At 45.9% G+C, this 144,179-nt stretch overlaps 3 protein-coding genes and 1 long non-coding RNA gene across 7 annotated transcripts in view; 3 read left to right on the top strand and 1 right to left on the bottom strand.

Annotated features, from left to right (window-relative positions):
* Positions 1–43,678: 43,678 nt before the first annotated feature.
* On the top strand, positions 43,679–53,847 carry LOC142258999 (uncharacterized). The gene is given in 5 exon segments (XM_075331538.1): positions 43,679–43,900; positions 43,984–44,107; positions 44,191–44,304; positions 48,477–49,633; positions 49,635–53,847. Coding segments are annotated over 5 exon segments (1,911 nt in total). The 3' UTR covers positions 49,929–53,847.
* Positions 53,848–70,336: 16,489 nt separating this feature from the next.
* Positions 70,337–109,348, top strand: LOC142258990 (uncharacterized). Of its 3 annotated transcripts, none has more exons than XR_012727918.1 (3): positions 70,337–70,474; positions 100,298–100,435; positions 109,193–109,348. It is a non-coding gene; the product is annotated as an uncharacterized LOC142258990 (long non-coding RNA). The 3 variants fall into 3 exon arrangements; XR_012727920.1 differs by lacking the exon at positions 70,337–70,474 and adding an exon at positions 79,975–80,018 and having other exon boundaries at positions 100,258–100,435; XR_012727919.1 differs by lacking the exon at positions 70,337–70,474 and adding an exon at positions 79,976–80,018.
* A 3,199-nt stretch (positions 109,349–112,547) lies between these two features.
* On the top strand, positions 112,548–118,502 carry LOC142258993 (uncharacterized). 2 transcript variants are annotated; one of them, XM_075331534.1, is made up of 3 exons: positions 112,548–112,703; positions 112,787–112,900; positions 115,680–118,502. In XM_075331534.1, exons 1-3 carry the CDS (start codon positions 112,571–112,573, stop codon positions 116,762–116,764), a joined length of 1,332 nt encoding a protein of 443 aa, XP_075187649.1. In that variant the 5' UTR covers positions 112,548–112,570; the 3' UTR covers positions 116,765–118,502. The 2 variants fall into 2 exon arrangements, with proteins under 2 accessions (XP_075187649.1, XP_075187648.1); XM_075331533.1 differs by having other exon boundaries at positions 115,677–118,502.
* A 25,373-nt stretch (positions 118,503–143,875) lies between these two features.
* LOC142258992 (uncharacterized) overlaps positions 143,876–144,179 on the bottom strand; it is a 6,371-nt gene continuing 6,067 nt past the window's right edge. Inside the window, exon 5 of the mRNA XM_075331532.1 lies at positions 143,876–144,179. This exon is cut by the window's right edge and continues 2,831 nt beyond it. The gene's annotated coding sequence lies outside the window, so the exon portion shown is untranslated.

Genomic DNA, 144,179 nt, shown 5'->3' with positions numbered 1-144,179 from the left:
AAAAAAATCCATCAAAAAATTCACACATGGGATATAGGAGTTTTTTCAGAGTCTGATAGTTACCAGAGAACTCCCACAGGGGAGAAGAAATATTCATGTTCAGAATGTGGGAAATGTTATTTACAGAAATCAGTTTTTGTTGGACATCAGAGAACTCACACGGGGGAGAAGCCATTTTCATGTTCAAAATGTGGGAAACATTTTACATGGAAATCAAATCTTGTTAATCATGAAAAAATTCACACAAGTGAAAAGCCATATTCATGTACAGAATGTGGGAAATGTTTTAGAGATAAGTCAAGTCTTGTTGATCACCAGAAACTTCACACAGGGGAAAAGCCTTTTTGTTGTTCAGAATGTGGAAAATGTTTTGCAGGTAAATCAAATCTTACCACACATCACAGAACTCACACAGGTGAGAAGCCATATTCATGTTCAGAATGTGGGAAATGTTTTACAACCAGATCACAAGTTGTTAGACACCAGAGACTTCACACAGGTGAGAAGCCATACTCCTGTTCAGAATGTGGGAAATGTTTTACACAGAAATGTCATCTTGTTATTCACCAAGAAATTCACACAGTGAAGCCATTTTAACCCCTTCACGACTAGCCAATTTTGCATTTTCCGTTTTTTGTTTTTTCTCGCGATTCTTCTTCCGATAGTCATAACTTTTTTATTTTTCAGTCAATATGGGCATGTGAGGTCTCTTTTTTGCAGAATAAGTAGTATTTTTAAATAAAACCATAAGTTTTACCATGTAGTGTACTGGAAAACGGAAAAAAAAATTCCAAATGCGGAAAAATTGCAAAAAAAGTGCAATAGCATTATTGTTTTTGAGATATTTTATTCACACTGTTTACTATATGGTAACACTGATGTGTCGGTGTGATGCCTTAGGTAGGTGCGAGTTCGTAGACACCAAACATATATAGCTTTACTTTTATCTAAGGGGTTAAAAAAAAAATCTAAAGTTTGTTCGAAAAAAGTGGTGTACGTTTTATGCCATATTCCGTGACCCGTAGCGTTCTCAATTTTTGGGATCTATGGCTCAGTTACTGCTTATTTTGTGCGTCTCAGGCTGACGTTTTTAACGGTACTACTTTTGCACAGATGCTACGTTTTGATTGCCTGTTATTGCATTTAGCGCAAAATTTGTAGCGACCAAACAATTTAATTTTGGCGTTTGGAATTTTTTGCCCGCTACACAGTTTACCGATCAGATTAAGTGATTTTATATTTTGATAGATCGTGCGTTTCTGAACACAGTGATACGAAATGTGTGTATAATTTTTTTTTTTTTTTTTTTTTTTACCCCTTAATTTTCAAAGGGGAGAAAGGAAGGTGATTTGATTGTTTAGGTTTTTTTTTATTTTTTTAAACTTTTTTTACTAGGTCCCCTAGGGGACTCTGATCACTTCCATATCTGCTGCTCACAGCTACACAGCTGTGAACACCGGATATGCTCATTTCCTGTCTCACCCAGCCCTCGGCCGGGTGAAACAGTAAGTGAGTCACGTGAGCTACAGAAGTCATCAAATGACCCTGTGCTATCATGACAACCACTGGAAGTCACATGATCACGTCACGTGACTTCCGTTATCGGTAGTGAGTTAAATTTTTATCACGATTATAATGACGTCACTTATTGACATCGCCTTTGAAGGGATTAAACGGCATGGGCGGATAACAATTCCGCTCGTGCCTAGCAGGCACACATCTCAGCCGTATAAATCAATGGCGGCAGCAGCGGGAGATTAACAATATGACCACTGGGACGTTAAAGGGTTAATGTTCAGAATCTGGGAAATATTTTGCAAATAAATCAAATCTTCTCACACATTACAGAACTCACACAGGGGAAAACACTTTTCATGTTTAGAATGTGAGAAATATTTTACACACATCTTTGTGAAGATCAAAAAATTCACACTGGTAGAAGCCATTATCATACCTACAAGTTTAGAAATATTTTACTTGAAAATTGTAATTTGTTGACCAGTAAGAAAAATTCATATGGGGAGAAAACATATATTTGACAAACTGCAGAAGTAAACACAAAAGAGATAGTCAAAGTAAAGGCAAGTAAGTAAACAAGAAAGGAAAAGCGCGTTAGAAGTTACATTAGGATTAAAATATATATACAGTTACTAATAGACGTTTGTACATGTGTGGTCACTATAAAGGACTGGCACATGACTTATTTCTTCCAAAGACAATACTAAGGACTAGGGGGCACGCACTGCGAGTGGAAGAAAAGCGATTCCGACAGCTAAACAGGAAAGGGTTCTTTACAGTTAGAGCAGTCAGACTGTGGAATGCCCTACCACAAGAGGTAGTAATGGCAGATACTATAACAGCTTTTAAAAAAGGGCTGGATGATTTCCTCAGTACACACAACATTGTTGGTTATAAATGACTTAGTGACCAAATGTAGAACTGGTGAGGAAGGTTGAACTAGATAGACCTAGGTCTTTTTTCAACCTTAGTAACTATGTAAGTAACTATGTTTTCTAAAAATCAAATAAAAATCCATATTCCATGTGCATTGAATATTTCACATTGTTATATATTTATATATTCAGTATACGGACAAGAGTATTACAACCTTTCCCAAAACTACCCAACATTCTTCCTCTCTCTTCTTCCTAACTCCCAATCTCAGTGATCTGCCATTCATTGCAGTTACTTTCAGCGCACAATCTCCATGTCTGATCAATGTCTGTAACGTCTCTATACTACAATAATAAACATGTTCATATTACAAATTACTATTTCCATCTACCATCCATTCCTTCTTTGTGGGAACATCTGATGTGATCGAGTTTCTAAAATCACTTTTCCCTGAGTTTAGTAGTTTTCTCATAATCATTGGGAACTGACCCCCTTCTCTATTCCATAATACACAGATTATAGGTTCTAAGGGGACTATTATTTTAAATACTTACTAAATTATCCCAATAACCTGACACCCAAAATTTGCACTTTAAAGAGAATGTCATCAGGATTTTATACCCCAATGTAATGACCTGTATACCAAGTGACGGTTATTTTGAATAACTACTTTCTAGTAGAAATTAATTTTTTTTTTTTTTTTTTTTTAGAGAAATCCATAGTTGAAATTGTCTGCTAATGAATTATAAGTGCAGTGGGCAGGGGCTGCACTTCCAGCTCTATATACCTATAATTGACCTGTAGTATAGCGTTGTGCACCAAAATATAATCCAAAATTGGAATTTAATAAAAAAATGTTTTCTTCTATAGTCACACCAATCAAGGGCTCATGAGCGAGTAGGGCTGCAATTTAAGTGCTGGCTGCAAAGCAAGTGCATATAATAATAGAATACAATATCATATTTGGGATAACTGTGTAACTGTTTAAGTTATCTGGAGTATTATATATCTGCAATATCTCTGTTACTGTGAAAGGTAAACAAAAGGAGGACGTCTTGTGATTTGTGTCAGGTGATTCATTATTTGCATTGCTAGCTGCTTAGAGAATTACAAATGCCGGTCACACCAAGCGAGGGCTGCTGAGCCTTTTAAGGTTGCAATTTAAGTGCTGGCTACAAACTAAAGGCCGCTTTACACGCTGCGACATCGCTCAAGCGAACTCATTGGGATCACGGAATTTGTGACGCACATCCAGTCGCTTTAGCGATGCCGTTGCGTGTGACACCTTTGAGCGATTTTGCATCATTGCAAAAACGTGTAAAGTCGCTCATCGGTGACATGGGGGTCCATTATCTAATATCGTTGCTGCAGCAGTAATGAAGTTGTTCCTCGTTCCTGCGGCAGCACACATCGGTACGTTTGACACCGCAGGAACGAGGAACTTCTCCTTACCTGCCTCCCGCCCGCAATGCGGAAGGAAGGAGGTGGGCGGGATGTTACGTCCCGCTCATCTCTGCCCCTCCGCTTCTATTGGGCGCCGGATCAGTGACGCAGCTGTGACTTCGCTGTGACGCTGAACGAACCGCCCCCTTAGAAAGGAGGTGGTTCACCGGTCACAGCAACGTCGCAGGGCAGGTAAGTAGTGTGACGGGTCTGGGCGATGTTGTGCGCCACGGGCAGCCATTTGCCCATGTCGCACAACTGATGGGGGCGGGTACCCACGCTAGCGATATCGGTCACGATATCGCAGTGTGTAAAGCGGCCTTTAGTATATAACACAGTTGAACACAATATCATAGTTTGACACAAGCATAGTTTGATGTTACTTTTTATACTTTTCCATTGTTTTTATCTGTTCTGTTTATCCCCATTTAGTATGTGCTCGATGGACAATGCTACCACATGTGCGTCTTGTGAGATGTTGCATGCCTTGAACAACCATTCAAGGGTGAATATGTCTGCGCCCGATGTCAGTGTCTTATATATTTGGAAGCCCAGGTAACTGATCTAAATATGCAGCTCACAACACTCAGGAGCATTGCAAACCTGGAGAGGAGTTTAGAGCTCACTGAGCTTTCTCTGGCTGGGGCCAGTATTATGGAGGAGGGTGAAGGTGGGGAAGTTCAAGACCCAGAAGTAGGTAGCTGGGTAACAGAAGAAGAGGAAGGGGAAAAAGTGTCAGGAAGCAGTAGTAAGGGGTACATATGTCTCGTCAAAAAGAAATCTGACAGGTGCCCTGCCCCTATCTAAGTGTATTAAACACACCCCCTCCCCTCCCCTAACATTCCAAGTGCTATCTGATTTCTACATTCCCTGTATGTTATAGGCTTTTGATTAGGAATTTGATACTGCAATCCTGATAGTGTAAATGATTAGGATCACACCATTTTATTCACTGATTATGATACAGAAATCTGATTTAGTGTAATTGATTGGAATCTTGCCATTTTATTCACTGAGGTTTTGATGCAGAAGTCATTCTGATAGTGTAATTGATTTGATTGGGCATATTATGTATATGGCCAATTATACTATTACGCGTCTTATGCTATAAAGCATTTCTTATAACACTAATTCTGATAGTGTAAAGCATTTCTTATAGCACCCATGTAGAAAGTTTGTGTTTATATTGTGTATAAAATGAAAGACAGACACAATATCAAAATGTAAAAAGTTTATTGCTCAGAATTTAATTACATTCAGTTGCACATTACAGCCTTACCAACACGACAAGTTTCTTACAATTACAATAAGTGTATCAAACCTGTTCATATAGATATAAAGAGGACCTCATATCTGATCACAACCATCTACACATACTTCACACACCCTTACCAATACAATGAGACTCTCGCTCTCAAAGCTGCTCATAGCCAGATGCCATACATATGTTGTCTTTTTGAAACAGAGAAATATCTATAGCTGCTTATAGATAAACCCATTTAATCAACATATAGTAACTTTATTTTTTATGATCACTTCTGACTACTTGGCATAGGGGCATACAAAGCTGCTTATAGAGACATCCTGAATTGATCGAATGCTCAAGTAAAAGAGACGCGACAAAATCAGAAACAATATTGTCATTTGCTTTTAAATCATTACTAAAGCATTGTAATATTTTATTGAATGACACTCCCCGCGCTATATGGTACAAAACGTAAACACAGTAATGTCCGCATACTTTGCTAAATGTGTCCTGAATCTGAATGGATTGAAAAGATATAGTTCACTGTTTCTATTTAAGAAGGTTACAAACTCGTCAGGAAATAAAACACTTGTCGGTGAACACCCGTAACTGTCAAAGAATATTGCCTTCTTATCATCCCAAAGTACAATCAATTTACAATGTCTCCCACTTTGACCGGAACTGTCTGTATTCACAATGTAGGCAGCTCTGGGTCACTCTATATGCCGGTAGCAAATCACACAGAAACACACCAGCAAATATGCGTTCTGTATAACGATCAGACTTCAACAGGTTTGTGAGATGGAAGTTATCCATAATTAGATGTAATCAAATAATACTTCTCTTCTGTGGTTGATTTGAAGTATAGTTGTGGTGAGGGCATATACTATCATATTTACAGTATGCGGGGTAGGTAGCGCAAACCGCACTTCAGCATGCAGGTTACTCGATTTAACGAGCGAGAAACGACCACCAGGCTTTTGATTTGGTGATAAATCAAATGCAAACAATGTGAACCCGGCCATAAATTCTTCATGATCTATCGCCAGAGCATGATGAGATTTAAAACGTCCAGAAACATGCGTCAAAGACATACAGTGCCTACAAGTAGTATTCAACCCCCTGCAGATTTAGCAGGTTTACACATTCGGAATTAACTTGGCATTGTGACATTTGGACTGTAGATCAGCCTGGAAGTATGAAATGCACTGCAGCAAAAAAGAATGTTATTTCTTTTTTTTTTTTAAATTGTGAAAAGTTTATTCAGAGGGTCATTTATTATTCAACCCCTCAAACCACCAGAATTCTATTTGGTTCCCCTAAAGCAGGGGTGGGGAACCTCCGGCCCGCGGGCCGTATACGGCCCGTGACGACTTTTTATGCGGCCCCCGGGCACATTCCCGGGGACCATTGTGCTTTGGTGGCAGCCGCGCTTTTCCCGGCTGCCGGCCCTTTAAATCCCACAGCCTGATGCCCTGTGGGTAGATGCTAGAATGTACGGGCTCTCTCCAGATCCTGACTTCCAGGACCTGACTGCAGCCCATACATTCTAGGCTTATCCCCGGCCTGTGTGCTCTGGTGGGCGGGTAAGCAGCAAGCTGCGATAAAGTCACACAGAAGAGCTGCAGCAGGTTTACCAGCCTCCCGAAACTGTGCTGTGTGTGTGTGTGACTCTCCCTCCCCCTCACTGCGAGTACTCAACCCATCGCTGCCCCCCCCCCCCCCCCCCGCTCAGTGCTGTGTACACCCTCGTACTGTGTGTACCCCCCAATGCTGTATGTACCCCCCAATGCTGTGTGTACCCCCTCGTGCTGTGTACCCCCTCGTGCTGTATGTACCCCCCAATGCTGTGTGTACCCCCTTGTGCTGTATGTACCCCCTAGTGCAGTGTGTACCCCCTAGTACAGTGTGTACCCCCTAGTACAGTGAGTACCCCCTAATGCTGTGTGTACCCCCTAATGCTGTGTGTACCCCTTAATGCTGTGTGTACCCCTTAATGCTGTGTGTACCCCCTCATGCTGTGTACCCCCTCATGCTGTGTACCCCCTCGTGCTGTGTACCCCCTCGTGCTGTGTACCCCCTCGTGCTGTGTGTACCCCCTCGTGCTGTGTGTACCCCCTCATGCTGTGTACCTCCTAGTACAGTGTGTACCCCCCAGTGCTGTGTACCCCCAGGTGCTGTGTGTACCCCCTAGTGCTGTGTGTACCCCCTAGTGCTGTGTACACCCCAGTGCTGTGTGTACCCCCTCGTGCTATGTGCCCCCTAGTGCAGTGTGTACCACCTAGTGCAGCGAGTACCCCCTAGTACAGTGAGTACCCCCTAATGCTGTGTGTACCCCTTAATGCTGTGTGTACCCCCTAATGCTGTGTACCCCTTAATGCTGTGTGTACCCCCTCGTGCTGTGTACCCCCTCGTGCTGTGTACCCCCTCGTGCTGTGTGTACCCCCTCGTGCTGTGTACCTCCTAGTACAGTGTGTACCCCCCAGTGCTGTGTACCCCCAGGTGCTGTGTGTACCCCCTAGTGCTGTGTGTACCCCCTAATGCTGTGTACACCCCCTAATGCTGTGTACCCCCTCAGCGCGGTGTAACCCCTCACTGCTGTCCGTGCCCCCCCTAGTGCTGTCTGTACCCCCTGGGTGATGTCTATGCCCCCCCACCAGTGCTGTCCGCACCACCTAATGCTGTCCATGCTGCCACCAGTGCTGTCCATGCCACGGTGAGTGCTGCCTGTGTCCCCCTTATGCTGTCCATGCTCCCCAGTGCTGTGTGCCACCCCTCAGTGCTCTTAACTCGCTACTGCTGTCTGTACCCTCCCACTGCTTTCTATGCTCCCCAGTCCGTGCTCTCCTATTGATGTCTATGTTCCCCCAGACCTGTCTGTCTCCCTAATGCTGCCACCCAGTGCAGTCCGTGCTGCCACCCAGTGCAGTGCGTGCTGCCACCCAGTGCAGTGCGTGCTGCCACCCAGTGCTGTGCGTGCTGCCACCCAGTGCTGTGCGTGTCCCCAGTCATGTCTGTGCCACCGCCAGGGCTGTCCATGCCCCCTACTGATGTATATGCCCCAGCCCCTCCTGTGATGTATATGCCCCAGCTCCTCCTGTGATGTATATGCCCCAGCCCCTCCTGTGATGTATATGCCCCAGCCCCTCCTGTGATGTATATGCCCCAGCCCCTTCTGTGATGTATATGCCTCAGCCCCTCCTGTGATGTATATGCCCCAGCCCCTCCTGTGATGTATATGCCCCAGCCCCTCCTGTGATGTATATGCCCCAGCCCCTCCTGTGATGTATATGCCCCAGCCCCTCCTGTGATGTGTACTCCCAGTGTCTCCTGTAATTTATGCGCCCTGGCCCCTCCTGTGATGTGTATGCCCCCAGCATCTCCAGACAGAGACAAACCTGGAAAAGCAGCTGTGAGAAACAAGATGATCAATATCACCGAACATTACAATCGCACCAAAGAGAAGCAGCTCCGGCCACCACAATAGGGGTGAGTTAATCGTTTGACCAAATATAGCAGGGTTATTTTTCAGGTTGATAATGTTGTGCGGCCCCCAAAGGTTAGTAGGAAATTCCAAATGGCCCCCGGCAGTAAAAAGGTTCCCCACCCCTGCCCTAAAGTATTAAGAAGTATTTCAGGCACAAAGAACAATGAGCTTCACATGTTTGGATTAATTATCTCTTTTTCCAGCCTTTTCTGACTAATTAAGACTCTCCCCAAACTTGTGAACAGCACTTATACATGGTCAACATGGGAAAGATAAAGGAGCATTCCAAGGCCATCAGAGACAAGATCGTGGAGGGTCACAAGGCTGGCAAGGGGTACAAAACCCTTTCCAAGGAGTTGGGCCTACCTGTCTCCACTGTTGGGAGCATCATCCGGAAGTGGAAGGCTTATGGAACTACTGTTAGCCTTCCACGGCCTGGACAGCCTTTGAAAGTTTCCTCCCGTGCCGAGGCCAGGCTTGTCCGAAGAGTCAAGGCTAACCCAAGGACAACAAGGAAGGAGCTCCGGTAAGATCTCATGGCAGTGGGGACATTGGTTTAAGTCACTACCATAAGTAACATACTCCACCGCAATGGTCTCCATTCCAGACGAGCCCGTAAGGTACATTTACTTTCAAAGCGTCATGTCAAGGCTCGTCTACAGTTTGCTCATGATCACTTGGAGGACTCTGAGACAGACTGGTTCAAGGTTCTCTGGTCTGATGAGACCAAGATCGAGATCTTTGGTGCCAACCACACACGTGACGTTTGGAGACTGGATGGCACTGCATACGACCCCAAGAATACCATCCCTACAGTCAAGCATGGTGGTGGCAGCATCATGCTGTGGGGCTGTTTCTCAGCCAAGGGGCCTGGCCATCTGGTCCGCATCCATGGGAAGATGGATAGCACGGCCTACCTGGAGATTTTGTCCAAGAACCTCCGCTCCTCCATCAAGGATCTTAAGATGGGTCGTCATTTCATCTTCCAACAAGACAACGACCCAAAGCACACAGCCAAGAAAACCAAGGCCTTGTTCAAGAGGGAAAAAATCAAGGTGTTGCAGTGGCCTAGTCAGTCTCCTGACCTTAACCCAATTGAAAACTTGTGGAAGGAGCTCAAGATTAAAGTCCACATGAGACACCCAAAGAACCTAGATAACTTGGAGAAGATCTGCATGGAGGAGGGGGCCAAGATAACTCCAGAGACCTGTGCCAGCCTGATCAGGTCTTATAAAAGACGATTATTAGCTGTAATTGCAAACAAGGGTTATTCCACAAGATATAAAACCTAGGGGTTGAATAATAATTGACCCACACTTTTATGTTGAAAATTTATTAAAATTTAACTGAGCAACATAACTTGTTGGTTTGTAAGATTTATGCATCTGTTAATAAATCCTGCTCTTGTTTGAAGTTTGCAGGCTCTAACTTATTTGCATCTTATCAAACCTGCTAAATCTGCAGGGGGTTGAATACTACTTGTAGGCACTGTAAATTCGTGGATGGCTAAAGCATCATTGAAATTAGGTTGGAAAGGGTGGGCTGGAATCTGTTGTCCACCCAGGTAAAGCGCTACATGGCTTACATTGTAATAGTGAAAGTACAATGCGTTTTTTATTGTACGACCCGTTAAAGGCTTCATTCTCTACAAAGCCCAATATAACAGTTTTTGGAATTTGTCCCAAGAAGAGGTTCTCGTGGTTTGTAATTCGCGTGCCGGCTGGAATACTGTATACTTTCATGCAGGCCCTATCAATAGCGTATTTGGCTGTCGCGGATAGTAGGTCCTGACTGTGACCTAAACGTACAGCTGGAGAGACTTGCACGCTCTTCACATAGAGAGACGCTTGTAAGATCTGCACTTTTTTTACGGTTTCGCATCACCAGACATCAAACAGAAAGTGTCCTTATTTCTCGACAACTTGATCTTGAGGTCAAGCCCATTCAGTATGAGCTTCGGTTGATTAAATACATCTCCAAAAATTGGCCCCAATAGATCCACAGGCTTACAGTGCTTGGTTATACGCGCTCTTTTGACAAATCCAGCATTTAGACCATCCAAGGCCCGATCATTATGATGCCCCGCACTGTCTTTATAGAACAATCCAGAGGTAAACTGAGTCGATAGTGCTTGCGAGCTGTAATTTAAGAGTTTCAATGTACGCTCTATAGCTGTAGAGGTTATCTGACTGCCAGATTAGGCGATCCCCCAGAGTGCTATCAACCTGATTAAACAATGTTGTCAGGGGGTAATTTATAAATGCAACACGCACACCGATAGCCGTATTATCTTGTTTCATGATACGGCAATTTATATACAGTAGGGTGTTGTTCAGATCATAATAATATTCACCGCTTCCCGATATGAAAAATTCCAGGGGGGCATTGTCTGACAGAGCCGCAACAGGTTGTACTTCTACAAAAAGCGATTTGTCGATACTTGTTTGCGTAGGGGGAATGACAAAAATATCCAGTTCAGATTTTGTGCACTCTACAGAAGCATCATGTACGAAAGCCATTATAGTTGATTAGAAGATGTTGTCCACAGAGTGTCTTAAGCGGGCTTTACACGCTACGATATTTCTAGCAATTGCTTGCAATATCGTATGCAAAAGCACCCGCCGCCGTCGTGCATGCGATATTGTGTGATCGCTGCCGCAGCGAACATTCTCGCTATGGCAGCGTCACATGCACTTACCTGGTCGGCGGCGTCACTAAGCGGCCGGCCAATCAAAGCGGAGGGGCGGAGATGAGCGGGACGAACATCCCGCCCAGCTCTTACCTTACCTGCGTCCCGCCCACAATGAGGAAGGAAAGGTTCCTCGCTCCTGCGGTGTCACACACAGCGATGTGTGCTGCCGCAGGAATGAGGAGCAACATCTATAAACAACCATTAACAATTTTTGGTTTTAGGACGACCTCTCCATGGTGAACGATTTTCACCACTTTGGAGGATGTTTAAGGTCGTTGGTAAGTGTTACACGCTGCAATACCGGTAATGACGCCAGATGTGCGTCACTAACGACGTGACCCCGACGATAAAACATTAACGATATTGTAGCGTGTAAAGCCCCCTTTATTCTTTTCTGACAGTTTTGTCTCTTGGTGGGTTTTTTATTCATTAGCATTGGGGGCTGTGAATAGCGCACACATCTTTTTCTTTTTTGTTGTTTTTTAGCAACATAAACTATGCCGGAGCCCTCCTGTGGGTGTGTGTTTATTCGATTCATTACAGCTGATGAGAGGTATGTGACCGCATCTTTAGCAATGTTTTTGACAGCCATCTTCACATGAGGCTTTACTATTTCCAGTCCTCTCCTGAATAAGGGTATGGCTCTTCTAAAAAGGCCTCTTAAAATTCCGTCAAGACCGGCACCATACATGTACTCATCACCGCGAAAAACCTGTAATCCATGACCCGATTGTGCTATGTAATATCTGGCATAGATGGTGGGGTCACCATATACCCTCTGAGACACCATTTTTCTGTGTCAACACCTCCGCGGTCTGAGATGCAATCGAACAATACTTTTTCCGTACTTGAATTTAACAGGGGTGCCCTGATCTGATAATATAGAGATTGTCACAGAATCAAAATGTTGTTTTCAAAGGGGTACATAATCTGGTCTTGTGTACTGAATGGTGACAATTTCACTGCTCTTACCAGCTACCTGAGACGTAGCTGTCACCTACAAGCTGATGTTGAATTATATCTGTGTACACATATAATGTATAAAATCCGTCTTTTATATCTGCATACGACTTCTTCTGTTCCAGACGTGTGTAATCTACAGAGGCCTCAATAAAGGGTTGTAGGCCTAAAATACGTGATAGTTCGGGCCTGGAGCAAATTGTATTGTTGCTGAGTCTGACATGGCAACACTTCTCTTTACCTCATCGTATCAAAGTTTAAAACCATCGGGTGCCACCTTCAAAACATCAATACACTCATTAATGGCTCTTATGAGATCAGTAATGTTTGAATAAAATCCTGATTTCTAGGGGGGTAGCGGAGACTGAATAATGGAAATATACATTGACGAAGAAGGGGAAGGAGCAAATTTGATGACCGTGACAAATATTTGATCGATAAATTGTAGAGACTATGTTATTTGATATTTTGATTTGTTGACCCTTATTTTCTTCATTCTGTACCCTTTTTTACCATTACAAGAAAAGAAATAAAAATTTGGTTTAAAAAAAAAAAAAAAAAAAAAAAAACCTGATTTCAAATAAAACTCTTTAGATATATCACTGCGGCGTGCTATAAAGAAATTTCCGTCATTCTGCTCAAACGTATACCATGTATGCGGATATTGAATCTCGGTGAGTGCAACTTCAAACGGACCAGAAAGCTATACAGGTTTTGCCAATTTGATGGTATAATTTGATATCGTGTTTTTGAGGTACATTTTAGAAGAAGCATTACACGGTAGTGTTTATATAAAATGAGCCCTCCTCCATGATTTATACGTCCGTCAGCTGGTCTTCTGTAATCCAACTGTTAAATGTTGTTGTTAGGCCAGCCATTTCACTAGAAAATACGTTGACCTGCTAATATGTTTTTTTCTTAAAATCTTTTCAATTTTGTAGATGCGATGCTCATCCAAAAGTATTTTTTTATTTCTTCTTTATAAAATGAACCACTGATTTCTTCTCCGTTTAAATCAGCAATTTTATAGAGGGGTTTTTTAAATTTGGTGTTGATGGCCGTAATAACAAATATTTCATCCGTGTACGTTTGTTCATACCCCTTAATGAAGATACCTTTATATCATGACACTCTCACATGACCACCCATTTTTAAAGACGGTTTAATAGGCTTAGCACTGACACTAGAAGCGTAAATATTTTTCCAGATTTGTACAAGTAAAATATATCTTTGTACCGTGTTAGCCAGTAGGGATAAAAAAATTGTTTAAAAGAACTGAGAGTCCTCAGTGGTTGATACCTTTTAATGGCTAACTGAAAAGATGGTAATAATTGCAAGCTTTCGAGACTACTCAGGTCTCTTCATCAGGCATGGTATAACACAAAATCTGAAGAGTCACATATTTATACACAACAGGACAGTCCTGTTGTGTATAAATATGTGACTCTTCAGATTTTGTGTTATACCATGCCTGATGAAGAGACCTGAGTAGTCTCGAAAGCTTGCAATTATTACCATCTTTCCAGATTTGTAGTGAGTTACGCTTTGTCACATCAACAAGTCTACATCGAATTGCGGTATGATAGCTATGATTATAGCTATACACCAGATCAGGTAAAATTTCAATGTACCGAAGGCCCGATTCACACGTCAGTGAAAAACACTGATGTTCTTCACTGACGTGTAAAACACGCACATGTTCCTCCATGTTCCGTGATTCACGGCACACGTGGGTTGTCCATGTGCAATCCGTGATTGCATATGGACATTACTCAACTGCCTTCGCTCCTGCTGTCCATGGTGCTGAACTCATCGGCTCTCCAGCGTCCGCCCACCGCTCTCAGCAGCTACTTCCTGGTTAGCTATTCCTGCTCTCATGAATATTCATGAGCCAGGCAGGAGCTGCCGAGAGCGGAGGCTGCACAGCAAATCACAGGCAAGGTAAGTTGAAAATATTTAATATTTAATATGTCCATGATTTTCTGGTACGTGTTTCACGGATCACACACGGATCACACCATAGTGTGGTTCGTGGGTCATCAGTGATACCAGAAAAAAACGGACTTGTCTCTGTGCAGAATCACGGCTACGGGTGTACGCTGCACGGAGACACATTCAGTGAAAAATCACTGATGTGTGAGCAGACCCATTGATTATAATGGGTCTGCATATGTCAGTGATTCTGGTACGTATAAAAAAAGCACATACGTACCAGAATCACTGACGTGTGAAGGTGTTATGTTTCATGAGATAGCGCCACATTTGTGTTTTTAATGTACGATTAAATCGCTCTACCAAGGCTGCTTTTACAATATTGCTTGCAAAAAATTGATGAATTTTATATATTTTACATACACGTTTCAGGGCGTTATTCATAAATTCTTTGCCACGATCCATCTGTAATTGGTATGCGTTGATCATTTTCAAATATTATTTTGAGAGATCTTGCAACAGTTGTTCCGTTCTTGTTTGGAAAGGCCACGCAAATTTTGATAAGATATCTATAACTGTAAGAATATATCTTATACCATCATTTTCATGGGAATAATCAATCATGCTGACAAAGTCAGCCTGCCACTGTGTATCAATATCTCTCACAATAATCTTATTTGTTAAAAATCTTTTTCTCACTGGTTTGTGTAAAGTATATGCATCTTGATTATTCAGCCAATTAAGCACCTCTGTCTTTTTAATACGTTGATTGCGTGCTACACGGAATAGATTTTCAGCACCGCCACAGGAACCAACATTTTTAGGGTCGAAATACTGTTTTTGTAATATTTTTTTCACAACGCCGAGACCCAATGACTGAATAAATAAGTTATGTGATGCGAATCAAGACCCGAATGTCTCTATCAGAAATTCAGCAGTATAAATGATATTAAAAGTGTGTTCTAATATAAATATTCCTTGAAAAATATATTTTCTTTTATTGACTTTAATATTTTATTAACTTTGATATCTCATTATTGCTCTTTGTTAGCATTTCATTACCATTTTATATCTTTTTATAGACTACCAATATCTTTTTATTAAGTTTGGATAGTGTGAGCTAGCGTAATTGAGAGTTACAGAGGTGGCATGGGCTGTTCGTATGGGCTTATACAGAGGTGTGTGCTCTGCTGGAAGGTGTATATACAGTATATATACAGCCTTAGGCTATGTGCCCACGAGGGAAAGTGTCCTGTGGTTATATCCGCAGGAGCTCCCAGAAAACCGCAGCACAACTTTGTCTGTTTCAATGCTGCGGTTTATTTGCAGAATGTCCTGCGGATATTCTGCGGGCATTCTGCATTGAGGATACAGTACCATGACTTCAGCACTGCATCCTCAATGCAGAACAAGTGCTGCAGTGATCGGGGGAGTTCATACTTACCTCCATCACACAGCACTTCTCTCCGTCATCTGTCAGCATCTCTACACTGTGCAGGAGAAGGTGGGTGGGCCTGAACTAGCTCTGGCTGTCACATGACCGGAGCTCGTGCAGGCCCCGCCCACCTCCTCCTTCCTGCTCATGGATCCACCGCGCTCCAGCCTCCTGTTCACCGAGGGAAAGCCAGGTGTCTGCTATCAAGGCATGTAAGTATGGGACCATCTGCAGGTAAATCCGCAGGAATAATTGACATGCTGTTATGTGCGGCTGCGGGATATCCACGACATATTCCGCAGTCGCACATTCCGTAACGTGGACACAGACACTCCCCATGTCCCATAGGATAAGATGGAGAGTGTCTGTACATGCTAAAACCTGCGGATTTATCTGGAAAATCCAGATAAAGCCGCAGGTTTTCCTCGGCAAAATCCGTAGAAGCAAGCTCCCGTGGGCACATGGCCTTAAAGTAGCACTAGCCAAACTACCTTGCAGAAGAACACTAGCTGACAAGACAAAGGTGAAACCATCAGGCCTAAAAAGTGAGTATTAACTTATTTAACTTTTAGCGCCTAATATTGTAACCATTTGTCTTTATTAAGTCTATATAGTTGCGACATTAATTCCAGCGATGTTTAATGTAACAGTATTTATATTTATAACAGTAGTAGTTGTAATTCGTAGCACGTAAAATGTAGTTTATTTATAATTTAGTCATATATTCAATATATTAGTTAATAATTGTTCTCATTTAATTTGCATAATTGTTTATACTGTCTGAGGGTGTTTGTGTTCTCCTACATTATTTATCATCCCATAGTATGGTTTCTAGTGATTTGATGTTTGGTGTGTTTAACATTACACTAGTTATGTAATTGGTAATAATTTAGATGATGTAGAACAACATTTGGATCTATTTAATCTATCCAACTGTCTAATATATTGCATAGGTACAACGTCAACAGTATAGATATATGACTGTTTATTATATAGCATATAAAGTCTATTTGTCCTTTGGTATAGATTTGCATGAAATACTATGGAAAATTCACACAGGCTTAATATTTTAGATGGAAGTTCAATATTTTATGGATCAATTTGATGATAGCCTTCCCAATGCCCAACAAATTGGTATGTATTATTCTGAATAGAACTGTAAATGTTACATCATCCTGGTTGAAAAATTGCATAGTATACTACTTTTATATGTATCTTTCTTGTTTAAGATGACACTTTATGGACTGCAGTGCTTCCGATGTATTTTTACGTGCTATGAGTGATGATGTTGGTGCTGATGCGGGTGCAGCGGTGGTAACTGATGCTAATACTAGTCTGTGAGCAAGCGGGACTAATTTACAGCAGACTATGTGCGGTAAGCTGCATATATAGCTATATATTTATATATGTGTGGTGGAGTAAATACTAATTCATTATGCATCTGTCGGGTTTGCTTTGAATATTATTTTTATATTATTTCTTCCTTTCTTAAGATGACTTTATGGATTTTGATCTTGACCCTCTGTTATTAAGCGCTATGGAGTGTGATGCCAGCAACATGATGGTGGCAGGGGCACGGACTGGTGCTAATTCTAGTGCTGCTACAAGCAATATTAATTTACTACAGGCTATCGCTGGTAAGTTGTATGTATGTATGCATGTATGTGTACATATATATACACATATATATATATAATATATATACATACATACATATATATATATATATATATATATATATATATATATATATATACATACATACATACATACATACATACATACATACATACATACATACATACATACATACATACATACATACATAGTAAATTTTATAGAGATGTTTTGCATCCGGACTACGGGACTGGCACCCATCAGACTCCTACACCAGCTAAAAAACGTGGCACGCCACTACACCTGATCCCGGCGAATAGAAAATGTAATGAGTACTCAGTAATGGTCGTGGGCAAAAGAAATGAATTTTTGCGACAGACTAATGGTTATATATTTTATTCATAGACCATAAACTGATGTGGAAGAAAAGCTTATTTTCAAAAGAAAATACATCCACCTCCCCTAGGAAAGCAAGTATTCCCACAACAGCAGCCGCTGCTGCAGCAACTAATATGGTGACATCAACTATCACTTCACCTCCTCACAGCTGTAAGTATATATTTAGATATTTGTATACAGTCTTTATACATGCAATCTTCACATTGTTTCACATGTTTCTGACACAACTATAACTCTTTTCTTTTAGCTACACACGCTGTCCAGAAAAAAACAGCTAGTGCGGTTCTACAATCACTAGCGGAGCATGATGCTAACAGTACTACAGTGCGAGTCGAAGTACACGCGACTAACAGGAGTGTATGAACACATCCTCTATCACCGCTTTGTGTGGAAGGACAAGAAGGAAGCGCTGTGCCAGCCAAACATCGTGAAAAGACATGTCCAATACCGATGCCCCGTAAATTCGAGCAACGCTTAATCAAGACCGCAACAACACCATTACCCACAATAACACAGAGCACAACCACGATTGACCTGATACAAGCAGAATGTGTTGTGCCAACAACACAGAGCATACCAACAACTCACAAGACTCAAGCGGATCGGGAAGCACTCGATAGAGAAATCGACCAGTTAGCTGATGGTAAGACTGTGCGTCATGATTTTAATATTGTGAAGCCCTTGAAGAGGCGACATTCAGGACATAGTAAAAGTAAAAAACAAAAATTTAACGCAGCGGAAACATGCATAGGTTCCCGTTGGTTGGTACGGAGAAGAAATTAAAATGTTTCACAAAATGGCGGTAAAGTACGTTGAATACAGAAACGTACGTTGCCAGATTTTTTTCTGTGATACCTATGATAGGTTATTATCAGCACCCCCAACACGTGAAAATGTTGCCGAGCTATATGCTTTCACAAAGCAGTATGAAGATGTACCATCTGATGATTCAAATAAATCGATGTGACTAAAAATTGTTGGATATGGAATGCATAAATTGCCTAAAATTACGGTTACATAGGTCTAATAGGTCTAGAGTTATGAAACGAGCTGTAAAGCTATTAATGAATGCTAGACACTCACTAGCGGTGAGAAGGTGCAAAGAGGCCACAATAACTACACAAGATCCACAGGCCCCGATAAACCACCCGAACAAGTCTTTACCATCCCAAAATATAGCTGTAGATGACAGCAACATTGCGTTTCCAAGTTCACAAAGTGACTCACATATTGAAACACATGCTGAAAATGTACATGACCATGTTGGCGCTGGTGATATTGCTGATAATGCTGAAGGTAATAATGTACAGGGCGTTAATGCTAGTGGCGACAATGTATGGGTCACTGATAATCCTGTCGTTTTACACTATTTTTATCACCATGAAAGACAGCTCCGCAATTTCAACACACACATGCATAGCGGTCATTTTAAATTTGTAAATTTAGAGCGAAATACATTCATTTGTAGAGGCCCTGAATGTTGTCCATGATTCCATTCAATCATTACTGGACAGAATCATCAGAGACATTGAGCCTGGTGACTTTGTTCAGTTAAGACTTGAAGGTGGTGACACCTTAGACCATGGGTCCCCAATTCCAGTCCTCAAGGGCCGCCAACAGTGCATGTTTTCAGGATTTCCTTAGTATTGCACAGGTGATAATTTAATCACCTGCACAGTTGATGATTCCAACACCCATGCAATGCTAAGGAAATCCTGAAAACATGCACTGTTGGCGGCCCTCGAGGACTGGAGTTGGGGAACCCTGCCTTAGACTCTATTTTCTCTATAAAACAAACACGGGAGGATTTTAGTTCTGAATCATTTTTAAATTCTGTTGCTCGTGCTCTGCAAAGTAATGCAGAATGCATAGCATCCAATTCCCTGAAATTACTCGTGACAATTATTAAAAACAGACGCGGGGGTGTGAAAAGATGGTTGAAATCTATAGCGAGCAGCCAGATCATTAAACAAAAGAGACGCTGGCTGTACGACTTTAACAACTACAGCACAAATCAGTGTTTTGCTGTTAGCGTGTGTGCACTGATGGCTGACACACTCAGTGACGTCGTTTTATTGAGCCGCGCTAAAAGCATACACACAGCCCTGAGCATCCCTGAGTGTCAGCTAGTAAGCTTTAGCGATATTGCAGTTTTTGAGAATCATCTGGACGTCACAATTAAAGTGCTGTACTACAGTAAGGGTGATTGGCGTTACTTTCAAACAGGTAATATGTGACGCCCTGACAAAACCAGGTAGTCACAGATGACTGTACCCCTCCACCAAGGGGTACAGGAATCTCCTCCTCCTTGGGAATTAACACCACACATCACACACAGGGGAACATCAGCCACAAATCCTAGTCACCCCCCCATGACACACTGGACAAACCAGTGGGCGGGACCAGGTGGATGGGAACGCCCACCTAGGGGTCTTGAGGTGACAGGGGGTGGGAACAGTCAGTCAGTGGAGTCTGGAAGCTCAGTCGGTGAAGTGTGGAGGTTGGAGTTGAGTGGAAGTCAGAGTGCAGTGGGGTCAGGGTTGGAGCCCTGGGATCACGGGAGGACCGACTAGGTGGCAGACGGCTCTGTAGGGCCATAGAAGACCGCGACTTGGTCGCGGAAAACCCGAAGTGGACCGGGGCAGGGTCGTAGCTCGCCAGTACCGACGGAGGGAATCCGATCCAGAGACCGTGCACAGGCGGGGTACCTGGACCCTAAGACGAGGCAAGCTTCAAGCCCCTTGTTAATCGACCAGCAGGACAAGGTACCAGGCCTTGTTCCCGAGGAGAGAAGCCCAGATGGGCTGCCGGTCTGCTCTAACACGGGAGACAGGGTGTCCGCCAAGAACCCACTGAAGTCCCACGGGTCAGCGTCTGCGGGCAACGGCTCCCTCTGAGTCCAAAGATGCAGGGGAGCGGATTTTTCCCGTTCCAAGCGGGGTTAATCCACACACCAAAAGACACAAGTGCAGGAGGAAGGGCCCCTACATTGTCAACCCCTGTTTTCGGGACCAGCACACCCCTCCAGAGGCAACCGGCATCCGGCCTTGGTTTACAGTACGTACTCTGTGTGGATCATTCATAATTGTGAGCTCACCGGTGTCACCCGGTCCAACCTGCCGACAAACTCCCCAGCCCTGCTTCTTACCCACACCTGGCCCCGGGACTACAGACAACCCCTACCCGTGGAGGGGGAACCACCTTGCTGCCCCCCCTACATGACCGGCCCCACTCGAGCAGCCCCGGTTGCCGCAGCAGAGGCGGCACCTGTCCGCGACAACACAAAACCTGGCGTCACGAACAGGGTTCTTACCCCATCAGTAGATGCCGTGTGCCTTGCTTTGAAATCCGTGAAACGTTCCAAAATTTTGGACTGCCACCATCTTGCCCGCCATCTTTGGCGCCAAAACAACAATAGCATCATCTTCCCCAAAAAAGGCGCGAAGCTGATGCTCCGCCCCCTTAGAACGCGGGCGGAAGCTGGTGACTCCCAAGACAGGAAGCGCAAAGGACAGTGGGTCCCGCGAGACTTCTGTTGAAAACCAAGGGGGAAAGAACGGAAAGATGTCGGCGCCCAATAGTGATGGTGGAGCCGCGGCTCCCGCTGCCGTACAGGATGACGGAGACGCAGCAGGACCCGCTCCGGTCGCAAGAGCGGCGGACCCCGCAATCCCGGCAGTCACGCAAGTCATGCCGATTACTTTGCCTTATGTGCCCGGTGCCGCCTGGATGCCCCAGTATGATGGCCGACCTGACGCCCTGCAGGTCTTCCAAAAAAAAATATGTACTGTCCTCGACATGTATGAAATTACCGGCAGGCAGCGTGCGTCCGTGGTGCTCGGACAGCTGACAGGCGCAGCCGAGCAGGAGGTTGAGAAATGGACTGATGAGGATTGGGCCTCTGTACCCACCATATTTGATAAGCTACAATTTGCCTTCGAAACCCGTATGGAGGCGGAGCTACGAATGAACTTTTATAACTGCAAGCAGTGTCCCCAGGACAGCATCTGGGACTACGCTCTGAGACTACAAACCGCTCTGCGTACCCTAAGACTCGTTGATCCGATCAACGAGCCAGAGAGCAACAAAATGCTGGTAGAACAGTTCTTGCAGGGGTTGGGGTCGGCAGAGGACTGCAAACAGCTGCGGCTGTGGGCCCTGGAACATCCAGACATAGACTTTGCAGTTCTAAAGGAAAGAGCCATAAAGGCTCTGCAGGCCCCTGAAACCAGTGACCCTACATCATCATCCTGGCCGGCAGGCACCTCCCACTTGCTGGTGAAGCCCCCTCTCCTGGCTTTACCAGCGCCTGCAGTGCCCACAGACCCCCCAGGAATTCCCAGTGATCTGACTTCCCAAGTTCAGCAGCTGAGCCAAGGACGTCGCCAGGATCCTCGAGGCCATGCAGCTAAAGCCAAAGCCCAAGCCACCGGAGAAGATCCAGCTCACCGACAGCCCTGAAGACGTCCCCTGGATGCAAAGACGAAACAACAACCGGTATGGACAAACCGTTGGTTACAGGTGCAACCAGACTGGCCATTATCCCGTCGGTGCCCTTTGAACGGGCCACCCCTGAGACCAAGGGCTAATCCTTAGGAATAGACCAACAAGGCCCAGATGATTGGTGGGAGCGGTATGTCAGAGGCTGCCCCATCAACTCCCTTACCGTGGATGGGATCCCGACGTTCCCGCTCCTGGACACCGGCTCACAGGTAACGACTACCTCAAGTACTGTACAAGTGCTACTGGTCTGATGCTGACCTTACCCCACCAGATTCTGGCATGACTATCATTGCAGCCAATGGACTCCTTCTGACCCAAGTGGGGTTCAAGGAAGTGACTCTTAAGGTGGGAAGGTTGGAGTTAGAACACCAAGGACTCATAGTGGTGCAGAAGGACCCAAGTGACCGTAACCCGAAAATGGTCATAGGGATCAATGTAATTGAGAAAGAATTGCATGGGGGAAGCAGCTTCAGCAGCTGTCTGCAACCGCAGGAGTGGGCCGGCAGAGGGCTTTGCAACGTGAGATCTGGGCCCCTTCTGCAGCGGCAACAGGTGAACCTGTCTGGTGGAGAGACAGTGTGCGAGTGATGGATGCATCACCTCTTGTTGTGCCTTTGCGGAGTGAGATGATGATTTGGTGTAGGGCAGCTGTAGGTACCCAAGGACAGAATTATCAGGCAGTGGTGGAGCCCCTGCCTTCAGAACACTGGCCCACAGTTTTGGCAGCCAGAGGGGTGATTGATGTCCGGAAGGGGAGAGTGCCCGTGAGAGTGATGAGTTGCGGAGAGGAGGAGGTTAGGCTACCTAGATATGCCACTATTTCCAAGCTGTTCACAGTAGACACACATGCCATCCAAGCAGCAGCCCCCACTAAGCCTACACCCCTACCACAGTCAGTGAAGACTCACCAAGCCAGTCAGAGGAGTGGTGTGAGGAATTACATGTAGGCACTGACTCCACACCTCCACACCACAAGCAGGGGATCTACAGGGTAGTGCAAGAGTACGAACAGGTCTTCAGAAAACACCCATTCGATTTTGGGAGGATCAAAGGGGTCCAGCATCACATTCCCACAGGTGCACATCCACCCATCGAGGAGAGGTATAGGCCAATACCACCTGCAAATTACCAGTGCGTCAAAGACATGTTGAGGAACATGAAGGAGGCAGGGGTAATCCGAGATAGCTGTAGCCCTGTAGCTGTAACTATAAATTGTATATGATTGATGCTAATGGTTCATGTTTCTAATTGAGGGAAGGGGTACGTGATTATGGGGTCCTGTGTGTGGTTATGCCGGCATTGTCCTTCGTACTAGTCATGCGGGAGGGCTTCTCGTTTGAAGCTTGTGAATTTTCCGTAATCTGCACAGACGCAGTAAGGTAATTACCACAGTCTGGACTATTTTAACCCCCACGCATGCGCGGTGTGGTTCTCTCCCACGGACCTGAACTCCTGTTACCCCTCACGCATGCGCACTCCTGCTTTGCTCTGGCACTCGCTTTCTGATATTATGTCTGCACTACTATATGAAACCTCTCGACACTTATTACCCATAAGGGCTTTCCTGCTCGTGGTCTCTGAACATTCGCACTGCATATCAATTTTTGCACAACCCGTCACTATACACACGCAATTTTTTATTTTTCTTCAGTTTTCGCCTTTTCCCTTTTGAGAAATAATACACGATTGTGAGATTCAAAATTTTTAATTATTTTTCTTTTTTTTTTTTCTATCTCTGTAATATCATCATCAATTTAGTTTTTCAACACAACCTCTCCCATTTTTTAACACAATAAATACCATAACCTTTCTTATCTTCGCATTGTTTACCATGATCCCCTATAAAGGGCTGTGGATAGTGCCTCCAGCCAGTGTATTACTACGATCCCCAGTAAATTCCACAGTTCTAGACTCTCAGCATTCTGTTATATTTCCAAGAAATAATTTTGTATTATTCTTTTTCTCTTTTTCCTTTTTGTTTTGTAATTTCTATATTGTTGCGATATTTGTTACGTCCAAAACTTTTAAGTTGTCTTTTAATACATTATGTTTTAAATCTTGTTGCCGTTATATGATAAGTCGATTGTTGTAAAATAATGAGTTATTAATATTTATTCCATAATATCTCTACATACATTCTTATAATGTATGTATAGTAATCACAGGCCTTAGCTTGTATGAAGTGTGTTTGTGAGGTTGGAGAACTTCTAGCTAGCATCTGACATGATTAAATCAAACCTGGCTGACAACTCAGTGCTATTTTTCTATGTGGTTTCTTAGCGATGGACTGGAATTAGCATTGAAGCCCTTCTAAGCATTACTTTAGGTCAAAGGTCAACTAGCCTCAAAGCCTTCTATACATTCTTTAGGTGAAAGGTCAACTAGCTGGTTTTGGAAAACCTGTTCTGTGCAGGACACTACGTGTGCAGATTTAGGACCACGTGACAATGACTTAATGCATGGGCTAAAACTGAGAATGAGTTATATTAGGTTTTTAAAGACATGTTTAAAGCCATGTAAAGACACAAGTGAGGAAAGGAGGGTGTGTTGAAATGTATTTTAGCTTGACCACATTTCATAGAGTTTGGAATGCGGACCATTCTCAACCAGATGGAAGACTGCCTGCATAACATCACAGCTATGTAAGATAATGGACTCTTTCTCTATCTTTTTCTCTCTAGTAACTCAATTCTAACTAAAGCCAAGCATTATTTTCCTGTAATGATTTTTTAACCGTTATTGAATAAACCCACATATGGTTTGCACCTATATTTCTCTTCAATCATTATATACTGGCTAAGCATAATATACGTCAAATCCTATTTTTAACAATTGTCCCGCCAGTATTTGACATACAGCGGCCGATCCTCTAACGTATCTGTATATATATATATATATATATATATGTTCTTTCCTCTGTAGTAGACTGTTGATTTTTCCTTGATGTCCTGATGAAGGAGACTGAGTTCTCTGAAACGCGTCGACCTGAATAACAGCATAAGAAGATGAAATAATCAACATCTGATTTTCTGGTGATAGCGCGGCATACACCCGATCTTTCCCCCGTTACGTCTGAATTCGCTTTCGCTGCCACCATCCTTTATGTGCATTTAGGAGTTGTGACTGGCACAACCCTTATAGGTTAATGAAATTACCAGGTAAGGTAACAGATAAGCCAAGGTAAGACCCTGTCCTGCGCTTCTATCCACAGTATTTCCTACGTACACTGTGATGTTTAGGCAGAGACTGAGTGAGTTGCGTGATGAGCGGTGAAGTCTGAAGTCACCTGAGGTCAAGTTACCTGCTGTCAGAAGTGGGGGACCGTGGGAACCTCCAGCTGTGGCCACGGCTAACCTGAGTGACGTCACCACTGATCGCTGCTCAGTTTCTGCCTGAACCTCACAGCGGGTGGTCATGTGCCATGATCACGTGCTATGACTACATGTAGCAGAGCTTGAATCGTTGTGTAATCTCGTGTGGATTATGTTGGACTTGCACAGGTGTTTTGGGGATTAATAAAGTGGTAAAAGCGGGTATCCGCTACATACACTGTGTACACATGGCTCCTCTACATATACATTGTGCACCCCCGGCACCGCTACATACACAGCTCAACTACTACACATAGCACTGTTCAATACACATCGTACACATGCGGCTCTGCTCCATATACGTCGTACACACATTTTCAGCAAATTGTGAGCAAGACCGATCAGGTCCAAATGTTTTTCTTCTAAAGTCGCCCAATAAATCTTCTCCTCACCTGAACTCATCAATAAAGAATTCAATTTAGCAAAGATTGAAATTAATTTGAAGGGGTCACAAACATACGCAACAGGGGTCACATACATACGCAACAGTGGTTTACTATAACCGTCCACTGACACCGCACCTCATCCAGTGTGTGCACGCCAATATAGGAGTATACTGAAGAGCTGATCATGTGACCCCTGACTCCTCCCCTCCATGTGACATCATCACAGGTCCTCTAAGCACAGAGCATCCATATATCTAGTGTGCGGCTCTGCAGGTGGAGGTAGGTGCAGGGTATTATATATCTAGTGTGCGGCTCTGCAGGTGGAGGTAGGTGCAGGGTATTATATATCTAGTGTGCGGCTCTGCAGGTGGAGGTAGGTGCAGGGTATTATATATCTGTGTGCGGCTCTGCAGGTGGAGGTAGGTGCGGGGTATTATATATCTAGTGTGCGGCTCTGCAGGTGGAGGTAGGTGCAGGGTATTATATATCTAGTGTGCGGCTCTGCAGGTGGAGGTAGGTGCAGGGTATTATATATCTAGTGTGCGGCTCTGCAGGTGGAGGTAGGTGCAGGGTATTATATATCTAGTGTGCGGCTCTGCAGGTGGAGGTAGGTGCAGGGTATTATATATCTAGTGTGCGGCTCTGCAGGTGGAGGTAGGTGCAGGGTATTATATATCTGTGTGCGGCTCTGCAGGTGGAGGTAGGTGCGGGGTATTATATATCTAGTGTGCGGCTCTGCAGGTGGAGGTAGGTGCAGGGTATTATATATCTAGTGTGCGGCTCTGCAGGTGGAGGTAGGTGCAGGGTATTATATATCTGTGTGCGGCTCTGCAGGAGGAGGTAGGTGCAGGGTATTATATATCTAGTGTGCGGCTCTGCAGGTGGAGGTAGGTGCAGGGTATTATATATCTAGTGTGCGGCTCTGCAGGTGGAGGTAGGTGCAGGGTATTATATATCTAGTGTGCGGCTCTGCAGGTGGAGGTAGGTGCAGGGTATTATATATCTAGTGTGCGGCTCTGCAGGTGGAGGTAGGTGCAGGGTATTATATATCTAGTGTGCGGCTCTGCAGGTGGAGGTAGGTGCAGGGTATTATATATCTAGTGTGCGGCTCTGCAGGTGGAGGTAGGTGCAGGGTATTATATATCTAGTGTGCGGCTCTGCAGGTGGAGGTAGGTGCAGGGTATTATATATCTAGTGTGCGGCTCTGCAGGTGGAGGTAGGTGCAGGGTATTATATATCTAGTGTGCGGCTCTGCAGGTGGAGGTAGGTGCAGGGTATTATATATCTAGTGTGCGGCTCTGCAGGTGGAGGTAGGTGCAGGGTATTATATATCTAGTGTGCGGCTCTGCAGGTGGAGGTAGGTGCAGGGTATTATATATCTAGTGTGCGGCTCTGCAGGTGGAGGTAGGTGCAGGGTATTATATATCTAGTGTGCGGCTCTGCAGGTGGAGGTAGGTGCAGGGTATTATATATCTAGTGTGCGGCTCTGCAGGAGGAGGTAGGTGCAGGGTATTATATATCTAGTGTGCGGCTCTGCAGGTGGAGGTAGGTGCAGGGTATTATATATCTGTGTGCGGCTCTGCAGGTGGAGGTAGGTGCAGGGTATTATATATCTAGTGTGCGGCTCTGCAGGAGGAGGTAGGTGCAGGGTATTATATATCTAGTGTGCGGCTCTGCAGGTGGAGGTAGGTGCAGGGTATTATATATCTGTGTGCGGCTCTGCAGGTGGAGGTAGGTGCAGGGTATTATATATCTGTGTGCGGCTCTACAGGTGGAGGTAGGTGCAGGGTATTATATATCTAGTGTGCGGCTCTGCAGGTGGAGGTAGGTGCAGGTTATTATATATCTAGTGTGCGGCTCTGCAGGTGGAGGTAGGTGCAGGGTATTATATATCTGTGTGCGGCTCTGCAGGTGGAGGTAGGTGCAGGGTATTATATATCTGTGTGCGGCTCTACAGGTGGAGGTAGGTGCAGGGTATTATATATCTAGTGTGCGGCTCTGCAGGTGGAGGTAGGTGCAGGGTATTATATATCTAGTGTGCGGCTCTGCAGGTGGAGGTAGGTGCAGGGTATTATATATCTAGTGTGCGGCTCTGCAGGTGGAGGTAGGTGCAGGGTATTATATATCTAGTGTGCGGCTCTGCAGGTGGAGGTAGGTGCAGGGTATTATATATCTAGTGTGCGGCTCTGCAGGTGGAGGTAGGTGCAGGGTATTATATATCTAGTGTGCGGCTCTGCAGGTGGAGGTAGGTGCAGGGTATTATATATCTAGTGTGCGGCTCTGCAGGTGGAGGTAGGTGCAGGGTATTATATATCTAGTGTGCGGCTCTGCAGGTGGAGGTAGGTGCAGGGTATTATATATCTAGTGTGCGGCTCTGCAGGTGGAGGTAGGTGCAGGGTATTATATATCTAGTGTGCGGCTCTGCAGGAGGAGGTAGGTGCAGGGTATTGTATATCTAGTGTGCGGCTCTGCAGGTGGAGGTAGGTGCAGGGTATTATATATCTAGTGTGCGGCTCTGCAGGTGGAGGTAGGTGCAGGTTATTATATATCTAGTATGCGGCTCTGCAGGTGGAGGTAGGTGCAGGTTATTATATATCTAGTGTGCGGCTCTGCAGGTGGAGGTAGGTGCAGGGTATTATATATCTAGTGTGCGGCTCTGCAGGTGGAGGTAGGTGCAGGTTATTATATATCTAGTATGCGGCTCTGCAGGTGGAGGTAGGTGCAGGTTATTATATATCTAGTGTGCGGCTCTGCAGGTGGAGGTAGGTGCAGGGTATTATATATCTAGTGTGCGGCTCTGCAGGTGGAGGTAGGTGCAGGGTATTATATATCTAGTGTGCGGCTCTGCAGGTGGAGGTAGGTGCAGGGTATTATATATCTAGTGTGCGGCTCTGCAGGTGGAGGTAGGTGCAGGGTATTATATATCTAGTGTGCGGCTCTGCAGGTGGAGGTAGGTGCAGGGCATTATATATCTAGTGTGCGGCTCTGCAGGTGGAGGTAGGTGCAGGGCATTATATATCTAGTGTGCGGCTCTGCAGGTGGAGGTAGGTGCAGGGTATTATATATCTAGTGTGCGGCTCTGCAGGTGGAGGTAGGTGCAGGGTATTATATATCTAGTGTGCGGCTCTGCAGGTGGAGGTAGGTGCAGGGTATTATATATCTAGTGTGCGGCTCTGCAGGTGGAGGTAGGTGCAGGGTATTATATATCTAGTGTGCGGCTCTGCAGGTGGAGGTAGGTGCAGGGTATTATATATCTAGTGTGCGGCTCTGCAGGTGGAGGTAGGTGCAGGGTATTATATATCTAGTGTGCGGCTCTGCAGGTGGAGGTAGGTGCAGGGTATTATATATCTAGTGTGCGGCTCTGCAGGTGGAGGTAGGTGCAGGGTATTATATATCTAGTGTGCGGCTCTGCAGGTGGAGGTAGGTGCAGGGTATTATATATCTAGTGTGCGGCTCTGCAGGTGGAGGTAGGTGCAGGGTATTATATATCTAGTGTGCGGCTCTGCAGGTGGAGGTAGGTGCAGGGTATTATATATCTAGTGTGCGGCTCTGCAGGTGGAGGTAGGTGCAGGGTATTATATATCTAGTGTGCGGCTCTGCAGGTGGAGGTAGGTGCAGGGTATTATATATCTAGTGTGCGGCTCTGCAGGTGGAGGTAGGTGCAGGGTATTATATATCTAGTGTGCGGCTCTGCAGGTGGAGGTAGGTGCAGGGTATTATATATCTAGTGTGCGGCTCTGCAGGTGGAGGTGTGTGGAGATTCCCCATTACTGGGGCAGGCGGCATTAACCCCTTCAGCTCTGAGACTTTCTTGGAGTTTTTCTCTCGCTGATTTCTATGAATCGTGAGGTTTTTATTCTTTTTCCTCTGATAGATACAAACGCCCCAACTATGAGAGGCCGGAAGTGAGGAAACCCATCTGCCCTCAGTCCTCGGCCCCTTTCTGCCCTCAGTCCTCGGCCCCTTTCTGCCCTCAGTCCTCGGCCCCTTTCTGCCCTCAGTCCTCGGCCCCTTTCTGCCCTCAGTCCTCGGCCCCTTTCTGCCCTCAGTCCTCGGCCCCTTTCTGCCCTCAGTCCTCGGCCCCTTTCTGCCCTCAGTCCTCGGCCCCTTTCTGCCCTCAGTCCTCGGCCCCTTTCTGCCCTCAGTCCTCGGCCCCTTTCTGCCCTCAGTCCTCGGCCCCTTTCTGCCCTCAGTCCTCGGCCCCTTTCTGCCCTCAGTCCTCGGCCCCTTTCTGCCCTCAGTCCTCGGCCCCTTCCCGCCCTCAGTCCTCGGCTCCTTTCTGCCCTCGGTCCTCGGCCCCTTTCTGTCCCCGGTCCTCGGCCCCTTTCTGCCCTCAGTCCTCGGCCCCTTTCTGCCCTTGGCCCCTTCCCGCCCTCAGTCCTCGGCCCCTTCCCGCCCTCAGTCCTCGGCTCCTTTCTGCCCTCGGTCCTCGGCCCCTTTCTGTCCCCGGTCCTCGGCCCCTTTCTGCCCCCTACAGTATAATGTTCCCCCAGAATGTTCTCATTATATGTTTCCCCTTATTCTCTCCAGTAATTGTATTATTACAGTGGATTCTTTATGATGTTACATCGTCATCTTCTCCCCATTCAGGTCCCTACAATATCGGATCCTCTCAGTGAAGATCTTCTATAGAATAGAATTCTCCTGATTGCCCCGTGAAGGATGGCTATGGACAGGGACAAGATGGCGGAGAGGATATTACACCTCACCCTAGAGATCCTCTTCCGGCTTACTGGAGAGGTGAGAGATTCTGATGACGTCACATTACATCATTCTTATCTATGGGAATAACAGATGGACAGAACTGGAGAGGTGAGGACTCTGGAAATGTCTGGAGTGAGATTTATTACTGTGTCTCTCCATAACCAGGATTACACAGTAGTGAAGAAGACCTCTAGTGAGCGCTGTCAGGCCCCTGTGTCTGAGGGATGGGGAAGACCCCTGAGCCCAATCACGGGGCCTCCACCTCACCCCCCGATACATGAGGACATCAATGACCAGAAGATCCTAGAACTCACCTACAAGATGATTGAGCTGCTGACTGGAGAGGTGACACTGCTGGGAATGCTGGGACATTATACAGTAACGCTATGAAGGGATGGTGGGTGACGGTATCATTGTATGTGTCAGGTTCCTATAAGGTGTCAGGACGTCACCGTCTATTTCTCCATGGAGGAGTGGGAGTATTTAGAAGGACACAAAGATCTGTACAAGGACGTCATGATGGAGGTTCCCCAGCCCCTCACATCACCAGGTAATAGACAGGACTAAATACACACGGCCTATAATTATCTGTATGTAAGGAATGAATTCAGTCCCTGTATGTGTCTCCTCCAGTTCTATCCAGTAAGAGGACAACACCAGAGAGATGTCCCCGTCCTCTTCTCCTACAGGACTGTAAACAAGAAGACCCCGATGTTCAGGTAGATGGAGAGAAGGTGCCATGAAATCTCCCTATGATGTGTAGACGGCTGTGAAGGTCTTGTGCTCAGTCTTGTTTTATCCTCCAGTATTATATGGTTTATACTTGTGTAATGAGAGCCAGGGTTGGTCTGGCCCACCAGGGTAGCGGGGAATCGCTGTACAGGGCCGCGGGGCCGCCTGTGTCTCAGAGCCGGCGTTTATTGGTGGGCAGACTCAGCAGCTCATCCAGGGCCCGCATGCTCTAAGGGGCCCCCAGCCTTTCAATCATTAACTTCAGTGATCGTACACATTCTGTACGATCACTAACGTTTCTGCAGTTGCATGACTTTTAGTGACATCACATGTGTCATGTGACTCACCAAAGGTCCTAGCGGTGCACTGCGGGAGTCCCCAGGCCTGCACCAATGAGGTGTGCAGGCCTGGAGACTGCGCCGGTATTCAAATGTATGCGCGTCTTTCAGGCACGCGTACATTTGTACAGTGCGGCCAGTGACAGGAGGCAGAGCAGCGCTGCACAGCCCGCACCGCAACGGGACGTCATCACCAGAGGAGGAGGATGCGACAGGACTGAGGCAGAGGAGCGCGCCTCAGTCCTGCACCGACATCATCATCACCGGGCCGCAGCTGCAGGGATGAAGAGAAGGACGTGCAGGCACAGGTAAGCGCTCCAGAGGAGCCGAAGATGTACAATAATTTTACATGAGGGGCTGCGGGTGGGGGAGGGACAGTGTTATTTTACAAGGGGCATAAAGAAGCGGTGGGGGACTTTATGGATCATATTATGGGTCAGTGGGGGACATAATAGGGCAGTGGGGGACATTATAGGGCAGTGGGGGACATTATAGGGCAGTGGGATACAGTATAAGGCAGTGTGGAACATTATAGGGCAATGGGGGACATTATAGGGTAATGGAGGACATTATGAAGCAAATTGGCGCATTATAGGTCAGTGGGGGATGTTATGAAAGAAATTGGAACATTATAGGGCAGTGGGGGACATTATAGGGTAATGGAGGACATTATGAAGTAAATTGGGACATTATAGGGCAGTGGGGGACATTATAGGGTAATGGAGGACATTATGAAGTAAATTGGGACATTATAGGGCAGTGGGGGACATTATGAGAGGGGGAGCACTACTAGACCTTGTACTAACCAATACAAGAGGGGGAGCACTACTAGACCTTGTACTACCACTACTAGACCTTGTACTAACCACTACAAGAGGGGGAGCACTACTAGACCTTGTACTAACCAATAGGCCAGACCGCATATCAAATATACAAGTTGGGGGTTACTTGGGGAATAGTGATCACAAAATAATAAGTTTTCATGTATTCTTTAGTAAGATGTCTAGTAGAGGGGCTACAAGGACACTAAACATCAGGAAAGCAAATTTTAAACGGTTGAGAGATGATCTTAGTGCAATAAACTGGGATGATGTACTAAGTAATAAAAGTACACAAAGCAAATGGGAGACTTTTATGAGCATCCTGAATAGGGATTGTGCAGAAAATATACCCTATGGGAACAAACATGCTAGAAATAGGAGGAAACCCCTATGGCTAAATAGAGCTATAAGGGAAGCAATAAAAGAAAAACAGAAAGCCTTAAAAGAATTAAAGAGGGTAGGTAGTGATGAGGCATTATATAATTATAGAAAATTAAATAAAATATGTAAAAAGCAAATTAAGTTAGCTAAGTTTGAGACAGAGAGACTCATTGCGAGAGAAAGTAAAAATAATCCTAAAATATTCTTTAACTACATAAACAGTAAAAAACTGAAAAGCGATAGTGTTGGCCCCCTTAAAAATAGTCTTGGTGAAATGGTGGAAGGGGATGAGGGTAAAGACAACCTGCTGAATGACTTTTTTTCTACGGTTTTTATACAAGAAAATGCCATGGCAGATGACATGACCAGTGATACCATAAATTCAGCCTTGAATATTACCTGCTTAACCCAGCAGGAAGTACGCCGCCGCCTCGAAATCACTAAGGTTGACAAATCTCCGGGCCCGGATGGCATACACCCCAGAGTACTACAGGAATTATTTTTAATCTTCTCAGATTCCTTAATAACAGGGTCGGTACCGCAGGACTGGCGCATAGCAAATGTGGTGCCAATATTCAAAAAGGGGATAAAAACTGAGCCGGGAAATTATAGGCCGGTAAGTTTAACCTCTACGGTTGGTAAAATCCTTGAGGGTTTCTTGAGAGATGCTATACTGGAGTATCTCAAGAAAAATAACCTTATGACAGAGTATCAACATGGGTTTATGAGGGATCGATCCTGTCAAACTAATTTGATCAGCTTCTATGAAGAGGTAAGTTCAAGTCTGGACCAGGGAAATGCAGTGGATGTTGTGTTTATGGACTTTTCAAAAGCTTTTGATACGGTGCCACACAAAAGGTTGGTACATAAAATGAGAATAATGGGGATAGGGGAAAATATGTGTAACTGGGTTAAAAACTGGCTCAGTGATAGGAAACAAAGGGTGGTTATTAATGGTACGTTCTCGGACTGGGTCTCAGTTCATAGTGGGGTACCACAGGGGTCAGTATTGGGCCCGCTTCTTTTCAACATATTTATAAATGACCTTGTTGGGGGCATGCGGAGTAGAATTTCAATATTTGCAGATGATACTAAACTCTGCAGGGTAATCAATACAGAGGAGGATAATTTTATATTACAGGGAGATTTACGTAAATTGGAGGATTGGGCTGAGAAGTGGCAATTGAAGTTTAATGTAGATAAATGTAAGGTCATGCACTTGGGTAGAGGAAATAACATTTATGATTATGTACTTAATTGTAGAACACTGGGTAAAACAGACACAGAAAAAGACTTGGGTGTATGGGTGTATGGTAAACTTCACTTTAGTGGACAGTGTCAGGCAGCTGCTGCCAGGGCTAATAAAATAATGGGATGTATTAAAAGAGGTAGAAGTGTTCATGAAAAAAATATAGTTCTACCTCTGTACAAGTCACTAGTGCGACCGCACTTAGAATACTGTGTACAATTCTGGTCACCGATATATAAGAAGGACATAGCTGAACTGGAGAGGGTGCAGAGAAGAGCCACCAAGATTATTAGAGGAATGGGTGGGCTGCAATACCAAGACAGGTTATTAAACTTGGGGTTATTTAGTTTGGAAAAACGAAGGCTTAGGGGGGATCTAATCACAATGTATAAATATATGAGGGGACAGTACAGAGACCTTTCCAAAGATCTTTTTACACCTAGGCCTGCGACTGGAACATGGGGGCATCCGCTACGTCTTGAGGAAAGAAGGTTTAATCATAATCACAGACGAGGATTCTTTACTGTACGAGCAGTGAGACTATGGAACTCTCTGCCGCATGATGTTGTAATGAGTGATTCACTACTAACATTTAAGCAGAGCCTGGATGCCTTTCTTGAAAAATTTAATATTACCAGTTATGTATATTAGATTTTATGACAGGGTATTGATCCAGGGAACTAGTCTGATTGTCGGATGTGGAGTCAGGAAGGAATTTTTTTCCCCATTGGAACTTGTTTGCCACATTGGGGTTTTTTTTGCCTTCCTCTGGATCAACATGTTAGGCTACGGGGTGAACTAGATGGACTGAAGCCCGCTACACACGCTTCAATATATCTCACAATCCGTCGTTGGGGTCAAGTTGTAAGTGACGCACATCCGGCATCGTTTGTGACGTATCTGCGTGTGACAGCTACATGCGATCAGGATTGAACGCAAAACCGTTGATCGCAAACACATCGTATCATTCTCTAGAATTGAGCGTTTTGTTGCAAGAACCTAGTCAATTGTAACGTGTGACATCCCTCATACGATTTTGTTGTCTGATGCTATGTGCGCAGGTGTGCGCTCTGCACCGCAGCTTAAAAAAGGTCTGCTTCAGAGCGCAGCTGAAAAGCTGCGTTCTGAAGCGCCTCACAATGTCTGTCATGCACTAATCTCTGTCAGTCCGTCACTATCTCTGTCCCTCACTCTCAGTCCATGTCAGTCTATCCCCCTCTCTCATATACTCACCGATCCCCGATCCCTGGCGCTGCACGGCATTCACACTGATCCGGCGGCTTTTACTGTTTTGAAAAAGCCGGCCGCCCATTAAACAATTTCGTATTCCCTGCTTTCCCCGCCCACCAGCGCCTATGATTGGTTACAGTGAGACACGCCCACACGCTGAGTGACAGGTGTCACACTGCACCCAATCACAGCAGCCGGTGGGCGTGTCTATACTGTGTAGTGAAATAAATAATTAAATAATTAAAAAAAACGGCGTGCGGTTCCCCCATTTTTAAAACCAGCCAGATAAAGCCATACGGCTGAAGGCTGGTATTCTCAGGATGGGGAGCTCCACGTTATGGGGAGCCCCCCACCCTAACAATATCAGCCAACAGCCGCCCAGAATTGCCGCATACATTATATGCGACAGTTCTGGGACTGTACCCGGCTCTTCCAGATTTACCCTGGTGCGTTGGCAAATCGGGGTAATAAGGAGTTATTGGCAGCCCATAGCTGCCAATAAGTCCTAGATTAATCATGTCAGGCGTCTATGAGACACCCTCCATGATTAATCTGTAAGTTACAGTAAATAAACACACACACATGAAAAAATCCTTTATTAGAAATAAAAACACACACATATACCCTGGTTCACCACTTTAATCAGCCCCAAAAAGCCCTCCTTGTCCGGCGTAATCCAGGATGATCCAGCGTCGCTTCCACCGCAGCTGCATGGAGGTGACCGGAGCCGCAGCAGACACAGCCGCTCCGGTCACCTCCACACAGCAAATGAACACAGCCGCGCGATCAGCTGCTGTCACTGAGGTTACCCGCGGCCACCGGTGGATGCAGCGGTGGCCGCGGGTAAACTCAGTGACAGCTCAGCTGATCGCCGGTTGTCTTCATTAGCTGTGTGGAGGTGACCCGAGCGGCTGTGTCTGCTGCGGCTCCGGTCACCTCCATGCAGCAGCGCTGGAAGCGACGCTGGATCATCCTGGATTACGCCGGACAAGGAGGGCTTTTTGAGGCTGATTAAAGTGGTGAACCAGGGTATATGTGTGTGTTTTTATTTCTAATAAAGGATTTTTTCGGGTGTGTGTTTATTTACTGTAACTTACAGATTAATCATGGAGGGTGTCTCATAGACGCCTGACATGATTAATCTAGGATTTATTGGCAGCTATGGGCTGCCAATAACTCCTTATTACCCCGATTTGCCAACGCACCAGGGCAAATCGGGAAGAGCCGGGTACAGTCCCAGAACTGTCGCATATAATGTATGCTGCAATTCTGGGCGGCTGTTGGCTGATATTGTTAGGGTGGGGGGCTCCCCATAACGTGGAGCTCCCCATCCTGAGAATACCAGCCTTCAGCCGTATGGCTTTATCTGGCTGGTTTTAAAAATGGGGGGAACCGCACGCCGTTTTTTTTAATTATTTAATTATTTATTTCACTACACAGTATAGACACGCCCACCGGCTGCTGTGATTGGGTGCAGTGTGACACCTGTCACTCAGAGTGGGGGCGTGTCTCACTGTAACCAATCATAGGCGCTGGTGGGCGGGGAAAGCAGGGAATACGAAATTGTTTAATGGGCGGCCGGCTTTTTCAAAACAGTAAAAGCCGCCGGAGCAGTGAGAAAGCCGTGCAGCGCCGGGGATCGGGGATTGGTGAGTATGAGAGAGGGCTGGTAACTTCAGTCACTCAGGAGATTAGCGGTCACCGGTGAGTCTTCACTGGTGACCGCTAATCAGAACGCGACACAGACAGAGCCGCAGCATCACAATGAAGTCGGGTGAAGTTCACCCGAGTTCATTCTGACAGTGCGGCTCTGTCTGTGTCTGCTGTCATCTGCCATTCAGCTCTGCTACATGGCTGTCTGTGTCTGCTGTTAGCGGCCATGTAGCAGAGCTGAATGGCAGATGACATAGTAAAAACGCATCCCACATTACACACGCTTGGCAAGTCAATAAATAAAAAAAAAAAAAGGTGCCCAATGCATACGTCACAGAACACATGATCTAAAGGATCGCACATAAAATTGACCAATTTAACATAGACTACTAACGCACGTGTGACAGCAAATGATCGACCTACGTGCAATCTCATAAGATCCCGTATGCAACCTGGGCGTGTCACATCGCAAATGCGATTGTACAACTAATTGCAACGTGTAAAGTGGGCTTGAGAGTCTCCCTTCAACCTTAAAAACTATGATACTATGATACTATGAGGCATCAAGGATTGTGGAAGGCAGCATAGTATAATGAGGAGTGGGGGGGGGGATTTATACAGCAATTTAGTATGGGGGAGATATTTTAGAAAGAGCAAATTTTTGGGGGACATTTTGGAAAGGGGCTCTTTGTGGGGCTATTTTGGAGAGGAGCAGTGTGGGGGGATATCTTGTGCAGGAAGCAATTAACATCCCCTTCTGATTCCACTTGTTTCCCCAGACATTAAATAAAAGGGGCCAGAATGAGAAACATACATTATTAGTTTATGGTGGCACGTGGGGCATAATTACTGTAGGGGCAAATAAGGGGACATTATTACTGGTGAAATATAGGTTAATTTTGAGGATACTGTCTTCCATGGGGGGAACAAGAGTCTGATGTAGTGTAGAAATTAGGGAAATAGTGAGGAATGTGCTCTGGGAGTGATCGGCTATAGGTGACTGTTATTTTCTGCAGAGTCGCGTCATGGCAGGAAGAAGTGATGGCGGTCAGCTCTGGATGAAGAGAAAAAGCGAATATGAATAAAGTCAGCTAGAGACGTCACTGGTAAGTCAGTGTGTTACATGAACACACACACACACACACACACACACTATACTTAACACTATTTACAGAGCTCCTGTGTATAATGTCACTGGTGAGCACTGTATTACCTATACACTATATACAGAATTCCTGTGCATTATGGCACTGATGATAATATTAGTGTTATTAGTGTTGTAGTTTTTATTCCTGATCATTATTGTAGTATTATGTCCTTGTGTGGTAGTAATATGTTCTGTGGTCATGTTGTACTGATATTTGTCTCATGTGCGGTATTATTTGGTCAGTATGTGGTGTGGTTAAAGTGTTGCAGTATTTCTCCCTTGTATGTGGTAATATTCGCTTACTATGTAGTCTAATTATGGTGTAGTAGTATTACTCTCTGGTATGTGGTTGCTTTTGATCACTATGTGTTGGTAGTATGTTATCTGGTCATAGTGTCGCGGTATTTCTCCCTTGTATGTGGTATTATTCAGTCACTTTGCGGTCTGGTCACAGTGTGGTGGTATTTCTCCCTTGTATGTGGCTGTATTTGGTCACTGTTTGGTGGTAATATACGGTCTGGTCACGGTGTGGCGGTATTTCTCCCTTGTATGTGGAATTATTGGTTGTGTTGTGTATGGAGGTCACTTTTTCTCTCTATAAGGGGGAGATTATTTCCAATAGAAATTAAATACTTAAACATTTAACCCCTCCCTGTCCTGTGACTATTACACTGCAGCACATATGCAGAGGTACTCCAGTGAAAACAAGTAATCACCTTTACTAAGGCTACGTGCACACACTGAGTATTCAGTGCGTTTTTTACCCCAGTTTTTTAAGCCAAAACCAGTAGTTGTTAAATCAGAGGAAAAGTGTAATAGAAATACGGGCACCACTTCTGTATTTATTACCCACTGCTGGTTTTGGCTACAAATACTGATGTAAGATACTGACCAAACACTGACCGTGGCCTAAGGATAAGTGATAACTTATTCATCAGTGGGGTCTGATTGCTGGGACCTGCTCTGATCGTGCAACTTTTATCCCCCATTATACTGGAGCTCGTGTCCGACTCGACCCCTGATCCATTAATTCCCTCAGTGGCTGCGAGCGCTGCGCTTGTTATTATCTGGCTGCTCCACAGAGGATGAATGGAGCTGCGGTCACACACCCCACCTGCCGCTGCAAAAAGTTCCCCAATCTTCCGATCGGTGCGGTTTCCACTGGTCTGGTTCCACCGATCAATAAGTTATCACCAACCGAACCTGTAGATCAGTGATAACTTATTTTCACCAAAGACCCCATGACTGCAAACTACTGTAATTGTACATCCCAGTTATGGTGCACAATATAGATGTGCAGGAGCCGCCTGTGTATGTGCCGCCTTCACGCCTGTAGCAGCCTGGCTGCTCAGATCCGGACCCGGTATGTGGCTCGAGGGATCCTCCGGACCCAGGGGTCACGCGGACACACCAAATAAAAGAGGGATGTAGTTGTACAGGCTTGGCCGTCCTCGGTTCATGACACCACCCATGGTGTGTGGTGAAGTGGGACACCACTGCTGCTGTTGTGGGGCACCTGGGGGAGATGTAGTGGCAGCTGGATGTTAACCCCTCCGTGGGTAGGGATGGTTGCCCCGGGGCCCAGTGTCTCTGTGCAGGGTATGGCGATGACAGGGGGCTGCGCGCCCGAACGTATCAGGGGACAGTTTGTTCCTCACAGTCACTGAACCACATGAGTATTTTAGTAAACCAAGGGTGCCGGTGCCCGGCTGCCGCGGCCGGTTGTACTCTGGTCCCCCACCCGGGCTGGTGGTCGCCGTCTTTCGCCTCTGCACTGTGTTTCCGTAGATTTGGACTTCCCGGTCTGGAACACGGGAGTTCGCTCCCGGTTGGCTGTGTACCTGAGGAGCCGTGCCCGCTGACGCTGACCCGTGATATTCTATGGCCCTGGCGGTGGCCCTTTCCCTTTTTGTGGGTGGTTGTCTGATTTTGGGACTTTGGCTGGGACAGTACCTGTAATCCTGCCCTCAATCGGTTAATTATTTATGCCATCAGTTCCGGTCCTGGCTTCAGGGTACGAGTACCCCCTCTGTGCACGGTTTCGGGGTCGGGTCTCTCTGGTGTCTACACCGGCGGGCTCCAACCCTTCTCCGGTCCACCTCAGATCTCCGTCTGCCGTCTTCACGTCTCCTGCGGACGGAGACCGTCTGCCACCTAGCCAATGTACCAGGGCTCCAACCATGGCACCTGTCAACTTAAACTGCTCACTTGACTCCTCACTGACTGACACCTTCTGTGTCCCGGCTTAAAACTGTTTTTCCCGCCCCGAGCTGTCTAGACCCCTAGGTGGGCGTTCCCTAACCGCCTGGTCCCGCCCACTGGTGTGTCTGGCCCTAAGGGGGGGTGACTAGGAGTTTAATTGACTTCGTTGTAACCCTGTGAGGGATGGTGTTATGCGGGGGCCTAATCTGACTCCTGGTTTTGCCAGGGCATCACATGTATACAGTCCGCGCTCCACTATAACAGGGATAACACTAATGGGTGTTTATATTTAGCTGTAGGGTGAGCCCCTAGAGTCAATTCCCCTGTTGGGTCCCAGACACCGCAATCCGACCCTGATGAGAGCGGTGGAGATGGCAGGATTAGGAGCGATAAGAGCTTTGGTTCCTTTTAGTCCTCGTTCACACTACTGTATTTTCGGTGCTGTCCATAAAATAACACAGCGTCTCGTCCTCAGACCATTGTTATTGGATGTGGCAGTGCAGATGGGGATTTTCTTTCTCACTGACAGAATCTGCGTGTGAGAATAATCCCAGCATCCTCTAGTGCCTTCCGTAAATCGGATGAGACTCGTCCATTCAGGTCTGTGTCTGCACAAACCATCAGGTTCCCACCAGCTCCACCATACAGCAGACATTGTGTTACGGATACATTGCAGTTCTGTAATGGAGGAAGCTGTAAATGGTCTTGTAAATTATTAATAGCGGCTGTAAATACCGGATTGTATATGGATGACAAATAAGAAAAGACTTGTCCTAGTTTTCTGGATGAAGCTGTGATGATTCTTTATCCGGCCGTGTGATCCCGGCATTAGAGGCCGTTACATCCCGGGAAGAGAGGATTTATCTACAAAGTGTAAAATCTTTCCCTTCCCTGAATATTTCTGCCTCCGGTCACATCCCGTCTGCCGGTATAACGGGCTCCGCATCACAAAACTCACATCCAACTCATCAATTGTGGTGTTTTTTTTTGTTTGTTTTTTTTCTATGCTGCTTTTTTTGTCTTCTCGTATCATTTTATGTTTTTTTTCCAAATTCTTCAGAATGTTGCAAGTGGATCATGAATTTTGCGCACAATAGAAACGCTTTGTATTTTTTTCCTATGACCTTTGTTTGTGACTTTTTAGTCCAAAAAGTCTTGTCTTCCTAAATGGCGGCAAGTTTGCACCAAAATATTTCTGACAAAATGTCATCATTTTTTAGGTTGAAGGTAAACATACCTTTCCTTGAAAAACTATTCACACCCGGTGAACTTTTCCATGTTTTTTTTACATTACAGGCACAAACAAGTGGATTTTATTGGAGTTTTATGTGATAACAACACAAAGTAGCAAACATTTGTTAAGTATAAAGGAAATTATAAACGGATTTTTAAACATTTTAAGAAATATAACTCTGAAAATTGTGATGTGCATTAGTATTTTGCCCCCTGAGGGAATATGTAGCGGACGGAGGAGGGGACGCTGCGCTCTCCCACTGCTCGGGTCCGGCCACTGCTGCTGCTGCGGCTGCTGCTGCTCGGTGGTGGCTCAAGTGATGGGCCGGATCCCGAGGTCTTGAGCGGCGCTCCTCGCCCGTGAGTGAAAAGGATAGGGATTGGATTGTGGGGATTTGGTTATTGTCCGTGACGCCACCCACGGTTGTGGTGATATTGGTGACACCACCGCTGCTTATAGACGGGGATCCGGGAGCGGTGACAGGGAGCAGCTTGGTTGTTAGTTCTCCCCTCCGTGGGTAGGGGGTTGGTTGTCCCGGGGCCCGGTGATGGGGTAGGGATGGATGGCAGGCGGGTTACGGGGCCTGGCGAGGTGCAGGGTCGTGGGGGCAGCGGTACTCACTCAGCCAATGATGAGGACACAGTTCTCGGTAAAACACACGGCTGGATGGACGGGTCCCACAGACGGCTGTGGTGTTGTTTCTCCCGGCAGGTTGATGGTGACTGCCTTTCCCTGCACCTGTGTACTGTAAACAGTTCCAATGGGTTCCCACCGGTAACCCGCTCCCCAGCTTGGATATGGGCTGGAGGAGCCCCTTTTGCCCGCAGGCTCTGGCCATGGGAAACGGTTGCCTTGGCGGTGGCGGTGTTTCCCTCTCTCGGTTGGACTGTTGCCTTCTGTCGGGACTTGGCTGCTGGGAAACCCAGGAGGTTCCCTTCGCTAACGGATTTGGCAAATTCGCGGCAACTCCTAGCCTTGCCGGGGTCCGCAAGCCCCTGCCAGATGGTGCTGGCTTCTCTTTGCGTACCGGTCCGGTACCGCCGGGCCACCGCCCGTCCACGGTCTTTACAGTAAGCTCCAATGGGCTACTCCTGCAGATGGTCACCACCGTCTGCCAACCTTGCTGATCCGTCTGGGCCACACACCCGGACCAACTTCAGGCTGCTTAACTGACACTTTCCTCCTTCCACTTTCTCCTCCAAAAACTAATCTGCTTGCTTTTCCCGCCTCCAGGACGGTGAACTCCTCGGTGGGCGGGGCCAACCGCCTGGCCCACCCCCTGGTGTGGACATCAGCCCCTGGAGGAAGGCAACAAGGGTTTTCGTCTGACTTTGGCGTGCCTGACCGGGAGTGTGGGGTGTGTAGGTGTTGTTCTCTGTGGCCCCTGGCTTGTCCAGGGCGCCACAAATACTTTGCAGGACAAACCTTTCACTGCAAGTACTGCTGCCAGTCTCTTGGGGGATGTGCAAAGCTGGTAAACACATCTACAGGTCAGATATTTGCCCCTGCTACTTTATAAAACAGCTCTATCTCAGGTAAATTGGATGAAGGCGTCTGTGAAGAAATTTTCAATTCTTATTCTTTTGCTTTTAAAAATATCCATTATTCTATAAAGACCAAATTTGTAAAGTTTATGACTTATAATTGTTCTGTGGACAGATTCTCCCCCTGAGCTCTGGATCTCTCCTGCTTTTCCTCTGACCATAGGCCTCTTGGCTGCTTCTCTATAATTAGTGCTCAGGACCAGACCAGGACTTGTCTTCTCCTTCATGTCATACATGTTAGCGTTATTTCAGCGGCCAGTGATCGGATATAAAGTCTCCAGTAATTATGCTACTATACAGGATTCTTTCTGATGTCACATTGTCATCTTCTCCCCATTCAGGTCCCTACAATATCGGATCCTCTCAGTGGAGATCTTCTATATAAGAGAATTCTCCTGATTGACCTATCAAGGATGGATATGGATAGGGACAAGATGGCGGAGAGGATATTACACCTCACCCTAGAGATCCTCTTCCGGCTTACTGGAGAGGTGAGAGATTCTGATGACGTCACATTACATCATTCTTATCTATGGGAATAACAGATGGACAGAACTGGAGAGGTGAGGACTCTGGAAATGTCTGGAGTGAGATTTATTACTGTGTCTCTCCATAACCAGGATTACACAGTAGTGAAGAAGACCTCTAGTGAGCGCTGTCAGGCCCCTGTGTCTGAGGGATGGGGAAGACCCCTGAGCCCAATCACGGGGCCTCCACCTCACCCCCCGATACATGAGGACATCAATGACCAGAAGATCCTAGAACTCACCTACAAGATGATTGAGCTGCTGACTGGAGAGGTGACACTGCTGGGAATGCTGGGACATTATACAGTTACGCTATGAAGGGATCGGGGGGGTGACGGTATCATTGTATGTGTCAGGTTCCTATAAGGTGTCAGGACGTCACCGTCTATTTCTCCATGGAGGAGTGGGAGTATTTAGTAGGACACAAAGATCTGTACACGGACGTCATGATGGAGGTTCCCCAGCCCCTCACATCACCAGGTAATAGACAGGACTAAATACACACGGCCTATAATTATCTGTATGTAAGGAATGAATTCAGTCCCTGTATGTGTCTCCTCCAGTTCTATCCAGTAAGAGGACAACACGAGAGAGATGTCCCCGTCCTCTTCTCCCACAGGACTGTAAACAAGAAGACCCCGATGTTCCTCAGGATGTGTTTCCTCCAGATCTATCCAGTAAGAGATATCTACTCATGTACTTTTTGCACTAATTTTGTGGTTACATTTTTAGACTTTCTGCTCTGTTTTTTTTCAGCTGTATTTTCTTTGCTTCTGCTGTTTGTTTCTAGTGCCTTCTCTATGTTGTTATGAAGGCAACTCAAAGACCTGCAGCGGGTTCATGAATACCCTGTTTCCCTGAAAATAAGACCTAGTTACAGTCAGGGCCAGCGTCAAGAGGAGTCAAACTGCGCTATTTCTTAGAAACCCCAGTCTCTTAGGGACCCCATCAGTTGTAATCTAAGGTTGATTGCTTACGGACCTTTGATGCTGTTTCGGGCGGGGAATTGACCTTCAGCAGGAGGGGGGGGCACTCGAGACGCTCGGATCCGGGCGGTTGATGTGGCTCTAGTGGCAGCCGGACCCGGGCGCAGCCGTCCGTCACCCGCAAGTGAAAAGGGGGTAGTTATTATACAGGGGAGGTTTGTCAGTGACGCCACCCGTGGGTTGCGGTGATTGTTGGTGACACCGCCGCTGCCTTGGTATGGGGGTGCTCGGGGCTGAAGGAGCGGGGCAGCAGGATGTTATCCCCTCCACGGGTATGGGAGGTGTTGTCCCGGGGCCCAGGTGTTGGTGGGATGGAGTGATGGGGCACAGTCTGCGGGGTTGGACCGGATGATACCAGTGTACTCACTGTTTGAATAAAGTCACACAGAGTCCAGATAGTAAACCAACTGACGATAACCGGTAGCCTCCGGAGGGGTGTGCTTGGGTCCCGCACACCGGTTGACAGAACAGGGGCCCTTCCTTCTGCACTTTTGGTTTGTGTCTTGTGTGTTGACTAGTCCGCATGAAACTGGGAAGTCCACTCCCGGTGTCTTTTCTGTGGGAGCTGTGGAAAGCGAGAACTGAACTGTGGGATCTTAACAGGAACTTGCAGACGCCCTATCCCCCTCGTTGGGCTTCCGTCTCGCATCTGGGCTGTCGGTGGGACAAGACTTGGAATCTTGTCCCCTGCTGGTTAATTAGAAAGGTGCTTGAACCTGTCCTCGCTCCAGGGTTCAGGGACCCCGACTGTGCACAGCCTCCGGACCGGATTCCCGCTGTCGGCACCGGCGGGCTACATCCCTGCCCCGGTCCACTTAAGGTCTCCCTCGACCGGATCTCCATCGCCTGTGGCCCAGCTCTGCCGTTTGCCACCTAACCTAGTCAGGTTAAGTAGTCCGGGGCTCCAACCCCTGAGCACCACTTCACAATCCTCTCACTTCAACTGTCTAGCACTGTTCTGTGTGTTTCCCTCCCCTGACACCTCAGAACCCCTGGGTGGGCGTCACCATCTGCCTGGCCCCACCCACTGGTGTGTCCCTTTTGTCTTGGGAGGGGTGACTAGGGTTTGATGGCTGGTGTTGGATACCTGTGTGTGGGGTTTTGTGTTGGAAGGCCAAGGAGGAGGGAGTCCTGCACCTGGAAGATGGATGCAGTCCTCTGTGACAACCTGATTTTGTCAGGGCGTCACAATGACTTCAAAGTCATGTGGCATGATGTAACCAAAGGTCTTTTAATTGCAGGAGTCTAAATGAACTGAACAGGACACAGGCTGGCATGCAGGACTGGCATTAGGGGAAAAGGAGAGTAAACTGGGCAATTTCAGAGGGCTCCCATTTTCCTAGGGGCCTTAGTGTTTATATGCCAATTATAGGACTGTTTAAGGACCTTATTGACATCACGTCATGTGACCAAATGTCTCAATTGCAGGAGTTTCAAGCAGAAGAGGAGACAGGCTGGTGTGTGTGTGTGTGTGTGTGTGTGTGTGTGTGTGTGTGTGTGTCAAATGTCAAAAGGGGCAGAGCTTGGCCAGAACAAGGGTGTGATGCCACCGGTTCTCTAATTCGTAACAATTGCGGCGTTCCCTATGCCAGAAATCGTACTCCAGTCCCTAATGTCATCTTCAGTGTACATAGCCGGTCTTGATGAATTGGAGCCCAAATGTCTATCTGCACAGACAGCAAGACCCTGCTACATGCTTTCGTTACAAAGCCTAAGAATAGGCCATCAACGTTACAGCCCTGGACATCCCCGTTAAATTTTCAGCATTTGTCTTTATTTTATTTTCGTCTTGGAAAAAAAATCTCTTTAAAATTGTTTATGTTGTGGATCAATGTCACAGATGTTTGCAGGTTATTCAACTGTCAAGGCGGTGTCAGGATCTGTGGAAACTACACTCTGCCTGCTAACGTCTCTTATGTCTGTGAGCAGTGCATGGAGACACAGGCATCAAACCACAGATTTAGGCAGGCTAGCAAGAGTTAACCTCTGCTGGGTTGCTAGTTAGTGTATTTGACCAAATGCTGCGGGAAGCCAGTATCATTCTCTCCCCTCCTGTATAAGCTGGCTGGGCTATTCCATTAATGCCAGCTATAGGTTACCTATACTGTTAGCAAGAAATTGGCCATAATAAAGTATTAACTTATGGGACCACTCAGTAGTGTCCCATAAGGAATGGCCTACTCCATAAAGCATAAATGACTGGAGAAAAGAAGGAGATACGGCAAAGAACATGTGTGAAAAATTCCATTTTATTCATAAAAATATCATATATAATAAAATCACAACAATATGTGGTCAAAAGGACAAGGATCGGACAGGAGGTGGGGGAAGGTGGGTTGGGGAGGGGGGGGAGGCTTGAGGATGTGGGAGCAACCTGCCTCTCAGAAGCAACCAGGGTGAAGAATTAAGTGACTGAGTTGCCATCAATTGTAGGACCAACCTATAGCAAGGAGCTGGTGGTGAATTGGGGCCAAGAGAGAAAATGAAGGATATGTGTCATGTGAACCACATGAGATATGCAACCAATCAGCAAGTGGGTATACATGCATGTAGTAAGCCCATCTGGAAAATGTGAAACCACAGTGGAAATAAGGCAAAGTGACTGCGCGGGGCCACAGGCGAGGACCAAGTGACTTCTCAATTTGCACATAAAGAAATGTGTATATATATATATACACATGCACAGCAAGTCTGAGCCAGGTGCACCGTGCAATCAAGGGGCCTGAAGATATGGAAAGGTTTTCTCAATTATAATTGTGGCAAAGGAGCTGAACCAGAGGGGGGCTACTAAAGTGTACATGCAAAAATAATCACCTGCTGAGGCAGCACACCTGTAATCTCCCATTATGTACACCACAGACATGTAAGAGTTAATACTGGTGCTGCACAGAACCAAGGGAGAATTTAAGGCAATACCAGGCACAGAGTTACTGTGCGATTATTAGTCCCAATCCAATTCACCATGCAGCCAAGGGAAGGCGGAACAATGGAGGGGCAACATAAATAAGTATACCTGGTGGTTGGTTCCGAGGGGCAGGAAACAGCCTCCTGACAGCTGTTTCGCAGCGTTGCTTTTTTGAAGGAGGATTGCTCCCACATCCTCAAGCCTCCCCCCCCTCCCCAACCCACCTTCCCCCACCTCCTGTCCGATTCTTGTCCTTTTGACCACATATTGTTGTGATTTTATTATATATGATATTTTTATGAATAAAATGGAATTTTTCACACATGTTCTTTTCCGTATCTCCTTCTTTTCTCCAGTCATTTAGGTTACCTATACTGGTCTGGTGAGGTGTTGTGACTTACGATTGGTTGTTGTGCATTATTACTGTGAACTGTTGTGGTGTTAACCCTTGTTGTCTTTTTGTTGCTGCCTATTTATTTCTGTGAGTTTGCTTTTTGTCTCGTCTGTCTTAATTTGTGTTTCCTGTCTGTTTTAATCTGTGTTTCCATCATACTCCTGCCAATCACACGCCAGGGTGTATGCTATGGACAATTATACGCTTCTGTCGTTGCCGGAATCGTTGGGAGGAATGCTGTGTGACGGTGTCCACACGACCTCCTTGGTCAAACAATATATTGCTGAACGATGTTGCGTCGTTTGTGAGATGGGTACGTGTGACCGCTACAAAACGACCTATGAGCGATCTCGGCAAATCGTAGCATCGATCTGGGCGTGTCACATCGCTAACGAGATCGCTAGCAATATCGTTGTGTGTAAAGCGGCCTTTAGATGTCGAAATTGGACAACAGATTCAGAATACATTTTTTCCTAATTTAATTTCTGATGTTATGGTTTAAAAATTAAATATACTTTCAAGATAATATTAAAAAAATAATAACATTGTGTTTTTTATTTTTAGCAGATGACTGTATTGGGAATTCAGATGGAAATCTAATATCTTCAGAATTTATAACACATGATGAAGGTATCACACGTGATACATATGACGAGCAAGTCCAACAGAATTGTAAGCAAAATAAAAGTTACAGAAGGGATGTGGAACATGAAACGGCTTCCACAGGAGAGAAGCCATTTTCATGTTCAGAGTGTGGGAAAAGTTTTATTCAGAAATCAAACTTTCTTAGACATCAGAAAATTCACACAGGAGAGAAGCCATTTTCATGTTCAGAGTGTGGGAAATGTTTTATTCAGAAAACAGCTCTTGTTAGGCATCAAAGATCTCATACAGGGGAGAAGCCATTTTCATGCATGGAATGTGGGAAATGTTTTATTCAGAAAACTGCTCTTGTTTTGCATCAAAGATCTCATACAGGGGACAAGCCATTTTCATGCTTGGAATGTGGGAAATGTTTTATTCGGAAATCACAACTTGTTTCGCATCAAAGATCTTATACAGGGGACAAGCCATTTTCATGCCTGGAATGTGGGAAATGTTTTACTTGGAAATCAGAACTTGTTAGGCATCAAAGATCTCACACAGGGGAGAGGCCATTTTCATGCTTGGAATGTGGGAAATGTTTTATTCAGAAAACAGCTCTTGTTAGCCATCAAAGATCTCATACAGGGGAGAAGCCATTTTCATGCTTGGAATGTGGGAAATGTTTTATTCGGAAATCACATCTTGTTTTGCATCAAAGATCTCATACAGGGGAGAAGCCATTTTCATGCCTGGAATGTGGGAAATGTTTTATTCGGAAATCACATCTTGTTTTGCATCAAAGCTCTCATACAGGGGAGAAGCCATTTTCATGCCTGGAATGTGAGAAATGTTTTACTCGGAAATCAGAACTTGTTAGGCATCAAAGATCTCACACAGGGGAGAGGCCATTTTCATGCTTGGAATGTGGGAAATGTTTTATACAGAAATCAGATCTTGTTAATCATCAAAGATCTCATACAGGGGACAAGCCATTTTCATGTTCAGAATGTGGGAATTGTTTTACTCGGAAATCACATCTTGTTAGTCATCAAAGATATCATACAGAGGAGAAGCCATTTTTATGTTCAGAGTGTGGAAAATGTTATTTTACAAAATCAAATCTCGTTAAACATCTGAAGAAGCTGCACAGGGAAGGAACCTTTTTCATGTTGTGAACATTTGAAATGTTTAATTGGTAAAACAATTCTTGTTGACCATGAGAAAACCCACACAGTAAAGGAGACATTCTTGGATTCAGAATTTGGCAAATGTTTTTTATCATTAATCAGGTCCTGTTGTCAGATGAGTCACATGGGAGAAGGATTCATGTTATACCGTGAGTCAAAGGGTTTTATCCTAAAATCAATTGCTCAAGTAAGAATTGGTCAGGGAAAACACCATTTTCTTTTTAAACTTACCGTATTATTATGACCATAAGACGCACCTATGTTTTAGAGGAGGAAGATAGAAAAAAAAATTGAAACAAAATATGTAGTCATGACGCACTGTTTGAGGGGGAACCTGCTGCTGACATGGTAAGGCTGCTTTCACACATCCGGTTTTAGCAGAGCCGGCCAATCCGGTTCTAAAACCTATGCAACGGATGCGGCGAAAAAACGCATCCTTTGCATACGTTTTTACATGCGGTCCGTCTGGTTTTTGCCGGTTGCGGCTGGCTACTGAGCATGCGTAGTGCAAAAAAACGGATGTGATTTTTGCCGCAGGACGCTTTATCCAGCGTCCATAGGCATGCATTGGAAATCGCGACGCATCGGCCGGATGCGGCGTGATGCGGTTTTTTTCGCCGGACAAAAAAACGTGCCAGGCAACGTTCTATCCAGCCACCGCATCGGCTAAATATGCCGCATCCGTCAAAAACTGGACGGAACGCAAGGCCATGCGGCACAATACGGCGCTAATGTAAGTCTATGCGAAAAAAAAACGCAACCGGCGGCAAAAAAAAACGGTTGCGTTTTTTCTGCAAAGCACAGGATTGTGCCGCACAGGAAAAAACGGATATGTGAAAGCAGTCTTATAGGGGTAATATCCCCCCCTGATTCTGTACTAATGTCCCACATTTAGGCCCCTTTCAGTAATGTTTCTCTCTTCCTGGTGTATATGTCCCTCATCCGGGCAGATATGTTCCCCATCTTTGTCCCATAATAGTATACATGATCCCCATCCTGGTATATATGGCTCTCATCTTGGTATGTTGGTGTTGGGGTGGTTTTCGTGACGCTACCCACGGGTTGTGGTGATGCTGGGCACCACCGCTGCGGTGAAGGTGGCGGGCTTCCGGGAGCGGTGTCGGGGCGCAGCTTTGGTGTTAACCCCTCCGTGGGTAGGGGCGGTCTGTCCCGGGGCCCGGTTGCGGGGAGATATGGTGCGGGGCACAGTGCTGCGGTGTGATGCGGTACTCACGATTTAGTCACTCAGGGTCTCGGGTAAACCAAACAAGATGTAGAACGGGCGGCCCACAGCCGGCTGCAGCACTGGACGGTGTGACAGGGTCCCCTTTCTCCTGCACCTAACGTAAGTGGACCACGGTGCCTAAGCACGGGTGGTCCGCTCCCCGGCGGATATGTCGTGGGAGCTCCTTTGCCCGCAGGCGCTAGCCCTTGGATTTATGGCCTCTGGCGGTGGCTGCTATCCAGTCGAGTTGGGCTGTTGCCTTCAATCAGGTCTTTGGTTGGGAAAGGACCCCGTGAGGTCCAGACCTCAATCAGTAAATTCAACTATATGGTAGCCTACGGCCTAGTCAGGGTCTGAGTACCCTTCCTGGTGCTCCGGTAGACTGCTGGCTCCCCGGTTCGGGTCCGGCGGGCTCCAACCCGGTTCCGGTCCTACGGTTCCACCGGTCGTGTTCCCGGTCTCCTGCAGGCGGCCCCTGCTGTCTGCCTGCCTGACTGTGTGAGGGTCCTAGGCTCCGAACCAGGCCCCTTGCAGCGCTGTGTGTCACACTCTGCTCTCCACTCAACTGTGCCAACTGTACTCCTCACTGTCCACAACTGGACTCTACTCCTTACTGTCCAACTCTGATCTTCACACTGCACTACTCAGACTACTGTCCACGACTGGACTGAGCTGCTTCCCTGCCTCAGGCCAGGAGACTTCTCGGTGGGTGTGTCTTCCGCCTGACTTCGCCCACCCGGTGTGCCTGTCTAACACTGAGGGAGGCAATCAGGTCTTGATTGACGGATGTTAACTTCCTAGTGTGGGTGTGTGTGTGTATGGTGTCTACTAACCTGTGACCCCTGGTTGTCCAGGGCGTCACATATATGTTTCTCATCACGCTGCAGACATAAAAAAACAACTGATTATACTCACCATCCCTCTGCTCCCCCAGTGTGCGGTGTAGTCTTTGATGCTGGCAAGTGACTTCAGTGTATAAGCGGCACATTGCATGACGTAACTGCCATGGACCTACAGGTACACGCGGACGTCGGCTGCCGGAATATTCACTGGTCCCCACACCTAGGATTATGGGCGTGTGGAGCAGTGAATATTCATTCTCTAATAAAAAAACACGTGATCACCGAGCTGCAGCAGTTAGCTGGTGACCGGGTGATCATGTGTGCCTGCTATTAATGAATGAATATTCACTACTCCCCATGCTCATAATCCCGCTCATCTCTCGATGCCGGCTTCAGTGCGTTGAGGTAGACTGGATTATAAGTGAGGGGAGCAGTGAATATTCACTTTTGTTATTAGCGGGTAGGTACACTGTTAGCCCTGGTTTCTGCCTCCTGTGACCCACTCCTCCACCACCGCCCCTCCAGTCACCGTCACATCAGGACTATGACGCACCCCCCTTTTCCCTAAGACCCCCCCCTTTTCTACACAATTTATTTTGGGGGGGAGGGTGTATCTTAAAGTCTGAAAAATATGGTAATTGGTTAACAAATAGTAAGAGTAAAAAATTACAATACAATCAAAATCGTATAACATAAAAGGGCACAATCATTGTGAATCTGTCTGACCGTTTCAGGCTCCACCCTCTTTCATTAAACTTCTCTTACATTTCAGACAAAAAATGTCAAAACTCACTAAATGTTTGAACAGTTAAGGTGTGTGATGCACAAAATGTGAGACTTTTACACAATAGTTCTTGCGCAGTGAGATATATGGATTTCCCCTTAAATAGTGCTTATCACAAATCTGTGGCTGCCTTTATTATTTACTAATACAGTGGAGAGCCGCAGATAAGTGAATTTTCTAAATATAATCCAGTACCAAAACTTTTGGAAGTGTCCCTAATGTCCCCAAAAGGAACTTCCAGGTTGTGAGATCCCACAACCCTCAGCGATAACTGATCGTGTAAGAGTGAGCTCTACGACCCCAGCTCTGCGGCATCCTTCTTAAGCAGTTCAGTAAAATCTAAACGGGAAGGTGTCGTGCAAAAAAAAAAAAAAAAAAAATTAATAACTTTTGATATTTTCCACTCTGAAACACTAGAGGAAGCAGCTGCTGAAATCTGAAACTGTAGAAATAGCCTGGATTACAGCTGCAGTAAAGTGGGCGGAGTCTGCTCTCCTGTGTGTGATGTCACCTCCCCCTCCCAATCTGAGGGATTCCAAAGGATAACACAGAATGAAGTTTAGATCACAGTGCACAGCCATTTTGTTGGTCACAAGAAATGTCTAAAGTGTCACCAAGGACAGCAGGAGTATCACACAGGATAGGATTAGATACACGGCTCAGCAGACAGTTCCAAACAGGATAGGATTAGATACACGTCTCACCGAACACGTATCACTCAGGATAGGATTAGATACACAGCTCAGCAGACAGTATCACACAGGATAGGATTAGATACTCAGCTCGAGGCAATATCACACAGGAGAGGATTAGATACACAGCTCAGCAGACAGTATCACACAGGATAGGATTAGATACACACTCAGCAGACAGTATCACACAGGATAGGATTAGATACACAGCTCAGCAGACAGTATCACACAGGATAGGATTAGATACACACTCAGCAGACAGTATCACACAGGATAGGGTTAGATACACAGCTCAGTAGACAGTATCACACAGGAAAGGATTAGATACACAGCTCAGCAGCCAGTATCACACAGGATAGGATTAAATACACAGCTCAGCAGACTGTTCCACACAGCACAGGATTAGATACATAGCTCAGCAGATGGTACCACACAGGACAGGGTTAGATACACGGCTCACCAGACAGTATCACACGGGAGAGGATTAGATACACAGCTCAGCAGACAGTATCACACAGGATATGATTAGATACACAGCTCAGCAGACAGTATCACATAGGAGAGGATTAGATACACGGCTCACCAAACACGTATCACACAAGAAAGGATTAGATACACGGCATGGGGGGGTAGCGAGGGGTGTCAATGGAGACGGTAGCAGCAGCTGCGGGGGAGGGGCAAGGAGAGTGGGGGGTATCATTGGAACATTGGAGACAGTAGCATCGGCGGTGGTGGGGGGAGGGGCGTAGGTACTCACATGCTCTGCATGCACACGCACACAAACACACACAGTTCTGCTGCATGCTTGCCGGCAGCGGTGGAGGGGGAGGAGAGCGGGGTTGGGTAGAGGGGGGGAAGGGGTGTCATTGGAATTGGTAACGGCGGGGGGAGGGGAGGCGGCCCGGCGCCCCGTACTCATACATCCCGGTGGTTGACAGGGGTAAAGTGGAGCAAACATCATACGCTGTGTGCGCCACAATGATGGTGCTGATCTCCTCCCTCTGCTGTTATCTGGATAGCCCAGGGGGCGCGTGCATTTCACAGCAGATGCCTTCTCTAATGTTACTAAATGGGGTCGGAGCCCGACTATCAGAGTCTATGCACAGAGGGCTGCCATAAAGGAGGTGAGTATCTGTCGTTACAAACACCAAATCCAAGATGACAGCGCCCAGTGCCTCCAGTAAAATTAGAATTAAATAAAAAATAAATAAGCAGTGATTTTAATTTTGTATTAAAAATACTTGTTTTCATAATCACTATTATTAATACAAAAATAAAAAACTGCGACACCTTTCCTTTAAAGAAGTATATGACCGCGCTGGATTAGGTGAGAGAGCAATGTATCGTGCTTAGAGCAGCTGCAGAGATCTGTGGGATCCCGCTCTGCACACTGAGATCCCACAAAATGGAAATTCAGGCTCCACTTTGCAAGTAAGTTGGGTATTTTGAGAGCCTTTAGGAACATTTGTGAAAGGTTTTGATACTGGATTATATTTAGATAATTCACTAATCTCAGGTTGCCCACTGCTTTATTTACTAAAAAGCGCAGCCCCAGATTGGAGATAGGAACTCTTCAGTATGTCACATTGTATATAATTGCATTTCAAAGCTTTTGTTTTGTTAATAAATGCTTAAAAATATATATTCTTCATGCCTGGCTTTCTCTATTGTCTAGATGTGATGATTTTGCCTCAGAACATCTGTAGACATTTCACACTAAAATAATGAGGGTAGAATTGAATCACACTGCATCCTAGATATGTGGAAGTTAATAAGATGCTCTGATCCCAATTTATCAAAGCTATTATGCCAAAAAATTGTCACAAAATCTCTGAAAAGTCTCTCAAAAATTTGGATCAATTCAAAGTGGTGCCAAATTTTGGCGGCTTTTGGCATTTTCACTTTAAAATTGGCAAAGTTTGGGTGGGACGGGGGCGTGACAGCACAGCTCCTTTGTCATTTTACCTGTTTACCAAAACATTTTCAATATACAGCTATGTAATCGATATGCGTTTTTAAGTGCTGATTCTCAGCTTTAATTTGAGGGTATTAACATACTAATTGGAGCCAGGGCTTAGGAATTACAGCCCATAAACATGTAGCGGTCTCTTTAAAAAGAGACCAAAAGTAACTGGACAATTATCTTAAAAGCTCTTTAATGGGCTGCGTAGGATATTTCCTCATGAATCCATTTTAAATTAAGCAGATAAAAGGTCTGGAGCTGATTCCAGATGTGACATTTGCATTTGGAAGCTGTTGTTGTAAACCCACAACATGCGGTCAAAGGAGGAGAACATCATTAGGATAAAAATTGAGAGCTAGTAGTAATGTTAGGGGTGGCCAAATCAAAAATTTGGTATAACAAATGAACGCACTCGAGAGCATGGGAACTCAAAGAGGTCTGGATGTCCAAGGAAGACAATAGTGATGGGTGATCACAGAATCCTTTCCTTAGTGAAGGAAAAGTCCTACACAACATCCACCCAAGTGAAAAAACATTCTCAAGAAAGTAGACGTTTCAGTATCTAAGTGTGGCACCTGCTTTGGGAGCGATGTATAGAATTCCACCCACATTCACCTCTACAGATGTTGCTTCTTTGGTTGAACTGCAGAATACTACAACTCCCAAGATGCCATGCAAATCTGGGGGAGGAGGAAACAGGACGGGGGGGGGGGGGTTGTGGAAGGAAGTTGAGCCATCTTGGAGGGGTGAAGCTGCCACTCTGTATGATGAGAGACTGAGTTCTGAAGCTAGAGGATGCACTATTAGTAGGAGCTGCTGTCCTCCAGGTTTATCATGCCGAAGAAGGATTTTGCCTGCTGTACCCAGTACTCTCTGCAAGCCATTGAATCCAGAAGCTCCAGTGTGGAATAGTCTGAGAAAACAGACCTGCTGCAGATAGAAGTGAGTAGGACATTGCTGTGACTTGTAGTTCTACAGTTTGAGAAGTGTGAACAAAAGAGAAATACGAGTATATATGCAAATACAACAATTTTATTAATGGAGATAACACGCAAGACAGCACAAAATCACACTTAAAATTGCTACCAGAAAATCAAAACATCACAAGGGGTACAAGGTTTATATTCAATTGGTTAATGTAAAAGTTTCCTGTCTATCTGAAGTAGCCGTGGAAGAGGTGGGAAAGTCTAAATGACGGGACTAAATATAATGTAAGCAAGACACTTAATGACATGGACCAGACTCCATTGCATGATTTAATAGAATTACTAACAACTATGAGGTTGGGAGTAGAAGGTCCTACAATTAGGTGACAGTAACAGGGGAAACCACAATGTCACCAGGTATGTATAAAACATAACCCATTCACTCATGCATAAGATTTGGTTAGAGGATTCTGACCCTCGAGTTCGAGAATCAGAATCATGGGAGGATAATCATCATGCAAGGAGAGTTTAGCCCCAGTATCAATAGACACCAATTAAATACAAGGATGTATGGAACAAATCAGGGGCCCAAGTACAGAGTACTAGTGTAGATGTTAACCTAGATTAACCTGAAGTATACCACGTGATAACAGGGTAAACCTGGATGAGATCATGACATTAAAATAGTAAAGTGCGTGTGCACATAGCCATCCAGGAATCGTGGTAAGTATGTATACAAATATAGGTTAAAATAATTACCTAGAAAAACTGTGGTTCAGGTAATAAAACAGGGGACCCTGAGGCATAGTAACACCTATGTACACATACCCAGAAGAGTTAGGATCACCACCGACGCATGTTTCACAGAGGTATTGTTGCTTTCTCAAGGAGGAAGACCCTAATGGCAGTATAAACCCAGTAGGTATAAATAGCCTCTGTTAATTATCATTGCCGTCAGGTGTAACAATCCCTCAGCCGAGGGATATGTGATGGAGAGAACAATAACGCCCATCAAGCAGGTGATAGGTTTCCGCCCACTATCTAGGTGATGCCCTAAGACAGGTCACATGATGATCACTGAAAAAGGCGGATTATAAGAAGATCACAAAGATTGTTAATAGTAATCGCAATCTGACGTGGCAGCACTGGTAGCATGGTACGCTACTGATAATGAAAAACAAATATACAAGAGACGTGAAACATCTAGTGTAAGGTGAACCGGGGAGTATCTCACATTACCCAGATGTCCCGCCCTCCAGCCAAGTCAGGAAGGAACACGTGGTGCCGAAGACGCGTAACCCCGGCAATCATGCGATCCAACCCGGCGTTAGACATAACAGGGCGTAACACAACACATGGTGGATATACTTCCAGGAGTCACGCCTCCAGCCAGTCACAAAGCAGACACGTAAAACGTGAGAGGTACGTCTCCACAGTGACCACCCAGCCAATCCCAGATTGAGGACAAGTTTATAGAAAACATATATTAGTTAGTATAGATCAGCATGTTCTTCTGCCAACATATCATAACAAAACATAAATCTATCACATCCGATTCACGTCCCCACCAGGGCAGGTACATAAGACCATAAGTCACTTAGTGATTGCTTATAGGACACAGATTATAAAAAAGCACACACCTTGCTAACCGCAATCACAGCAAGGCATAATAATACTAGTAGCACAGTGCACCGCTAAGGTAAGGGGACAGTTATATAAAACGGGAATCATTTAGCGCCAATGGTCTGGAAGTGTTCCACACTGCTGGAGTATCCAGCCCTCAGGCTGAATCAGGAAGGCACACGTGCCGAGGACGCGTAACCCCGGCAACCACGTGAGCCAACCCAACATCAAGCATGTCAGGGCGTGAAACCACGCATAGTTGACGTAGTTCCAGAAATCCCGCCCCCAACCAATCATAAAGCAGGCGACTATAGCGCCGGAGACGCATCAACACAGCAACTTCCGGGCCTATCTCCGATTGAGACGGGCATGAAAAGGGGTGTGTAGTAAGTGATGTAAATTAATACATCCTATTATCAGCAAAACACATTGCAAGACACAAATGCACCGCCCCAGGTGCACATTACGAGCGGGGCAAAACAATAGCCCCTGCGACGAACTGCCAGCAGACTAAGAACATTTGTATAAACATAGAGGTACAAAAATACCAAAAATAGTAAACATTAATGCTGGTTCAGCAGACTAAACTTGTAAGGTAGGGGGAATGAGATATATATTAAGGATAGAAAGAAGGCTTATAAAGAACATGCTGATCATTAGATCATATGTCACGTTAAAAGTATACCATTGGTCATAGAGTATAAATACTTCAAATATAAATATAGTAAAAGGCCAATAGAAATATATATATATATATTGATGTTTCCAAGATAATCGTTTGTTGTACCAAACACAATAATAATATGACAACAAATAGACACATATGTCAGGAGTATATCAATGTGTGGTATTAAGATCGTAGAATAGCAGGAACGTCCATTCAGAAGATATCATTGATGTTCAGTGATGCCGGCACAAACTTGTAGGGTGATAGGAAAACAGGATCTTATATGGTACGTCCAAAGATCAGAAAACAAATTTAGTATTGCATCAAAGACGGTTCTAATAAAAAGAAATAAACAAGAGAGGAATAAGTATACATAAAAGAAGACCACTGGGAAATACATTCGCCACAGACGAATTAATTGATAAGCGGTAGAGTAATAAAAACAAAATTAAAACAATTATGGTATATTAAAAATGACCAAGTGATATAAGAAGAACATTATGCTTGGAAAAGCTCAGATAAACCCTATAAAAAGACACAAAACTGATGTTTTCGTTCAGGCCTCCAGGTGTTAAAGTCCCAAGGATGGTGATCCAACGAGCCTCGACTTGGGCTAAACGTTTCTTGAGGTCACCACCCCTGGAGCCTCCATGAACAACATCAATACCCCGTACCTTGAGGCCGGATTGATCACATCCATGAAATCTCCTGAAATGTCGAGGAAGTGTCTTCAGGAGAGTGACATCGATCACATCGGAGGCAGCACGGATATCCCATGCATGCTCTCTGGTACGCACCCGCAATTCGCGTGATGTGAGACCAACATATACCAGAGAATATGGACAGGTAGCATAGTAAATCACATGCGTGGTAGCACATGTGATATGATGTTGTATATTCATTGTCCGTGTGTCATCCGATGATGAGAAAGTCGTGGCGCGGAGGATATTAGGACATGCGGCACACCGCCCACAGGGAAAACATCCCTGTGTCGGGCCGCGAGTACCAAACGGATTGGAAAGCGGAGGAATATAATGACTCCTTACCAGGATGTCACGGAGATTCTTAGCACGGCGAGCTGTCATAAGGGAACCTGAAGGGAGTATGTCTGCCAAAATTGGATCTGTGCGTAGAACAGGCCAGTGTCTATCAAGGATGCCCCACATCGTCTGCCATTGGTTGTTAAAGGTTCCTATAAAGCGAATAGGAGGGTCAATATGTGGTTGTTGTTGTTTACAATTATATTGAAGGAATTGTGTGCGTGGAGTTCTTTTGGCACGTAAATACCCCTTCTTAATGCAGCGATTGCTGTATCCACGATCCTGGAAACGGCGTTTGAGTTCTGCGGCCTGTTTTTCAAATGACTGGTCAGAGGAGCAGATCCGCCTAATCCTTAAGAATTGGCCGGTCGGGATGGCACGTATGGTGGCAAAGGTATGGGCTGAGGATGCATGCAGCAGGGCATTGACTGAGGTGGATTTCCGATACATACTAGTTTGTATGAATGACAAAGGATCCACCTCGATGTTGATGTCCAAAAAGTCAATGCACCTGCTGCTATTTTTATATGTCAGTTTTATATTAAGATTATTAGCATTCAATTGACCCATAAATGCATCAAGCTGCTCCACCGTGCCCTGCCAAAAAAATAATACATCATCAATATATCTGAGCCAGCACTGCACATGGGAGCTGGCACTGATGCCCCCATCGCCAAAAACCAACCTCTCCCACATGCCAAGGAAGAGGTTGGCATACGAAGAGGCACAGGCCGCCCCCATGGCAGTGCCATGCTGCTGCAGATAAAATAGATCTTTAAAAATAAAAAAATTGTGCGTAAGTGCAAAGTGGAGAAGCTCAAGGATGAAGAGGTTCAATTTGCCATCACGACTGCCCATCTCAAGAAAAAGGCGGACCGCCTTCAGACCATCAGAATGTGATATGCATGTGTAAAGGCTCTCCACATCAGCTGTTACAATCAACATATCCTGATCCATAAAGATGCCGTCAATCCTCCTGAGGATGTCCGTCGTGTCACGGACATAAGATGGCAAGGTTTCTACTAGAGATTTTAGATGATAATCAATAATTTTACAAATTGGATCACACAAGCCGTCTATGCTGGACATAATAGGATGCCCCGGGGGATTAAGGGCATCTTTATGGATCTTAGGTAATAGGTAGAATGTAGGCACCTTTGAATATTTAGTGGAGAGCCCCTCCATCATTTTTTATCAATAATGCCGCTCTCACACGCCGCCTCCAGGATCCCCAGAAGGTCAATAGAAAACCGCTGCAAGGGGTTAGATGGCATGACGCCTCTCTGGACTATGGCAGCATTATCTTTCCAGCATTGTCTGTCTGGCTATGGATCCTGTTTGACTGGCGCCATGGATCTGCATATCTAATATCATACCTCTTTGGCCTCCTGATGAACCACATGTTTATTATGTGGGGAAACGCGTCGAGGTGGAGACTGTTGTAATTCTACCATGAATTTGATGGCTCACTCCTGCTATTATTAAAAAATAAGGGGACACTTGGAGAGCATCAGCATATACTTACCTGGACTTTCATGGACAGCAAACCTCCTACATTCCCTTACTATGTGGCGCTGCCTGAATAAACCGAAATATGGTTTCAAAGTTAAGTCCTGAGCTCCGACTTGATCCCTTATATGTGAACCTTATCCCTGTTGAATATCTATGCCTATCCTTCAAATGATATTGTACTATGTATATATGTGACCTGACGGTCAAATTTCTTGTATTATACACTACTGGTGTGATTTTTATATCTTAATAAAGATTGTTATTTGGGAATAACGTATATATATTTTACAAAGGGGTAGATGGCAGCCTCATGTTGGTGTCCTTATCACGAAACTGCTGTAAAGCTTCTTTCTCGTAATTCTCCACTGCCCAGATCACTATATTGCCCCCCTTGTCAGCTGGTTTAATAACAATGTCATTATAATTGCTCAGTTCAGAAAGAGCAGATCTTTGTTTATGAGTTAGGTTATCACCTTGTCTCTTAACCGTGATTTGTTTAAACTTATCCACCACTAATCTAGTGAAGACCTCAACGGCAGGACAAAGGGACAATGGGGGAAATCTAGTAGATCTGGGCAGTAGCGATTTTGGGAACACACCTGTAGAGACACTGGACTGTTCAAGCAGAAGATCCTCAAGGGTCTGTAACGCCTCCCTCTCGGCCGGGCTATCCAAACCACTATTGTCTCGTTTATGATTAAGTTTTTTTGAAAACTATCTTGCGTGCGAATAAATGTACACCTTTAATGCTGAAAAAAAGTCGAAATGATTAGTTGGTGAAAATGTTAGGCCCCTGGACAGCATGTCCAACTGGGCATCAGAGAGGGTGCGTGGATAGGTTAATCACCTGTAGTTTATTTTTGCCGTGTTTGTCATTCGATTTAGCTGATGTTTGCTTATTCCGCATAGACTTAACACGGGCCCCCACGCTTTGTTCAGACTCACATACTCCACTTGACATCCCAGAGGACGAACCGCCAACAGAAACCAATGAAGACATAGAAGCTGATTGGCCATGAGACAAAGTCTTGGCTCGATAGCCCAGACGTGATCTAGAGTGCCACCTGTAGACCGTCGTATTGGTGTAATCTGACAGGTCCCTATTATATTTCTTTAATTTTAGGCCACTAATTTCCTTTTCTAACTTAGAAAGGCCTTGCTCAATCTCCGTTTCCATCCTGGTAATCCGCTCAACTGAGCAGTTATTTTTAATAGATTTTTCCAACTCCTCCAATTCTGTCTCCATCATGGTTAAAGAGGCACTGTTGTGTTTGAGAACTGTGCTGGAGCAAATTACAAGGCCTTGCTAAAGAGGACTTTTGATTGCACTAACTGGGAGTTTGTATAGGACCAGCCCTGGGGAAATACTGCCTTCATTACTTTAAGTGCACCAACATACAGCAAGCGCGCCAACAACCGCTGCAACTGGGGCCCCAATTTGGGACTGTGTCATTTGTGAGGCTGCAGCTGTTAGTTGGTAGATAGTAATTAGTCAGCAGAGTGTGTGGTGTAGGTTAAAGAGGAAGCATTACCCCTAACCTTCAGGTCTATTGCAAAGAGCCAATCCTTAATTTTTGTAGAATACTGTATAACATTACCTGTTGTTCACTTTTATTTGCTTTTCCCCTGCAATTGCCAGTTTTCATCGTCCTGTAAATAAACCTGTTAAGATTTCTAACATCAGTTATTGTTAGTGTGTACGGAGCGTGGGCAGAGGTTTCCCGAGTCGACCCCTAGCAGAAGACAAAGACCTTTCTGCATTTCCCTAGAGCTCCTAGCAAGATTCGAGTGGAGGCACTGCGTCATATCAAGGTGAGAACTACCGAACACCCTGCCCCAGCAGCAGATTAAGGCTGGGGCCACACGGGGATCTACTGCGATCCTCTGTCATGACATTTGGCTCGCGCTGGCAGCACAGCAAAGCCAAGTGTCATGCGTGTGTCCTGCGACTGAGGTCCGACCGTGTGAGCGGACCTCAGCTGCAGGGGTCTGTCAAACGCTGAGGAGGTGCAGGCAGGAGCTGCAGAGGGGAGGGAGGGATTTCTCTCCCTCTCTCCTCCTCTGTAGCCGGCTATTGCGATTCTTGCTCTGCACTTGTAGTACACCTGAATGGGTGCGAGAGAAAAGAGCCTCGCATTACAATCGCAGCATGCTGCGATTGTTTTCTCGGACCGATTAGGGCTGAGAAAATAATCGCTCATGTGCGCTGACACACAGGCTAAAATTGGTCCGAGTGGAATGCAATGTTTTATCGCACTCCACTCACACCGCTTTTCACGCCGTGTGGCTTAGGCCTAAAGGGGTGTTACATAAGAGTACCATAAAGAGAAGACGTCCTGAGTGCAAATACAAAGGGTTCACTAAAGGGAGCAAACCATTAATCAGCCTTAAAAATAGAAAGGCCAGCTTGGACTTTTTCAAAAAGCATCTAAAGAAGCCGCCTCAGTTCTGGAAAAGGTCTATGGACAGATGAAACTAAGATCAATCTGTACCAGAATGATGGGAAGAAGCAAGTATGGAGGAGGCTTGGAACGGCTCATGATCCAAAGCACACCACATCCACTGTAACACATGGTGGAGGCAGTGTGATGGCCGGGCATGCAGGGCTAACAATGGCCCTGGGTCACTAGTGTTTATTGATGATGTGACTGAAGACAGAAGGAGGCGGATGAATTCTGAAGTGCACAGGGCGAGTCTGAGGCTTTCTGCTCAGGTTCAACCATTTGTAGCAAAGTTGATCGGATGGCGATTCACAGAACAGATGGACAATGACCCAAAATATACTGCAAAAGCAACACAGGAGGTTTTTAAGGCAAAGAAGTGGAATATTCTGCAATGGCCGAGTCAATCACCTGATGTGAACCCCATTGAGCTGCATTGCACAAGCTTAATACAAAACTTAAGGTAGAAAGAAATACAAACAAGCAACAACTGAAGTCACTACAGTAAAGACGGCAAAACATCACAAAGGAGTGACTGTCTGAGGTCTCCAGTATCTCAGCTACTTGTCCCCGATCTTCTCAGACCTCTGCTACCTGTCTGTTTGTGGATTTCTGTGCCGCACTTTATGAGCCCGACATAAACTTCCCCTCACCCAGCACCATGACACCCAGCACAGCAGAGTCCTGCATACACTGAGGAGCTGACCATGTGACCCTGACTCCTCCCCTCCATGTGACATCATCACAGGTCCTGTAAGCACAGAGCAGCCATATATCTAGTGTGCGGCTCTGCAGGAGGAGGTAGGTGCAGGTTATTATATATCTAGTGTGCGGCTCTGCAGGTGGAGGTAGGTGCAGGTTATTATATATCTAGTGTGCGGCTCTGCAGGAGGAGGTAGGTGCAGGGTATTATATATCTAGTGTGCGGCTCTGCAGGTGGAGGTAGGTGCAGGTTATTATATATCTAGTGTGCGGCTCTGCAGGTGGAGGTAGGTGCAGGTTATTATATATCTAGTGTGCGGCTCTGCAGGTGGAGGTAGGTGCAGGGTATTATATATCTAGTGTGCGGCTCTGCAGGTGGAGGTAGGTGCAGGGTATTATATATCTAGTGTGCGGCTCTGCAGGTGGAGGTAGGTGCAGGGTATTATATATCTAGTGTGCGGCTCTGCAGGTGGAGGTAGGTGCAGGGTATTATATATCTAGTGTGCGGCTCTGCAGGTGGAGGTAGGTGCAGGGTATTATATATCTAGTGTGCGGCTCTGCAGGTGGAGGTAGGTGCAGGGTATTATATATCTAGTGTGCGGCTCTGCAGGTGGAGGTAGGTGCAGGGTATTATATATCTAGTGTGCGGCTCTGCAGGTGGAGGTAGGTGCAGGGTATTATATATCTAGTGTGCGGCTCTGCAGGTGGAGGTAGGTGCAGGGTATTATATATCTAGTGTGCGGCTCTGCAGGTGGAGGTAGGTGCAGGGTATTATATATCTAGTGTGCGGCTCTGCAGGTGGAGGTAGGTGCAGGGTATTATATATCTAGTGTGCGGCTCTGCAGGTGGAGGTAGGTGCAGGGTATTATATATCTAGTGTGCGGCTCTGCAGGTGGAGGTAGGTGCAGGGTATTATATATCTAGTGTGCGGCTCTGCAGGTGGAGGTAGGTGCAGGGTATTATATATCTAGTGTGCGGCTCTGCAGGTGGAGGTAGGTGCAGGGTATTATATATCTAGTGTGCGGCTCTGCAGGTGGAGGTAGGTGCAGGGTATTATATATCTAGTGTGCGGCTCTGCAGGTGGAGGTAGGTGCAGGGTATTATATATCTAGTGTGCGGCTCTGCAGGTGGAGGTAGGTGCAGGGTATTATATATCTAGTGTGCGGCTCTGCAGGTGGAGGTAGGTGCAGGGTATTATATATCTAGTGTGCGGCTCTGCAGGTGGAGGTAGGTGCAGGGTATTATATATCTAGTGTGCGGCTCTGCAGGTGGAGGTAGGTGCAGGGTATTATATATCTAGTGTGCGGCTCTGCAGGTGGAGGTAGGTGCAGGGTATTATATATCTAGTGTGCGGCTCTGCAGGTGGAGGTAGGTGCAGGGTATTATATATCTAGTGTGCGGCTCTGCAGGTGGAGGTAGGTGCAGGGTATTATATATCTAGTGTGCGGCTCTGCAGGTGGAGGTAGGTGCAGGGTATTATATATCTAGTGTGCGGCTCTGCAGGTGGAGGTAGGTGCAGGGTATTATATATCTAGTGTGCGGCTCTGCAGGTGGAGGTAGGTGCAGGGTATTATATATCTAGTGTGCGGCTCTGCAGGTGGAGGTAGGTGCAGGGTATTATATATCTAGTGTGCGGCTCTGCAGGTGGAGGTAGGTGCAGGGTATTCTATATCTAGTGTGCGGCTCTGCAGGTGGAGGTAGGTGCAGGGTATTATATATCTAGTGTGCGGCTCTGCAGGTGGAGGTAGGTGCAGGGTATTATATATCTAGTGTGCGGCTCTGCAGGTGGAGGTAGGTGCAGGGTATTATATATCTAGTGTGCGGCTCTGCAGGTGGAGGTAGGTGCAGGGTATTATATATCTAGTGTGCGGCTCTGCAGGTGGAGGTAGGTGCAGGGTATTATATATCTAGTGTGCGGCTCTGCAGGTGGAGGTAGGTGCAGGGTATTATATATCTAGTGTGCGGCTCTGCAGGTGGAGGTAGGTGCAGGGTATTATATATCTAGTGTGCGGCTCTGCAGGTGGAGGTAGGTGCAGGGTATTATATATCTAGTGTGCGGCTCTGCAGGAGGAGGTAGGTGCAGGGTATTATATATCTAGTGTGCGGCTCTGCAGGTGGAGGTAGGTGCAGGGTATTATATATCTAGTGTGCGGCTCTGCAGGAGGAGGTAGGTGCAGGGTATTATATATCTAGTGTGCGGCTCTGCAGGTGGAGGTAGGTGCAGGGTATTATATATCTAGTGTGCGGCTCTGCAGGTGGAGGTAGGTGCAGGTTATTATATATCTAGTGTGCGGCTCTGCAGGAGGAGGTAGGTGCAGGGTATTATATATCTAGTGTGCGGCTCTGCAGGTGGAGGTAGGTGCAGGGTATTATATATCTAGTGTGCGGCTCTGCAGGTGGAGGTAGGTGCAGGGTATTATATATCTAGTGTGCGGCTCTGCAGGTGGAGGTAGGTGCAGGGTATTATATATCTAGTGTGCGGCTCTGCAGGTGGAGGTAGGTGCAGGGTATTATATATCTAGTGTGCGGCTCTGCAGGAGGAGGTAGGTGCAGGGTATTATATATCTAGTGTGCGGCTCTGCAGGTGGAGGTAGGTGCAGGGTATTATATATCTAGTGTGCGGCTCTGCAGGTGGAGGTAGGTGCAGGGTATTATATATCTAGTGTGCGGCTCTGCAGGTGGAGGTAGGTGCAGGTTATTATATATCTAGTGTGCGGCTCTGCAGGTGGAGGTAGGTGCAGGTTATTGTATATCTAGTGTGCGGCTCTGCAGGTGGAGGTAGGTGCAGGGTATTGTATATCTAGTGTGCGGCTCTGCAGGTGGAGGTAGGTGCAGGGTATTATATATCTAGTGTGCGGCTCTGCAGGTGGAGGTAGGTGCAGGGTATTATATATCTAGTGTGCGGCTCTGCAGGTGGAGGTAGGTGCAGGGTATTATATATCTAGTGTGCGGCTCTGCAGGTGGAGGTAGGTGCAGGGTATCATATATCTAGTGTGCGGCTCTGCAGGTGGAGGTAGGTGCAGGGTATCATATATCTAGTGTGCGGCTCTGCAGGTGGAGGTAGGTGCAGGTTATTATATATCTAGTGTGCGGCTCTGCAGGAGGAGGTAGGTGCAGGGTATTATATATCTAGTGTGCGGCTCTGCAGGTGGAGGTAGGTGCAGGGTATTATATATCTAGTGTGCGGCTCTGCAGGTGGAGGTAGGTGCAGGTTATTATATATCTAGTGTGCGGCTCTGCAGGTGGAGGTAGGTGCAGGGTATTATATATCTAGTGTGCGGCTCTGCAGGTGGAGGTAGGTGCAGGGTATTATATATCTAGTGTGCGGCTCTGCAGGTGGAGGTAGGTGCAGGGTATTATATATCTAGTGTGCGGCTCTGCAGGTGGAGGTAGGTGCAGGTTATTATATATCTAGTGTGCGGCTCTGCAGGTGGAGGTAGGTGCAGGGTATTATATATCTAGTGTGCGGCTCTGCAGGAGGAGGTAGGTGCAGGGTATTATATATCTAGTGTGCGGCTCTGCAGGTGGAGGTAGGTGCAGGGTATTATATATCTAGTGTGCGGCTCTGCAGGTGGAGGTAGGTGCAGGGTATTATATATCTAGTGTGCGGCTCTGCAGGTGGAGGTAGGTGCAGGTTATTATATATCTAGTGTGCGGCTCTGCAGGTGGAGGTAGGTGCAGGGTATTATATATCTAGTGTGCGGCTCTGCAGGAGGAGGTAGGTGCAGGGTATTATATATCTAGTGTGCGGCTCTGCAGGTGGAGGTAGGTGCAGGGTATTATATATCTGTGTGCGGCTCTGCAGGTGGAGGTAGGTGCAGGGTATTATATATCTAGTGTGCGGCTCTGCAGGTGGAGGTAGGTGCAGGGTATTATATATCTAGTGTGCGGCTCTGCAGGTGGAGGTAGGTGCAGGGTATTATATATCTAGTGTGCGGCTCTGCAGGTGGAGGTAGGTGCAGGGTATTATATATCTAGTGTGCGGCTCTGCAGGTGGAGGTAGGTGCAGGGTATTATATATCTAGTGTGCGGCTCTGCAGGTGGAGGTAGGTGCAGGGTATTATATATCTAGTGTGCGGCTCTGCAGGTGGAGGTAGGTGCAGGGTATTATATATCTAGTGTGCGGCTCTGCAGGTGGAGGTAGGTGCAGGGTATTATATATCTGTGTGCGGCTCTGCAGGTGGAGGTAGGTGCAGGGTATTATATATCTAGTGTGCGGCTCTGCAGGTGGAGGTAGGTGCAGGGTATTATATATCTAGTGTGCGGCTCTGCAGGTGGAGGCAGGTGCAGGGTATTATATATCTAGTGTGCGGCTCTGCAGGTGGAGGCAGGTGCAGGGTATTATATATCTAGTGTGCGGCTCTGCAGGTGGAGGCAGGTGCAGGGTATTATATATCTAGTGTGCGGCTCTGCAGGTGGAGGTAGGTGCAGGTTATTATATATCTAGTGTGCGGCTCTGCAGGTGGAGGTAGGTGCAGGTTATTATATATCTAGTGTGCGGCTCTGCAGGTGGAGGTAGGTGCAGGGTATTATATATCTAGTGTGCGGCTCTGCAGGTGGAGGTAGGTGCAGGGTATTATATATCTAGTGTGCGGCTCTGCAGGTGGAGGTAGGTGCAGGTTATTATATATCTAGTGTGCGGCTCTGCAGGTGGAGGTAGGTGCAGGGTATTATATATCTAGTGTGCGGCTCTGCAGGTGGAGGTAGGTGCAGGGTATTATATATCTAGTGTGCGGCTCTGCAGGTGGAGGTAGGGGCAGGGTATTATATATCTAGTGTGCGGCTCTGCAGGTGGAGGTAGGTGCAGGTTATTATATATCTAGTGTGCGGCTCTGCAGGTGGAGGTAGGTGCAGGGTATTATATATCTAGTGTGCGGCTCTGCAGGTGGAGGTAGGTGCAGGGTATTATATATCTAGTGTGCGGCTCTGCAGGTGGAGGTAGGTGCAGGGTATTATATATCTAGTGTGCGGCTCTGCAGGTGGAGGTAGGTGCAGGGTATTATATATCTAGTGTGCGGCTCTGCAGGTGGAGGTAGGTGCAGGGTATTATATATCTAGTGTGCGGCTCTGCAGGTGGAGGTAGGTGCAGGGTATTATATATCTGTGTGCGTCTCTGCAGGTGGAGGTAGGTGCAGGGTATTATATATCTAGTGTGCGGCTCTGCAGGTGGAGGTAGGTGCAGGGTATTATATATCTAGTGTGCGGCTCTGCAGGTGGAGGTAGGTGCAGGGTATTATATATCTAGTGTGCGGCTCTGCAGGTGGAGGTAGGTGCAGGGTATTATATATCTAGTGTGCGGCTCTGCAGGTGGAGGTAGGTGCAGGGTATTATATATCTAGTGTGCGGCTCTGCAGGTGGAGGTAGGTGCAGGGTATTATATATCTAGTGTGCGGCTCTGCAGGTGGAGGTAGGTGCAGGGTATTATATATCTAGTGTGCGGCTCTGCAGGTGGAGGTAGGTGCAGGGTATTATATATCTAGTGTGCGGCTCTGCAGGTGGAGGTAGGTGCAGGGTATTATATATCTAGTGTGCGGCTCTGCAGGTGGAGGTAGGTGCAGGGTATTATATATCTAGTGTGCGGCTCTGCAGGTGGAGGTAGGTGCAGGGTATTATATATCTAGTGTGCGGCTCTGCAGGTGGAGGTAGGTGCAGGGTATTATATATCTAGTGTGCGGCTCTGCAGGTGGAGGTAGGTGCAGGGTATTATATATCTAGTGTGCGGCTCTGCAGGTGGAGGTAGGTGCAGGGTATTATATATCTAGTGTGCGGCTCTGCAGGTGGAGGTAGGTGCAGGGTATTATATATCTAGTGTGCGGCTCTGCAGGTGGAGGTAGGTGCAGGTTATTATATATCTAGTGTGCGGCTCTGCAGGTGGAGGTTGGTGCAGGGTATTATATATCTAGTGTGCGGCTCTGCAGGTGGAGGTAGGTGCAGGGTATTATATATCTAGTGTGCGGCTCTGCAGGTGGAGGTAGGTGCAGGGTATTATATATCTGTGTGCGTCTCTGCAGGTGGAGGTAGGTGCAGGGTATTATATATCTAGTGTGCGGCTCTGCAGGTGGAGGTAGGTGCAGGTTATTATATATCTAGTGTGCGGCTCTGCAGGTGGAGGTTGGTGCAGGGTCTCTGTTATTTCCTCTCCTTCATTTTCCTGTTGTCGTCTTTATTGTTTCTTTGCTTTATGACGAGGCTGAAGTCGGTTTCTTATTTAGGTTTTTTTATTTTTTCCAGATTTTTATCAACAAACTGACGTGAAGTTTATAAAACACCAGTTACTTGTGTAAATCTGGGTGAATTGCCTATTTGCCCTCTTTGCTGCCAGTTCTGATGCCCAGAACCCATTTGGGCCCGGCTGGAGTGACCAGACTTTGATGTGAGACATTATTATTATTATTTATTATTATAGCGCCATCAATTCCATGGCGCTTTACATGTGAAAGGGGTATACATAATAGGGACAAGTACAATATTCAGAAACAATACAAGACACAGACAGGTACAGGAGGAGAGAGGTCCCTGCCCGCGAAGGCTCACAGTCTAAGGGATAGGTGAGGATACAGTAGGTTAGGGTAGAAGACATCACTATATAATGTTGAGGTGATATCAGTCCCCCAAAGTCATGTAAGGCTACATGCGCACACTGCTGTTTTTGCTGCACACAAACTGCAACCAAAACTGCGCCTTGTCCCAGAGAGAATGAAAATCTAATAATACGCTTGTAATGCTGCTGCGATTCTGCTGCGATTTTGTTAATGTATGTTTTAAAGGAGAATCAAAATATGATAGGACTAGGATAATTGATAGAATAGATAGAAAAAATGAGAACATATATAATTGAAAGAAATAACAGAATAGCTCGATAGAGGGCTAGCTCACTTGGACAGCTATTTTATTAATTTTTGGGGGTAAAAAAATTACGTGGGTCCCCCCTTCATTTTTCATATCCAGGACAGGAATAGCATCAGCTGCCGACTGCAACCCTCAGCTGTCTGATGTACTTTGGCTAGTTATGAAAAATAGAGGGGATCCCACGCTTTTTTAATTTATTTTTTTTTAAACGACAAAGGGTCCCCTTTATTTTTCTAAAACCAGCCAAGGTACAGCAGAGAACTGGGGGCTGATATTATTTGAGTGGAAAGGGCCATCATTATTTGGCCCTTTCCATCCTACCAATAGCAGACCACACCCGCCCCAGAAGTGACGCATCCATAAATTGCTCCAATTCTGCCGCTGGACCTGGCTCTTCCCATTGCCTTGGTGCAGTGGCAATCAGGGTAATGAGATAATGGCAGCCCACAGCTGCCACTGAGCCCTAGATTAGAGATAGCAGGCGTCTATGCGACACACTAATCAGTAATCTGTAAGTGAAAGTAAATAAACACAGACACCCAAAAAAATCTTTTATTTGAAGTAAAAGACAAAAAAGCCCCCCTGTTTAAAAAAAAAAAATCCAATTAAGAAACCAACCTCAGCCTCAAATAAGAAACTGGACTAATAAGAAACCAACTTCAGTATCAAGTTTTTTATTCCTGATTAAGGCTGATCGGACTCGCAAAAAACCAGGACCGGCGGAACCCTACTCAATTTAAAAAAGAAATCAATCCGATCCGGAATTCAGTGCCCATATAAGTCTATGGAGACCAGAATCTGGAGATTAAAAAAGTTGGTGTAAGGGATAGAGGGGCAGGAGCGCGCGTTGCAGTCACCAAGGCTGTGTCATGGTGGCAGCTGCTTCCGGGTTATGCTTTTCCTTCCGGAGCCAACAATTGACTATTCACTGCTTTGCTCGTCCGTGCAATTGGTTGCAGTTAGGCGCACCCCCACCCTGAGTGGCAGAGTGTTAACTGACTGCAACCAATCACATGCGGCAGGATGGCCGGTGAGTGGGGAAATCAGTACAAGTGTGTGCAGGTCAATATGGTGGTATAAAAATAAAGAAATAAAACAATTGGTGCAGGGTCCCCCATATTTTGATGCCAGCACAGATAAAGCCCCCCGCTGCCTCCCCCAGCTGTCGGGCTTTATCCGTGCTGTGTATGCAGAGTCACACGTGCGAGGGACTCACATCACATCACCCGGCACGGCCTGCCATTCTCTGAACATGAGCGTGCATGTACACAGAAACACATGTAGCCCGCTCCTGTCAGAAGAGTGTGCGGCTGTGCCGGGTGATGCGACGTGAGACTCTCGCAAGTGTAATTCTGGCCTAAGATAAAACCGCATGCGGCTTTTTTTTTTTAATTTAACTAAATAATTAAAAAAAAAATGACGTGCGGTCCCCCCAATTTTGATACCCAGCCAAGATAAAGCCATCTGGGGCCTGGTATTCTCATATGTATATTTTCCCTAAATGCACGACTGGTATTCTCAGCCCGCAGCAGCCTGGTATTGCCGCATCCATTAGATATGACAAGCCCGGCGCTTTACCGACTCTTCCCGAGTTTCCCTGGTGTAGTGGCAATCGGGGTAATAGCAGGGGTTAATAACAGCGCAGAGCTGCTACTAAGCCCTATGTTAGTGATGGCACAGGCGTCTGAGATATCTGCTTCACTAACCTGTAAATGAAAGCAAATAAATACAAACACAGAGAAAAAAATCCTTTATTTGGAATAAAGTACAAAAACCCACCCTTTCACCACTTTATTAACCCTAAACACCCTGCAGGTCCGGCATAATCCACACAAGGTCTCACGGAAATTCAGCTCTGCTACATCTGAATATCACAGCAAATGGCCATAGAGCACGACCACTCGCTGTGAGCTCCAGAGAATGAATGAGCTGGTAACCTGACCTCAGGTGGAGGTCACTGAGTTCACAGACCTGCATCTCCTGGCAGAAAATCACAGTTTTATTGGCCAAGAGATGCAAATTTGGTCCTGAAATTGTATACCATATTCCTGGCAAAAAAAACGCGTTTTTTTTTTTACACTTGTTTTTGTCACGATTTTTTGCAGCGGTTTTGTGCCAGTAGGTGGTTATTTGTTACTGAAATCGTCTGCACCAGATTTCATCACCAAATTTGCACCTCCTGGCAGAAAAAAATAATTTTTTTTTGCATTTTTGGGTCAAGGTATGCAAATTTGGTGCTGAAATTTTTACACCATATTCCTGCACCCAATGCACATCTCCTGGCAAAAAAAACCCCGTTTTTTACGCATTTTTTTGCCGTGTTTTTTTGCTGCGATTTTTGCCACGGTTTTGTGCCAGGAGGTGCACGTTTGGTGCTGAAATCGTCTGCACCAGATTTCAGCACCAAATTTGCATTTTTTTTGTTACTTTAAAAAAACAAACAATGTGCGGTCCCCCCAATTTTCATCCACAGCCAAGATAAAGCCAGCTGAGGTCTAGTATTTTCAGCCCGCAGCCGACTGGTATTGCCGCAATCGTTAGATCCTGAAGCTTTACAGGCTCTTCCCGTTGTCCTGGTGGGGTGGATATCGGGGTAATAGCAAGAGTTAATAAAAGTGCACAGCTGCTACTAAACCCTAGGTTGCTGATGGCACGGGCGTCTATGAGATACCTGCAACACTAACCTGTAAATGAAAGTAAATAAGTACAAACACAGGAAAAATCCGTTATTTGGAATAACATACAAAACGCACCCTTCTTCACCATTTTATTAACCCCAAACACCGCTCCAGGTCTGGCGTAATCCACACGAGATCCCACGTCACTTTCAGATCTGCTACATCTCACAGTGAGCGGCCACAGAGAACGACTGCTGGCTTTGAGTGTAGACTATGGTTGAGCCGCGATGACTGCAGGCAGATGCTGTCACAGGCTGGGGGCGCATCAGAGACGACAGGACGGCCGGTGGGAAGGGAAAGCTCGGAAAGCTGTGTGTATGCGACGAGCTGATTGTGCAGTACACGAAGTGAATGTGCAACCCGGAAGAAGTTTGCCGCCATGACACTAAAGGCCCCATCACACACAGAGATAAATCTTTGGCAGATCTGTGGTTGCAGTGAAATCATGGACATATTGTTCCCTTTGTACACAGCCACAAACCTGGCACTGATTGTCCACAATTTCACTGCAACCACAGATCTGCCGCAGATTTATCTCTGTGTGTGACAGGGCCTTTAGTCTCCGTAAGTATGAAACTCTCTCTTAATTCTTATTTTCCCTTTCATTTCTTAATCCGGATTGTACACCTGGAATCCTGGGCCGAAACCCGGGCATCTTTGAAACTGTGCGGATCTGGACTTTTACAGTCTGGATCTGCTCAGCCCTATTCCTCATGTTGAGCGATACTGGTGGGAAAATAAGGGAAATGTCTGTTATTACCACATATATCCCCTGCCCCCCGCAGTGACTGACAGCCGCTCAGCATTGGAACCTGCTGTAAGTCATTGCCAGCAGTGCAGTATACTGAGCGGTGCCTAAAACCACATCGGGGCCATCCTTATGACTGAAAGCTGGGTCATTCCGTGTCAAGTGGACCAGTGGTCCCCACTCGACCTTCTCCGATTTTGTTGAAAATTTATAGGGATGTACATGTATGTTTGAAAAGAGGTTCTGTAATTTTTTAGGGCCAGATCTCAAATACATTGGGCACTGTTGACCTTTCACTGGAGGCCCCCCCAAGCCTGCGGCTTCAGCTAAGAGGATTTTGCAAACTTTGGCACATAGCCATTAGAGTTCTATACTGGCTATGATGCTGAAATTTGGCATACTAGCTCAACTTTTGCTGCTAAACACGATAAAATTATTACCGGCTATGACAAAACAATATTTTGGCCGCAATTTTGTGTCAAAGTAGCTTGTAAAACGCCTCGCATAAAATTTATGCCTAACTTTGCCCATATATAACTCAAGACCAAAAACCAATAGTAACTGGTGCTTTGCCCTGTACACCAAACATCTACATGACTTTGCATTGCTGCAATACCACGGTCAAAGCATATGTATTTGTGGAAATATTCACACCCACATATGATGACAAACTTAAAAAAAACGAATTTTACCTATTTTAGGTCAAATTTCTCAAAAAGGGTCCCCCTAAAATATATTAATTCTGTTATCATTAGAGCACATTTTTCTCTACAAGGATCATTGGTTTTTTTTGGAGTCTCTCAGTTTAAGAAAAGAAAAATGCCACTGAACATGGTGTTATTTATGCGCGTAATTGATTTTGTGTTTGATTTTCAGATTCTTATCACATGTTACAGAGTTGTATTGTTGCTAGCAATGTCTATTATAATCAAAAACCTATAAACCTTTTTATTTATGAAAAGTTATTGACTAATAATAACTAATCACTGATTGCTCACAACATGACACAGTTGCAGTCCACACTTTCATAACAGTAATTGTGGAGTATCTCAAGACTCTCATCTATGGGATTCGTCATATCCACTACTTCAGCGATGGATCTGCAGCCCAGTACAAAAATTTCAAAAATTTTCTCAAACTTGTGCCACCACAATGCTGATTTCAACATCAGCGCTGAATGGAATTTTTTTGGTACCAGTCATGGAAAGTCGCCCTGTGATGGGATTGGAGGGACAGCAAAGAGGTTGGCAGCTCGTGCCAGTCTTCAACGCCCAACTGAAAACCAAATACTGACCCCGGTGGATTTATTCAACTTTTGCAACGAGCAACTGCATGGAATCAAGGTTTTTTTTTTTTTGTTCCAAAAGAAAAAATTGACGAAATACGGGTAGTTCAAGAGGAAAGGTTCAAAGATGGACATACAATTGCTGGAACAAGAGAAAATCACCAGTTTGTGCCAATTGATGACAAAAAGATTCGCATTTCAAGGGCGTCAAATGACCCATCATCTTTCATTGCCCATGTAGATGGATCTGTCAGATCAGAAATGCCTTTTATGCCAATTGCAAACCTCCAGCCAGGGCAATACATTGCCTGCATTTACTATAGGGAGATGAAGGGCGGAGCGCACCACTAATACTGGGACCAAATCTTGGTGGGTGCACCCTGGTGTGGAATAGGAGACAAGCAAAACAGGAGGAGGAAAGACTCAGCACAATCAATCAGGGGCACACCAATGGTATAGTTATATAAAAGAAAACACCTTTATTTATTGCACAAGAAGAGACATCTTAAAACCATTTAAAACATACATAGAGACAAAAGAGCACCCACTGAGCAGGACCGAAACCCCGATGTCATAGTAATAGATATAACAGTACAAATATGGAGTACAATACAGTGTCAAAACAATTTATGACAGAAGGAGACCCATAAATGGTGCAATATCAAATATCAAGTGTCAGATATTAAACAATAAATATATCTGAATCATGAGAGCACCTGAAGAATATCAATCACTGGTACTAGTGTGGCGCCCTGGACAAGCCAGGGGCCACAGAGAACACCACCCACACTCCCAGCAGGCACACCGAAGTCAGAACACAAAACCCTTGTTGCCTTCCTCCAGGGGCTGATGATCACACCAGGGGGTGGGCCAGGCGGTTGGCCCCACCCACCGAGGAGTTCACAGTCCTGGAGGCGGGAAAACCAGGCAGAACAGTTTGAGAGGTGAAAGTGGAAGGAGGGAAAGTAGTGAGAGAGAAGAGTGACAGCTAAGCAGCCTGAAGTTGGTCCGGGTGTGTGGCCCGGTCAGATCAGCAAGGTTGGCAGACGGTGGTGACCGTCTGCAGGAGTGGCCGTTTGGAGTCTACCGTAAGGACCGTGGACGGGCGGTGGCCCGGCAGTACCGGACCGGTACACGAAGAGAAGCCAGCACCATCTGGCAGGGGCTTACGGACCCCGGCATGGCTAGGAGTCGCCGTGAATTTGCCAAATTCGTTAGTGAAGGGAACCTCCTGGGTTTCCCAACAGCCAAGTCCCGACAGAAGGCAACAGTCCAACCAAGTGAGAGAGACACCGCCACAGCCAAGGCAACCGTTTCTCAGGGCCAGCGCCTGCGGTCAAAAGGGGCTCCTCCGGGCCATATTCAAGCCGGGGAGCGGGTTACCGGTGGGAACCCATTGGAACCGTACAAACTACTTAGGTGCAGGGAAAGGCAGTCACCACCAACCTGCCGGGAGAAACAACACCGCAGCCGTCTGTGGGACCCGTCCATCCAGCCGTGTGTTTTACCGAGAACTGTGTCCTCATCATTGGCTGAGTGAGTACCACCGTGCCGTACGGCACAGCGCTGCCCCCGCGACCCTGCACCTCACCAGGCCCCGCAACCCGCCTGCCATCCATCCCTATCCCATCACCGAGCCCCGGGACAACCAACCCCCTACCCACGGAGGGGAGAACTAACAACCAAGCTGCTCCCTGTCACCGCTGTCGGGATCCCCATCCAGAGCAGCGGTGGTGTCACCAAAATCACCACAACCGTGGGTGGCGTCACGGACAATAATCAAAACCCCCACACCAAAATTCCCCTTTTCACTCACGGCCGAGGAACGCCGCTCGAGTCCCCGGGATCCGGCCCACCGCTCGAGCCACCACCGAGGGGCAGCCGGACCCGAGCAGTGGGAGAGCGCAGCGTCCCCTCCTCCGCCCGCGACAACTTGGCGCCACGAACAGGATCCTACCGTTCTACCGACTGGTGGAAGTGCGACTTGAGTGACCGCCGGAGGTGTCCGGCCGGAAAATTTGAAAAGCCGCCATCTTGGGCGCGAAGAGTTCCCGCTCGAGCGTCTCCTCGAGTAGTGGAGGCGCGAAGGCCTAAACCCTGCCCCGATAGAGGAGGAGCCGGAAAGAGGCTAAGGGGGACGGAAACAAGATGTCTGAGCCCGACGAAGCCGCTGGAGGAGCGGCGGACGCAGCTGCGGAAGCACCCGTAAATGGGAATGGGCCTGCCCAGGTCCCGGCCGCGCTGGAGGAGACACATACAGGGACTGAATTCATTCCTTACATACAGATAATTATAGGCCGTGTGCATTTAGTCCTGTCTATTACCTGGTGATGTGAGGGGCTGGGGAACCTCCATCATGACGTCCTTGTACACTGAATTATCAAATCACCAAGACACGAGCAAATGACAACTTACAATGATAGCAGATTACAAGAAGCATCAATACAAACATTAATATAAGTACACCCCATATAATACACAGTACAGAGAATATATAAGTACACCCCATATAATACACAGCACAGAGAATATACACACAGAGATATCCTCTTATGTCACTTGTGGGATTCTCTCCAATAGATGAAACGTTCATATTCAGTGGATGAGGAAGAATTCTTTGTAGGAGCCGATATTGCCCCGAACTCTATAAAGAAAAATGACCAATAATTAGTAATAATAATAATAATGCCACAAATTCCCATAAACTGTGTATAATGAATGCGCTGATAATCACCTGGTAATAAACACATCAATATCAGTCACAGATCATTGTGGAATTCAGCCCTTTGTGATCTCTGGCTCCAGCTTTAATATCCAATGTTCTTCCCTGTTATATAGTGACCGCTCCAATCCCCTCCTCCTGGATCTATCCCCCCGCTCCATGCCTCTAATGGGAAAAGACGAGAGGGACCCCGGGTGCTGCTCTGCGAACAGCTGCGATAAAACAGACATTGACCCCTTCATAGCAAGAGGCCAAGGAGCTGCGCCCCGCCCAAGAGGCCAAGGAGCTGCGCCCCGCCCAAGAGGCCAAGGAGCTGCGCCCCGCCCAAGAGGCCAAGGAGCTGCGCCCCGCCCAAGAGGCCAAGGAGCTGCGCCCCGCCCAAGAGGCCAAGGAGGCACGTCCCACCCAAGAGGCAGAGGAGCCACGTGTTCTGCAATGCGGTACAACATAATAACAGACAGATGTCACATGAAGCGAGATATATAAGAGGAGTCGTATTACAATTAATGAATTGCTTCATAGAAGAACACGAGACGTCAGAATTACTAAAGGGACTAACACATAGGAAATACCGCCACGAGCTGCACGTCCTGACCGCACTGGAGATTACCATTATAGCTAGATGGATATAGGAAGAAACAAAGGCTGGAGTCAGGCAGGTCGCATTGCACTCTCCCCCCTCTACAGACAGAGCATTGCACCCTCCACAGACAGAGCATTGCACTCTCCCCCCTCCACAGACAGAGCATTGCACCCTCCACAGACAGAGCATTGCACCCTCCACAGACAGAGCATTGCACTCTCCCCCCCTCTACAGACAGAGCATTGCACCCTCCCCCCTCCACAGACAGAGCATTGCACCCTCCCCCCTCCACAGACAGAGCATTGCACCCTCCACAGACAGAGCATTGCACTCTCCCCCCCTCCACAGACAGAGCATTGCACCCTCCACAGACAGAGCATTGCACCCTCCACAGACAGAGCATTGCACTCTCCCCCCCTCTACAGACAGAGCATTGCACTCTCCCCCCTCCACAGACAGAGCATTGCACCCTCCCCCCTCCACAGACAGAGCATTGCACACTATTGCACCCAGAGACATTGACCTACAATCCCTTTTTATTCCCCCTGAGGCTCATATGTGATAACCTCCATCAGATATTACCTCCTGTTATATCACACCCAGGGCTGGAAACAGCAACTGTGCACTGACTGCCGGCAACTACAGGCTCCTCCCACACAGGAGGCCGGTCACATGGGTCAGCAGAGGCCCCTCTGGCCACTGGGATTTAGACTCTACCATAATCATTTAGGGTGTCAGCACCAGACCCCGCTTCTATTATATCTATTGTAATCCCCTCTGTGCCCACGTGCACTTAGAATAGACATTGTTTTTGTGTCTGGAAAGGTCGGGCTGGAACCATCAGGCTGCATTATGTACACGCCCCATCACATGACCAGTGACGTCATACCTGTCAGGAGCCCGTACATTCTAGCACCTACTCTGCCGTTTTGTTTCTTTTTTTTTCTTGCTTCTTGCTCCAAGAATTACACTGAGGAGGCCCCGCCCTTTCCGGTGACGTTTTTCCCTCAAGAAATCAACTCCATGCTACACGTTACCGTGCGGCTCTGCAGGTGGGAGTTTCTCCATGTGTATGAGCACATTGTATATAGGGGATATATGGAGATCAGGTATATAGGAGGCTGTGTGGGGGCTTATACTGTATATAGCAGGCTGTGTGGGGCTTATACTGTATATATAGAGGCTGTGTGGGGGCTTATACTGTATATAGAGAGGCTGTGTGGGGGCTTATACTGTATATAGAGAGGCTGTGTGGGGGCTTATACTGTATATAGAGAGGCTGTGTGGGGGCTTATACTGTATATATAGAGGCTGTGTGGGGCTTATACTGTATATATAGAGGCTGTGTGGGGGCTTATACTGTATATAGGAGGCTGTGTGGGGGCTTATACTGTATATAGCAGGCTGTGTGGGGCTTATACTGTATATATAGAGGCTGTGTGGGGGCTTATACTGTATATAGAGAGGCTGTGTGGGGCTTATACTGTATATATAGAGGCTGTGTGGGGGCTTATACTGTATATAGAGAGGCTGTGTGGGGGCTTATACTGTATATAGAGAGGCTGTGTGGAGGCCTATACTGTATATAGGGAGGCTGTGTGGGGGGCTTATACTGTGTATAGAGAGGCTGTGTGGGGGCTTATACTGTATATAGAGAGGCTGTGTGGGGGCTTATACTGTATATAGAGAGGCTGTGTGGGGGCTTATACTGTATATAGAGAGGCTGTGTGGGGCTTATACTGTATATAGAGAGGCTGTGTGGGGGACTTGTACTGTATATAGGAAGGCTGTGTGGGGGACTTGTACTGTATATAGAGAGGCTGTGTGGGGACTTGTACTGTATATAGGAGGCTGTGTGGGGGCTTATACTGTATATAGAGAGGCTGTGTGGGGGCTTATACTGTATATAGAGAGGCTGTGTGGGGGGCTTATACTGTATATAGGGAGGCTGTGTGGGGGCTTATACTGTATATAGGGAGGCTGTGTGGGGGGCTTATACTGTACATAGAGAGGCTGTGTGGGGGGCTTATACTGTATATAGAGAGGCTGTGTGGGGGCTTATACTGTATATAGAGAGGCTGTGTGGGGGCTTATACTGTATATAGGGAGGCTGTGTGGGGGACTTATACTGTATATAGGAGGCTGTGTGGGGGCTTATACTGTATATAGAGAGGCTGTGTGGGGGCTTATACTGTATATAGGAGGCTGTGTGGGGGCTTATACTGTATATGGGAGGCTGTGTGGGGGCTTATACTGTATATAGGGAGGCTGTGTGGGGGCTTATACTGTATATAGAGAGGCTGTGTGGGGGCTCATACTGTATATAGAGAGGATGTGTGGAGGCTTATACTGTATATAGAGAGGCTGTGTGGGGGCTTATACTGTATATAGGGAGGCTGTGTGGGGGCTTATACTGTATATAGAGAGGCTGTGGGGGCTTATACTGTATATAGAGAGGCTGTGTGGGGGCTTATACTGTATATAGAGAGGCTGTGTGGGGGCTTATACTGTATATAGAGAGGCTGTGGGGGCTTATACTGTATATAGAGAGGCTGTGTGGAGGCTTATACTGTATATAGGGAGGCTGTGTGGGGGCTTATACTGTATATAGGGAGGATGTGTGGGGGCTTATACTGTATATAGGGAGGATGTGTGGGGGCTTATACTGTATATAGGGAGGATGTGTGGGGGCTTATACTGTATATAGAGAGGCTGTGTGGGGGCTTATACTGTATATAGGGAGGCTGTGTGGGGATTTATACTGTATATAGAGAGGCTGTGTGGGGATTATACTGTATATAGGGAGGCTGTGTGGGGGCTTATACTGTATATAGAGAGGCTGTGGGGGCTTATACTGTATATAGAGAGGCTGTGGGGGCTTATACTGTATATAGAGAGGCTGTGTGGGGGCTTACACTGTATATAGGGAGGCTGTGTGGGGGACTTGTACTGTATATAGGAGGCTGTGTGGGGGCTTATACTGTATATAGGGAGGCTGTGTGGGGGACTTATACTGTATATAGGAGGCTGTGTGGGGGCTTATACTGTATATAGAGAGGCTGTGTGGGGGCTTATACTGTATATAGAGAGGCTGTGTGGAGGCTTATACTGTATATAGAGAGGCTGTGTGGGGACTTATACTGTATATAGGAGGCTGTGTGGGGGCTTATACTGTATATAGAGAGGCTGTGTGGGGGCTTATACTGTATATAGAGAGGCTGTGTGGGGGCTTATACTGTATATAGGGAGGCTGTGTGGGGGACTTATACTGTATATAGGAGGCTGTGTGGGGGCTTATACTGTATATAGAGAGGCTGTGTGGGGGCTTATACTGTATATAGAGAGGCTGTGTGGGGGCTTATACTGTATATAGGGAGGCTGTGTGGGGGGCTTATACTGTATATAGAGAGGCTGTGTGGGGGCTTATACTGTATATAGAGAGGCTGTGTGGGGGCTTATACTGTATATAGGGAGGCTGTGTGGGGGCTTATACTGTATATAGAGAGGATGTGTGGGGGCTTATACTGTATATAGAGAGGCTGTGTGGGGGCTTATACTGTATATAGGGAGGCTGTGTGGGGATTTATACTGTATATAGAGAGGCTGTGTGGGGGCTTATACTGTATATAGGGAGGCTGTGTGGGGGCTTATACTGTATATGGGAGGCTGTGTGGGGGCTTATACTGTATATGGGAGGCTGTGTGGGGGCTTATACTGTATATAGGGAGGCTGTGTGGGGGCTTATACTGTATATAGAGAGGCTGTGTGGGGGCTCATACTGTATATAGAGAGGATGTGTGGAGGCTTATACTGTATATAGAGAGGCTGTGTGGGGGCTTATACTGTATATAGGGAGGCTGTGTGGGGGCTTATACTGTATATAGAGAGGCTGTGGGGGCTTATACTGTATATAGAGAGGCTGTGTGGGGGCTTATACTGTATATAGAGAGGCTGTGGGGGCTTATACTGTATATAGAGAGGCTGTGTGGAGGCTTATACTGTATATAGGAGGCTGTGTGGGGCTTATACTGTATATAGGGAGGCTGTGTGGGGGCTTATACTCTATATAGAGAGTCTGTGTGGGGGCTTATACTCTATATAGGGAGGCTGTGTGGGGGACTTATACTGTATATAGGAGGCTGTGTAGGGGCTTATACTGCATATAGGGAGGCTGTGTGGAGGCTTATACTCTATATAGGGAGGCTGTGTGGGGGATTTATACTGTATATAGAGAGGCTGTGTGGGGGCTTATACTGTATATAGGAGGCTGTGTGGGGCTTATACTGTATATAGGGAGGCTGTGTGGGGGCTTATACTCTATATAGGGAGGCTGTGTGGAGGCTTATACTGTATATAGGGAGGCTGTGTGGGGGGCTTATACTGTATATAGAGAGGCTGTGTGGGGGCTTATACTGTATATAGAGAGGCTGTGTGGGGGCTTATACTGTATATAGGGAGGCTGTGTGGGGGCTTATACTGTATATAGAGAGGATGTGTGGGGGCTTATACTGTATATAGAGAGGCTGTGTGGGGGCTTATACTGTATATAGGGAGGCTGTGTGGGGATTTATACTGTATATAGAGAGGCTGTGTGGGGGCTTATACTGTATATAGGGAGGCTGTGTGGGGGCTTATACTGTATATGGGAGGCTGTGTGGGGGCTTATACTGTATATAGGAGGCTGTGTGGGGGCTTATACTGTATATGGGAGGCTGTGTGGGGGCTTATACTGTATATAGGGAGGCTGTGTGGGGGCTTATACTGTATATAGAGAGGCTGTGTGGGGGCTCATACTGTATATAGAGAGGATGTGTGGAGGCTTATACTGTATATAGAGAGGCTGTGTGGGGGCTTATACTGTATATAGGGAGGCTGTGTGGGGGCTTATACTGTATATAGAGAGGCTGTGGGGGCTTATACTGTATATAGAGAGGCTGTGTGGGGGCTTATACTGTATATAGAGAGGCTGTGGGGGCTTATACTGTATATAGAGAGGCTGTGTGGAGGTTTATACTGTATATAGGAGGCTGTGTGGGGCTTATACTGTATATAGGGAGGCTGTGTGGGGGCTTATACTCTATATAGAGAGTCTGTGTGGGGGCTTATACTCTATATAGGGAGGCTGTGTGGGGGACTTATACTGTATATAGGAGGCTGTGTAGGGGCTTATACTGCATATAGGGAGGCTGTGTGGAGGCTTATACTCTATATAGGGAGGCTGTGTGGGGGATTTATACTGTATATAGAGAGGCTGTGTGGGTGTTTATACTGTATATAGGAGGCTGTGTGGGGCTTATACTGTATATAGGGAGGCTGTGTGGGGGCTTATACTCTATATAGGGAGGCTGTGTGGAGGCTTATACTGTATATAGGGAGGCTGTGTGGGGGGCTTATACTGTATATAGGGAGGCTGTGTGGGGGGCTTATACTGTATATAGGAGGCTGTGTGGGGGCTTATACTGTATATAGGAGGCTGTGTGGGGGCTTATACTGTATATAGAGAGGCTGTGTGGGGGCTTATACTGTATATAGGAGGCTGTGTGGGGGCTTATACTGTATATAGAGAGGCTGTGTGGGGGCTTATACTGTATATAGGGAGGCTGTGTGGGGGCTTATACTGTATATAGGGAGGCTGTGTGGGGGCTTATACTGTATATAGGGAGGCTGTGTGGGGGGCTTATACTGTATATAGGGAGGCTGTGTGGGGGGCTTATACTGTATATAGGAGGCTGTGTGGGGGCTTACACTGTATATAGGGAGGCTGTGTGGGGATTTATACTGTATATAGAGAGGCTGTGTGGGGGCTTATACTGTATATAGGGAGGCTGTGTGGGGGCTTATACTGTATATAGAGAGGCTGTGTGGGGGCTTATACTGTATATAGAAAGGCTGTGTGGGGGCTTATACAGTATATAGAGAGGCTGTGTGGGGGCTTATACTGTATATAGGAGGCTGTGTGGGGCTTATACTGTATATAGGGAGGCTGTGTGGGGGCTTATACTCTATATAGAGAGTCTGTGTGGGGGCTTATACTCTATATAGGGAGGCTGTGTGGAGGCTTATACTCTATATAGGGAGGCTGTGTGGGGGCTTATACTGTATATAGAGAGGCTGTGTGGGGGCTTATACTGTATATAGGGAGGCTGTGTGGGGGCTTATACTGTATATAGAGAGGCTGTGTGGGGATTTATACTGTATATAGAGAGGCTGTGTGGGGGCTTATACTGTATATAGGAGGCTGTGTGGGGCTTATACTGTATATAGAGAGGCTGTGTGGGGGCTTATACTGTATATAGAGAGGATGTGTGGGGGCTTATACTGTATATAGAGAGGCTGTGTGGGGGCTTATACTGTATATAGGGAGGCTGTGTGGGGATTTATACTGTATATAGAGAGGCTGTGTGGGGGCTTATACTGTATATAGAGAGGCTGTGTGGGGGCTTATACTGTATATAGAGAGGATGTGTGGGGGATTATACTGTATATAGGGAGGCTGTGTGGGGGCTTATACTGTATATAGAGAGGCTGTGTGGGGCGTATACTGTATATAGAGAGGCTGTGTGGGGGGCTTATACTGTATATAGGAGGCTGTGTGGGGCTTATACTGTATATAGAGAGGCTGTGTGGGGGCTTATACTGTATATAGAGAGGATGTGTGGGGGCTTATACTGTATATAGAGAGGCTGTGTGGGGTCTTATACTGTATATAGGGAGGCTGTGTGGGGATTTATACTGTATATAGAGAGGCTGTGTGGGGGCTTATACTGTATATAGAGAGGCTGTGTGGGGGCTTATACTGTATATAGAGAGGATGTGTGGGGGATTATACTGTATATAGGGAGGCTGTGTGGGGGCTTATACTGTATATAGAGAGGCTGTGTGGGGCGTATACTGTATATAGAGAGGCTGTGTGGGGGCTTATACTGTATATAGGGAGGCTGTGTGGGGGGCTTATACTGTATATAGGGAGGCTGTGTGGGGGGCTTATACTGTATATAGAGAGGCTGTGTGGGGGCTTATACTGTATATAGAGAGGCTGTGTGGGGGCTTATACTGTATATAGGGAGGCTGTGTGGGGGACTTGTACTGTATATAGGAGGCTGTGTGGGGGACTTGTACTGTATATAGGAGGCTGTGTGGGGGACTTGTACTGTATATAGGGAGGCTGTGTGGGGGACTTATACTGTATATAGGAGGCTGTGTGGGGGCTTACACTGTATATAGGGAGGCTGTGTGGGGATTTATACTGTATATAGAGAGGCTGTGTGGGGGCTTATACTGTATATAGGGAGGCTGTGTGGGGGCTTATACTGTATATAGAGAGGCTGTGTGGGGGCTTATACTGTATATAGAGAGGCTGTGTGGGGGCTTACACAGTATATAGAGAGGCTGTGTGGGGGCTTATACAGTATATAGAGAGGCTGTGTGGGGGCTTATACAGTATATAGAGAGGCTGTGTGGGGGCTTATACTGTATATATAGAGGCTGTGTGGGGCTTATACTGTATATAGAGAGGCTGTGTGGGGGCTTATACTGTATATAGAGAGGCTGTGTGGGGGCTTATACTGTATATAGAGAGGCTGTGTGGGGCTTATACTGTATATAGAGAGGCTGTGTGGGGCTTATACTGTATATAGGGAGGCTGTGTGGGGCTTATACTGTATATAGAGAGGCTGTGTGGGGCTTATACTGTATATAGGGAGGCTGTGTGGGGCTTATACTGTATATAGAGAGGCTGTGTGGGGGCTTATACTGTATATAGGAGGCTGTGTGGGGGCTTATACTGTATATAGGAGGCTGTGTGGGGCTTATACTGTATATAGGGAGGCTGTGTGGGGGACTTATTCTGTATATAGGAGGCTGTGTGGGGGCTTATACTGTATATAGGAGGCTGTGTGGGGGCTTATACTGTATATAGAGAGGCTGTGTGGGGGCTTATACTGTATATAGAGAGGCTGTGTGGGGGCTTATACTGTATATAGGGAGGCTGTGTGGGGGGCTTATACTGTATATAGAGAGGCTGTGTGGGGGCTTATACTGTATATAGAGAGGCTGTGTGGGGGCTTATACTGTATATAGAGAGGCTGTGTGGGGGCTTATACTGTATATAGAGAGGCTGTGTGGGGGCTTATACTGTATATAGAGAGGCTGTGTGGGGGCTTATACTGTATATAGGAGGCTGTGTGGGGCTTATACTGTATATAGAGAGGCTGTGTGGGACTTATACTGTATATAGAGAGGCTGTGTGGGGGCTTATACTGTATATAGAGAGGCTGTGTGGGGGCTTATACTGTATATAGAGAGGCTGTGTGGGGGGTTATACTGTATATAGAGAGGCTGTGTGGGGGGCTTATACTGTATATAGAGAGGCTGTGTGTGGGGCTTATACTGTATATAGAGAGGCTGTGTGGGGGATTATACTGTATATAGAGAGGCTGTGTGGGGGCTTATACTGTATATAGAGAGGCTGTGTGGGGGATTATACTGTATATAGAGAGGCTGTGTGGGGGGTTATACTGTATATAGAGAGGCTGTGTGGGGGGTTATACTGTATATAGGAGGCTGTGGGGGGCTTATACTGTATATAGGGAGGCTGTGGGGGGCTTATACTGTATATAGAGAGGCTGTGTGGGGGCTTATACTGTATATAGAGAGGCTGTGTGGGGCTTATACTGTATATAGAGAGGCTGTGGGGGGCTTATACTGTATATAGAGAGGCTGTGTGGGGGCTTATATTGTATATAGAGAGGCTGTGTGGGGGCTTATACTGTATATAGAGAGGCTGTGTGGGGGCTTATACTGTATATAGGAGGCTGTGTGGGGGCTTATACTGTATATAGGAGGCTGTGTGGGGGGCTTGTACTGTATATAGGAGGCTGTGTGGGGGCTTATACTGTATATAGGGAGGCTGTGTGGGGGGCTTATACTGTATATAGGGAGGCTGTGTGGGGGACTTGTACTGTATATAGGAGGCTGTGTGGGGGACTTGTACTGTATATAGGGAGGCTGTGTGGGGGACTTGTACTGTATATAGGAGGCTGTGTGGGGGACTTGTACTGTATATAGGGAGGCTGTGTGGGGGGCTTATACTGTATATAGAGAGGCTGTGTGGGGGCTTATACTGTATATAGAGAGGCTGTGTGGGGGCTTATACTGTATATAGAGAGGCTGTGTGGGGGCTTATACTGTATATAGGAGGCTGTGTGGGGGCTTATACTGTATATAGAGAGGCTGTGTGGGGGCTTATACTGTATATAGAGAGGCTGTGTGGGGGCTTATACTGTATATAGAGAGGCTGTGTGGGGGCTTATACTGTATATAGGGAGGCTGTGTGGGGGCTTATACTGTATATAGGGAGGCTGTGTGGGGGCTTATACTGTATATAGAGAGGATGTGTGGGGGCTTATACTGTATATAGAGAGGCTGTGTGGGGGCTTATACTGTATATAGAGAGGCTGTGTGGGGGCTTATACTGTATATAGGGAGGCTGTGTGGGGATTATACTGTATATAGGGAGGCTGTGTGGGGATTATACTGTATATAGGGAGGCTGTGTGGGGGCTTATACTGTATATAGAGAGGCTGTGTGGGGGCCTATACTGTATATAGGGAGGCTGTGTGGGGGACTTGTACTGTATATAGGAGGCTGTGTGGGGGACTTGTACTGTATATAGGGAGGCTGTGTGGGGGACTTATACTGTATATAGGAGGCTGTGTGGGGGCTTATACTGTATATAGAGAGGCTGTGTGGAGGCTTATACTGTATATAGAGAGGCTGTGTGGAGGCTTATACTGTATATAGAGAGGCTGTGTGGAGGCTTATACTGTATATAGGAGGCTGTGTGGGGACTTATACTGTATATAGAGAGGCTGTGTGGGGGCTTATACTGTATATAGAGAGGCTGTGTGGGGGCTTATACTGTATATAGAGAGGCTGTGTGGGGGACTTATACTGTATATAGGAGGCTGTGTGGGGGACTTATACTGTATATAGAGAGGCTGTGTGGGGGCTTATACTGTATATAGAGAGGCTGTGTGGGGGCTTATACTGTATATAGAGAGGCTGTGTGGGGGGCTTATACTGTATATAGAGAGGCTGTGTGGGGGCTTATACTGTATATAGAGAGGCTGTGTGGGGGCTTATACTGTATATAGAGAGGCTGTGTGGGGGCTTATACTGTATATAGAGAGGCTGTGTGGGGGCTTATACTGTATATAGGGAGGCTGTGTGGGGGCTTATACTGTATATAGGGAGGCTGTGTGGGGGCTTATACTGTATATAGAGAGGCTGTGTGGGGGCTTATACTGTATATAGGGAGGCTGTGTGGGGGCTTATACTGTATATAGAGAGGCTGTGTGGGGATTTATACTGTATATAGAGAGGCTGTGTGGGGGCTTATACTGTATATGGGAGGCTGTGTGGGGGCTTATACTGTATATGGGAGGCTGTGTGGGGGCTTATACTGTATATGGGAGGCTGTGTGGGGGCTTATACTGTATATAGGGAGGCTGTGTGGGGGCTTATACTGTATATAGGGAGGCTGTGTGGGGGCTTATACTGTATATAGAGAGGATGTGTGGGGGCTTATACTGTATATAGAGAGGCTGTGTGGGGGCTTATACTGTATATAGAGAGGCTGTGTGGGGGCTTATACTGTATATAGAGAGGCTGTGGGGGCTTATACTGTATATAGAGAGGCTGTGTGGGGGCTTATACTGTATATAGAGAGGCTGTGTGGAGGCTTATACTGTATATAGGAGGCTGTGTGGGGCTTATACTGTATATAGGGAGGCTGTGTGGGGGCTTATACTCTATATAGAGAGTCTGTGTGGGGGCTTATACTCTATATAGGGAGGCTGTGTGGGGGACTTATACTGTATATAGGAGGCTGTGTAGGGGCTTATACTGCATATAGGGAGGCTGTGTGGAGGCTTATACTCTATATAGGGAGGCTGTGTGGGGGATTTATACTGTATATAGAGAGGCTGTGTGGGGGCTTATACTGTATATAGGAGGCTGTGTGGGGCTTATACTGTATATAGGGAGGCTGTGTGGGGGCTTATACTCTATATAGGGAGGCTGTGTGGGGGGCTTATACTGTATATAGGGAGGCTGTGTGGGGGGCTTATACTGTATATAGAGAGGCTGTGTGGGGGATTATACTGTATATAGGGAGGCTGTGTGGGGGCTTATACTGTATATAGGAGGCTGTGTGGGGGCTTATACTGTATATAGAGAGGCTGTGTGGGGGCTTATACTGTATATAGGGAGGCTGTGTGGGGGCTTATACTGTATATAGGGAGGCTGTGTGGGGGCTTATACTGTATATAGGGAGGCTGTGTGGGGGGCTTATACTGTATATAGGGAGGCTGTGTGGGGGGCTTATACTGTATATAGAGAGACGAAGCTGAAGTTGGTTTCTTATTCATCAGTTTCTTATTCGGCAATTTAGTATTTTCAGTTTTTTACACATTTAACAACAAAAATAACACATCACAATAATACAATACAATGCACTGAGGTGCCCTAATATAAATACACTCAAAATCAGCTGCAAAAATTATAAAACTGGCAAAAAAATGGGCATGAAAGTGGGCACCAAAGTATGTTAGTGAAAGGGTTAAATGGCTTTGGGCCACTGATCTCACACCATAAATACAAACCTTCATAATTTTGTACAAATCTGCACAAGTCAAAATCTTCACAATAATCCACTCATTTAAGACGGCTGTGTGGGGATTTATACTGTATATAGAGAGGCTGTGTGGGGATTTATACTGTATATAGAGAGGCTGTGTGGGGCTTATACTGTATATAGAGAGGCTGTGTGGGGGCTTATACTGTATATAGAGAGGCTGTGTGGGGGGCTTATACTGTATATAGGAGGCTGTGTGGGGCTTATACTGTATATAGAGAGGCTGTGTGGGGGCTTATACTGTATATAGAGAGGATGTGTGGGGGCTTATACTGTATATAGAGAGGCTGTGTGGGGGCTTATACTGTATATAGGGAGGCTGTGTGGGGATTTATACTGTATATAGAGAGGCTGTGTGGGGGCTTATACTGTATATAGAGAGGCTGTGTGGGGGCTTATACTGTATATAGAGAGGATGTGTGGGGGATTATACTGTATATAGGGAGGCTGTGTGGGGGCTTATACTGTATATAGAGAGGCTGTGTGGGGCGTATACTGTATATAGAGAGGCTGTGTGGGGGCTTATACTGTATATAGGGAGGCTGTGTGGGGGGCTTATACTGTATATAGGGAGGCTGTGTGGGGGGCTTATACTGTATATAGAGAGGCTGTGTGGGGGCTTATACTGCATATAGAGAGGCTGTGTGGGGGCTTATACTGTATATAGGGAGGCTGTGTGGGGGACTTGTACTGTATATAGGAGGCTGTGTGGGGGCTTATATTGTATATAGGGAGGCTGTGTGGGGGACTTATACTGTATATAGGAGGCTGTGTGGGGGCTTACACTGTATATAGGGAGGCTGTGTGGGGATTTATACTGTATATAGAGAGGCTGTGTGGGGGCTTATACTGTATATAGGGAGGCTGTGTGGGGGCTTATACTGTATATAGAGAGGCTGTGTGGGGGCTTATACTGTATATAGAGAGGCTGTGTGGGGGCTTATACAGTATATAGAGAGGCTGTGTGGGGGCTTATACTGTATATAGGAGGCTGTGTGGGGTTTATACTGTATATAGGGAGGCTGTGTGGGGGCTTATACTTTATATAGAGAGTCTGTGTGGGGGCTTATACTCTATATAGGGAGGCTGTGTGGAGGCTTATACTCTATATAGGGAGGCTGTGTGGGGGCTTATACTGTATATAGAGAGGCTGTGTGGGGGCTTATACTGTATATAGGGAGGCTGTGTGGGGGCTTATACTGTATATAGAGAGGCTGTGTGGGGATTTATACTGAATATAGAGAGGCTGTGTGGGGGCTTATACTGTATATAGAGAGGCTGTGTGGGGGATTATACTGTATATAGGGAGGCTGTGTGGGGGGCTTATACTGTATATAGGAGGCTGTGTGGGGCTTATACTGTATATAGAGAGGCTGTGTGGGGGCTTATACTGTATATAGAGAGGATGTGTGGGGGCTTATACTGTATATAGAGAGGCTGTGTGGGGGCTTATACTGTATATAGGGAGGCTGTGTGGGGATTTATACTGTATATAGAGAGGCTGTGTGGGGGCTTATACTGTATATAGAGAGGCTGTGTGGGGGCTTATACTGTATATAGAGAGGATGTGTGGGGGATTATACTGTATATAGGGAGGCTGTGTGGGGGCTTATACTGTATATAGAGAGGCTGTGTGGGGCGTATACTGTATATAGAGAGGCTGTGTGGGGGGCTTATACTGTATATAGGAGGCTGTGTGGGGCTTATACTGTATATAGAGAGGCTGTGTGGGGGCTTATACTGTATATAGAGAGGATGTGTGGGGGCTTATACTGTATATAGAGAGGCTGTGTGGGGGCTTATACTGTATATAGGGAGGCTGTGTGGGGATTTATACTGTATATAGAGAGGCTGTGTGGGGGCTTATACTGTATATAGAGAGGCTGTGTGGGGGCTTATACTGTATATAGAGAGGATGTGTGGGGGATTATACTGTATATAGGGAGGCTGTGTGGGGGCTTATACTGTATATAGAGAGGCTGTGTGGGGCGTATACTGTATATAGAGAGGCTGTGTGGGGGCTTATACTGTATATAGGGAGGCTGTGTGGGGGGCTTATACTGTATATAGGGGAGGCTGTGTGGGGGGCTTATACTGTATATAGAGAGGCTGTGTGGGGGCTTATACTGTATATAGAGAGGCTGTGTGGGGGCTTATACTGTATATAGGGAGGCTGTGTGGGGGACTTGTACTGTATATAGGAGGCTGTGTGGGGGCTTATACTGTATATAGGGAGGCTGTGTGGGGGACTTATACTGTATATAGGAGGCTGTGTGGGGGCTTACACTGTATATAGGGAGGCTGTGTGGGGATTTATACTGTATATAGAGAGGCTGTGTGGGGGCTTATACTATATATAGGGAGGCTGTGTGGGGGCTTATACTGTATATAGAGAGGCTGTGTGGGGGCTTATACTGTATATAGAGAGGCTGTGTGGGGGCTTATACAGTATATAGAGAGGCTGTGTGGGGGCTTATACTGTATATAGGAGGCTGTGTGGGGCTTATACTGTATATAGGGAGGCTGTGTGGGGGCTTATACTCTATATAGAGAGTCTGTGTGGGGGCTTATACTCTATATAGGGAGGCTGTGTGGAGGCTTATACTCTATATAGGGAGACTGTGTGGGGGCTTATACTGTATATAGAGAGGCTGTGTGGGGGCTTATACTGTATATAGGGAGGCTGTGTGGTGGCTTATACTGTATATAGAGAGGCTGTGTGGGGATTTATACTGTATATAGAGAGGCTGTGTGGGGGCTTATACTGTATATAGGAGGCTGTGTGGGGCTTATACTGTATATAGAGAGGATGTGTGGGGGATTATACTGTATATAGGGAGGCTGTGTGGGGGCTTATACTGTATATAGAGAGGCTGTGTGGGGCGTATACTGTATATAGAGAGGCTGTGTGGGGGCTTATACTGTATATAGAGAGGCTGTGTGGGGGCTTATACTGTATATAGAGAGGCTGTGTGGGGGCTTATACTGTATATAGAGAGGCTGTGTGAGGGCTTATACTGTATATAGAGAGGCTGTGTGGGGGGTTATACTGTATATAGAGAGGCTGTGTGAGGGCTTATACTGTGTATAGAGAGGCTGTGTGGGGGCTTATACTGTATATAGAGAGGCTGTGTGGGGGCTTATACTGTATATAGAGAGGCTGTGTGGGGGCTTATACTGTATATAGAGAGGCTGTGTGGGGGCTTATACTGTATATAGGGAGGCTGTGTGGGGGGCTTATACTGTATATAGGGAGGCTGTGTGGGGGGCTTATACTGTATATAGAGAGGCTGTGTGGGGGCTTATACTGTATATAGAGAGGCTGTGTGGGGGCTTATACTGTATATAGGGAGGCTGTGTGGGGGACTTGTACTGTATATAGGAGGCTGTGTGGGGGCTTACACTGTATATAGAGAGGATGTGTGGGGGATTATACTGTATATAGGGAGGCTGTGTGGGGGCTTATACTGTATATAGAGAGGCTGTGTGGGGCGTATACTGTATATAGAGAGGCTGTGTGGGGGCTTATACTGTATATAGGGAGGCTGTGTGGGGGGCTTATACTGTATATAGGGGAGGCTGTGTGGGGGGCTTATACTGTATATAGAGAGGCTGTGTGGGGGCTTATACTGTATATAGAGAGGCTGTGTGGGGGCTTATACTGTATATAGGGAGGCTGTGTGGGGATTTATACTGTATATAGAGAGGCTGTGTGGGGGCTTATACTGTATATAGAGAGGCTGTGTGGGGGCTTATACTGTATATAGAGAGGATGTGTGGGGGATTATACTGTATATAGGGAGGCTGTGTGGGGGCTTATACTGTATATAGAGAGGCTGTGTGGGGCGTATACTGTATATAGAGAGGCTGTGTGGGGGGCTTATACTGTATATAGGAGGCTGTGTGGGGCTTATACTGTATATAGAGAGGCTGTGTGGGGGCTTATACTGTATATAGAGAGGATGTGTGGGGGCTTATACTGTATATAGAGAGGCTGTGTGGGGGCTTATACTGTATATAGGGAGGCTGTGTGGGGATTTATACTGTATATAGAGAGGCTGTGTGGGGGCTTATACTGTATATAGAGAGGCTGTGTGGGGGCTTATACTGTATATAGAGAGGATGTGTGGGGGATTATACTGTATATAGGGAGGCTGTGTGGGGGCTTATACTGTATATAGAGAGGCTGTGTGGGGCGTATACTGTATATAGAGAGGCTGTGTGGGGGCTTATACTGTATATAGGGAGGCTGTGTGGGGGGCTTATACTGTATATAGGGGAGGCTGTGTGGGGGGCTTATACTGTATATAGAGAGGCTGTGTGGGGGCTTATACTGTATATAGAGAGGCTGTGTGGGGGCTTATACTGTATATAGGGAGGCTGTGTGGGGGACTTGTACTGTATATAGGAGGCTGTGTGGGGGCTTATACTGTATATAGGGAGGCTGTGTGGGGGACTTATACTGTATATAGGAGGCTGTGTGGGGGCTTACACTGTATATAGGGAGGCTGTGTGGGGATTTATACTGTATATAGAGAGGCTGTGTGGGGGCTTATACTGTATATAGGGAGGCTGTGTGGGGGCTTATACTGTATATAGAGAGGCTGTGTGGGGGCTTATACTGTATATAGAGAGGCTGTGTGGGGGCTTATACAGTATATAGAGAGGCTGTGTGGGGGCTTATACTGTATATAGGAGGCTGTGTGGGGCTTATACTGTATATAGGGAGGCTGTGTGGGGGCTTATACTCTATATAGAGAGTCTGTGTGGGGGCTTATACTCTATATAGGGAGGCTGTGTGGAGGCTTATACTCTATATAGGGAGACTGTGTGGGGGCTTATACTGTATATAGAGAGGCTGTGTGGGGGCTTATACTGTATATAGGGAGGCTGTGTGGTGGCTTATACTGTATATAGAGAGGCTGTGTGGGGATTTATACTGTATATAGAGAGGCTGTGTGGGGGCTTATACTGTATATAGGAGGCTGTGTGGGGCTTATACTGTATATAGAGAGGATGTGTGGGGGATTATACTGTATATAGGGAGGCTGTGTGGGGGCTTATACTGTATATAGAGAGGCTGTGTGGGGCGTATACTGTATATAGAGAGGCTGTGTGGGGGCTTATACTGTATATAGAGAGGCTGTGTGGGGGCTTATACTGTATATAGAGAGGCTGTGTGGGGGCTTATACTGTATATAGAGAGGCTGTGTGAGGGCTTATACTGTATATAGAGAGGCTGTGTGGGGGGTTATACTGTATATAGAGAGGCTGTGTGAGGGCTTATACTGTGTATAGAGAGGCTGTGTGGGGGCTTATACTGTATATAGAGAGGCTGTGTGGGGGCTTATACTGTATATAGAGAGGCTGTGTGGGGGCTTATACTGTATATAGAGAGGCTGTGTGGGGGCTTATACTGTATATAGGGAGGCTGTGTGGGGGGCTTATACTGTATATAGGGAGGCTGTGTGGGGGGCTTATACTGTATATAGAGAGGCTGTGTGGGGGCTTATACTGTATATAGAGAGGCTGTGTGGGGGCTTATACTGTATATAGGGAGGCTGTGTGGGGGACTTGTACTGTATATAGGAGGCTGTGTGGGGGCTTACACTGTATATAGAGAGGATGTGTGGGGGATTATACTGTATATAGGGAGGCTGTGTGGGGGCTTATACTGTATATAGAGAGGCTGTGTGGGGCGTATACTGTATATAGAGAGGCTGTGTGGGGGCTTATACTGTATATAGGGAGGCTGTGTGGGGGGCTTATACTGTATATAGGGGAGGCTGTGTGGGGGGCTTATACTGTATATAGAGAGGCTGTGTGGGGGCTTATACTGTATATAGAGAGGCTGTGTGGGGGCTTATACTGTATATAGGGAGGCTGTGTGGGGGACTTGTACTGTATATAGGAGGCTGTGTGGGGGCTTATACTGTATATAGGGAGGCTGTGTGGGGGACTTATACTGTATATAGGAGGCTGTGTGGGGGCTTACACTGTATATAGGGAGGCTGTGTGGGGATTTATACTGTATATAGAGAGGCTGTGTGGGGGCTTATACTGTATATAGGGAGGCTGTGTGGGGGCTTATACTGTATATAGAGAGGCTGTGTGGGGGCTTATACTGTATATAGAGAGGCTGTGTGGGGGCTTATACAGTATATAGAGAGGCTGTGTGGGGGCTTATACTGTATATAGGAGGCTGTGTGGGGCTTATACTGTATATAGGGAGGCTGTGTGGGGGCTTATACTCTATATAGAGAGTCTGTGTGGGGGCTTATACTCTATATAGGGAGGCTGTGTGGAGGCTTATACTCTATATAGGGAGGCTGTGTGGGGGCTTATACTGTATATAGAGAGGCTGTGTGGGGATTTATACTGTATATAGAGAGGCTGTGTGGGGGCTTATACTGTATATAGGAGGCTGTGTGGGGCTTATACTGTATATAGAGAGGATGTGTGGGGGATTATACTGTATATAGGGAGGCTGTGTGGGGGCTTATACTGTATATAGAGAGGCTGTGTGGGGCGTATACTGTATATAGAGAGGCTGTGTGGGGCGTATACTGTATATAGGGAGGCTGTGTGGGGGGCTTATACTGTATATAGGGAGGCTGTGTGGGGGCTTATACTGTATATAGGGAGGCTGTGTGGGGGGCTTATACTGTATATAGGGAGGCTGTGTGGGGGGCTTATACTGTATATAGAGAGGCTGTGTGGGGGCTTATACTGTATATAGAGAGGCTGTGTGGGGGCTTATACTGTATATAGGGAGGCTGTGTGGGGGACTTGTACTGTATATAGGAGGCTGTGTGGGGGCTTATACTGTATATAGGGAGGCTGTGTGGGGGACTTATACTGTATATAGGAGGCTGTGTGGGGGCTTACACTGTATATAGGGAGGCTGTGTGGGGATTTATACTGTATATAGAGAGGCTGTGTGGGGGCTTATACTGTATATAGGGAGGCTGTGTGGGGGCTTATACTGTATATAGAGAGGCTGTGTGGGGGCTTATACTGTATATAGAGAGGCTGTGTGGGGGCTTATACAGTATATAGAGAGGCTGTGTGGGGGCTTATACTGTATATAGGAGGCTGTGTGGGGCTTATACTGTATATAGGGAGGCTGTGTGGGGGCTTATACTCTATATAGAGAGTCTGTGTGGGGGCTTATACTCTATATAGGGAGGCTGTGTGGAGGCTTATACTCTATATAGGGAGGCTGTGTGGGGGCTTATACTGTATATAGAGAGGCTGTGTGGGGGACTTATACTGTATATAGGAGGCTGTGTGGGGGCTTATACTGTATATAGAGAGGCTGTGTGGGGGCTTATACTGTATATAGGAGGCTGTGTGGGGGCTTATACTGTATATAGGGAGGCTGTGTGGGGCTTATACTGTATATAGGGAGGCTGTGTGGGGGCTTATACTCTATATAGGGAGGCTGTGTGGAGGCTTATACTGTATATAGGGAGGCTGTGTGGGGGCTTATACTGTATATAGGGAGGCTGTGTGGGGGGCTTATACTGTATATAGAGAGACGAAGCTGAAGTTGGTTTCTTATTCATCAGTTTCTTATTCGGCAATTTAGTATTTTCAGTTTTTTACACATTTAACAACAAAAATAACACATCACAATAATACAATACAATGCACTGAGGTGCCCTAATATAAATACACTCAAAATCAGCTGCAAAAATTATAAAACTGGCAAAAAAATGGGCATGAAAGTATGTTAGTGAAAGGGTTAAATGGCTTTGGGCCACTGATCTCACACCATAAATACAAACCTTCATAATTTTGTACAAATCTGCACAAGTCAAAATCTTCACAATAATCCACTCATTTAAGACGGACTGGAGCTCCTTGACTTTGATGTCAGTTCTGATGCCCAGAACCTGGGTCGGGGTCAGCACCCTGCAACCCCGGTCAAATGACAGGACCCTGGGCTGCCGGGGGGGCCCACTTGTAGTGGCAGGACAAGTCACCGCTACTCAGGGGGCCCAATGCCCGCTCTGTCACCCCCCCCTCCCCCGGAGGTACGCACTATCAATTGTATCGGCATCGCAGTTACCGATACAATTGAAAGCAATGAATGATGAAATATAGCGGCGCGCTCCTTCTCTTATCATTCTCCCGCTGTATCTGTCGGCTCTGACAGCTCAGCAGCGGAGCGTGGTGACGTCAACACTCTGCTCCTGCTGAGAGGTCAGAGTGACAGCAGTGGACGTGCTGAGGAGACCGGAGCAGCAGGGGAACGAGGAAAAGTGAGTATGTATTAATCACTGTAGGCAGACAATTATGGGGGCTGTTGTGACGGGGTAGGCGGCAGAGCAGTAAGGGACACCAGGCCGATGAACAATCCAACAAGAATTAATAAGGCAGGGAGCATAAACCATTCAATATTAAAATGGTTCTTTAGAGTCCACACGAAGGAAACAGATCCGGGGGCGCCACACGGCAATGCGACGCCAATGAAAATGTAACAGTCCTCAGATGAGTTCCCTAAATCCAGCAGCGTGGCAGATGTTCCTCAATGTCCAATCGTCCATATACGGGCAAAAAAGGAGCTGGCCTCAACCAGTTCCTCTTCCTTCACCCAACAAAGCATAACTAAACTAAAAATACATGTGTCTGAATCTCCCACCTCTCCTTAGATCCACCCCCCTAGATGGGGAGAAGGGCTCAGACCCACCCCTTTAACATTTACTACTTGTAGCTCCTAGTTAGAAAGAAGTTTCTAGACACAGTGTCCAGAGATTGTGTATTAGGGAAGCCTCCTGCAGAGGAGAACAATATATATGCAACCCCCCACCAGATCAAGGAGCTACTGCTGAAGCCTGATTACAATATGGTACAGGCTGGGAGTTATAATGTTACAACCCCTTCCCCTCTCAATTTGTGCACGGACTAGTAACCTCAACAGGTTGCTTGTCAAGTGCACCTAAACATGGCTGACATGACTCAGGGCTCCTCCTGCCTGGACAATCAGTCTGCATTTTGGTGTTGGCTGCCTCTTCTATATTGTATTGTAAAGTTATAGGGTTGAAGAGCCAGGCTCCTTCGTAGTAAGCGTCCATTGTCCCCAGAGACTCTGTTCAGCCAGGTGAGGGGATTGTGATCAGTAACCACAGTGAATTCTCGCCCATACAGATACGGCCTTAGTTTCCTAAGGGCCCATACAACAGCCAGACATTCCTTCTCAACAGTTGCATAGGCCACTTCTCAGTCCAGCAGCTTCTTGCTGAGGTAGGCAATGGGGTGCTCCTCCCCAGGTGCATTCACCTGGCTGAGTACAGCACCCAGTCCATAAGAAGAGACGTCCATCTGCACAATAAATCTCCGCTTGTAGTCTGGAGCAGCCAGAACAGGGTCGCAGACCAGGGCGTCCTTCAGCCGGTTAAAAGCCTCATCACAGACTGGAGTCCAGATCACCAGCCGGGGCATTGTTTTCTTGGTGGGATCTGTAAGAGGCTTGGCCACACTGCTGAAATGAGAAACTAATTTTTGGTAATAACTGGCAGTGCCCAAGAAAGCCATAACTTGTTTCTTGGTTTGGGGTACAGGCCAGTCTCTAATAGCCTGGATTTTGGCAGGTTCAGGACGTAACTTCCCTCCTCCTACTCGATGCCCTAGGTATTGGACTTCACCCATCCCCAATTGGCATTTATCAGGTCGAATGGTTAGGCCTGCTGCGAGAATCCGGTCAAGAACAACAGCTACTTGATTCAGATGTTCATCCCATGTGTGGCTGAAGATGGCGATATCATCCAGGTAGGCACAATCGAAGTCACCACATCCCCGGAGGATCTGGTCCACCATTCTCTGAAAGGTTGCAGGGGCGTTCTTCATTCCGAAAGGCATGTTCAGAAATTCATACAGACCTTCCTCCGTCAGGGAAATTTGCCAGTATCCCTTACTGAGATCCAAGCTGGTGACATATCGTGCCCCAGCTAGCCGGTCTAGAAGTTTATCAATGCGGGGCATTGGGTAAGCATCACTGATGGTATGGTCATTTAGTCGTCTGTAGTCCACACAAAATTGAGCACTCCCATCTTTCTTGGGTACTAACACAACAGGAGAGGCCCAAGGACTATGGGAGGCCTGAATCACCCCAAGCTGTAACATCTCCAGCTCATGCTGCATGGTGTTTCTAACGGATTCTGGTACCCGGTAGGGAGCCTGCTGTATGGGACTGTGTATTAGGGATTCTGTATTCTCCTGCAGAGGAGAACAATATATATGCAACCCCCCACCAGATCAAGGACAATACCTACTGCTGAAGCCTGATTACAATATGGTACAGGCTGGGGGAATATAATGTTAAAGTTGTATGCTACATGAGGGTGCCTAATGCTATCTGGGTCTGGAGGAAGGTCTCCCAAGTTAAAGGTGGTGTCACACATAGTGACGACGACAACGACGTTGCTGCTAAGTCACCATTTTCTGTGACGTAGCAGCGATGTTCCGTCGCTGTCGCTGTGTGTGACATCCAGCAACGACCTCTCCCCTGCTGTGAGGTCGCCGGTCGTTGCTGAATGTCCTGCTTCATTTTTTGGACGTTGCTCTCCCACTGTGAAGCACACATCGCTGTGTGTGACAGCGAGAGAGTGACGAACTGAAGCGAGCAGGGAGCCGGCGTCTGGCAGCCTGCGGTAAGCTGTACTCACGGTAAACATCGGGTAACCAAGAAGCCCTTTCCTTGGTTACCCGATATTTACCTTAGTTACTAGCGTCCGCCGCTTTCACACTGCCAGTGCTGGCTCCCTGCATACGTAGCTGGAGTACACATCGGGTAATTAACCCAATGTGTACTCTGCCTAGGAGTGCAGGGAACAGGGAGCCGGCACTGGCAGCGTGAGAACGGCGGACGCTAGTAACTAAGGTAAATATCAGGTAACCAAAAGAAGTGCTTTCCTTGGTTACCTGATATTTACCTTAGTTATGCTTCCACGCGTCGCTGCTGGCTGGGGGCTGGTCACTGGTCGCTGGTGAAATCTGCCTGTTTGACAGCTCACCAGCGACCATGTAACGTCGCAGCAGTGATCCTGATAAGGTCAGATTGCTAGTCGTGATCGCTGCTGCGTCGCTATGTGTGACACCACCTTAAGGCTCCCTCTCTTTCCAGCCAGCGATGACAAGCTTGTTTGAGCCTGTGGGCATACAGTTTGAAAGACCTTTCCCCATCACTGGCTAAAGTATAGAATTGAGCGCTGTATGTATCTGGGGTCACAGCATAATGTTCCAATATGGTTTCTTTAATGGTCCCATAATTGCAGTTCCACCGAGGGTCTATAGTTCTATAAGCTTCAGCAGCTCCACCCTCTAAGAGCCCAACTAGGTGTCTGACTCGCTCCCTTTCCGGGACTTCCATTAATCGGCATTGATGTTCGTGAGCCGGGCTGCTCGGATCCTGGTGCTCAGTGGCTCGAGGGTCTCTGTACCCGGGGGTCGTGCGGCCACTCAAATGAAGTGGGATATTTACAGGGAATAGTTATAGAGTTCTTGACTCCACCCATGGTATGCGGTAATTAGAGGTGGATACCACCGCTGCCGTTGGGGAGTACCCGGGGTGATGACAGGGGCAGCCAGGTGTTGGGACCCTCCATGGATAGGGCGGATACCCCGGGACTCGGTGAGAGGGGAAGGCCGTAGGATGCAGGGGTCACTTGCGTACTCACTCAGTCCATTAAGCTGATACCGACAACTGGGTAAACCAAAGTTCTGGACACCGCTGCCACTGAGGGGAGCTAGTTTGGGTTACGTCCCCGATGGTGTTGCTTGGTGGTCTGTGACCTGCCTCCTGGCACTAAGTTTACTTCTCTGGTGGTCACGGTAGTGTCAAACTTGCCAGGTCCCGCTTCCCACTATGGCTAAGTGTGGGAGCTTGCTCTCAGGGTTCACGCATGGGATTTTCTGGACCATTTTTAGTGGAAAGTCCTATCCCCCTCGTTGCGCTAGTACCCTGATACTGGAGTGGTTGGGAACGTATTTTGAAGGTTCCGTTCTCCCCGGGTAAATTGTCAGGTTGCTTGGAGCTACTCCCTGACCTAGGGTCCACGTACCCCGTCGTGCCTTGGCCCCAGCCCGGTGATGGTGCAAGGCCGCCAGCTGTCCTCCTCGACAGTTCTGTGCCCCTTGCCACGATCCCCTGCGACTGGGGACCTGATAGTCCAGGGGCGTCACACTCGAAGTCCTGGAAGAAGCCCTCAATGTCACCTGCAGCTTCATTAAATAGCTTAAAGTCCCTGTGGGGCACTCTTGGGACTTCCCTCATGGTGGATGCTGTGATTACAGTCTGTCTGGAGCTTTTAGCTGCTTCCACAGCGAGGCTCCCCTCCAGCAATGCTCTCTCCTTAGCTCCGAGAATAGCCTCCCTCTTATCTTCTATGGTGGCCTCATCTCCAAGCAGTGCCATCTCCTCCTCATACCACACAACCCACTGACTTTTTTGGGTATTTACCTCCAGCTCCCGTCTTTCCTCCCCTTGCTGTGGAAATCCTTCCTCAGTGCCATCTTGCAGGCAAGCATCTTCCAAATCCTCAGTTAGTTGCTTCTCGGAGAGTCCTTTGTAGCCGACTCCTAATTCACGGGCCTTTTGTTTGTAGGCTCCCCACAGTTCAGTTCTTGTACTCTGAGGTTCTGGTTCCAAATGTTGATGGGCCATTGTCCTCCATTACTTCTGCTCTGATCCCTCTGCTGCCAACCAGTTTGTGATGGGGTATGTGACAGAGCAGTAAGGGACGCCAGGCCAAGGAACAATCCAAAGGGCTTTATTGGAACCACAAAGATAAAGCACCAAACATGAATATAAATCCTTAAACTCTGCAAGGAATCCACAACAAAACAACAGATCCGGTGGCGCCTCCCAGTATTCCGACGCCAGGGAAAATATGGCTATGGTCCTTATATGAGTTCCTTGAATCCAACAGGGTGAACAACAAAACACAATCCCACGTGTGCACTGATTTCCAATCTGTAACAGTCCATACACAGGCTCTAGGCTCTAGCCTCAGCTATAGATCCTAGTCTTTCTCCAGCCGAGATCCAATTAACTGACTAACATGAGACTCATTGTTCTCTTCTCCTGGGATCAGCCCCTTAGGTGGGCAGAAGGGCCCACCTCCCCCTGGACATTTGATACATGAAAGGATTCTAGATGTCATGGCTCTATTCTGTCTACCAAGTTGTGGATTGGATGAGTCCCATGCTGAAAAGAACAATCTCCCACCAGAAGTAGTACATACTGTAGCACCTGGTTTCGCCAGATCCCGAGAGGGGCGCTCTCCCTCACATCTGCCCAGCCCCAGCATGGCCCCCACGTGCACTCCCGGTCCCAGTCTCCGGCAACGACGCCCTTCCTCTTACCGGTCCCATGGCCCTGCTGGTTCTGCAGGCACTGCTCCTGGTTCGGCTCCTGCTGTGCGTCTTGCTCACTCCCGGGTCGGGCGTCCTGCTCCTGGGGCTGCTGCAGCCTCTTCCTGTCTCCCGGCCACACACAGATCTGCAGTGAGTGATTCTAGGCTGTGCGCGAGGCCACGCCCCCTTTCTTAAAGTGGTTGTGCTCCATTATCTGGAAGTGACCAGAGGTCACCTGTTACCATATGGGTATTTAAGTTCGCCTCCCCTGGCAGTAGGCGCCTGAGCAACGCTCCTATTAGTGCATTGCTAATGTCCGGGCCCTTGAGTACTATCGTTTGAATCCGTGCATCATCTACCTGTTTCTAATCCTCTGTCTCGCCGTAGTGCCATCTGTACCATTCCTCCTGTGGACGTCACCGGCCATACCTACAGTGGACGTCACCGCGCCATACCTGCCGTGGACGTCACCGGTGCCGCACCTACTGTGGACACCACCTGCTGTGAACATCTCCGGTGCCATAACCGTGTTCTGCCTGCTGCGAACATCACACCTGTGCTACGCCTGGCCTTTCAGAGACTCCTACTACCGGTTCCTGGCTGCCGTGCATCTAGGCCCTTTGAGGAGGCACCGCACAGTCCCTGTATAGGGGTTCGCTGCTGGTCGTCTCCTCGGGGGAGTCTGGTGCACAGTCCAGTGGATCCACCTCCGGACGCTCACCGCTCCTCGGTTGGCGTAACACATACAGGACCGTCAAGCAGGGACAGACTATTACATCATGAGCAGAGGCGGGGGAGGGACACACTGTTACACATGCCATCACCCCAGACTCAAATAGGGCACAGTTCCGAGACCTCCCATGCACCACGCGGGGATCATTTAGGATGTATGCCCATAAGATGTCCCAGGCATGTCGGAGATGGCTGAAAGCGGAAGACGCTTTCACTGTGGAAGACGTTATACAGGTATTTCTTATAGAACAATTTCTTTACAAATGTCCCTCAGAAATACGGGAATGGGTCAGAGAGCGCACGCCATGCACCTTGGATAGAGCTGCAGCCCTGGCTGATGAGGCCCTTACTATCCGACCGCAATGGAGGGGGCTTCTGGACAATAAGCCACAGCCTGCTCCTTCTCCCCTGCCCTCCCCAGTTATATCTGCCCCTCCACGCAGCCACAGGACGATGACAACCACCTCTCACAATCCTGGGCCCCAACAGCTCCGACCACACCCTGGGGGGAAATACAGAGAGGAGATGTTATGGGTGCGGGCATCCTGGGCACCTGCAATACAGTTGTCCCGCAAGGACTCGGAGGGACCCCCATGCACCTCCATCTCGTCCGGTACATTTTGTGCACTCCATCCTACCTGAGGAAGAGTTATGACCACCTCCATCAGAATGTACCGCTGACCCCTACACCATAGATGCCCCTATTGGAGTGTATGGACTCCGGCCATTGTCACCAGGTTCTCCTACTGCCTTCTCCAGAATACACATTGGAAGGTGTATGACACGGCGCAGATGATATCGATGTGGGCAGCCTGGGCATTTGCAAAACAGTTGCCCTGCTGGTTGATTGAGGGCCAATGACCTTGCATCAAATCGACCTGTTCATTCTCTACAGCCAAACACAATGGGGGAAGAGTTCTCACCCCTTCAAGTTGACTTGCCTAATAACTCAGACACTCCTGGTCGACCACTAGGGATTTATGGGGTGCGAGCCACAGCCCTGAGTTCCTCTTACCATCAAAGTAAGCACTTACAGGAGGTCGTGCTGAATGGACAGAGAGTTATTGGATTTTGTGACTCTGGGGCATTTCTCACAATAGCTGATCCCTGAGTGGTTCGGCCAGAGGCGATACATCATGGACCAGGAATTGGTATTGAATTGGCTGGAGGACAAAGGAGGACTATCCCAAAGGCGACTTTAGATCTAGACTTTGGTTTTGGGGTCAAGCAATCTGTGGTTGGGGTGATGAGCAGCCTGCCTGCAGATATTCTCCTGAGGAATGATGTGGGAGATCTACAATGCCGATTTGTGGGTGCCGGAAACACAGATTAAGTGAAGGAGGACACAAAGGTAAGCTTGCCCTTGCAACCCTACCGCTGTACTAGGGACTATCTACAGCTTCTCCATCCAATACAAGCGTGAAAGCCAACACCAAAATGCTGATGAACTGTCCCGGCAAGAAGAACCATAGACTATCCACAGCTGAGCGACATGGACTTAAGTGAGATGGCCAGAGGTCTGTGTAGACCTCATGGCATACTCACTTATTCAGAAGGAGGGAGAGGTTGTGATGGTGGGCTATCGTGTACTGTGTATCAAGCTGTGTAGGTTTGCATTTTACGCTTGGTTCACTGTCCATTATTTGTATTGCTTGTGTGTACATTGTATTGTCTGTAGATAATCACCCCCTGTAGTGTTCCTGTCCCCAAGTCTGGGGGAGGGGGCCTGGAATCCACCTACTGTAAACTCTCTGCTTACCTGGGGGGGGATGAGTCAGTCTGTTTGAGAACTTGAAGAGATAAGGACGAAGATTGAACCTCAGGGCTGAAGTGCGGCTCCTCAGAGAGACCTGGACATTTATCCATTACTGGATTATATTTACTGGACTATATTCGTGTTTTCTTTACTAATTTTACCCTCTGTTTTGTGGATTATGTTATAGACCATTTGATTTGCTTGAAATAAATCAATCCTGTTCCTGTCCCTTTCAGTACATGCAGCCCCCCCAGCAGACCACTCCATATAAAAGGGCAGATGCTACCACCGTGCCGTAGAATGTCTTTAACAGAGTTCTGCAGACACCGAGGGACCTCAGCCTCCTCAGTAGGTGGAGTCGACTCTGGCCCTTCTTATACAGGTCGTCTGTGTTCGTAGTCCAGTCCATCTTATTGTTGAGGTGAACACTCAGGTACTTGTAAGAGTCTACTGTCTCAACAACTTTTCCCTGGATGTTCACCGGTGCTGTAGGGGGTGACTTCCTCTTAAGGTCTATGACCATCTCCTTCATCTTGCTGGCATTTACTTGAAGGGCGTTGGTCTCACACCAGCCAACAAAGTCACAGATGACACCCCTGTATTCCTAGTCATTCCCGTCTGATACGCATCCAATGATGGCCGTCTCATCCGAGAGAACTTCTGAAAGTGGCATTGGTCCGAGTTATACCTGAAGTCTGACATGTACAAACTGAACAGAAAGAGTGAGAGGACCGTGCCCTGTGGTGCCCCTGTGCTGCAGACTACCACATAAGACACACAGTCGTGAAGCCTTACATGCTGTGGTCTGTTGGTGAGGTAGTCGATCGTCCATGCTGTCAGCTGCTTGTCCACTCCGGCTCCCTCCAGCTTCCCTCTCAGCAGAGCAGGCCGGATAGTGTTGAAAGCACTGGAGAAGTCAAAGAACATGACCCTCACAGTGTTTCCTGCTTGCTCTAGGTGAGAGAGACATCGGTGCTGCAGGTAGATGACAGCGTCCTCCACCCCGATGCCGGGCTGGTAGGCGAACTGCAGGGGATCCAGCGCTGAGCTCACCACAGGACCCTGCTCCAAAAATAAGCCATACTTGCGATTCCATAGAAAAGTGTCCAAGCAGCTAAAAAAGTTAAAGAATACGGCAGGACTCGTATGAAAGAATGCAGACACCATCAAAAGAAACCAAATCCCCCCAAAAAAAAACAAAAATCGCACTTACCAGATCCCAAACAATTCCAGTTGGCAAGTACTGATGGTGGATGGGCTCTCACAGAGATCTGTGTCGCTGTCAGTTCCCTGACAGCTGTTCCAGCTGCATTGCACCGCAGAGCTGTGGATACAGTGACAGAGAAGGCAGAGGCAGTAATAAACAGTCTCTGCCTTTATGTAGAGATTTCCTCTCCGTTGCTACATGTTTGGTTATGCACTGCTATGTAATGACATAGTAGAACATCACTGCAGAGTAGGAGTCAGATGGCACAGACGTGTAAAGTCTATGAACAGTCCGAAACCAGTTTAAAATATCTAAACTTTTTTATGTACATAATTCTTCAAGTTTAGAGGGAAATATACTGTAACGTGGGCACATTTTGTAATTGGGTTAACTTTCACTATTTTGCTCCATTCATACAAGAAATGGGTGGTAAATTTTGTGCGTCAGCGAGTGCACCGATCCGTACGCCATGTGTGGCCCCTCTTCTTCCGTTAGAAACAAGAATACCTCGAATCCTAATTCCAATGCCCTGTTAACCGAAAAACTGGGAAATTATTTGTTTTTGTACTTTCTTATTTTCCTACTTTTATTCCGGGAGCAATTGCGCTTTTATTTTTCCGCTCACATTTCCGTATGAAGAATTGTTTTTTTTTATCATAAAGATAATGTGCTACTTTTAGGGTGGTGTCACACAAAGCGACGCAGCAGCGATCATGACCAGCGATCTGACCTTATCAGGATCGCTGCTGCGTCATTACATGGTCGCTGGTGTGTTGTCAAACAGGCAGATCTCACCAGCGACTAGTGACCAGCCCCCAGCCAGCAGCGATGCGTGGAAGCGGAACTAGTATATATCGGGTAACCAAGGAAAGCACTTCTCTTGGTTACCCGATATTTACCTTAGTTACTAGCGTCCGCCGCTCTCACGCTGCCAGTGCCGGCTCCCTGTTCCCTGCACTCCTAGCCAGAGTACATATCGGGTTAGATACCCGATGTGTACTCCAGCTATGTGTGCAGGGAGCCGGCACTGGCAGCGTGAGAGCGGCGGACGCTAGTAACTAAGGTAAATTTCGGGTAACCAAGGAAAGGGCTTCTTGGTTACCCGATGTTTACTGTGGTTACAGCTTACCGCAGGCTCCCTGCTCGCTTCAGTTCGTCGCTCTCTCGCTGTCACACACAGCGATGTGTGCTTCACAGCGGGAGAGCAACGTCCAAAAAATGAAGCAGGACATTCAGCAACGACCGGCAACCTCACAGCAGGGGCCAGGTCGTTGCTGGATATCACACACAGCGACAGCGACGAGACGTTGCTGCTACGTCACAGAAAATGGTGACTTTGCAGCGACGTCGTTGTTGTCGTCGCTATGTGTGACACCACCTTTATAGTTGTACTATTTACATAGCACATTTCATGATAATTTTTTTTACTACCCAAATGATATCTCACCTCCCTTATCTCCATTAATTTTCCATATAGGCTCATCTCCTTCCCGTTCAGGTCCTTATAATATCGGATCCTCTCGGTGATTTTATTCTGTTTTAGAAAATTTCTTAACAAGGATGGATATGGACAGGGACAAGATGGCAGAGAGGATATTACACCTCACCCTAGAGATCCTCTTCCGGCTTACTGGAGAGGTGAGAGATTCTGATGACGTCACATTACATCATTCTTATCTATGGGAATAACAGATGGACAGAACTGGAGAGGTGAGGACTCTGGAAATGTCTGGAGTGAGATTTATTACTGTGTCTCTCCATAACCAGGATTACACAGTAGTGAAGAAGACCTCTAGTGAGCGCTGTCAGGCCCCTGTGTCTGAGGGATGGGGAAGACCCCTGAGCCCAATCACGGGGCCTCCACCTCACCCCCCGATACATGAGGACATCAATGACCAGAAGATCCTAGAACTCACCTACAAGATGATTGAGCTGCTGACTGGAGAGGTGACACTGCTGGGAATGCTGGGACATTATACAGTAACGCTTTGAAGGGATCGGGGGGTGACGGTATCATTGTATGTAGATAATGTAGAGACTATAGCACACTTATAGAAAAATGGAGAAAGTTCTTAGTGGTTTTTCAATGCTTTTTAATGGTGCCAATACAGAAAAAGTTCCAAAGAGTATCATTCCTAACGTTTCGACCTGTGATAGGTTTTCCTCAAAAGATTTTATTTGTGTGTATATATCAAAAATCAACAATAAGTGTACAAACAATAACGTGTCAATACAAAAACATGCAAGTCATATATGTACAGAAATGACATATCAATACATCACCAAGTATGTAGTTTAAAGCATCTTAAATATTATTATTATTATTTATTATTATAGCGCCATTTATTCCATGGCGCTTTACAAGTGAGAGAGGGTATACGTACAACAATCATATTTCCACCATATCATATAAATCAAGATCAGACATATATGAAATAAACATAGTAGCAAAAAAATATAATAATAAGGGAGAAAAGGAAAGAAAGGAAAAAGGCATCAAGCACATACCTAATGGAACAACCTTAAGTTGTAAATTGACACGGACAAATGTGTCGGATTATGAGTCAAACGTCTATAATCATGAAACCTAACGGAAATTTGTTTTTTGACGTTTTCAAGGTTGTGAGTGTATCATGTATGTGTGACAAACGTTTGCATACCTTAAATGTTCGTATAGAATAATTTTTATGATCAAGTTGACAAGTCAGTAACTACAGTAGATCTATGGATGTTGCTGATAGACAGATTCATATAGTGAATATATGTATAGCTTTGATGAAATACAAATATAGTTAGATAGTGTAAGAGAAGGGGGAAAAAGATTTTTCAGAAAAGAGGGGGGGGGATGGGGGAAAGGAGAAGTTGTGAAGAATTAATGATTGTGTCTATAGAATACACACCTCTAGGTGAATAGTTTATTTCACCCTCAGGTCAGGTAAATACCAGGAAAATTCTTCTTATCTTACCAAAGGTAAATTGCAACGACGGACAAAGGCCACCACATATCATATCAATGTATTACAGTTGTATTTTATGCACAAAATCTGTAATGCATGTAAAAAATATTCTGTTAAAAATATGAAACATTTTATACCATCCTATGAGGGCGTAAAGGTGAATATATAGGTGTGTGAACGGTGAGTATATAGGACCATATATCATTATAACCATCCCACATGACATAGTGTCAATAAAATGTAATATTCTATTTTAGATCATAAACTTGTCTCAAATAAGGCTTGGCATACGTGATATGTAGCCACACTAAATAAGGTGACAAGTCTGAAAGCAGTTTGTATACTTAAGAATCATGTGTCACATTATATGCATTATATCCTTAAATGTAGAATGCCCTTATTAATCTGCCCCATACTAAAGGAAGCTGAGCTCCTATAGTAATGGTGTAGGTAGAAAGGTGTCAGGCGTGTGGAGTAGAAACTCACTCTATTAATGAAGCAAAATGGCATACAATGTACAATGGAGTGGTTCTCCTGTGGTGAAAATACCATGGTTCTCTGCTGGTGGCAAAGATAAAGTAATGAATCCCAATATGAGCAAATAAATCAGCTGAGTGAGATAACTCGTGTAACTCACCCTAATCCAAGACGTGCAGTGGTGATGTAAGTGGATACCGGAAAGATAATAGAGCTATTTATACCGATGCTGTAAGGGTACCTTCACACTTAGCGATGCAGCAGCGATCCGACCAGCGATCTGACCTGGTCAGGATCGCTGCTGCATCGCTACATGGTCGCTGGTGAGCTGTCAAACAGGCAGATCTCACCAGCGACCAGTGAACAGCCCCCAGCCAGCAGCGACGTGCAAGCGACGCTGCGCTTGCACGGAGCCGCCGTCTGGAAGCTGCGGAGACTGGTAACTAAGGTAAACATCGGGTATGGTTACCCGATGTTTACATTAGTTACCAGTGTGAGCAGGGAGCAGGGAGCCGCGCACACTGAGCGCTGGCTCCTTGCTCTCCTAGCTACAGTACACATCGGGTTAATTAACCCGATGTGTAATGCAGCTACATGTGCAGAGAGCAGGGAGCCGCGCACACTGCTTAGCGCTGGCTCCTTGCTCTCCTAGCTGCTGTACACATCGTGTTAATTAACCCGATGTGTACAGCAGCTACATGTGCAGAGAGCCGGAGCCGGCAGCACAGGCAGCGTGAGAGCTGCAGAGGCTCGTAACTAAGGTAAATATCGGGTAACCACCTTGGTTACCCGATGTTTATCTTGGATACAGCTTACCTCAGCTGTCAGACGCCGGCTCCTGCTCCCTGCTTGCTTCATTTGTCGCTCTCTTGCTGTCACACACAGCGATCTGTGTGTCACAGCAGGAGAGCGGCTTTGAAGAAAACGAACCAGGGCTGTGTGTAACGAGCAGCGATCTCGCAGCAGGGGCCAGATCGCTGCTCAGTGTCACACACAGCGAGATTGCTAATGAGGTCACTGCTGCGTCACAAAAAGCGTGACTCAGCAGCGATCTCGGCAGCGAGCTCGCTGTGTGTGAAGCACCCCTAAGTGCGCACTTCCTGGTTGGTGGAACGCATGTGGTGAGTGAACTGCACGCCTTTTTGTATTGACACATTATTGCTTGTACACTGATTGTTGATTTTTGATATATACACACAGATAAAATCCTTTGATGAAGACCTATCACAGGTCGAAACGTTAGGACTGATACTCTTTGGAATTTTTTCTGTATTAGCACCATTAAAAAGCATTGAAAAACCACTAAGAACTTTCTCCATTATTCTATAAGTGTGCTATAGTTTCTACATTATCTTGAGTTTTTTCACTATTTAGCACCACCTGATCCGGTCGAGCCAGACCTAACCCTTCGGTATCATTGTATGTGTCAGGTTCCTATAAGGTGTCAGGACGTCACCGTCTATTTCTCCATGGAGGAGTGGGAGTATTTAGAAGGGCACAAAGATCTGTACAAGGATGTCATGATGGAGGTTCCCCAGCCCCTCACATCACCAGGTAATAGACAGGACTAAATACACACGGCCTATAATTATCTGTATGTAAGGAATGAATTCAGTCCCTGTATGTGTCTCCTCCAGTTCTATCCAGTAAGAGGACAACACCAGAGAGATGTCCCTGTCCTCTTCTCCCACAGGACTGTAAACAAGAAGATCCCGATGTTCCTCAGGATGTGTTTCCCCCAGGTCTATCCTGTAAGAGATATCTACTCATGTACTTTCCGTACTAATTTTGTGTTTACATTTTTAGATGTTCTGCTCTGTTAATTTTTTTCAGCTGTGTTTTCTTTCCCTCTGCTTCTTCTGTGTTTGTTTCTAGTGCCTTCTCTATGACATTATGACGGCAACTTAAAGACCTGCAGAGGGTTCATGAATACCCTGTTTCCCTGAAAATATGACCTACACCGAAAACAAGACCTAGCATGATTTTATGGGATTTTTAGGCAATGTTTGAAATATAAGCCCTACTCCAAAAATAAGCCCTAGTTACAGTCAGTGTTGGGAGGAGTAAAACTGCGCAATTTCTCAGGAACTCCACTTTCTTAGGGACCCAATCAGTTGTATTCTAGGGTTGATTGTTTAAGGACCTTTGATGAGTTCAAAGTCATGTGACATGATGTAACCAAAGGTCTCTTAATTGCAGGAGTCTAAACTGAACAGGACACAGGCTGGCATGCAGGACTGGTATTCGGGGAAAGGGAGAGCAAACTGCAATCTCACAGGCCCCCATTTTCCTAGCTGCCCCAGTGTTTATATGCCAATTATAGGACTGCTTAAGGACCTTTTTGACATCACGTCATGTGACCAAAAGCTTGTTCACGCAAATCTTAACCAGCTTTGCCAAAATGGGCAGAGCTTGGCCAGAAAAAGAGTGTGATGCCACCACTTTTCTAATTCATAACAAACTGCTGTGTTCCCTATGCCAGAAATCTCACTCCAGTCCCTGACGTCATTTGTCAGTGTCCATCGCTGGTCTTGATGAATTGGAGCCTCAATGTTTGTCTGCACAGACCGCAAGACCCTGCTACCTGCTTTGGTTACAAAGCGTAAGGATAGGTCATCAACATTATAGTCCCAGAACACCCCGTTAAATATCCGGCATCTGTCTGTAACTATTTGAGACCTGTTTCAGACGTCAGTGATTCTGGTACGTTTGTGCTTTTTTTTATACGTACCAGAATCACTGACCTATGCAGACCCATTATAATCAATGGGTCTGCTCACAAATCAGTGATTTTTTTTTTTTTTCACTGACCGTGTTTCCGTGCAGCGTACACGCGTGATTGCCGCACGGACACAAGTCCGTTTATTTCTGGTGTTACTGATTTCCCACGAACCACACTATGATGTGGTCCATGAAACACGTACCAGAAAAAAAATTTACATATAAAGTAAAAAACATTTTCAACTCCCCTTTCCAGCAACGTTCTGTGCAGCCTTTTCTCTGCAGCTTCCTGGCTGGCTCATGCATATTCATGAATGCAGCCAGAGCCGACCCGGAAGAAGCTGCAGAGACCGGTGAGCGGATGCTGCAGAGCCGAGGAGTTCAGCACCATGGACAACAGGAACGTGACAGGTGAGTTATGTCCATGGGCAATCACGGAGTACGGATCACGTATCACATATTGCACATGGACAACCGCATAGGCGTTTTTTACACGTCAGTAAAGAACGACTGTGTTTTTTACTGACGTATGAAACAGGCCTAATGTTCGTCTTTGAAAAAAAAATCTCTTTGAAATTGTCTATGTTGTGGATCAATGTTACAAGGAGATTTTTGCAAGTTTTGCCAACTGTCATGGCAACATCTGAATCTGTAGAAATTATAGATCCTTGTACTTTGCTTGTTAACTGCTCTGATGTCTGTGAGCAGTGCAAGGAGATGCAGGCGTCGAAACACAGGCTCGGGCAGTCTAGCAAGAGTTATTCTCTGCTGGGTTGCTTGTTAATGTTTTTGATCACATGCTGTAGAGGAGAAAGTATCTATCGCTCCCCTTCTGTATATGCTGGCTGGACTATTTCATTAATGCAAGCTATAGGTTACCTTCCTTCCGCGGGGGATAACAGATTAGATTTGGTCAGGAGAATAGTAAGGCATGGGACTTAGGCATCTCTATCTTCAGGGGTAATCCAGAGGTTAGGAATAGCTTAGGGTCCCCTAGCGTGATGGACAGTATAGGAGCCCCATGTCCCTCATTATCTTGCAGTCACATTGTGACAATCAATCAGATTATTTCCTGTAGCACATTCCAGAGAACTGGTGCTAGTAATGGGGAATTCAAATTAACAAAGATGTAACTCTTAAGGCCCCGTTAGATGCAACGACATCGCTAATGAGATATCGTTGAGGTCACGGAATTCGTGACGCACATCCGGCCTCGTTAGCGACGTCGTTGCGTGTGACACGTACGAGAGACTGCTAATGATGCAAAATACTCACCAAATCGTTGATTGTTGACACGTCGTCCATTTCCCAAATGTCATTATTTGTTCTGGACGCAGGTTGTTCGTCGTTCCTGAGGCAGCACACATCGCTACGTGTGACACCCAGGAACGACGAACACCGTACCTGCGTCCTCCGGCAATGAGGTGGGCGTGACTTCCATGCGGCTGCTCTCCGCCCCTCCGCTTCTATTGGACGTCTGCCGTGTGACGTCGCTGTGATGCCGCACGAACCGCCCCCTTAGAAAAGAGGCTGTTCGCCGGCCACAGCGATGTCACTAGGAAGGTAAGTATGTGTGACGGCTCCTAGCGATATTGTGCGCCAGGGGCAGCAGTTTGCCCGTGATGCACAAACGGCGGGGGTGGGTGCTTTCACGTGGCGTGTAAAGCGCCCTTTAGATGTCGAAATTGGACAACAGATTCAGAATACATTCTTTTCCTAATTTAGTTTTTGATGTTATGGTTTTAAAAAAAAAAAATGTACTTTCAAGATATCATTAAAAAATAATAACATTGTGTTTATTTTTAGCAGATGACTGTATTGGGAGTTCAGATGGAAATCTATTATCTTCAGAATTTAAAACAGATGATGAAAGTATCACACATGATACATATGAAGAGCATGCTGTTGTCCCAGATATACCTCCAGCTCTTCCTTGGAAAGCTTTATCATCAGATCTTTTCAAACAAGTCCAAAATTCCGATTTATCACAGAATTGTAAGCAAAATAAACGTTCCAGATGGGATGTGGAACATGAAACGGCTACTACAAGGGAGAAGCCATTCTCATGCCCAGAATGTGGAAAATGTTTTAGTCAGAAAATAATCTTTGCTAACCATCAAAAATATCACACAAGGGAGAAACCATTTTCATGTTCAGAATGTGGGAAATGTTTTATTTGGAAATTAGAACTTATTGAGCATCAAAGAATTCACACAGGAGAGAAGCCATTTTCATGTTCAGAGTGTGGGAAATGTTTTATTCAGAAATCAAATCTTGTTATGCATCAAAGATCTCACACAGGGGCGAAGCCATTTTCATGCTTGGAATGTGGTAAATGTTTTACTAGGAAATCAAATCTTGTTGACCATGGAAAACGTCACGCAGGGGAGAAGCCATTTTCATGTTCAGAGTGTAGGAAATGTTTTAATTTCAAATCAGATCTTGTCAGACATCAAAGATATCACACAGGGGAGAAGCCATTTTCATGTTCAGAATGTGGGAAATGTTTTATTGAGAAATCAGCTTTTGTTAGGCATCAAAGATCTCATACAGGGGAGAAGCCATTTTCATGTTCAGAGTGTAGGAAATCTTTTATTCAAAAATCAGAACTTGTTGTGCATCAAAGATGTCACACAGGGGAGAAGCCATTTTCATGTTCAGAGTGTAGGAAATCTTTTATTCGAAAATCAGATCTTGTTGTGCATCAAAGATGTCACACAGGGGAGAAGCCATTTTCATGTTCAGAGTGTAGGAAATCTTTTATTCGAAAATCAGAACTTGTTGTGCATCAAAGATGTCACACAGGGGAGAAGCCATTTTCATGTTCAGAATGTGGTAAATGTTTTACTAGGAAATCAGGTCTTGTTCACCATCAAAAAAATCACTCAACATAAACCATTTTTATGTTCTGAATGTGTAAATTGTAGTTCTCAGAAATCAGATCTTGTTAAACATGTGAAGAAGCCGCACAGGGAAGGAACCTTTTTCATGTTGTGTAGAATTGAAATGTTTAACTGGTAAATCAAGTCTTGCCCAAATCAGAAAACCAACAGTGGAGCAGCCATTTTTGCTTTCAGAATTTGCCAAATGTATTTTATCATTAATCAGGTCCTGTTGTCAGATGAGTCACACGGGAGAAGCCATCATGATGGTTCTATAATTTAAAGGGTTTTTTTCCTTAAAAATCGGCTATAGTTCCTTAAGTAAGAATTTGTGAGGGAAAGAACCATTTTCTTTCTTTTTCGAAATTATTGTATTTTTTGGACCATAAGACACACCTATGTTTTGAAGGCGGAATATAGGGAAAAAAATAATGCAAAAAAAATGTGGTCATGAAGCACTCTCATGGGTAGGATCTGCTGCTAACACTGTTACGGGGATAAAATCCCCCAATTCTGTACTAATGTCCCCCATACTGGGCCCCTTCTAGGTATATGTGTCTCTTATACTTATATATATGTTTTTCATCCTGGTATATATTTTGCCCATCTTTATCCCATAGTATTCCATATATGATCCCCATCCTGGTATATATGGCTCTTGTCCTAGTATATATGTCCCCATACTTGTCTCTCGAGCCCATTCTTGTATATATTTCCCAAAAACGCTGCACAAATAAAAAAAATAAATGATTATACTCACCATCCCTCCGCTCTCCCGGTGAACGGTGTTCTCTTCTGATGCTGGCAAGTGACTTTAGCATATAAGCGGCGCAGCGAATGACATTACTGCCATGTGCCCCCAGTTACACGCAGACGTAAGCTGACAGATTATTCACTGCTCCCCACAGCCGGGATTATGGGCTTGGGGAGCAGTGAATATTCATTCTCTAATAGACACACGTGATCGCACAGCCACAGCAATAAGCCGGCGGCTGGGTGATCATATGTACCCAATATTAAAGAGAATGAATATTCACTGCTCCTCACGCTTATAATACCGCCCAACTCTTGGTTGGCGCTGGCTTCATTGCCTAGAGGTGGGCGGGATTATGGCGTGGGGAACAGTGAATATTCATTTTCTTTTTTAGCTGGCACACTGTTAGCCCTTTTGAAAGCCTCTAAGAATATTTTTTAATAGTTTTGATATTGGATTATATTTAGATAATTCACTAATCTCAGGTTTACCACTGCTTTATTTACTAAAAAGAGCAGCCCCAGATTGGAGATAGGAACTCTGAAGTATATCACATTGTATATAATTGCATTTCAAATCTTGTTGTTTTGTCAATAAATGCTTGTAAAATATATATTCTTCATGCCTAGCTTTCTCTATTGTCTAGATGTGATGATTTTGCCTCAGAACCTCTAGAGTTGGCGCAGACCTGTAGGCATTTCACACAAAAATAGTGAGGGGAGAATTGAATCACACTGCATCCTAGATATGTGGAAGTTAAGACGCTCTGGGCACAAATCATCAAAGCTTCTATGCCAAAAAAATTGTCACGAAAGCTCTGAAAATTCTCAAAATTCGGAAAGATGTGTCAATGTCGCGGGCGGAGGGGTTCGGAACGCCGCTCGCCTGGAATCGCTGACGCTCGGGTCCGGTGCTTCTGCTCCTCGGTGGCTCGAGCACGGGGCCGGTCCCGGGGGCTCGAGCAGCGCCTCCTCACCCACGAGTGATAAGGGGAGGTTTCTTTTGGTGGCTGTTTTTGGGGATGTCGGTCGTGACACCACCCACAGGTTTGTGGTGATAATGGACACCACCGCTGCTGGTGACGGGGGATCCCGGGAGCGATGGCGGGGAGCAGCTAAGGTTTTGGATCCGGGGCCCAGGTTCGGGAGCTTGGAGAGGAAGTATAGGTGCAGGTGCCGAGGCGGGGAGGCAGCGTGGGCGCGGGTGCAACGTTGCGGTGCAGCGCGGTGCCGGGTGGTACTCACTCAGACACAGAAGGACAGAGTCTCTGGTAAACCAAACGGCTGGTTGGATGGGGCCCACAGCCGGCTGCGGTGTTCTCACTCTCCCCGGACGGGTTGATGGTGGCTGTCGTTTTGCTGCACCTGTGTAAGTGTATTTGACTCCTATGGCTTCCCACGGGTAGTCCGCTCCCTGGCGTGTACGTGTCGTGAGAGCCCGTTTGCCCGCAGGCGTTGGCCATTGGATCTCTGGCCCTTGGCGGTGGCACTTATCTGGACGGGTTGGGCTGTTGCCTTCTGACGGGACTTAGGTGGGAATGAACCCGAGGTCCAGACCGCAATCAGATAATTTGACCTTTTTGGCGGCTCCTAGCCTGGTCGGGATCTGAGTACCCTGCCCTGGTGCTTGGCTTCAATCTGCTCCACGGTTCGGTACCGGCGGGCCACCGCCCGACCCCGGTCCTACGGTTCCGCTGACCTACACCAACTCCTGCAGACGGCCACCACCGTCTGCCGACCTTGCTGAACGTGCCTGGGCTCCAACCCAGTTGGACAGTTTTCACTCCTCTCACTTCCACTGCCTAACATGAACTCATTATAACTACTGCTTTTTCCCGCCTGCAGGCCTGTGAACTCCTCGGTGGGTGGGGTCACCACCTGGCTCCGCACCACCTGGTGTGGACATCAAGCCTGGAGGGTGGCAACAAGGATTTGATTGACTGACTGGTGTCACCTACCCAGGAGGGGGTGTGTGTGTGATGTTAGTGTACTGTGACCCCTGGGGGTCCAGGGCGTCACATCAATATTTGGTGGCTTTTGGCATTTTCACTCCAAAATTGACAGAGCTTGGGTGGGAAGGGTGTGTGACAGCACAGCTACTTTAACCCCTTCACGACCGTGGGTAGAGTTCCGTCCTATTTTTACGTGACTTAACGACCAGGGACGTAACTTTACTGCCTAAAATTCATTTGATTGCCGTGGCCATAGCAATGGCTTTCAAATGACGTCCCCTGCTGTTTCTACAGCAGGAGACCCTTGCTTGACCCCAGGAGGGGTGGCATCGCCACCCCCATCAACGATCGTTGTGATTGGCTGTTTAAATCTGAACTGCCAACCACGTTGTTCGCACTGGTTTTGGCTAAAACAATGCCTGAACCAGTGCGATACTGCGAGATCCTGCTATGAGGTGCTGCAGCAGCTGCAGCACATCATAGCTGAAGCTCAAACATGGCACCCCCCAACCCCTGCAGCACTGATTAGAGCGATCGTGCTATGACGCGCAATCGCTCCAATGAGCGTGCAGTGGGGCGGTCTGATCTGGAGGTGACCTCCCTCCCCAGGCTTCTGGTGGTCTAGGAAGCCCTCCCCCAACATGTCTGCAGCGTGCACCGGCTGGTACTTGTAATACCACGCCGACGCTGCTGCCGCCACCGCTGCGCCGACGCTCCTGCTCCACGTGAGTATTGCGCGCTCCCCCTGATGGTCCCTGTGTGCTCTTGTGATCGCCCACTGTGTGCTTCTGTGATGTCCCTGCCCCCTGCCTCGATCTGCCCCCTGCCTCGATCTGCCCCCTGCTGCGATCTGCTCCCTGCTGATGTGCCCCCTGCCGCGATCTGCCCCCTGCTGATGTGCCCCCTGCCGCGATCTGCCCCCGCCGTGATTTCTACTCTGCTCCCATTCTGCCTCTGCTTCTCCGGTCTCCCCCTCTCCATCTGCTCTCCCTCCGACGTCCTTTACCTGCCTCCACCGGGTCGTCCAAGGTCTGCACTGGCCAGATCATATCTGCCTCCATCGCTGGGTCCTTCCTGGGTCTTCTAATGAGCTGTCCAACTGCCTGCCTGCTGCTCCTATAAGAAGCTGTCCACTTTCTGCCTTCTATTCCTCCTGCAGTTCTATAATTTTTTTTTTGTATCCTCTGTCCGTTTTTACACCACATTTGTCTGTGCGTCCCGCCGAGCGCTGATCAGTGATGCAGATAGCATATCTGCATCCGTGGTCAATTTTCGGCAGGACTTTTTTTTTTTTTTGGCTCTAGCTTGCGTCGTTTTTTTGCATCTCATCCGTGTGTGCATCCTGCAGTAGCCGAGCGCTGATCAGGGATGCACATAACGGATCAGCCAATTTTTGGTGTGACTTTTTTTTCCGTATCCCCGACGCTTTTTGTATCTCATCCGACTGCGTCCTGCAGCGGCCGATCAGTTAAGTGTGGCATCTGTGCGTTTGAAAAGTCGAATGGCGCTCCTTCTCTTCTGAGCCCTGCCATGTGTCCAAACAATTACTTTCCATCACATATGGGGTATCTGCATACTCAGGAAAAATTGCACAACACGTTTTATGGTGCAGTTTTTCCTGATACCGTTGTAAAAGAAAAAAGCTACCTGGTTGAAGCACAAATTTTGTGGTAAAAAAAAATAAATAATTTTCACGGTTCAACGTTATCAACTTCTGTGGAGCCCCTGGGGGTACAAGGGGCTCACCAAACATATAGATAAATTCCTTGACGGGTCTAGTTCCAAAATGGGATAATTTGTGGGGGAGCACCACTGTTTAGGCACCATAGGGGCTCTCCAAACGTGACATGGTGTCTGCCAATGATTCCAACCAATTTTGCTGTCAAATGGTGCTCTGTCTCTTATGAGCCCCGCTATGCACCCAAACAATTACTTTCCACCACATGTGAGGTATCTGCGTACTCAAGAAAAATTGCACAATACGTTTTATGGTTCATTTTGTCCTGATACCCTTGTGAAAAAAGCTACCTGGTTCAAGTAACAGTTTTGTGGTAAAAAATAAATAAATTGTATTTCTGTTGCTCTTCTCTCCCCCTTTCCATTCTCTTCTTTTCCTTATCTTTCCCCCTTGCTACTTTCCTTTCTCTCTGGTTCTCGTTAAATCTTCAAATTTTTTTCCTTTTCTTTTTTTGTTTTCGGCAGTAGCTTCACTTTGTTTGAGGTGTAGTTCTCAATTGGAAGGAGATTGTCTGTATTATAAAAGGTGGTTACATATCATATGCGTGCCTTATGATAGTAAGAGAAGGGCTGTTAGTTGGGATGTGGCTTATACTCTTCTCTGTAAGTTGACATGAAGTAATCACCTATTTGAATCTTCTTTTTTTTTTTCTTCCTGTAAATTCTCTTGTTTACTTTAATAAAGTATATGAAAAAAGGGGGGGTATTGTGTAACTAATCATATAACCCTTTAAAAATTTCAAAAATGTATTGATACTTATTAAAATCCACAACCCTTGTGCAAATTAATTATGAGGAAAAAAGAGGGAAGAAGGTAAGATGCTTACCCTTTACAATGACCCTCCCTCCTGTCCACTACCTACCGTGGTGGTCGGCAACCTGATAACTGCGAAAATGGTGCCCCCACTCAGCGGTGGCTGACCCTGTGATATCCCTAAAAAAAACCTCAAAAAGGTGGTGAAAAACAGAGTCAAGGGTCATAAACAGGGTACACTCATACTTCAGTGGACAGAAAGATTGGGACAACCACACATGAACACCAGGTTCAGACCACCTCAAATGTCATTGGTGATCCTGGGGTAATAATACAGACCACAGATATCAAATACACTGGATGTCTAGTCCTATATGACCCCAAGAAACAAACAATGTCAATAGCAAGTGCATACATTAAATACCCAAAATTACTCCTTGGTATGCACAATAAGGAGCATAAAGGTGCTTAGTGCAATAAAGTGTACAGATTTATGAACACAACCTGGCCTCTGATGCTGACTAATGCAGATAGCCGGTTTGCTCATGTAAAGAATATATCAACGCATACCAAGTGCAGTTGCCTAAGAACAACCAAATAAGATCATTGAGGTTAGTCAAATAAAGCACATCAAACACTTATCGTGTGAGGGGGGTTCATGTGTATGTCCCAGAATTGCCCCAGTTCTGCCTCAACGCGTTTCTCCGGACACGGATCATCAGGAGGCTTGATATAAGGCTTGCCAACCGGTTTCAGGACAGCATAATGTCAGGATAAGGGGGGAGAACTGATGCACTTAATTCTCCTTTTAAACCTTGCCGGTAATGAGCCGCCCCCATCCCCAGCCAATCAGCCCATCCCCTCTCCCCACGCCCAGGCACACCCCCCACCACGGCAAACCATGCCCTCAAGATGTGATGCTGAAATAAGATCCCTTGCCAGATGTTATAATCTCTTCACCAATGTATACAATAGAGGTGTCCATTAGGGCACATGATTATCACACCGGTAAACCACATATTATGTCTCGTTCACACAACACCTATTTTGGGATCATATATGTTAGCTAGATGTATCCGGGAACGCCCCCCGATGCGTTCCATAGTGTGACGCCGCTTGCATTCCACAATCGGATCGCCAGGCGGAACCGGAAGTAGCGTCAGAGACCGATAACCGGAAGTGACGTCACACGGGTACATGCGGCCGGATGCATGGGCGGGGAACAACATCAAACCCGCCCCACGATAGATGACATCCCTCAACCACTCCCACAAAGGGACGCCATCCATAACTTATCAGTAGGGAGGCGGGGGAAAGATATATTACCCCCAGAGTCTAACGGGCATCCATTTAATCTTAAGGTATAAGTTCATATATGGTCCTGTTTCAGCATGGGGACAACCTGTATGCACATTTGGGTTATACTTATGACAGCCCAGGTATCACATTAGTGACCATATGATATAAAATCACACCACCAAAATTATGATGTAACTACACCGAGAGAGCACCATTAGATTGGAAGGGATGTCTAAGGGAGAGGGACAGGCAGACAGGATTAAGGCGCACGCCGGAGACGGGAGAAGGGGGGGGGGGGCAGACAGGCAGAGGGACAGAGCACCCACTCCAGCACCAATCTGAATCTAATTCACATACGAAACACGTACGTTATATCAATATTGCCTCCCTATTATGGGATTCGGGCCAGCCAACTCCAGGGAACCCTAGAATTAGCTCCAGGAATCAGAGAAAACAGGCGTATGAAATCTGCTCATTTAAACCTCCAGGCTGTACAGACTCCATTCTGAAGATCCATTCGCATTCTTTTCTCAACAGAGTCTTATCATGATCACCACCTCTGTGGTTGCTCTTCACCACCTCCAGTACCTGAAATTTTACTTCATGAATATTACCCCCATGCTGAGAGTTCATGTGCCTCCCCAGGGGGGTGTCCCGTTTGTTCCGTATATCACCAAGATGTTCTCCAACCCTCCTTCGCAACTCCCTCTTTGTCTTACCCACATAGTCCATGGGACAAGTACACGTGGCCACATATATCAATCCCATCGTTTTGCAGTTAGCGAAAGACCTTAGGAAGAATTCTCTCCCATTTTTTGAGCTTCTAGCGGACTTCGCAGGTCTCATAGAGTTACAATAGGAACAGTCTCCACATCTGTAAAAGCCACATATGCCTCTATCTAACCACGTACCGGGGGGTTTAGGTCTGGTGTAACAGCTATGGACCAATCTGTCCCTAAGGGACCTCCCTTTCCTGTACGTGATACTCGGTCTCTGTGAGATCATGTGCTTCAGATCGGGATCCAGAGTAAGAATGTCCCAATGCTTAAAAAGCACTCTGCGAACCCGCTCGCTCTGGCAATCAAATGTACCAATCAGTCTAGTAATGTCTTCCTCCTCCTTCCTTTTTCTACCGCAGCCATGTAAAAGTACCGTCCTATCCTGCTTTTCTGCATGGTCCCTAGCCTGATGTAATACTTTAGGGGGGTAGCCTCTATCTCCAAAACGTCTGGTCATGTCCCTCGCCTGAGACTGGTACGTCTCCATAGTTGAGCAGTTCCGTCTCAGCCGAAGGTATTGACCTTTGGGAATGCCATTCCTTAATGGGAATGGGTGATGACTATCCAACCTCAAGAGATTATTAGTTGACGTGGGTTTGCGATAAGTGCTGGTGGAGAGGACTCCGTCTAGTTCTTTTTTGATAATCACATCCAAAAAGGGCAGTTCTTTTGTATCTGCCTTAGAGGTGAAATGAAGGTTTAGTTCATTCACATTAAGCAACTCTACAAACCTCACAAATGATGCACTGGACCCTGACCATAAGACAAATACGTCGTCTATATATCTTGACCACAACAAAATGTGTGGCTGCCACCAGTGGTCCCCATCCATAAAGACGACGGTTTCTTCCCACCAGCCCAGGAAGAGGTTAGCATACGAGGGAGCACAAGGGCTCCCCATAGCTGTCCCCCTGAGCTGGTGGAAGTACTTACCGTCGAATTTAAAGAGGTTGTGATGTAATAAGAAATCTAGTAATTCCAGCAGGAATTGATTGTGATCCCGGTGTTCCCTAGTTCTTGTATTTAGATAATATTCGATTGCCTTTAGTCCCAAAGTGTGAGGTATGTTGCTATATAAAGCCTCCACATCAATTGAGGCCAGAAGAACGTCCTCTCCAACCATAATGCCATCCAGCTTCCCTAGTAGGTCGGCTGTGTCACGTGTGTACGATGGAAGCGAGGTGACAAAGGGACGCAAAACCTCATCAATGTAAATGCCGCTGTTTTGCATAAATGAATCCACACCCGATACAATGGGACGGCCCTTCAACAACTCCAGCCCCTTATGAACCTTGGGCAAGGTATAAAAGGTTGGCATGACTGGGCAAACGGGTTTCAAAAAATCAAATTCATTATTGCTCAGCAGGCCACTACTCCTTGCCTCCTCAAGTATCGTGAGCAAGGATGTTCTATAATCATCCAGAGGATTGGAGGTGAGTTCTTCATATGTATGTCTATCTTTCAATACAAGATGGCACATCTCAAGATACTTATCATGGTTCAAAATCACGAGGTTCCCACCCTTGCAAATGAGAAAGCCGCGGAGACACCATCACATGTTTCTCAACGCTGGCAGGAAACTAGCCAGGTCTTTCACCGGGAAGGAACAACCACGGGAAGGGCAGTCTCCAGTCAAGGAGACCACCTATACCAAACATTGTATCCATCCACAGACAGCCGTTTCGGGGTATTTGCCCCTCATCAGTGTGGAGTAGGAATCTGGCTAGTGGGGGCAATGCCTAGTAAAAGACTACTTAAACAAGCATTGTTGACCTTAGGGAGATCAACATATCCACTGCGGAGACACCATCACGTATTTCTCAACGCAGTGATTCTAGAGCAAAGCCCCCTGGGAAGTATGCAAATGAGAAGGAGGTTCCCACCCTTGTCAGAGGGTTTTATTATTATATTCTCATTTTTTTCCAGATCTTGCAGTGCCAAAAACTCATCATCAGCAAGGTTACGATCAACACCATCATTTCTACGGGGGATCTTTTTGAGGTCCCTTTCCACAAGGTTCAAAAACAAATCGATATTGGTGGTATCACCCTGTGGGGGCATCCTCACACTTTTGGCTTTTAGCTTAGTGAATGGGCCACGCCCATTACTGTTAGCAATGTCCTGTTCTTGAAGGAGTCCCATGAGAGACCGAAATCCCTCTATGTCATCATCAGACAATCCCAACCTCCTACAGCTCTCTCTATCATTTTTGAGGAAGAATTTTCTCCATTTTAATTTTCTCCCAAAGAGCTGTATATCTTTAACCCAATGAAAGCAATTATAATCATTCGTAGGTACGAATGAAAGACCCTTTCTTAAGATGTTATACTGCTTCTCATTGGGAATAAAGTTGGATAAATTAATAATTTGATTCCTATTTAGCCCTCCACCCTGCATTAGCTCAGCCGTTAATTCACCCGGTTCCTTAGCTGGTAAGCCCGGGAGACCCCCTGCTCTAAAAAAGATGGTGTCTTTGTTCCACCTGATACTGCAGAAGTAGATGCATATGAACATCCAGATTCCTGTCCATAAGATCTCGTATTTATGGGATCTCTTGTGGGATAGATATTCTTTCCTCCCCGTCTCCATCTTCTATTCTGCCGTCTACCTCTATTATTGAACCGGGCTTCCCCTCCAAGCCTTTCGGTATCCGATACCTCCTGGTCCGAAGAGGAGATATCAGTGTCTCTCTGGGCTGGACTCACAAAATTATAAGCCTGGTTCGTGGAGAACTCTCTAAGATCTCTCTGGAATTGCAGATGCTTCCTTTCCTTGATGTAACCTTGATATTTCTCTACAGAAACCTGTAGGGCACTCTCCCTTTTATTGAAATCAGGATCTGATTTGTATTTGAGAATGCTCTCTATGTCCAAGTTTAATTTGGTGGTGGCTTGTTCCAAAAGTGTCCTCTCCTCCTGTATCAGCAGTGTCATAAATCTAAGGGAGGACTCTATGGATTCCTTCTGCCACGCTTCCAAAACCTTAGAACTTGAGGTACGGGGGGATGGGTGAAGATTAATTCTCAGGCCTTTGGGAACAATTCTGTTCTTAAGGTAGTTTTCAAGAGCCTTAATCTCCCACCAAGATTTCGTGTAGTCTTTGTAAGATGAGTACAAATCACCAAATTTGGTTTTGAGGGAGGTGACGCCAATCCCACCTTCAGGAGTTTCCTTGGTGCAGAACGCCTGGTTCGCGTCCTCAACCCAGGAGTTAATGTCAATGGGACCCGTCAGAAAGCTGACCATAATCATCAAACTATATGAAAAAAAACCTTTAATAAAGAAAGATTAAACATAAAAAAAAAAAAAAATTGTATTCGTGGGTCAACATTATCAACTTCTGTGGAGCCCCTTGGGCCTCAATAAACATCTAGATAAATTCCTTGAGGGGTCTAGTTTGCAAAATGGGGTCACTTGTGGGGGGTCTCCAAATGCAACATTACGTCAGCTAATGATTCCAACCAATTTTGTTGTCAAATGGCACTCCTTCTCTTCTGAGCCCCGCCATGCACCCAAACAATTACTTTCCACCACATATGATGTATCGTCGTAATCAGGAAAAAATGCAAGATAAATTTTATGGTGGATTTTTTCCTGATACCCTTGTGAAAAAAAGCTACCTAATTGAAGAAACAGTTTTGTGGTAAAAAAAAAAAATGTTTATTTTCACGGCTCAACGTTATCAACTTCTGTGAAGCCCCCAGGTGTTCAAAGTGCTCACCAAACATCTAGAAAAAATATTTGAGGGCTCTAGTTTCCAAAATGGGGTCACTTGTGGGGGAGCTCCATTGTTTAAGCACCTCAAGGGGTCTCCAAGCCCGACATGGCATCCGCTAATGAGTCCAGCTAATTTTGCGCTCAAATTCAAATGGTGCGCCTTCCCTCCATTGTGCGCCCAAACAATTGATTTTTACCACATATGAGGTATCAGCGTACTCAGGAGAAATTGCACAATAAATTGTATGGTGCATTTTCTCTTTTCTCCCTTGTAAAAATACAAAATGTTATGGCTAGAGTAACATTTTTGTGTTAAAAAGTAACTTTCATTTTTTCCATCCACATTGCTTTGGTTCCCGTGAAACACCTGAAGGGTTAATAAACTTCTTGGATGTAATTTTGAGCAGTGTGAGGGGTGCAGTTTTTAGAATGGGGTCACTTTTGGGTATTTTCTGTCACCTCGGCCTCTCAAAGTCACCTCAGGTGTGATGTGGTCCCTAAAAAAAAATGATTTTGTAAATTTTGATGGAAAAATTATTAATTAAAATTATTTTATTTTGTGTGACATATCTCAGATTTATAGGCATACATTTTCATAGTTTGAAAATTGCAAAATTTTCGCAATATCTCAGAAATTTTCACAAACGCAAAACATATTGGCCTAAATTTACCACTGACATGAAGTTCAATATGTCACGAAAAAAACAATGTCAGAATCGCCAGGATCTGTTGAAGCGTTCCACAGTTATAACCTGTCAAAGTGACACTGGTCGTAATTGCACAAAATAGCCCGGTCATTAGAGTGTTTTAGTGGCCTTTAGGGGTGAAGGGTTTTATTCATGACGAGCTGTGGCGTTCCCTATGCCAGAAATCTCACTCCAGTCCCTGATGGGAGTAATACATTGTATTTCTAGCATGGTACAAGGAGGAACATGCCACTCATCAAATGCTCCAGTTTCATGGAGAGTCATGTACCACTTCATGAATCAGGAGTGGCCCCTTTCACAAAGGATAATTGTTGTAATAAAAGAACAAAAGGATTTTATCTGTCTGATAGCCAAGGGATTATTTTTTTTTGTGAGGCTACCCACAAATAGAGATAAGTGCACCCTTTGAAGTTCGGGTTCAGCTTTTTCAGTCGGACTTTAGATAAAGTTCAAATCGGGAACCGGACTTGTCCTGAACCCTGTTGGAAGTCACTGATTGGGCAGATATGCAACCGGCCATAAACAGAGCATTTAGTATCTTGGGAGGACAGTTTTTTTTCCTTGTACACAATACATCCTATAATGATGTTTTTACCACCCTGTGAAAGCCATTCAAACACTGCAAGCGGCTCACACTGGGCCGAGCACTGAGTGTACCCGAGCACACCGATGCTAGATCGAGTGGTTAGGATACATAAAGTACCCGAACTCCGTACTCTAACACTGATTTTTTTTATAAAGTCTGTATTTGGTTCAAACACCGAACTTTACTATTTAGATTCGCTCGTCTCTGCCCACAAACCTTTATTACAGTTTAGATTATGGGTGTAGAAGAGACCAGAACTGAAAATGATCTATCTCTTGGTGGAGAGCAAGTAACATTTATAATACCTATGCTGGGGTTTTGTGAATTTTATGGGATTCTGTCACTAAGTGTTTACCCCTTAATTAAAAATACCCCTTAATTAAAAATCAGGATAATATAAAGACAGTGTCACATTAGGTACGGGGAAGTACTAAGTGAACGGCAAGAGGGAAACCCTGTGTTTAGCAAAAGGGAAGATGGTGACCTCTGACCAAGCATACCGCTGGGCCCTGGGTTCCCTCACCGCCTTAGATCTATGCACCGAGTCTGATACCTGACCCTAGGCTGACCCTGATTTCAGCCCTAGGTAGGGAGCAGATGGGATGAGCTCTTCGTCAACCCCACTAGGCACTAAAGGACACACAGGGATAACAAACAAGGGAAAACAATATCCAACTTATCTCTAGACGACTCAGTAAGAAGTTCGGTAAAGAGCAACAATGATCCTACTGATGCGTTCAAGCCGCCTGCATGCATCCAGAGCTTGTGAAAGAACTGAAGATCACCAGCCCAAGTCCAGGGAAAATTAGAGTATTTAAGCCCAATGGGAAATAAAGATTATTAGTAGCTGAAGGGAAGAAGAGCTCCCCTGGGTCCTAAAGAAAAAAAAGATGAAAAACCAGCAGAGGAGATACCAGTACACTGAATACTAACAGCAGAAATAATAGAAAGGGAGTATTTTGCCCAGCCAAATGCAGTGACCTTCTATTGTCGGACACCACAGGACTGTCTGTTACCAGTGACAGAGTGAGTCTGATTCCAATGATGTGTCATTTACTGGGTTGCTTGTTGTAGTTAAAATAAAATCATTGTATTATCGCTAGGGGATTATCACTACAGAGCTAGTAAAACTGCTGCCATGTTACCCTCCATCTCCATTAGCTCTGTATAACCCCGCTCTCACCTGATTGGCAGCTTTCTGTCTATGCTCATTATACACAGCTGAAAAGCAGTGGTGTGGGTGAGGTTATACACAGAGGAGCATTTCGAGAACTGGTAGATCTTAAGCAGATAAAACTGTTAATCAATACTTCAGAAAGCAGCCAAGTAAGTCACACATCGTTAGAATCAGGGTCTTTTGCTTATACAGGTCGATTGGACACATGTTAGAGGTAGCTTCCTCTTAATCTATAAACCCCATCCCGAAGCCACATGCTATTAAATTTTATATATTTAATCTGAAAAGTAGGGAGTGTTTATAAAAAATGTTACAAAGGGAAACAAAACAATACAGCATATAAAATTACATAAAATAAAAGGGAATAACGAGAGAAAATAAATAAACCTGGATCACAAACATAGATTCAGATTTATAGTGGGAAGGACGCCAATGGAACGTGGAACAATCCTATACAGCAATGTTGAATGAGGATCATAATTGGCATTAGCATTTTATTAACACAAGTTACACCCACATACTTCCACTCTGGTGACACATAACAGGGCTGGACTTCAGATAACTACAGGATGTGTCTAAAGGCTGCTTTACACATGTCGATTTAATCGTGCATTCGTATGTGTGATCACACCCTCCCCCATCGTTTGTGTGGCACGGGAAACTTCTTACCCGTGTCGCACAAAGTCATAACCCCCGTCACACACACTTACCTTCCAAACAACCTTGCTGTGGGTGACGAACATCCTCTTTCTGAAGGGGGAGGGACGTTTGGCGTCACATGGACGTCACACAGCAGCCGGCCAATAGAAGTGGAGGGGCAGAGATGAGCGGGACGTAACATCCCGCCCACCTCCTTCCTTACGCATTGCCGGCGGGACGCAGGTAAGCTGTGTTCATCGTTCCCGAGGTGTCACACGGAGTGATGTGTGCTGCCTCGGGAACAATGAACAACCGGAAGTTCAATTTTTTTGAAACTTACCGACATGTTGTTAAAAATAGGATTTGACGTATACTGTGCTTAGCCAGTATATTAACGATTAAAGAGAAATAGGTGCAAAATCATATGTGGATTTATTGAATAAAGGTTAAAATCATTACAGAAAAATAATGTTTTGGCTTTAGTTAGTGAAGAGAGAAAGATAAGAAGATAGGGAAAAAGAGTCCATTTATCTTACATAGCTGTGATGTTGTGATAAGCCATCTTCTCTCTGGTTCGTCTGGTTGAGAATGGTCCCATTCTAACCTCTTTGAAGTGTGGTCTGCTTAAATATAATTAACCACACCCCCTGATTCCCCTTGTCTCTTTAAATGGTCTTAAACATTATTTCAATCATTTTTAGCTATGGCATTATGTCACATCACGTGGTCCAAAATCTGCAGAGTAAGTCTCATGCGCAGTACAGACTTGTAAAACCAAACAATTTACCCTTAAGCATGGAATGTATAAACCCTTTGAAGCTTGCTGACCCTTGACCTTAGTGTAACACTGAGAAGGGTTTCAATGCTAATTTCAGATCTTTGTTCAAATACCAGATAGAATATAGCACTGAGCTGTCAGCTATTGATGTACCATGTCAGATGGTTTGGTCAGTGAAATCTACAGCTTTCAAACACACTTCATCCCCAGCTAAGGCCAATCCATTACTATACGTACAAGCTAATGGCCTGTAAGTAAGAGATATACTATGAATCAAATATTCATAATAAACTCACTATTTTACAATCCCAATATGAAGATTTGATTAATCCCGTGAAATCCTAACTCATTCGTGTCACATACATTCTTGTTGAAGATTCTAGACCAATATCTGACTTGATAAACCAATCTGAAACTTTCTGTCAAAAAGTCATCTTACGATTTAACATTCCTCTAAGAATGTTATCTCCCTGTTTCATTTCTATTTTTATATTCTTAAATATCTTCTGAATTCTACACATCACAAAAGCTTAATAAATAATACACATCAAAACTAATAAAAATATGATTATGATGGGATTAAATAAAATATTTCCAACCGCTGTCTGAAATGATGACTGAGACCAGCAATGTACTGACTTCCCAAAACTCTTCCACCAAGTTCTACCTGACATCCCGTTCCATTCGTGTTCAATATCATTTAATTCACCTTGTTCATGCCTGAATGTAATTTCTGCTTCCTTTAACTGTTTCGTTAATAAATCTAACAAACCCTTATCTTTCTTTATTTCACTTGTCCACATATCCCAAGGGAAATCATTTATTTGTGATAAATTGAATTGTATGGGAAATGCCGTTAGGTTTCTCTTTCCTATAGAAGTGATATTAAAACTTCCTTCCTTCTTTGAAAGAGATCTCACATTTCCTTCTATACAATACAAACCCATAGGTAGATTTTCCTTATGTACACAAGTAGAATAGAAAGCAGAAACCATTTCTGTCTCAGACATGACCTGGAAACAAATCTTATTTGGACTTACTGGAGTCACCAGATCATGTAGTGTCTGTACAGTCTCTATTCTCGCATGACAAGAAGAATGATTATGAAAACATGAATGATAAATCACCTTATCCTGTCCAGGTAGACACATCACCTTAGAAACAAAATGTAAAGATGAAGAAATGTCTAATTGTTCAGTGTTCACTCCATCAAATGCAAAATCTGTGTACTGCAGTTGATAGAACACTTGTTGTGTTTTACTCACAGGTATACCCAAAACTGTAACAGGAACAATAGTTCCTTCTCTTCCGATCACTGGGATTAGCGATGTGCCAACACAAATGTTTCGTTCACATCCTAACCACTTATTTACCCACAAATCGTATGATTCAATGCAAAATCATACTCTACAGGTAAATTTCGCAGTATTCCCAGTGGAGTAATTCCACTCTGTAAAGCCTGTGCAATCAATTTCAGATTAGAGGAATACTCTACCTGTATCTCCAGGCACGCTTTAGCTACTTGTGTTTCGTGAGTACTTTCCACGAGCGCTAGTGTAGCATCCTGTAGATGTGACACGGAAGACCCTAGTACAGCAGCTGTATTCATAACCATCTTTTCAAGAAGTTGATTCAAACTCTTCTGAATCTTTACTCCTTTTCCTCCAATGAAACCAATATTATCCAAATCTGACTTAAGTGTCTGTATATTCATGGCATTAGTCAGACTTCCCACTGTCCCTATTCCTCCCAGAATTCCTTCTAACACTCCTCTCTTACTTCTAGTCTGAGTTGTTCTTCTCCCAAACCATTGTTCTATCCCGATCTACATGTTAGTGAGATGTGATTGACACTGAGGAAAACTGGTAGAGATTTTCCAATGAGACATATTGAAAGTCCATACCATTGTCATAAATTCTCCATCCCTTAATAAGGACTTAGACTGAAATTGATTAAGTTGGAAAGGAGTAGATGGCATGAATCTTGTGTTTGTGCATGCATTATCTGCTGCTGACCAAATATTCACACTAACGTCTTTACAATGTCTGTAATGAGTCTTTGTTTCAACACAACACTGGTAAATTCCAGAGTCCCTGGAAGATGGATTTTCTATGGAAAAAATGAAATTATCATCCATCCATCTGATATTACCAATCTGACCTCTGTGAATGACATTAGTTGGACTAATTAAAAAACTTCCCAAAAATGATGAATTTTTGGTCCATGTCAACAGAGACCTTGTGTTACATTTTAACATTATAGGGGATGTATTTTGTTTATTATGTACTGTCTGTGGTGAAACCCTTATTTCTGGAACTATAGTGTTGGTAACGGTAAACACTACAGATACCTGAACTTGTACAGGTCCCGTGTTATCTGGAAATTCCATGTTTTTACCCAATCTTTATCTCCTTCTGTAATGGAGAGTAATGAAGGATCCAAAATTTTCCCAAAAACCTGTGTTAACAAAATTTCTGTTTTGGATCTTCCAAACTTTCCCCTAGCAATCATATCATTTGTAATATCACTGGACCATACAGCAGGTTCATCACCTCTGATCTTTATGTTCCAGTATAGTACATCAGTAGGAGAACAGTCCTATGTACCTGTCTTATTATTATGTACATATTCTCCTTGTAATTGTGTGAATCTAGTTTTAGGTCCTGCAATAGCATGTAATGTTATATCTGTGTTGTGTATAAAATGCAATTCAATGCAACATTTTGTTCCATATCCCATGCAGATATTTCCTGTTATCTCCACAGAATCATCCGTGATGTTCTCTTTTAGTAAGTTCAGTGTCTCTGATCCTCTCGGTCTTCGTGAATGTTGAATCTCTCTGGTCCGCTCATTCACATCATTGGTGATTGTTCCTTGTAACATGTCTTCCTTGTAGATAATGATTGAAATAAGACAAAGCAGCAGGAAAGTAGTTCCCATCACATAGAAGCTTTTCTTGAGCTTGGGAAAATGTTCTTTTTCCGGAAGGCTTGATGTCATCTTTCCGTCAAAGTCTTTAGGTTTCTTATTCCAGTTCTTATCGGAATCCATTTCTTTCTGTAAAGAAATGCAGTATCATTATTTTGTTACAAACAATTTGCACTGGCCAATGTGGACCCACACTTTCTGTTGTCTGCGGGTATTTTTACCACATTGGATGCTCGCTACAAGAGAATCATGACTTGTCCCATAGTCTCAAAGACTTCACTTCAATTACACTCCCATGGACCACTCTTGCGAAAGGTTTTGATCATCACTAGAGCACCTTCTTGAATTTGGACTCATAGGGTGGCTCCATTTTCTGCATTCTTGATGCCACATATGGCAGAATCGCTTTTAGGTTCTCCTGTAGCATTCTCAACCATTGGCACCTTGAGATGGCATCTTTTTGCGGAGTGGATAAAAATGGCTCATGTGGAAACCAGAATGACATTTTTCTTCCTGTCATCAACTCAAAAAGAGTGAATTGAGTTGTAGAGGAGATTGAACCTCTTATACTCATTAGTATGAAGGGTACCTTATCAACCCAGGTGTTACCTTTATCCAAAAGCATCTTTGCAATTCTGGATTTGATTGTCCTATTCATTCTTTCCACAATTCCCGCAGATTGTGGATGATAGGGGACATGAAATTGTTGTCCTGCCCCTAGAATAGCACAAGCAGTTTGCATGATTTTACCTGTGAAATGGCTTCCTCGATAAGAGGTAATCATCCTTGGGATCCCCCAAGTACAAAAAAACATGTTGTACCAATTCTCTTTCTGTGGACAAAGCATCATCTTTCCTAACAGGTCAAATTTCTACCCATTTTGAGAACACATCTACCACAATCAATGCATACCTGAGACCATGTTTACCTGAGGGTAAAGGACCAATATAGTCTATTTGTAATGTAGACCATGGACCATCTGCAGGTGCGATTTGTAGAAGTGGTGGCTTCTGTCCTTTAGGTCTTGGATTTATTTGGGCACGAATGAGACTTGATAGTACAACACTTTGAACTGTTTCGTTCATTTTTTCCCAATAAAATTTCTCTTTGAGAATGACTAACATTTTTTGTTGGCCCAAGTGACCTAAGCTCTCGTAGTTATATCGAGTGAATTCTACCTGTAGATGTTTTGGTACAACGGGACGCAATTCTCCATTTGAATTGTGACACAAAACCCCATTTTCACAGATAAAAGGAGGTTTTGGATCATCCTGAGAAGTAACAAGAGAAGGATCTTTCCTCTGTTCTTCTGCAAATGAAGGTATGTATGTATCTGCTCTTTGAACCGCTGAAATCTCAGAAGGTTCACAGTCAAACACTTCTTCTCCAGTCAGGGCAGCTTCTTTGGCTAGAGCATCTGCGGTTGCATTTCCTACAGATAACTCATCATCAGATTTTTTATGTGCAGCGACTTTCACTATAGCAAACCTATTTGGGGCCCTAGATGCTATTTCAAAAATTGTTTTTAAAGTGTCACTGTGCACCAAGGTCTTGTTGGAAGAATCCACATAACCTCTTCTCTCCCAGATAGGCAGATAATCGATTAGGGACCTGACAACATAGGAGCTATCGCTGTAAATTACCATTGGAACCTGGTCATCAGCTTCATTCAGCTGTAGGACCATTCTTACCGCTTCTAGCTCTGCCCTTTGAGCTGAGAAATGACTTGGTAATTTGTGCTTTACCACTTGTCCTCTTTTGGAATAGAAAATTCCATATCCTGTTTAAAAGTGTCCCTCTAGAAAAATCTAGAACTGTCTACAAACACAGATTCATCTGTGTCTTCCGACTGACGTCTGAAGAGAGATGGACTTGGTTCTTGGAACGTTTGTAGGCAATCATGGGTTTGTCCTTCATATTGCATCAATTGAGGAAGAACATATTTGGCCTTATAATCTACCTCAATTTGATTTGGAGATAATGAGAGTAACCAATGGGCAAATCGCTGATGTGACACACCTGGAATATTTTTCTCAAAGAGGAGCTTTAGTTTGGAATGTGGCGTTTGGAGAATAATTCGATTGAACCCAATTACCATATTTTTCGGACTATAAGATGCACCTGACCATAAGACGCACACTGGTTTTAGAGCAGGAAAATAGAAAAATAAAATTTTAAGCAAAAAATGGAGTCATGACACACCGTTATGGGGTGAGGATCTGCTGCTGACACTGTTATGGGGGTAATGTCCCCAAATTCTCTACTAAGATACCCCATCCTGGTAATGATCCTCCTGCCTTGTATATACAGTATATACCCCCATCTTGCTCATATACCCCCATCCTGCTCATATACCCCCATCCTGTTCATAATATACCCCCATTCTGCTCATAATATACCCCCATCCTGCTCATAATATACCCCCATTCTGCTCATAATATACCCCCATTCTGCTCATAATATACCCCCATTCTGCTCATAATATACCCCCATTCTGCTCATAATATACCCTCATCCTGCTCATAATATACCCCCATTCTGCTCATAATATACCCCCATTCTGCTCATAATATACCCCCATTCTGCTCATAATATACCCCCATTCTGCTCATAATATTCCCACATCCTGCTCATAATATACCCACGTCCTGCTATACACCCCCATGCTGGTATACGGCCCGCATCCTGTGGCACATAAAAAAAATAAATGTTCATACTCATCTTACCTCACCTCACTCCCTGCAACATAGCTCCTCCTCCCGTCTGTGTCAGCGGCAGCGCCGCTGAGTGGAGCCGTCCCTGTTAAACAGCAGGCCCACATGATCACCCCTGGCAACTACAGCCTGGAGTGATCATGTGCGGCTGTATTCACTGCCCCCCGTGCATCATCATCAGCGCGGGGTGCAGTGAATCAGTACACTCACCTGTCACCGTTCCCCTGCAGTACCGCGATCTCCTCCTGGCTGCCGGCGGCCGCTGAGTGGAGCCGTCCCCGTTCCCCTGCAGCACCGCGATGTCCTCCTGGTTGCCAGCGGCTGCGTGTGGACACGTGCGCACAGCGATGACGTCATCGCTGTGCGCACCACTAGTCTCCACTCAGCGGCCGCCGCACAGACAGGAGGACATCGCGGTGCTGCAGGGGAACGGGGATGGCTCCACTCAGCGGCCGCCAGCAGCCAGGAGGAGATCGCGGTACTGCAGGGGAACGGTGACAGGTGAGTGTACTGATTCACTGAACCCCACGCTGATGATGATGCACGGGGGGCAGTGAATACAGCCGCACATGATCACTCCAGGCTGCAGTTGCCAGGGGTGATCATGTGGGCCTGCTGTTTATCCCTCGCCCATCCACCCGCCCACCTGTCAGCGCAGAGAGATGATGGGCGGGAGGATGGGCGTGCATATTAAATGAGCGGGTCCACGTGGTCTTGGCAGGCGCTGCTACAGCCTGCTCATGCCCCCGATGACCCGCTCCACCGCAGCACCCTCATTCCACGCAGCCCTACATTCAGACCATAAGACACACCCCCCACTTTCCCCCAATATTTGGGGGGAAAAAAGTGCGTCTTATGGTCCGAAAAATACAGTATATGTTCGGTTATTTTTATTGCGAAATACACTCCCACTAGGTGTCTTGCGCACACCTTGAACCCCCTCTCAACAGGTAAGAGAAGCTTAGAGAAGTAACCCAAGATTCTCTATTCCCCCCCTTGCAGCTGCAGCAAAACCACAGAGATACTTGTCTCTGAAGTGTGTGCTTGGAGCGCAAAAGGTGCGTTCTTTTCCACCATAGTTAATGCAGGTGAGTGTTGTAGATCATGTTCCAATTGTGTGAAGGCTTTTTCCTGTTCGACACTCCAGGGACCAAAATAATCATTATCACCTTTTAAAAGATCATACAAAGGTCTGGCTTTGTCAGCAAAATTTTCAATGAAATCTCTTGAATAATTTACAAGTCCTAAAAAATGTCTTAGTGCCTTGTGTGATGTTGGAATTGGAAGGGATGCTATTGCCTCTATTCTGTCCTGTAGGGGTCGCCTTTTACCTGGACTTAGCAGAACTCCTAAAAATCTGACCTCAGCCTGCATCAATTTGACCTTTTGGTATTCAGTTTCAATCCTGCATCATGCAGAAGCTCAAACAACTCTGCCAATAGAGAAATATGCAATTCCTCATCCTCTGTACATAGCAACATATCGGCCACATATTGCAATATACATTCCAGATGAGAAAATTTTGACAAAATGTTTGCTAGCACCTGATGAAAAATGCTTGGCGACATATGCGCCCCCTGAGGTAGCCTACAGAACATGTATTGTTGATCTAGATGGTTGAACGCAAGCTTATATTGACAACTTTTCTCAATCGGTATACTGAAAAAAACATTATTGATATCCAATACTGAGAAATACTTCGCCTTTGCATTCAATCTTGACATCATGTTATGTGTATCAGCTACAATCAGTGCAACATTGGGAGTACATTTATTGAACATCCATAAGTTCAATATCATCCGATAGCTACCATCGCTTTTCAGAACACACCACAATGGATTGTTACAAACAGAATTTGCCTTACGTATGACACCTTGATCCAACAATTCCTGAATAATTTTAGACATCGGAGCAATTGACTCTGGGGGCAACTTATACTGACGCTGTGGAGGCGCATCCCGCCCTTCCACTTTCACCACTAAATCCTTCATAGTTCCTACTTGATTTCTGTATTGAGCCCAAAGAGAAGGAAACCGTTGTACTATCTCAGTCAATACTTCATCACCACCAGTTTCAGGCCACAAATGATCTGCTGACACTACATCGTTCAAACAAATGGTTCCGACATGACTATATTCATATGGATCAATAACTACCTCCTTGCAACCGTTACAGTCTTTCCAAATTGTTTTGTTACCCAAATCAATAATCCAGCCATGCTTTTCCATAAAATCAGTGGCAATTATGTTCTCAGTATCCCGACAACACCAGATATCCATTTTTGTTTCCACAGAACCAGGTATTTCCAGAAAAACATCCTGAGCTAAAGTTACCGTTGTTCCATTTTTGCCACTGAAACCAACAATTGCACATACAGGGGAATCTGGCTTTAAATGTAGATCAACATTTGTTATGCTCAATTGCGCACCTGTATCAAGGAGAAACATTACTTCCTGGCCGTTAAGATGTACCTTTAAAAATGGTCGACCACAGCTATCCATTGAAACCCGAGTGACAAATTCCAGTGGATGAAGTCTGGGGACTGGCTTTGCTAGTCAGGAAGATGGAGAAGGAAGAAGAGCAGCAGGTGTCTTGTTCCTTGCATCCAACTCCTTTATGGTCATTTCCCTAATTTGTTTGGTCAGTGGTGCATATGGTGATTGGTTATTCCTGTAGTCAGTATGAGTGGGTGTGTATGAAGGAGGAGGCGCTGAAGATGGGGGAGGTGCGCTTGATGTAATTGGCATAAGTCCATTCTCTTTACCCAGCTTTTCCTCAGCTCCCGCCCTTAGGAATTTCTTACATTCCCACTTAAGATGGCCAGGAAGGCTGCAGAAGAAGCAATGAATGTTGCTTTTTTTGCTTGCCCCCCCTGAACCCTTGTTCTTAGAATTCAGTATGGGTCTCTTGTTCTTATTATTTTGTTTTTTCTGTGATACTGTTTTGTCATCATTTGTCTCCTTTATCATGGCTATTTTTGACTTTACCTGATTTTGCTTCATTTGTCTCCGTATTCTATCAATAAATGTCGTGGCCTCCTGTAGATTGTCCATCCTAGAAGCGATTTCGAATGAAGCAGGGTCAAAATTTTTAATTTTTTTTTAACAAAAGCTTTGACCATGGAAGTCGGTTCTTGTTCAGATCCGATTTCCATTATCATTCGGTAAGCTTGTTCGAATTTGACCAAAAAAACAAAAGGGTTCTCTTGTATGTGTGTTTTAAGATTTTCTAAAATTTCAACAGTTGGGGTACATTCTCCTGTTGTGAATAGAATTAACTGTTTCAGCCTATCTTCCTTTGTATCATGGATCAGGTCATTGTGTTCATTTGTCCTAGGTGTGGCTTGTAACCTTTTTGTCATATGAGAGGGAAGCCATACCCTAAATATTTTATTCCTTTGATCATCCGTAAGATTGTATTTATCTGCGTTCGATTCAAAAATGTCCGCATTATGGAAGGCGTCCATTTTATCATCATATTTGGGTATGTCTTTTATGATTTTCATTAATTGGTCATGGATTTTAATATTAAGACAGGCTGCTTTTTCATGTAATTTCTTTTTACGTATTTCTTCCTCGTTCAGACCTTCATCCACAGTTGTGTTCAACTGTTCAGGAACATCTGAACCTGAGGCAGGTGATGCTGAGGCATCCCTTTGATGTTGTCATGTATTGGCAGACACATGTTTTATATCTTTACGTAATTTTGATATTAAGTCTGCTCTAGTTTCCAATTGATCTTCCAAATTTTCAATATGTTCAGCCAATATTGAACAATTTGGACAATCTGTTGTTTCTGCATCTGCTATGTGTGTGTCCGTTGTATTGGATATGCCTGTAACCATGCAGATGGTGTGTGTTGGCTGTGCCCCACCCACCATGGAGTTATAAGTATAAACCATGCCTAATACATTCTGTATCTTTTTCTGCAATTTTTTCACAGTAAAGATCTTCTTATCTATCTTAGTATTCTCAATTTCCCATTGCCGGTACAGATTTGACCATAATTGAGCATCACTATGCTTATGATCAAATGTATACTCCACATTACTTTTCTTAGAAATATCATGAATAAAATCCATTTTCTCACCTATATGTAGATGTAGATGCGTTTGTCCTGGAATGGGTCCAACCGTCTGTGGATTGATGGTCTTTGTGTCCTGGAAGGATTCTCCTGGGGATTTCCTGGATTGATGGTCCTGGATGGATCCTCAGATGTCCGTCAGGGCACGACTCATACGACCTTCTTGCGGTGGAATTACGTCAATCCATGTCACTCTTCTAAGGTTCCCTTTGATTTAGATGCAGTGTGGGTCTTTTCCTACAGTCTTTTGAACAAACACGTTACTCCTCCTCACTGCCCCCCCCCTCTTTGGACAAAAGGCCAGGGAAGTGTAACGGAAGAAAAGTCCCGTAAACAAAAAAACAGCAAGAACTAACGTGAAAGTGAAAATTCACCACGCATGCCAAAACGGGAAAGACACCTGTGCCTCTCAATCAATCAGGCTGAAGCTCGCCAAATGTGGAAAAATTAGGATTGGCATATATACTTAGCCAGTATATAATGATTGTTTAGAGAGAAAATGAGGTGCAAAACATATGGGTTTATTTAGAGTTAAAAATCATTACAGAAAAAGAATGCTTGGCTTAATTAAAATTGAGTAATAAGAAGAAAAAGAAAGAGTCCATTTATCTTACATAGCTGTGATGTCACGGCAATCTTCCATCAGTCTTTGGTTGAGAATGGTGGGGGCATTCTGAACCCATAGAATATGACCCAGCTTATATACTATTTTGCTACAGCGCTACTCACTCCACTGACTAAACATGGTTCTGCAGTGTCTTCGGAACCCAATATACACCTCATTCCCATTCTTGGTTTTGCATGATGTAACCATCAAATATGAGTTCTAAGTTGTATGTATATGTCATGCGCAGCACTTGTTTACCAGAACAAGGGTAGTTAACCTTTAACCTAATGTAATGTACAGTTAGGTCCAGAAATATTTGGACAGTGACACAATTTTCGCGAGTTGGGCTCTGCATGCCACCACATTGGATTTGAAATGAAACCTCTACAACAGAATTCAAGTGCAGATTGTAACGTTTAATTTGAAGGTTTGAACAAAAATATCTGATAGAAATTGTAGGGATTGTACACATTTCTTTACAAACACTCCACATTTTAGGAGGTCAAAAGTAATTGGACAAATAAACCAAACCCAAACAAAATATTTTTATTTTCAATATTTTGTTGCGAATCCTTTGGAGGCAATCACTGCCTTAAGTCTGGAACCCATGGACATCACCAAACGCTGGGTTTCCGCCTTCTTAATGCTTTGCCAGGCCTTTACAGCCACAGCCTTCAGGTCTTGCTTGTTTGTGGGTCTTTCCGTCTTAAGTCTGGATTTGAGCAAGTGAAATGCATGCTCAATTGGGTTAAGATCTGGTGATTGACTTGGCCATTGCAGAATGTTCCACTTTTTTGCGCTCATGAACTCCTGGGTAGCTTTGGCTGTATGCTTGGGGTCATTGTCCATCTGTACTATGAAGCGCCGTCCAATCAACTTTGCGGCATTTGGCTGAATCTGGGCTGAAAGTATATCCCGGTACACTTCAGAATTCATCCGGCTACTCTTGTCTGCTGTTATGTCATCAATAAACACAAGTGACCCAGTGCCATTGAAAGCCATGCATGCCCATGCCATCACGTTGCCTCCACCATGTTTTACAGAGGATGTGGTGTGCCTTGGATCATGTGCCGTTCCCTTTCTTCTCCAAACTTTTTTCTTCCCATCATTCTGGTACAGGTTTATCTTTGTCTCATCTGTCCATAGAATACTTTTCCAGAACTGAGCTGGCTTCATGAGGTGTTTTTCAGCAAATTTAACTCTGGCCTGTCTATTTTTGGAATTGATGAATGGTTTGCATCTAGATGTGAACCCTTTGTATTTACTTTCATGGAGTCTTCTCTTTACTGTTGACTTAGAGACAGATACACCTACTTCACTGAGAGTGTTCTGGCCTTCAGTTGATGTTGTGAACGGGTTCTTCTTCACCAAAGAAAGTATGCGGCGATCATCCACCACTGTTGCCATCCGTGGACGCCCAGGCCTTTTTGAGTTCCCAAGCTCACCAGTCAATTCCTTTTTTCTCAGAATGTACCCGACTGTTGATTTTGCTACTCCAAGCATGTCTGCTATCTCTCTGATGGATTTTTTCTTTTTTTTCAGCCTCAGGATGTTCTGCTTCACCTCAATTGAGAGTTCCTTAGACCGCATGTTGTCTGGTCACAGCAACAGCTTCCAAATGCAAAACCACACACCTGTAATCAACCCCAGACCTTTTAACTACTTCATTGATTACAGGTTAACGAGGGAGACGCCTTCAGAGTTAATTGTAGCCCTTAGAGTCCCTTGTCCAATTACTTTTGGTCCCTTGAAAAAGAGGAGGCTATGCATTACAGAGCTATGATTCCTAAACCCTTTCTCCGATTTGGATGTGAAAACTCTCATATTGCAGCTGGGAGTGTGCACTTTCAGCCCATATTATATATATAATTGTATTTCTGAACATGTTTTTGTAAACAGCTAAAATAACAAAACTTGTGTCACTGTCCAAATATTTCTGGACCTAACTGTATATAAGCTGTTCATGGCTAATTACAGACCGTTGCTAAGAGACCAGATAAAGAATAGCACTGGCTGTCAGCCAGTTAGCGATTTATCATGTCAGGTGTTTTGGCTAGAAATTCTTCAAACTCACAAACACACGTCTTAGGGATGAGGGGTCTATACATTCATACAAGCTAAAGGCCTGTATTTAATGAGTTCAAATAATCATTTTTAATAAACTCATTATTTTACAACTGGTCTGATGATATCATTATTCCCTTTTTGAGAGTTTAAT

Source organism: Anomaloglossus baeobatrachus (genome assembly GCF_048569485.1).
Source record: "Anomaloglossus baeobatrachus isolate aAnoBae1 chromosome 5 unlocalized genomic scaffold, aAnoBae1.hap1 SUPER_5_unloc_21, whole genome shotgun sequence".
In the NCBI taxonomy this organism is placed as follows: domain Eukaryota; kingdom Metazoa; phylum Chordata; class Amphibia; order Anura; family Aromobatidae; genus Anomaloglossus; species Anomaloglossus baeobatrachus.
This window is presented reverse-complemented; position numbering and strand designations above follow the sequence as displayed.

Bases quoted from the DNA above. Each gene is read 5' to 3' on its own strand.
- LOC142258993 (XM_075331533.1), top strand. From the start codon at position 112,571: ATGTGTCAGGTTCCTATAAGGTGTCAGGACGTCACCGTCTATTTCTCC. The intron at 112,704-112,786 runs GTAATAGACAGG...TGTCTCCTCCAG, and splicing joins CCAGCCCCTCACATCACCAG to TTCTATCCAGTAAGAGGACA. The intron at 112,901-115,676 runs GTAAGAGATATC...GTTTATTTTTAG, and splicing joins GTTTCCCCCAGGTCTATCCT to CAGATGACTGTATTGGGAGT.